We start from the raw sequence: 132635 nt of genomic DNA on the forward strand, positions 1-132635 counted from the left end.
TTTCTGTATTTTCATGACTATGAAAATTGTACATTCACACTGAAGGCATCAAAACTATGGATTAACACATGTGGAATTATATACTTAACAAAAAGTGTGAAACAACTGAAATTATGTCTTATACTCTAGGTTCTTCAAAGTAGCCACCTTTTGCTTTGATGACTGCTTTGCACACTCTTGGCATTCTCTTGATGAGCTTCAAGAGGTAGTCTCCGGAAATTGTTTTCACTTCACAGGTGTGCCCTGTCAGGTTTAATAAGTGGGATTTTTTGCCTTATAAATGGGGTTGGGACCATCAGTTGTGTTGTGCAGAAGTCAGGTGGATGCACAGCTGATAGTCCTACTGAATAGACTGTTAGAATTTGTATTATGGCAAGAAAGAAGCAGCTAAGTAAAGAAAAACGAGTGGCCATCATTACTTTAAGAAATGAAGGTCAGTCAGTCCGGAAAATTGGGAAAACTTTGAAAGTGTCCCCAAGTGCAGTTGCAAAAAACATCAAGCACTACAAAGAAACTGGCTCACATGGGGATCGCCCCAGGAAAGGAAGACCAAGAGTCACCTCTGCTTCTGAGGATAAGTTTATCCGAGTCACCAGCCTCAGAAATCGCAGGTTAACAGCAGCTCAGATTAGAGACCAGGTCAATGTCACACAGAGTTCTAGCAGCAGACACATCTCTACAATAATTGTTAAGAGGAGACTTTGTGCAGCAGGCCTTCATGGTAAAATAGCTGCTAGGAAACCATTGCTAAGGACAGGCAACAAACAGAAGAGACTTGTTTGGGCTAAAGAACACAAGGAATGGACATTAGACCAGTGGAAATCTGTGCTTTGGTCTGATGAGTCCACATTTGAGATCTTTGGTTCCAACCACCTGGTCTTTGTGCGACGCAGAAAAGGTGAACGGATGGACTCTACATGCCTGTTTCGCACCGTGAAGCATGGAGGAGGAGGTGTGATGGTGTGGGGGTGCTTTGCTGGTGACACTGTTTGGGATTTATTCAAAATTGAAGGCATACTGGACCAGCATGGCTACCACAGCATCTTGCAACGGCATGCTATTCCATCCGGTTTGCGTTTAGTTGGATCATCATTTATTTTTCAACAGGACAATGACCTCAAATACACCTCCAGGCTGTGTAAGGGCTATTTGACCAAGAAGGAGAGTGATGGGGTGCTACGCCAGATGACCTGGCCTCCACAGTCACCAGACCTGAACCCAATCGAGATGGTTTGGGGTGAGCTGGACCACAGAGTGAAGGCAAAAGGGCCAACAAGTGCTAAGCATCTCTGGGAACTCCTTCAAGATTGTTGGGAGACCATTTCCGGTGAATACCTCTTGAAGCTCATCAAGAGAATGCCAAGAGTGTGCAAAGCAGTCATCAGAGCAAAAGGTGGCTATTTTGAAGAATCTAGAATATAAGACATATTTTCAGTTGTTTCACACTTTTTTGTTAAGTATATAATTCCACATGTGTTAATTCATAGTTTTGATGCCTTCAGTGTGAATGTACAATTTTCATAGTAATGAAAATACAGAAAAAAATTTAAATGAGAAGGTGTGTCCAAACTTTTGGTCTGTACTGTATATATATATACATACATACATACATGTTTTACATTTTAAAAATTACAAAAAGGAAAATGGGCCGATGCAGAAGTTTGGGCACCCCTGGGGATTTGTGTGCTCACCTTAATTAGACTGTTAGGGTTATGGTTTGTTTACTACCTCCTTTAACCTTGTGCCAAAAAATAGCAGCCATGGGTTCTTCTAAGCAGTCGCCTAGCACTCTGAAAATGGTGGAGGCCCATAAAGCAGGAGAAGAATATAAGAAGATAAAGCGTTTTCAAGTTGCCCTTTCCTCAGTTCAAAATGTAATTAAGAAATGGCAGTTAACAGGGACAGTGGGGGTCAAGATTAGGTCTGGAAGACCAAGCAAAATTTCAGGAGAGCTGCTCGGAGGATTGCTAGAGAGGCAAATCGTAACCCCCACTTGACTGCAAAAGACCTTCAGAAACATTTAGCAGACTCTGGAGTTGTGGTACATTGTTCTACTGGTCAGAGACACCTGCACAAATATGGCCTTCATGGAAGAGTCATCAGAAGAAAACCTCTCCTGCATCCTCACCATAAAATTCAGAATCAAAAGTATGCAAAAGAACATCTAAACAAGCCTGATACATTTTGTAAACAAGTTCTGTGGACCGATGAGGTCAAAATAGAACTCTTTGACCGCAATGATCAAAGGTATGTGTGGAGAAAAAAAATTCACAGAATTTCAGGAAAAGAATATCTCACCAACCATTAAGCATGGGGGTGAATCAATCATGCTTTAGGGTTGTGTTGCAGCCATTAGCACATTTCATTGGTAGAGGGAAGAATGGATTCAATGAAATTTCAACAAATTCTTTATGCAAACATAACACAATCTGTAAAAAAGCTGAAGATGAAGAGAGGGTGGCTTCTACAAATGGATAATGATCCTAAATACACGTCAAAATTCACAATAGACTACCTCAAAAGATGTATGCTGAAGATTTTACAATGGCACTCACAGTCCCCTGATCTGAACATCATTGAAAATCTGTAGCTGGACCTCAAAATAGCAGTGCATGCAAGACAACCCAGGAATCTCACAGAACTGGAAGAATTTTCCAAGGAAGAATGGATGAAAATCCCTCAAACAAGAATTGAAAGAATCTTGTCTGGCTACAAAAAGCGTTTCCAAGCTGTGATTCTTTCAAAAGGGGGTGCTACTAGGTACTAACCATACAGGGTGCCCAAACTTTTGCATCTGCCCATTTTCCTTTTTTGTAATTTTTAAAATGTAAAATATGACATTTATTTTTTGTGCCTAAAATACAAAGGAAATGTGTGATCTTTAACTTTAGGCCTTTTAGAGATCCTTTCATCTTCAACTTGCTTAACTGTTCACAATAACAGTAATTTAGACTAGAGGTGCCCAAACTTTTACATGCCACTGTATCCACAATGATAATATATCACCAGGCCATGGCAGACCATCATGACCCACAATTCTTACATCTTCATGCATCCTTCCAAAAGAAAGTAAAGTTGCAGAAGAACTTCAGTAAAGAAAAGGCAGCATGGTGGCTTAGCAATTCTGTGTTCAAATCCAATTATAGAGGTGCATGGTAGGTTATATTTTCTCTGTGTTTGCATGGCATTATTTTAGTAAACTCGTGTCCTTGCGTACTCATTTATAGAATAATTAGCCATTGTGTGTACGAGATTACTGTGATTTTAGTCAAAATAAAATGTTAATGCTTTGTGTCATTTATAAAAGCTTAGATAAACTGCCATTATCATTTTCTTCACCACTTTGCATTTTTCCATTGCTTGTATTTCCAAGGACGCAAAATTACAATAGAGGTGGATAAAAAATACATGTTTACTCATTTTTAAAATCTAACACTTTATAATCCATTCAGAGGACTTGCACAATTTTATGAAGCAAGTAAAAAATTTGCTTTGTTCTGCTCTTTCCTTTTTATGAATTATTTTCCTGGAGACTAATGTACTCTTCTGTTTCTGATGTTGAAAGAGTGGAAGTCATTACATCCGTTTTCTGCAAAAAGAAAAGAAAAGTAGAAGCCAAAAAGTACTTTATTGCCATTTGGTATAGTCTTAGTTTTTATAACAAAATGTATTACATTTTCCCTATGTAAAGAATATAAATGCATCTTACCCAGCTAACCACAACTGTACTGAATACTGATGAGGAGCAAAACTGAAGCTACAGTAGTGTTCAAAATAATAGCAGTGTGTTCAAAAACATGAGTTAAGCACAAAATCTTTATACTATTTTTTATTTCCATGCATTGGGAACATTGCACACTGTTTTCCAATTCAAAACATGAAATGTATATAATTTTTAACTACTTTACAGAAAATAAAAAAAATAAACATTGGGCTGTTATAAAAAATACCAGTGTCTGCATTTGTCTTTACAAACTCAAAATATGTACTCTTTTTTTTGTTGTTGAGGATTTAGCATTCCTGTAAATCAGTATTTTATTGGCAATTGTTGGCTTTGCCTCAGCAAAGGAATTTTTTATGTCACCCCACAAGTGTTCTATCGGATTAAGGTCCCTGGATTGGGCTGGCCACTCCATAACCTCAATTTTGTTGGACTGGAACCAAGATTTTGCTTGTTTACTGGTGTGTTTAGGGTTCGCTGTCTTGTTGAAACACCCATTTAAGGGCATATCCTCTTCAGCATAAGGCAACATGAACTCTTCAAGTATTTTAATATATGCAAACTGGTCCATGATCCCTGGTATGCGGTAAATAGGTCCGGCACCATAGTAAGAGAAACATACCCATATCATGACACTTGCACCACCATGCTTCATTCTCTTCAGAGTGTACTGTGGCTTGAATGCAGAGTTTGGGGGTCGTCTGACGACACAAAAAGAACAATTTTACTTTCATCAGTCCACAAAATGTTTCTCCATTTCTCTTTAGGCCAGCTGATATGTTCTTTTGCAAATTGCATCCACTTCGGTACATGTCTGTTTTTTAACAGAGGGACTTTGCGGGGACTTCTTGCTAAGAGATTAGCTTCACATAGGCGTCATCTAACCGTCACAGTACTCACAGGTAACTTGAGATTGTCTTTGATCATCCTGGAGCTGATCATTGGCTGAGCCTTTGCAATTCTGGCTATTCTTCAATTCATTTGAATGGTATTCTTCCATTTTCTTCCTTTTCTCTCTGGTTTTGCTTTCCATTTTAAAGCATTGGAGATCATTTTAGCTAATAGCTTATCATTGTCTGCATTTCTTTATAAGTTTTACCCTCTTCAATCAACTTTTTAATCAAAGTATGCTTTTCTTCTGAACAATGTCTCGAGCGACCCATATTTCTCAGGCTTTCAAGGAGAAATGCATGTACAACATGTGCTGGCTTCATCCTTAAATAAGGGCCACCTGATTCACACCTGTTTCTTCAGAGAACGATTGACCTCACTAATTGAACTCCACACTACTATTATTTTGAACACACCCCTTTTCAATTAATTACTCAAATACACCGACTCCAAAACATGCAGATCACGAATGCTGAGTCTGTTGGTTTTCTTAGAATCTGCTGTACCAACTGGTAAATTGTTTGACATGTAGTAATATAATTTATTCCAAAAACAGTGATTAATCTGGATAGTCATATTGGACTGCTATTATTTTGAACACTTCTGTATATACTAATGAGTGTCTCTTCTTTAGGTATTCCTAGTTGTGTTTAAAAGGAACCTGTAATGTGCAAAAGTGCTAAGTACTTGCAGATATAGGGTTAATTTTCTAAGTAAATAGCAGTAAAATACTACGTAGCTGCATTATTGAAAGCACGACTACTAGGAGGATTATGACCCTGGCTTTGAGTCATAGGGGCGCTTACAGGGCGATTACAGTAACCGCTTACAATGAGCAGCGACTGTAATCATTCCTCAGCACTTAGATTGACAGCCTGCTCTTCATATACACGCTACAGAGCGACATGTCAATCAATGTGCACAGTGTAGTAAGCGGTGACTATAATCGCTCTGTGCACGCCCCTATGACTGAAAGCCAGCGTATCCCAGGAGAATGTAAGATAATTTTCCCAGTTAACAGTGCTTTCAATAAGGCAGCACACCAGCATTTTTTTATATTTAATTTTTACCTACAGATTAACCATTTATATACAGGTTCATAACATTTTTACTCATGATAGGTTCCCTTTAAAGGCTACCTACAGAGAGACAGTTTTCTTCTTTCTGGATAGCTAATTTGCATAAATTAGAAAGATAAAAGACAGCCAAGTGTTTGCTTTTAGGGCTATTGCAACAATCTTCATAATAGTACACAGAACTGATCTATAGAGAAAATATCCCAATTTTTCCTCCCTTAAAGAGGACCTTTCACTACATTTTTCATGTTAAACTGGATACACAATGTAATAGTGGTTGAGGAGCTGAATAAAATGTTTTTCTAATTTTTTAGTTTCACATATCCTTTATGAAGATATTAGCAATCAAAGTATTGGCACATAACGAGTTAACTTTTGTTAAGTAAAATTTGATGAAAGGTCCTCTTTAGTCTCCTCTCTCTTTTGATCTTGTTTTGTCTCATATTACAAACAACACTGAAAGAAATTAAAGAGGTTCACTTCTTGAACAACCACTTCTGAATCCCTATGTTTCCCCCCAGTAAAATGACACTTATACTCTCCGTTGCCAGTGCTGTTCCAGCGATGTTGGCACTAGCTCACCCGGGGATCACATGATATTGTTAAGTTACGAGACCACTGCGGCCTATCAGCACTGGTTTCACTCTCCCCTCTTTTGGACAAATCAAAACTTTCCTCCGGATGTCAGTTACATCCGTAGGAGAGAAGAGTGAAGCCAGCAATGATTGGCAATGTCACACTGTACCCAGGAAGAGCCAGTACTGACACCGCTGGAACAGCGCCAGCACCGGAGATGAGTTTAAGTGTTATTATTTTACTGGGGTGAGACATAGGGATTGAGAAGGGGTTGTTCAAATAGTGGACCAATCCTTAAATCAAATATACCGCAGGAGATCAGCAGTTTCCCTCCTGTGTTTGGATCTAAGATAACATTCTGCAGCGGGAGCATCTCCCTGTAGCATCGGCGTCTCTGCCCCGTACTAGGCAGAGACGCCGTCCCTCTCACCTCCCCGCTCCAGGCGCGGCGTCCTCCAGCGCTTCTCTCCCCGCGGCTTCCGGCACGCGCTCCTTCCCCGGCAGTGTGCTTAGGGCGCGCGCTCCCCCTCTTTTGAAGGGACCGCGCGCGCCGTCCTAAGGAGTCCCCGGCCAATTGCCAGAGGACCTCCCATATATAAGGCACCTCCTCCAAAATGGAGGTGCCCGAGCAATGTTGTTGCAAAGCCTTCACTCTGCTTCAGCCCTCAGGTCCCGTTACCAGTTACCTGCCAGTCACCTGCCAGATTCCTGCTTGTTACCTGCCAGTCACCTGCCAGATTCCTGCTTGTTACCTGCCAGTCACCTGCCAGATTCCTGCTTGATACCTGCCTGATATCCGCTTACCTGCTTGCAAGCCTGCGGTCCGACGGTCTGCCTTCCGACACCTGTCAGTCTGTCTATGGACCAGCCTGCCCGCTCACCTGGGAGCGCTCACCTACTACCTGTCTGCTAGCCTACCTGGAGGCTCCGCCGTCACGTGCTGTGACCACCTGCCTGTCCAGAGACTCTTGCCCGCTCACCTGGGAGCGCTCACCTGCTACCTGCCTGCTATCCTACCTGGAGGCTCCGCCGTCACGTGCTGTGACCACCTGCCTGTCCAGAGACTCTTGCCCGCTCACCTGGGAGTGCTCACCTGCTACCTGCCTGCTATCCTACCTGGAGGCTCCGCCGTCACGTGCTGTGACCACCTGCCTGTCCAGAGACTCTTGCCCGCTCACCTGGGAGCGCTCACCTGCTACCTGCCTGCTATCCTACCTGGAGGCTCCGCCGTCACGTGCTGTGACCACCTGCCTGTCCAGAGACTCTTGCCCGCTTACCTGAGAGCGTCCACCTGCTACCTGCCTGCTAGCCTACCTGGAGGCTCTGCCGTCACTTGCCGTGACCACCCGTCTGTCTAGAGACTGTCCCCGTCACTTGCCGTGACCTCCTTCCCTTCTACCCAGAGACTGTCCCCGTCACTAGCCGTGACTACCTGCCCGCCTTCCCTGGGAGCCACCCGCTTCCTTACAAGGACTGCCCCCTTGTATAGTTGCTCAGAGGTTCCACCTCCCAGACCCGTTACAGTTTGCTCGGGCCATGGAACCCGGTGGTCCCCAGATCTCCGGTCTGCACCAGGAAGTCTTACGTCAGAAAACTCAGCAGGAGGTGGTACTGTCCTATCTACGGTCCGTTAACTCTCGTCTAGGCGCATTGTGTGACTCGTCTTTGTCTACCTCTGGTCCAGCTGTGCCCATTCCTGCGGTACCGCAATCCAGTCCCTTCATGGTACCCGACTATGGACCTCGGCTTCTGGCACCTCCATGCTTTGCCGGCGAACCTACTTTAGCTCGGGGTTTCATAAACCAGTGCACCCTGCACTTTGAGCTATTGGCATACCAGTTCATCTCCGACCGGGCCAAGGTGGCCTTCATCATGTCCCATCTCACTGGGGAGGCACTGGCATGGCTAAATCCCCTGTGGGAGAGAGGGGATCCCCTGGTGTCCGACCTGCCATCTTTCCTCGCTGCTTTCCGGAAAGTCTTCGATGAACCTGGACGGAAAACCTCTTCTGCCTCCTCTCTGCTACGTCTCCGCCAAGGGAATCTCACCGTGGGCCAATATGCCATACGGTTCCGCACCCTCGCTTCTGAGCTTACCTGGGAAAATGAGGCTCTGGTGTCAGTCTTCTGGGAGGGTCTTTCCGGTCGAATTAAGGACGAGTTAGCTGGTCGGGACATTCCTACCACTCTGGATGACCTGGTGTCACTAGCTACCCGGATTGGCATCCGGTTCCAAGAACGTTCCAAAGAGACTGCCTGGGAGAAAGACTTTTCTTGCTCTGCTCCTACTTCCCTGAGACCTGCCTCTCAACCAGTCACTCCGCGGGCGCCCTCGCCTGAACCTATGCAGATCGACGAGACCAAGATGGTCAGATCTCGCCAAGAATCTCGCCGAGCCGAGGGAAGCTGTTTCTATTGTGGCAGTATGGAGCACTTCATCCATTCCTGCCTGGAAAAACCGGGAAACGCCAGTGTCTAGGACCACTCGGAGAGGTCGTCCTAGACAAAGATAAGCCCTCTCCGTCTCTGACTTTACCGGTCTCTATTGCTTGGGGAGAAAACCGTCACTTTGAACTCGCCCACCTGGGTTCTGGAGCTGCTGGAAACCTCATCTCCCAGTCTCTGGTAGAGAGATACCGTATTCCCACCAAGCCTCTGGCTGAACCATTGTCAGTCCCTCCGTGGATGGAAGACTTCTCTCGGAGACCATCCTGCTCGTCACTGAACCCATAACCCTGCAGGTGGGAATGCTGCACTCTGAGGAAATCTCATTCCATGTGCTGTCCGGACTTTCTCACTCCCTGTTGCTAGGTCTACCTTGGCTCCAGACACACGAACCCGTATTGAACTGGCGATCCGGTGAAGTACTCCGATGGGGTCCAGACTGCCATAGGACCTGCCTGGTTCCGGTCCGCCCAGCTCGCCCTCTGTCTACTCCAGCTAATTTACCATGTCTTCCGGCTCCTTACTGGCCCTATGCGGACGTCTTCGGTAAGATGGAAGCAGAGACGTTGCCACCCCATAGGCCATATGACTGCCCGATCGACCTGGTACCTGGCACCACTCCTCCCCGTGGGCGTATCTACCCGTTGTCTGCAGCCGAGACCCGGTCCATGTCTGAGTACATTGAAGAGAATCTGGCTAGGGGATTTATCCGAAAATCTACCTCCCCGGCTGGAGCCGGATTCTTCTTTGTCAAAAAGAAAGACGGCTCGCTACGTCCCTGTATTGACTACAGAGGACTCAATCTCATCACAGTAAAAAACAAATACCCCCTGCCGCTCATCTCCGAATTGTTTGACCGTCTCAAGGGCGCCAGGATCTTCTCCAAGCTGGATCTATGAGGAGCATATAACCTGGTCCGTATTCGTCAAGGAGACGAGTGGAAGACGGCATTCAATACCCGGGACGGTCACTATGAGTACCTTGTGATGCCCTTCGGTCTCTGTAATGCTCCCGCTGTCTTTCAAGAACTAGTCAACGACATCTTCCGTGACCTCCTGTACTCCTGCGTAGTGGTATACCTGGACGATATCTTGGTCTTCTCTCCGGATCTCCCCACACACCGAAGGGATGTTCGTCAGGTCCTGCTTAGGCTTCGGCATAACCACCTCTATGCCAAATACGAGAAGTGCCTCTTCGACCAGACCTCCCTACCGTTCTTGGGCTATGTCATCTCCGAGACAGGTCTGCAAATGGATCCCGAGAAGCTCTCTTCCGTTCTAAAATGGCCTCGTCCTGAAGGTTTGAAGGCAATACAGCGATTCCTGGGCTTCGCTAATTACTATCGTCTTTTCATCCCACACTTCTCGTCTCGGACTGCTCCCATATCTGCACTCACCCGTAAGGGGGCTAATCCCAGGACATGGTCGCCTGAAGCCGAGGAGGCCTTCCTTTCCTTAAAGAAAGCCTTCGCCTCTGCTCCCATCCTGCACTGTCCGGACTGTAATAAACAATTCTACCTGGAGGTTGATGCCTCCTCCTCCGGAGCCGGAGCGGTACTCACCCAAAAATCTTCTACCGGGAGAATGGTACCTGTGGCTTCTTCTCCAAAATCTTCTCCTCGTCTGAGCGCAACTACTCCATAGGAGACCGTGAATTGCTAGCCATCAAATTGGCACTGGGGGAGTGGCGCTATCTGCTTGAAGGGGCTCTCTACCCGGTAATTATCTACACGGATCACAAAAACCTGGCATATCTCCAAAATGCCCAGAGACTCAATCCTCGGCAGGCCCGGTGGTCGTTGTTTTTTGCCCGCTTCGACTTCATTCTTCATTTCCGTCCGGCGGACAAGAACGTCAAAGCTGATGCCTTGTCCCGGTCCTTCCTGTCCACCGATCAAGAGGAGGAGCCTACGCACATCATCGACTCCTCCATGGTGATGAATGTGGCCCCCTTGGATCTGACTCGTCTCCCACCCGGTAAGACGTTTGTAGCTGTACCAGATCGGGAGAGGGTTCTTCGCTGGGGACATTCTTCTAAACTAGCTGGCCATGCTGGCCAAAAGAAGACCTTCCAACTCATTACCCGGCATTACTGGTGGCCTACCCTGCGTAAGGACGTGGTAGACTTCGTCGCGGCCTGCTCATCCTGTGCCCGTAACAAAGTTCCCAGACATCTTCCAGCCCGCCATCTCCTGACCCTTCCCGTACCTGCTGCTCCTTGGCAGCACATTGCTATGGACTTTATCACCGATCTTCCTATTTCTGCCGGTTGTACAGTCATTTGGGTTGTCGCTGACCGCTTTTCTAAGATGGCCCACTTCATTCCCCTGCCTGGTCTCCCATCTGCACCCGAGCTGGCTAAAGACTTTATCCGCCACATCTTCCGTCTCCATGGCCTGCCCCTCCACACCGTGTCGGATCGTGGGGTTCAGTTCACCTCACGCTTCTGGAGAGCCACATGTAAGCTGCTTGACATCACCCTGGACTTCTCCTCCGCTTACCACCCACAGTCCAATGGTCAAGTGGAGCGGATCAATCAGATCCTGACCAGTTACCTCCGGCACTTCGTTAATGCACACCATTCGGACTGGGTGGATCTCCTACCATGGGCCGAGTTCTCTTACGATAACCATGAGAGCGAATCCTCTTCCAAATGCCCGTTCTTTATAGTCGGTGGCCAACATCCCCGGATTCCACTTCCTGTCTCCGTTTCTGTGGACAACCCTGCTGCGGAGTCTCTTGTCAGAGAATTTTCTACTATTTGGGAGAGTACCAGGTCCGCTCTTCTTCTGTCCTCTGAGCGGATGAAGAGATATGCTGATAAGAGACGTCTGGATCCGCCTCAATTCCGTCCGGGAGACAAGGTTTGGCTCTCGTCCAAACATGTGCGGCTCAAAGTACCCTCCTTCAAGTTGGGCCCTCGATTCATCGGTCCCTTCGAAGTCCTCAGGCAAATTAACCCTGTGGCCTACAAATTAAATGTCCCGGCCACCCTACGGATTCCCAACTCCTTCCACGTATCTCTCCTCAAACCCGTTGTCTTTAACTCTTTTTCCAATAATCCAGGTGCCCCTCCTGCTCCGGTTTCCGCTGATGACGTCTTTGAGGTAGAGAGTATTCTGGCCTCCAAGAGGGTAAGAGGAAAAACCTTTTTTCTGGTGGATTGGAGGGGGTTTGGTCCTGAGGAGAGAACTTGGGAACCCAGGGAGAACATCAACGCCCCGCTTTTCCTTGAAAAATTTCTTTCTGGCCAAAAAAAGAGGGGGCCTAAAGGGGGGGGGTACTGTAGCATCGGCGTCTCTGCCCCGTACTAGGCAGAGACGCCGTCCCTCTCACCTCCCCGCTTCAGGCGCGGCGTCCTCCAGCGCTTCTCTCCCCGCTGCTTCCGGCACGCGCTCCTTCCCCGGCAGTGTGCTTAGGGCATGCGCGCGCTCCCCCTCTCTTAAAGGGACCGCGCGCGCCGTCCTAAGGAGTCCCCGGCCAATTGCCGGAGGACCTCCCATATATAAGGCACCTCCTCCAAAATGGAGGTGCCCGAGCAATGTTGTTGCAAAGCCTTCACTCTGCTTCAGCCCTCAGGTCCCGTTACCAGTTACCTGCCAGTCACCTGCCAGATTCCTGCTTGTTACCTGCCAGTCACCTGCCAGATTCCTGCTTGTTACCTGCCAGTCACCTGCCAGATTCCTGCTTGATACCTGCCTGATATCCGCTTACCTGCTTGCAAGCCTGCGGTCCGACGGTCTGCCTTCCGACACCTGTCAGTCTGTCTATGGACCAGCCTGCCCGCTCACCTGGGAGCGCTCAGCTACTACCTGTCTGCTAGCCTACCTGGAGGCTCCGCCGTCACGTGCTGTGACCACCTGCCTGTCCAGAGACTCTTGCCCGCTCACCTGGGAGCGCTCACCTGCTACCTGCCTGCTATCCTACCTGGAGGCTCCGCCGTCACATGCTGTGACCACCTGCCTGTCCAGAGACTCTTGCCCGCTCACCTGGGAGCGCTCACCTGCTACCTGCCTGCTATCCTACCTGGAGGCTCCGCCGTCACGTGCTGTGACCACCTGCCTGTCCAGAGACTCTTGCCCGCTCACCTGAGAGCGTCCACCTGCTACCTGCCTGCTAGCCTACCTGGAGGCTCTGCCGTCACTTGCCGTGATCACCCGTCTGTCTAGAGATTGTCCCCGTCACTTGCCGTGACCTCCTGCCCTTCTACCCAGAGACTGTCCCCGTCACTAGTCGTGACTACCTGCCCGCCTTCCCTGGGAGCCACCCGCTTCCTTACAAGGACTGCCCCCTTGTATTGTTGCTCAGAGGTTCCACCTCCCAGACCCGTTACACTCCCCACTGCTCTGTCCACTATAGGTGGCAAATAAAAAGTCATAATAATGTTAAGCATAATTATGTATCCATTCTCGGAATTTGTGAGGGTTCTAGTGGTCATCCCCTAAGCAATGAGCAAGTTATTACCTAGAGTTGAAACCAGAAGTTTACATACACTACTGTATATAAAAAGACACATATGCATGTTTTTCTCAATATCTGAATGAAATCAGAATTAACCTTTCCTGTTTTAGGTCAGTTAGGATTACCATAATTTTTAATACTTGCCAAATGCCAGAATAATGAAAGAAAGAGAATGTTTTAAGGCATGTTTATTACTTACTGCAAAGTCAAAAGTATATATACACTAAGATTACTATGCCTTTAAACAATTCTGGACTGCCCATATGATGATGTCATATGTTTGGAAGCTTCTGATTTCGTTTTTTTTGGCAACATCTGAGTTAGAGACACACCTGTGGATGTATTTTAATGCACAGATGAAACACACTGCTTCTTTGTGTAGCATCATGGGAAAGTCTAAAGAAATCAGCCAAGATATCAGGAAGAGAATTGTGGACTTGCACAAGTCTGGCTCATGCTTGGCCACAATTTCTAGATAACTGAAGGTGCCTCGTTCATCTGTACAAACAATTATACGCAAGTACAAAAAGGATGGGAATGTCCAGACATCATACCATTCAGGAAGGAGATGGGTTCTGTGTGAAGATGATGGCGGAAGCTGGTAAGATTGTGTCAATATCTACAAGTACTGTATCAACATGGGCTGAAAGGCACCTCTGCCAGGAAGAAGCCATTACTCCAAAAGAAACATAAAAAAGCCAGATTAATGTTTGCAAATGAACACAGGAGCAAAGACCTTAATTTTTGGAGACATGTCCTGTGGTCTGATGAAACTAAAATTTAACTTTTTGGGCATAATGACCATCATTACGTTTGGAAGAAAGAGGGAGAAGCTTGGAAGCCTAAAAACACCATCCCAACTGTGAAACACGGGGGTGGCAGCATCATGTTGTTTTGCTGCAGGAGGGACTGCTGCAATTTACAAAATAGATTTCAACATGGGAAAAGAAGATTATGTGGCAATACTGAAGCAACATCTCAAGATATCAGCCAGGAAGTTAAAGCTTTGGCGGAAATGGGTCTTCCAAATGGACAATGATCCCGAAGTATACTGCCAAAATGGTAAGTTGCTTAAGGATAACAAAGTCAATGTTTTGGAGTGGCCATCACAAAGCCCTGATCTCAATCCTATTGAAAATTTATGGGCAAAGCTGAAAAGGCACGTGCGAGCAAGGCAACCTACAAACCTGGATCAGTTATACCAGTTTGGTCAGGAGGAATGATCCCAAATTCCGACCAACTATTGTGAGAAGCTTGTGGAAGGATATCCCAAACGTTTGACCCAAGTCATTCAGTTTAAGGGCAATGGTACCAAATACTAATGAAATGTATGTAGACTTTTGACTTTGCAGTAAGTAATAAAAATGCCTTAAAACTAATGATGAGCGAGCACTAAAATGCTCAGGCACTCGTTGTTCGAGTCGAGCAAATTGGAATGCTCGAGTGCTGGGTCCGAGCCCAATGTAAGTCTATTGGAAATCGAGCATTGTTCCGGCGCTCTCCCCACTCCCCTGGAGGTCTGCAGAGGGCCTAAAAATTGCCCAAATTGATGGGAACAGTGCTCAAATGGCATGGGAACAGCATGGAGAAGCCCCTGGAAGCATTTCTGACTCCCAGGTCACTGCTGTCAACAATGTTGTCAGAGGTATTATGCCAATTTTACGGACTCACAATAAAACATACAAAAACTATACCAAAATGTATTTTCCTGGGAAATATGTTAAGGAGCATCCTTTCCAGGGTAATGACTTGAATATAAGGCAAAATAAATTTCCAAAAATAAAAATGCTCCTCCACACCTTGGGCTATGTTCACACATAGCGTTTTTGATGCGGTTTTGCACTTTTGCATTGCTGTCAACTATGACAAATGCATTCAACGGGAAATGTCATTTTAACATTTTACAACCTTATCTGGCCATGTGGTATGTGACACATCATCAGACACATCCTGTTTCATTTGTTATGGAGGGAATCTGACAGTCACAAAGCCTATTTTTATAGGGCCATCAGGCGGCCCTTACTATTCTTAAAGGGCCAGCAGTTGGCCCTAGCTATTGTTAGAGAGCCATCAGCCGGCTATGCTTTGCTGTTCCAATTATTAACGAGTGGGTCTCCTATACTGTTATTGCGTATGCAGTGACTGCAGCGGCTGCCAAAAATTTGAACGCAACCCAATTCCCCTTTGAAGAGACATAAAAAAAATGTTCCCATTATAAAGGAGCAGGTCTCCTATAGTGGTAATGCCCATGCTGTGACTGCAAGGGCTGCCAAAATTTGGGAAAAACCCCACTAAGAATTTAAAGACACATAGAGCGGGGCCACAGTAATGATATGTTCCCATTAGAAAGGAGAAGGTCTGCTATACAGTTATAAGGTATGTGTAACATACCTGGCGGCGTCCTTGCATAGTGGTCCATCTCCCACTGTGCAAGAGAGCGCACTTGATCTCCAATTCAGAATGTCTCTCTGGCTTCCCTCCATGCTGTTTGTTTGTCTCTGTTTCTGCTGCTTAAGGGCGGCGCCCGATCACTTCCTGCTTTTTGTACCTGCTGCAGGCACACCCCTTGTGCGTCCTCAGCCTATTGCTGTCTGTCACCTGGTATTTAAACCAGCTGCTCCAATTAACCCAGGCCTGAGCATCTTGCCCTGTCAGTTGGCTTTTTGTCTCTGACATGCCAGGTCCTGTGTATGTTACCTGTCTTGCAGTATTTGTTCCCGTGTCTGTACTGTGTCCTACCTGTGTACTCTAACCTGCAGTCTGTACACGCTCTCTAGCCTGTTGTCTTCTGCCTATCCTGGAGGCTATATTTCCAGGCCAATGTGAACACGCTCCTAGCCTGTTCTTTCCCCCTTCTAGGGGCCGCATACCTAGACCCGTTCCTGTATCTTGCCTGCTCTAGTTTGTATACTCTTCTAGCCTGTTATCTGTTTTTCTCTATGTCCGAACCTTCCCTTTTCTTGCAGAATCTGATCCCGTACCTATCTCCTACTCGTTGTCTTTGTACTCCCGTTTGTGAGTTTGGAGTCCACTCTCTACTTCATTGCAAGTATCCTGTGTGTATCTGGTTCTGCCTTCCCCTTCCAGTCTGTTCCGTGTGAACAGAGCCCTGTCCCCTCCGCGTCTGCGGTTTCGCTTTGCTCAGCCCTGTCCACCGCGTCTGCGGTTTTGCTTTGCTCAGCCCTGTCCACCACGTCTGCGGTTTCGCTTTGCTCAGCTCTGTCCACCGCGTCTGCGGTTTCGCTTTGCTCAGCTCTGTCCACCGCGTCTGCGGTTTCGCTTTGCTCAGCCCTGTCCACCTCGTCTGCGGTTTCGCCTTGCTCAGCCCTGTCCACCGCTTCTGCGGTTTCGCTTTGCTCAGCCCTGTCCACCGCGTCTGCGGTTTCGCTTTGCTCAGCCCTGTCCACCGCGTCTGCGGTTTCGCTTTGCTCAGCCCTGTCCACCGCGTCTGCGGTTTCGCTTTGCTCAGCCCTGTCCACCGCGTCTGCGGTTTCGCTTTGCTCAGCCCTGTCCACCGCGTCTGCGGTTTCGCTTTGCTCAGCCCTGTCCACCGCGTCTGCGGTTTCGCTTTGCTCAGTCCTGTCCACCGCGTCTGTGGTTTCGCTTTGCTCAGCCCTGTCCACCGCGTCTGCGGTTTCGCTTTGCTCAGCCCTGTCCACCGCGTCTGCGGTTTCGCTTTGCTCAGCCCTGTCCACCGCGTCTGCGGTTTCGCTTTGCTCAGCTCTGTCCACCACGTCTGCAGTTTCGCTTTGCTCAGCTCTGTCCACCGCGTCTGCGGTTTCGCTTTGCTCAGCCCTGTCCACCGCGTCTGCGGTTTCGCTTTGCTCAGCCCTGTCCACCGGGTCTGCGGTTTCGCTTTGCTCAACCCTGTCCACCGCGTCTGCGTTTTCGCTTTGCTCAGCCCTGTCCACCGCGTCTGCGGTTTCGCTTTGCTCAGCCTTGTCCACCGCGTCTGCGGTTTCGCTTTGCTCTGCCCTGTCCACCGCGTCTGCGGTTTTGCTTTGCTCAGCTCTGTCCACCGCATCTGCGGTTTCACTTTGCTCAGCCCTGTCCACCCCGTCTGCAGTTTCGCTTTGCTCAGCCCTGTCCACCGCGTCTGCGGTTTCGCTTTGCTTTGCCCTGTCCACCGCGTCTGCGGTTTCGCTTTGCTCAGCTCTGTCCACCGCGTCTGCGGTTTCGCTTTGCTCAGCTCTGTCCACCGCGTCTGCGGTTTCTCTTTGCTTTGCCCTGTCCACCGCGTCTGCGGTTTCGCTTTGCCCAGCCTTGTCCACCGCGTCTGCGGTTTCGCTTTGCTCAGCCTTGTCCACCGTGTCTGCGGTTTCGAATTTGTCTCCCAGTCTGTACTGGACCCTACCCAGCCTGCGCTCTAGTCTGCCTGTTCCTGTATTCCCTGGTGTGGGTCAACAGCCGTGTCCGGAGTCTGACCTGGAGTAGACCCTGGTCCCTCTGCTCGGTTCCTCCCTGGTGCACTGGCGTCGTATGCAGTCGTGCGACCTTGGTCGGATCGGGCAGATACTTAGTTACGCCCCTCCAGGCACTCTCCGGTTCATGGCACAGTGGAATCGCTACATACACATGCACACGCCACTCAGCCCGGGCGTGTGCATTACAGCATGCTCAGGCCATGGTTCCCGTTGAGCCCCACGGCCTTCGCTCTCTGAGACGTTTTCCAGCCAATACGTGCATTAAAAATAAATAAAAAAATATATATATTTATTATTATTATTATTTTTTTGTTTAGGTGAGTTCCAGGCGAATTACGCACCCGTCCAGATGGATCGTTCTGCACTCGTTCCTGCGGATCCGCCACGGTACTATGGGGATCCAAGACAGAGTCGTGCATTTGTGGAACAATGCATGCTACACTTTAAGGCCTACCCTCTCTATTTTCCTTCCGATTGGGCTAAAGTGGCCTTTATGATTGACTACCTAGCGGGTGATGCCTTGAAATGGGTCACCCCCCTATGGGAAGCATGGGATCCTGTCGTCCTTGACCTGCAGGCCTTCCTGGTGGCCTTTCGTATGGTCTTTGAGGACCCTAACCCTGAAGCCCCTGCTGAAGCTTCACTTCCCAATATCCCGGAGCAGCCCCGACCGGTAATGTGTGTGGGTAGCGCACTAGTCCTCCTGCCCGAAGAGACTACTGCCCACCCAGAATCCACACAGGATGACTACGCTCTCCGGAATACTTCTCACGACCTCAAGAGGCAGTCCAGACGTGCTAGGCGTAGAGGCAAGCCGTCACGCCAAGGTCTGTTCTCCCAAAGACCTCCTGATTCCAACCTTGAGGTTCCTGCTGAAGCTTCATTTCCCGGTATCCCGGAGCAGCCTCGATGGGTAATGTGCGTGGGTAGCACCAGTTCTCCTTCCCCAAGAGACTACTGCCTACCCAGATACCACACTGGAGGACTTCCTGCACCCGGTATCTGATGCTTCACCCACTTTAACCGGTGAGCATGTCCAAGGGTACTCTGAAGCTGTGATTACCTCCGAGTCTGTGCATCTCTACTACCTGGCGGAGGACCCCCTGTTGCGTCCTGAATCCTCCGGGATACCACCTGATGACAAATGGAGAGAGACTTCCCTACACCCGGTATCCGATACTTCGTCTACTCCGTCCTGTGAGCCTGACAATGGGTACCTCAAAGCGGTAGTTAACCCCGAGTCTCTACTCCCCTCCGACCAGGTGGAGGACCTCCAGTTGTCTACAGAACCATTCGGGGTGCTACCTGGTAGCGAATGGACAGAGCCTTCCCTATACTCTGCACCTGATACCTCGCCCGCTTCGTCCAGTGAGTCCGACCTAGTGTACTCCGAAGCAGAGGTTACCCATGAGTCTCTTCACCCCTCCGACCAGGTGGAGGACCTCCAGTTGTCTCCTGAGCCCTTCGGGGTGCTACCTGGTAGCGAAAGGACAGAGACTCTCCTATACTCTGTACCTGATACCTCGCTCACTTCGTCCAGTGAGTCCAACCTAGTGTACTCCGAAGCAGAGGTTACTCCCGAGTCTCTACACCCCTCCGACCAGGCGGAGTACCTCCAGTTGTCTCCAGAACCCTTCGGGGTGCCACCTGGTGGTGAATGGACTGAGACTTTCCTATATCTTGGATCTGATACCTCGCTCGCTTCGCCTAGTGAGTCTAACCTAGTGTACTCCGAAGCAGAGGTTATTTCCGAGTCTCTACACCCCTCCGACCAGGCGGAGGACCTCCAATTGTCTCCAGAACCCTTCGGGGTGCCACCTGGTGGTGAATGGACAGAGACTTTCCTATACTCGGCACCCGATACCTCGCCTGCTTCGTCCAGTGAGTCCGACCTAGTGTTCTCTGAAGCAGAGGTTACCCCCGAGCCTCTGCACTCCTCTGACCCGGCAGAGGACCTCCAGGTGTCTCCTGAACCCTTCGGGGTGCTACTTGATAGCGAATGGACTGAGACTCTCCTATACTCGGTACCTGATACCTCGCCTGCTTCATCCAGTGAGTCTGAACAAGTGTACTCCAAAGCGGAGGTTACCCCCGAGTCTCTGCCCCCTTCCAACCCGGCGGAGGACTTCCAGTTGTCTTCTGTACCCTCTGGGGTGCCACCTGAAAATATGTGGAGAGAGACTTCCTTGTGTGCTGTTCCTGGTACTCCACCCGTTTCGTCTGTTGCTGAGGATGGCTGGATAGGAGGTAGCATCCTAGCTACCCAGATGAGACCAATTTTTCCTGTGGACAGTGGAAGTGATCTTCTTGAAGTGAAGGATTGGCCCTCGAATTCCCTGCGGAAGATTCTGGCAGGCCTGAAGAAGAGGGGGCGTAAGGGGGGGGTACTGTAACATACCTGGCAGTGTCCTTGCATAGTGGTCCATCTCCCAATGTGCAAGAGAGCGCACTTGATCTCCAATTCAGAATGTCTCTCTGGCTTCCCTCCATGCTGTTTGTTTGTCTCTGTTTCTGCTGCTTAAGGGCAGCGCCCGATCACTTCCTGCTTTTTGTACCTGCTGCAGGCACACCCCTTGTGCGTCCTCAGCCTATTGCTGTCTGTCACCTGGTATTTAAACCAGTTGCTCCAATTAACCCAGGCCTGAACATCTTGCCCTGTCAGTTGGCTTTTTGTCTCTGACATGCCAGGTCCTGTGTATGTTACCTGTCTTGCATTATTTGTTCCCGTGTCTGTACTGTGTCCTACCTGTGTACTCTAACCTGCAGTCTGTACACGCTCTTCAGCCTGTTGTCTTCTGCCTATCCTGGAGGCTGTATTTCCAGGCCAGTGTGAACACGCTCCTAGCCTGTTCTTTCCGCCTTCTAGGGGCCGCATACCTAGACCCGTTCCTGTATCTTGCCTGCTCTAGTTTGTATACTCTTCTAGCCTGTTATCTGTTTTTCTCTATGTCTGTACCTTCCCTTTTCTTGCAGAATCTGATCCCGTACCTATCTCCTACTCGTTGTCTTTGTACTCCCGTTTGTGAGTTTGGAGTCCACTCTCTACTTCATTGCAAGTATCCTGTGTGCATCTGGTTCTGCCTTTCCCTTCCAGTCTGTTCCGTATGAACAGAGCCCTGTCCCCTCCGCGTCTGCGGTTTCGCTTTGCTCAGCCCTGTCCACCGTGTCTTCGGTTTTGCTTTGCTCAGCCCTGTCCACCGCGTCTGCGGTTTCGCTTTGCTCAGCTCTGTCCACTGCGTCTGCGGTTTCGCTTTGCTCAGCTCTGTCCACCGCGTCTGCGGTTTTGCTTTGCTCAGCCCTGTCCACCGCGTCTGCGGTTTCGCTTTGCTCAGCCCTGTCCACCTCGTCTGCGGTTTCGCTTTGCTCAGCCCTGTCCACCGCGTCTGCGGTTTCGCTTTGCTCAGCCCTGTCCACCGCGTCTGCGGTTTCGCTTTGCTCAGCCCTGTCCACCGTGTCTGGGGTTTCGCTTTGCTCAGCCCTGTCCACCACGTCTGCGATTTCGCTTTGCTCAGCCCTGTCCACCGCGTCTGCGATTTCGCTTTGCTCAGCCCTGTCCACCGCGTCTGCGATTTCGCTTTGCTCAGCCCTGTCCACCGCGTCTGCGGTTTCGCTTTGCTCAGCCCTGTCCACCGCGTCTGTGGTTTCGCTTTGCTCAGCCCTGTCCACCGCGTCTGCAGTTTCACTTTGCTCAGCCCTGTCCACCGCGTCTGTGGTTTCGCTTTGCTCAGCTCTGTCCACCGCGTCTGCGGTTTCTCTTTGCTCAGCTCTGTCCACCGCGTCTGCGGTTTCGCTTTGCTCAGCCCTGTCCACCGCGTCTGCGGTTTCGCTTTGCTCAGCCCTGTCCTCCGCATCTGCGGTTTCGCTTTGCTCTGCCCTGTCCACCGCATCTGCGGTTTCGCTTTGCTCAGCCTTGTCCACCGCGTCTGCGGTTTCGCTTTGCTCTGCCCTATCCACCGCGTCTGCGGTTTCGCTTTGCTCAGCCCTGTCCACCGCGTCTGCGGTTTCGCTTTGCTCAGCCCTGTCACCGCGTCTGCGGTTTCGCTTTGCTCAGCCCTGTCCACCGCATCTGCGGTTTCGCTTTGCTCAGCCCTGTCCACCGCGTCTGCGGTTTCGCTTTGCTCAGCCCTGTCCACCGCGTCTGCGGTTTCGCTTTGCTCAGCCCTGTCCACCGCGTCTGCAGTTTCGCTTTGCTCAGCTCTGTCCACCGCGTCTGCGGTTTCTCTTTGCTCAGCTCTGTCCACCGCGTCTGCGGTTTCGCTTTGCTCAGCCCTGTCCACCGCGTCTGTGGTTTCGCTTTGCTCAGCCCTGTCCACCACGTCTGCGGTTTCGCTTTGCTCAGCCCTGTCCACCGCATCTGCGGTTTCGCTTTGCTCTGCCCTGTCCACCGCGTCTGTGGTTTCGCTTTGCTCAGCCTTGTCCACCGCGTCTGCGGTTTCGCTTTGCTCTGCCCTGTCCACCGCGTTTGCGGTTTCGCTTTGCTCAGCCCTGTCCAACGCATCTGTGGTTTCGCTTTGCTCAGCCCTGTCCACCGCATCTGTGGTTTCGCTTTGCTCAGCTCTGTCCACCGCGTCTGCGGTTTCGCTTTGCTCAGCTCTGTCCACTGCGTCTGCGGTTTCGCTTTGCTTCGCCCTGTCCACCGCGTCTGCGGTTTCGCTTTGCTCTGCCTTGTCCACCGCGTCTGCGGTTTCGCTTTGCTCAGCCTTGTCCACCGCGTCTGTGGTTTCAAATTTGTCTCCCAGTCTGTACTGGACCCTACCCAGCCTGCGCTCTAGTCTGCCTGTTCCTGTATTCCCCGGTGTGGGTCAACAGCCGTGTCCGGAGTCTGACCTGGAGTAGACCCTGGTCCCTCTGCTCGGTTCCTCCCTGGTGCACTGGCGTCGTATGCCGTCGTGCGACCTTGGTCGGATCGGGTAGATACTTAGTTACGCCCCTCCAGGCACTCTCCGGTTCATGGCAGTGGAATCACTACATACACATGCACACGCCACTCAGCCCGGGCGTGTGCATTACAGTATGCAGTGAGTGCAACGGCTGCCAAAATTTAGGAAAAACCCCACTAACAATGACACATAGAGCTGGGCCACAGTAACGACATGTTCCTATAAGAAAGGAGAGGGTCTGCTATACAGTTAAAGGGTATGCTGTGAGTGCAACGGCTGCCAAAATTTTGTAAAAACCCCAATAACAATTTAAAGACACATAGAGGTGGGCCTCAGTAATGACATATTCCCATTACAATGGAGCGGGTCTCCCATACTGTTTGCCTATGCAGTGACTGCAATGGCTGTCAAAAATTTGGAGGCACTCCAATGCCCCTTGCAAGAGACATAGAGGTCGGAGGGCTCCTGAAAACAATGTTCTCATTATTAGGAAGTGGGTCTCCCATACTGTTTGCCTATGCAGTGAAGCAATGGCTGCCAAAAATTTGGAGGAACTCCAATGCCCCCTTGCAAGAGATGTAGAGGTTGGAGGGTCTCCTGAAAAAACTTTCCCATTATTAGGAAGTGGGTCTTCCATACTGTTTGCCTATGCAGTGAAGCAACGGATGCCAAAAATTTGGAGGAACTCCAATGCCCCTTGCAAGAGATATAGAGGTCGGAGGGCTCCTGAAAACAATTTTCCCATTATTAGGAAGTGGGTCTCCCATACTGTTTGCCTATGCAGTGAAGCAACGGCTGGCAAAAATTTGAAGAAACTCCAATGCCCCTTGCAAGAGATGTAGAGGTTGGAGGGTCTCCTGAAAAACTTTCCCATTATTAGGAAGTGGGTCTTCCATACTGTTTGCCTATGCAGTGAAGCAACGGCTGCCAAAAATTTGGAGAGACTCCAATGCCCCTTGCAAGAGATGTAGAGGTCAGAGGGCCTCCTGAAAAAAATGTTCCCATTATAAGGAAGTGGGTCTCCCATACTATTTGCCTATGCAGTGATTGCAACGGCTGCCAAAAATTTGGAGGAACTCCAATGTCCCTTGCAAAAGACGTAGATATGTTGATATGGTACATATGGTGGTGATATGGTGGTGGAGGATGCGGAGAAGGAGTAAGACAAGCAATTAGACAAAATCAGGAAGAATATACCCATGTCTGGGTGTGAAGACAGAGGTGCATGGGAATAGAGTTAGACCTGCCCAAAAAAAAGACATTGTATTTGAGTTTATGTTACGCTGCTGTCATTCAGTGGTGTTGAGAAGTCTGGCCCAATCCAGCCCTTGTTCATTTTTATATGAGTCAGCCTTTCAACATATTCAGTTGACAGGCGGATGCGCCTATCGGTTATAACTCCACCGGTGGCACTAAAAACCCGCTCTGACAAAACGCTAGCGGCAGGGCAGGCCAGGACCTCCAAGGCGTAGAGAGCCAGTTTATGCCACGTGTCCAGCTTGGATACCCAATAATTATAAGGCACAGAGGAATGACAGAGGACATTGGTATGTGTAGCGCCGGCGTCCCTGCCCTCTGCTAGGCAGGGACGCTGTTCCCCTCACCTCTCTGCTCCGTGCCCGGCGTGCTCCTCCCGCTCTGCTGGCAGCGCGTGCTCCTTCCCGGCTACTGTGCTTAGGGCGCGCGCGCTCTCCCTCCCTCTTAAAGGGGCCACGCGCGCCGTCCTAAGGAGTCCCCGGCCAATGGCCGGAGGACTTCACCATATATAAGGCACCTCCTCCAAAATGGAGGTGCCCGAGCAATGTTGTTGCACTGTTCACTACTCTGCTTCAGCCCTCAGGTCCCGTTGCCAGTTACCTGCCAGATACCTGCCAGATTCCTGCCAGCTTGCTGTCTTATTCCTGCCTGATATTCTGCTACCTGCCTGCTAGCCTGAGGTCCGATGGTCTGCCTTACAACTCCTGTCAGTCTGTCTAAGGACCAGCTTGCCCGCTCACCTGGGAGCGCACATCAGCTACCTGCCTGCTTGCCTGAGGTCCGACGGTCTGCCTTCCAACTCCTGTCAGTCTGTCTATGGACCAGCTTGCCCGCTCACCTGGGAGCGCACATCTACTACCTGCCTGCTAGCCTACCTGGAGGCTCCGCCGTCACGTGCTGTGACCACCTGCCTGTCCAGTGACTCCTGCCCGCTCACCTGGGAGCGCTCATCTGCTGCCTGTCTGCTAGCCTACCTGGAGGCTCTGCCGTCACGTGCTGTGACCACCCGCCTGTCCAGAGACTTCTGCCCGCTCACCTGGGAGCGCTCATCTGCCGCCTGTCTGTTGGTCTTCCTGGAGGCTCCGCCGTCACATGCTGTGACCACCCGTTTATCCAGAGACTCTCGCCTGCTCACCTGGGAGCTCACGTCTACCATCAGCCGCCACAGGTCGTACCAACCCTTTACCCAGAGACTGCCCCGGTCACTTGCCGTGACCATCTGCCCGTTCATCCAGAGACTGCCCCGGTCACTTGCCGTGACCATCTGCCCGTTCATCCAGAGACTGCCCCGGTCACTTGCCGTGACCTCCTGCCCGTTCTTCCAGAGACTGTCCCGGTCACCTGCTGTGACTGCCTGCCTGGTCGCCACCCGCTCCCTTACAAGGACCGCCCCCTTGTATAGTAGCTCAGAGGTTCCGCCTCCCAGACCCGTTACAGTATGATCGGCAAGGTACTCCCTCAGCAGCTTCCGAAACTTTTCCCTCCTTGTAAGAGTACCAGGGCTTGTGCGATGGGAGGGTCTGAGAAAACTGTTCCAGAACTTTGACAGTGTTCCCCTGCCTCTGCTGGATTGCATTTGCGTCTCTCTCGCCTGTACTCCTTGGTTGTCTAACGAACTGTGACCTCTGCCACCAGCGTTTTCAGATGGGAATTTTTTAAATAATTCCGCAACAAGGGCCTTCTTGTATTACCCCATTTTATTAGGCCTGTACTGCGCAGGAATAAGAGACAAAGTTCTCCTTGTAGCATGGGTCTAGAAGTGTCACCAACCAATAATGACTGTCATCCAAAATTTGGGCAACGCGAGGGACACGGGAAAGGCAGCGTAACATAAACTCAGCCATGTGTGCCAGACTGCAAAGAGGCAAGACTTCCGTGTCCTCACCAAGAGGATGACTGCTCATGCTCTCCTCCTCATCCTCCTCCTCTTCCTCCTCCTCTCTGTCCTCAGGCCATCCACGCTAACAGACGGTATGACAGTTGTGCAGGTAGTACCATCTATAGCGCAGGAAACTAGCTCCTGTTCCTCCTCCTCCTCCTCTTCCTCATTGTCACCCAATCCACGTTGGGATGAGATGAGGCTGGGCTGTGTGGAATCACCCTGTATGGTTCCTTGCTCCATCTCATCGAGCTCCGCCTGCAATGCATCCTCTTTGTCTTGTGAAATGCTCTCTGCTCACAGAGAGAAGCGGAATGGTGATGCTAATTATGGCGTCATCACCGCTTACAATCTTGGTGGAGTCCTCAAAGTTTTGGAGGATGGTACATATGTCTGACATCCATGTCCACTCCTGAGGTCTTATGTGTGGAGTCTGACTTAAATACCGACGGCCTTGTTGATGCTAGTAGTCAACAACTATCCTCTTCTGCTCACAAATCCTTCCCAACATCTGCAATGTAGAGTTCCAACGCGTGGGCACATCGCAGATCAGTCAGTGAGCTGGAAGCTGCAAACGCTGCTGAAGCATGGCAAGGGCGGTGGAAGCTGTAGCTGACTTTCTAAAATGGGCACACAGGTGGTGTACTTTGACCACCAGTTCGGACAGATCCGGGTAGGTTTTGAGAAACCGCTGAACCATGAGGTTTAGCACATGGGCCAGGTATGGTACGTATGTGAGCTCGCCTCACCTTAGAGCCTCCACCAGGTTCCGGCCATTGTAGTGTAAGGGGGAAGACCGGGGTGTAAGTACTTTCAGAACAAGGGATCCGGAACTGCCGAGGCCGTGCCTCTGGTTGCAGGGGGAAGACAGACTGCGAGAACAGGAGTCAGGTGACCGGGAAGCTGGGGGCATGTCCAGAGTGAAAGCTCAGGAGTCAGGAGACCGTGGAGCTGGGGGCGTGTCTAGGAAGAGGGATAAAAATGAAGTTTGCATGGGAAAGCAGGCAGTTGACAGCTGGAGTCAAGCCCGACTAGAGGGAGAAGAGACGCAGGGTCCGTGGAGCCGAGCAAGTGAGGAGCAGTGTTATGGACTAGGGGCTCAGCGGGTCAAACCGGAGACCGCCCGCTGCCGCCAGAAGATGGAGCATTATTTAGGCGTGGAAGCCAGAAGAAAACAACACCGACATCAGCCGGCAACTGCCTTGTAGGGAACAAGAGTCAGCTAAGTGTAAAACTGCCGATTACAACTGTTTCGACTCTGCTACATCTAGCCAAACTGGATTGTCGGTTATAGCCTGTTACCTGCTACTTCCCTTGTTGTCCCCATATTTCCCCTGTTACTCCCTGCATGGAGATTGACCCTGTTACAATAAATCCCTCCTGTTTATTAACCCTGTACTGGCTGCTTTGTGTTTCTGTGTCACTGCATCTAAAGTACCAGTGTCACATTTGGCGTAGTCGGCAGGATGCAGTCTTTAGACACAGACACTGCAGATCAGTCCATCCTGGGAGACACTAGATCTAGCTTGCCACTGGGGGCCATGCTCAGCAATCTCCCAAAGTTCACCGGGGACAATATGATGCTGTGGGACTGCGTTGAGAGAGTTAGGAGTATGTTACATATGTATCCAATGACCCCAGCTATGCAAGCTGAAATAGCCTTACTGGCCCTGGTCGGCGAGGCCAGGCACTCCGTCATGTACCGCCCTCCCCATGACAGGGATACTGTAGAAAAAGTGGTGCGGATATTGGAGGAGATGCATGGGGATCCCACCAATGTAGGAGAGCTGAGGATACGGCTGTTTCACCAAGTGCAGCATGAGGGGGAGACTGTGACGCAGTATGTTAATGCATTACAGAGGGTGCATGCCGGTATCACTAGAAAAGACAACATGGGGAATTTGGGAATGGGCCCCCCTGACGTGATCTTAAGGGACCAATTTGTGGCAGGCACAAGGATGTGCAGCTGAAGCAGGCCTTGCGGGAGTGCCTGTGTGCTAACCCACTTATGACTTTTCTAGAAGTAGGGGCGGAGGCACGTGTGAGAGAGCCGGAGATGGGGGTGACGGCCCTGGCAGGGATGGTCCGGAGTAACGAGGTACCCACTCCGCCTGCAGCTGAACCGGAATGGGCTCGAGAGATGCGAAAGGAGATACAGGAGATTCGGGGTGAATGGTCCAGTCTCAAGAAGACCCCTGCACCGACACCAGAGATACCCGCATCGATTGCCCCAGTTAGGGAAAGAATTGAATTCAGGCCCCGCCCTGCAAGAGAGTTCCGTAGAGGAGTGAGGCACCCCAGACAGAGACACGACCTGCTGGAAGTGCGGAGGCGCAGGACATTACACAAGGGCTGTGCTAGCCGAGGGCGGCCCCTGTCGCGGCAGCCGTTAAACTAACTGGCTCCATGTCTGGGGGACACAGCCCGGAGCCTAAGGAAGGGGAAAGAAAAAGAGGAAGTCCCAAGGACCTAGTTTCCACCAGCCCGACTGCCTGGGCCAAAATAAGTGGTTGGGCTGTTCACTACCTGATTGACACTTGATCCCAGGTAACTACGATGACAGAAGCCTACTTTCAACATCGATTTCCAGAGATAGCGCGGCATGAATGGGGACCAGTAATTAGACTCACGGCAGCTAATCAATTACCCATCCCGGTCGCAGGGGTGGTATGGATGAAGATCCGAGTGTGTGGAAGAGATGTGGGAAAAAAAGGGGTCATCTTGGTCGCAGGGGGAACCGGAAGTGGACCTCCGGTGACCCTCGGAATGAATGTGCTGAAAGAGATCGGGCAAATCCTGATTAGTGAGCCGAAGGAGATTCCTCTAGACCGGTGGAAACCACGAGCCGCCCAAAGGAGAGTTGTTCAACAATTAATCTGAGCCGCCCAGGCTCAGGAGATGTCAAGTGAAGGGAAGGTCCTGGGGAAAATAATAGTACCAGCAGCTGCGGCGCTCACCTTACCGCCAGGACAAACTGTACTTAAGTTACCCGCACGGGCCTGCACACCTCTTGAGGGGGTCGAAGTTCAGATAGAACCAACATCAATGGACAAAGTACCCCCCAGACTCCTGGTGGCCCTGACACTGGCCACCGTCCAAGGTGGCAATGTTATAGTGCGGTGCGTTAATCTGGGCGAAGGTGATCTCACATTCCCTCCCAGGGCGGAAATAGCCCAGATTCTGGGAATGCCAGAGAAGTTGGTGCAACCTGATGTGGTACAGCTCCGCTGTACGAGGAGACCCCTGGACTCTGGCGGTCATCGTGCCGCCGGAATCCCACTGTGCTAGTGCGAAGGGGGGACGAAGAATCCTAGAACAAATGCAGGCTGAATTGACGGGACTTTCACCTCGACAGGTGCAGCAGGTTGAGGAGGTACTGGAGCAGTACCAGGAAGTCTTTGCTCGCCATGAGGATGATTTTGGTTGCACCGAAGCCATTACCCATGAGATTTCCATGGGGAGCGCTGCCCCAGTGCAGGAGAGATACCGGCAGATACCTCCCCAGATATATAAAGAGGTTAAGGAGATGCTAGTCCATATGTTACAGAATGGTGTGATACAGGAAAGTCAGAGTCCGTGGGCAGCCCCGATTGTCCTGGTCCAGAAGAAAGATAGGATCCTGTGGTTCTGTGTGGACTATAGACGACTGAATGCCTGTACAGTACGAGACTCTTACCCACTACCCTGAATCGAAGAGTCCCTGTCGGCCTTAGAGAAGGCAAGATACTTCTCCTCTTTGGATCTGGCCAGCGGGTATTGGCAAGTGCCCGTGGCCGAACATGACCGTGCGAAGAAGGCATTCATATTACCCATGGGACTGTTCGAGTTCAATTGGATGCCCTTCGGCCTGACTAATGCCCCCGGGACGTTCCAGCGTCTGATGGAGAGGTGCCTGGGCAATTTGAACTTCGAGGCGACACTGATTTATCTTGACGACATAATTGTCTATGTCGCCGCCTTCGAGGAGCACCTCCAGCGACTGGAGCAAGTACTGAGTCGCCGACAGAGTCATGGCCTAAAGGTGAAGTCCCAGAAGTGCCACCTGTTTCGCAAACAGATTGAATATCTCGGTCATACTGTGTCCGGTGAAGGAGTCAGGCCCATCCGGGAAAAGGTGGCCGCCGTACAGGAGTGGCCTACCCCGAAGACAGTGAAGGACGTTCGGCCCTTCCTGGGACTTGTCGGGTACTACCAAAGATTCGTGAAGAACTTCACCCGCATAGCCAACCCACTGCTGGAGCTACTTATGGGAGTGTCGGCGGGCTCCAAGAATCGGGCGATTCGGTGGGGAAGCAGCCAGGAAGAGGCCTTCCATGCCCTAAAAATGGCTCTGACCGAGGCCCCAATACTTGCCTATGCGGATTTCTCCCAACCATTCATACTCCACACTGATGGGAGCCTGCATGGTCTGGGAGCCGTGTTATCCCAAGTACAGGAGGAGAAAGAGTGCGTGATTGCTTACACCAGCCGCTCCCTTCACGACTCTGAGAGGAACCCAGATAATTATAACTCTTTAAATTAGAGTTGCTGGCTCTGGTTTGGGCAATGACCGAAAAGTTCACAGAGTATTTGTCCGGGTCTGAAGTACTGGTGAGAACAGATAACAACCCACTGGCTCACCTGGAGAATGCGAAATTGGGGGTCCTGGAGCAGCGGTGGGTGGCCCGCATGGCCAGGTATTGGTATAAGATCGCATACCGGTCTAAGGCAGAGAATAGTCACGCCGACGCCCTCTCCAGAGTGACATATGAACGGCCTGATCATGACCGCGATGAATATTTGGAGGCGGATGAGGTCCCTAGCTTCCGAAGTTTCGTGGGACCGCTGGTCGCGGCACAGGGACAGATCGTAGAGACGTCGGAAGAACAAGTGCTAGGGCAGCCAAGAGATGACTGGGTCCGACTTCAACAGACTGACAGAGAAGTTGCCCAATTATGTCAATGGGTGGTTTTGAGACACGTCCCCAGTCGAGAGGAGAGGAGTACCCTGTCCCCGGGGGCGATAAAAATGCTGGGACAATGGCAGAGACGGGCTGCTGTACCAACGGGTACAGCTACTGCGAGAGTTCGGGATCACCTGGCAAGTAGTGATCCCAGAGAAGTTGGTCGGAGTAGTGGCTAAGAAGGCTCATGAACGAGGGGCTCACTTCGGACCAGAGAAGACATTTCAGTGGTTGCAGACGCTGGTGTATCACCCCCAACTGCGAGCAACAATAGTAGACTCTTGTCGAAGATGTCGGAGCTGTGAGCTGGTAAAGCCCCTGGAGCAGCTGGTCCCCATACAAACCATTGTGACTTCTGCCCCCTTGGAGGTGCTGATGATCGACTATTTGACTGTTGGACCAGTGCATCTCGGGTATGAACATTGCCTGGTAATGACAGACCACTTCACAATGTTTGTGGTGGTAACCAGAGAACAGACCGCCGAATCAGCTGCGCAGGCCATCTGCCGAGAATTCATTCAGGTGTACGGCTGCCCAAAGAGGATCCATTCCGATCAAGGCGCCTGCTTCCAGGGCCAGGTGATGGAAGAGCTGCTCTGGTTGTACAGGATTGAGAAGTCACGGACTACTCCTTACCACCCTCAAGGAAATGGGGCCTGTGAACGCTTTAATCGGACACTGATCCAAATTCTCCGCACGTTGGAGGAAGATCGGAAGGTACGATGGCCTGAGTTTGTGGCCGAGCTGGTGTGGGTCTACAACAACCGAGTGAATAATATGACAGAGTTCACTCCTTATACCTTACTGTTCGGGCAAAAGGGGCGAGAGATTACCGAGTTAGAGCTGGATCCCGAGGAGGACTACCCACGGACGGGGATGTCTTCCTGGGTCCGGGAACACCGACATCGACTGCAGACCCTCCGACGGTTGGTACAACAAAAGTTTCGGGAGCTCAAACATCATGAGACATTGCCTCTTTGAGGGACAGCATTGAGGCCCGGGAAGCGGGTGTTGGTTCGAGACAGGTGGCCCCGGGGCAAATTGAGTAGGTGGTGGGAACGGACCCTGCACCGAGTGAAGCGCAGGGTTGGCACAGAAGGACCTGTGTATAAAGTTCAACCCGAGGGGGCTGAAGGAGACCCTACCAGAGTGGTTCATCATAGAATGCTGCGGCCCTGTCTGTCTAAAGATGACGAGGATGAAGAAGGATCACCTGCTTCTAGAGAGGGTCCTGTCACAGTTGCCCCAAGCCACGGTGTGGATGAAGAATTGTTGATTCTACCTCCAAGCCCCAGCACTCGATTACCTGCAGCCCCCAGTGCAGGCGGCGAGGGAACACCATTGGTTGAAGCCACTAGGCAGGTGGAGATTGGGAATCCGAGTGACCCTGCACCCCCATCGGTCAAACTGAGTTACGCCGGTCAGAACGGACAACTGCAGGAGTGCCTCCTCACCGTTACAAACAAGATCAATTTATATGGCAACATATTGTCCAGGAAGTCCAAGAATGTGAACGTTTGGTGAAGGAACTCTCGCCCGTGGAATGGCGAGTTAAAGGAGTGCGGGAGTGTAAGGGGGAAGACCGGGGTGTAAGTACTTTCAGAACAAGGGATTCGGAACTGCCGGTGCCGTGCCTCTGGTTGCAGGGGGAAGACAGACTGAGAGCACAGGAGTCAGGTGACCGGGAAGCTGGGGGAGTGTCCAGAGCGAAAGCGGGGGGCGTGTCTAGGAAGAGGGAGAAAAAGGAGGTTTGCGCGGGAAAGCAGGCAGTTGACAGTTGGAGTCAAGCCCGACTAGAGGGAGAAGAGACGCAGGGTCCGTGGAGCCGAGTAAGTGAGGTGCAGTGTTATGGACTAGGGGCTCAGCAGGTCAAACCGGAGATCGCCCGCTGCCGCCAGAAAATGGAGCATTGTTTAGGCGGGGAAGCCAGAAGAAAGCAACACTGGCATCAGCCGGCAACTGCCTTGTGGGGAACAAGAGTCAGCTAAGTGTAAAACTGCCGATTACAACCATTTCGACTTTGCTACATCTTGCCCAACTGGATTGTCGGTTATAGCCTGTTACCTGCTACTTCCCTTGTTGTCCCCATATTTCCCCTGTTACTCCCTGCGTGGAGATTGACCCTGTTACAATAAATCCCTCCTGTTTATTAACCCTGTACTGGCTGCTCTGTGTTTCTGTGTCACTGCATCTAAAGTACCTGTGTCACAGTCACTCACGACCATGCCTGGCTGTAGGCTCAGCGCTGTCAGCCACAGATTTGCCTGCTCTTTCAGAGTGGTCCACAACTCTTCAGCATTGTGCGGTTTGTCACCTAAGTATATTCGCTTCAGCACAGCATGTTGCTGCTTGGCCGAGGCAGTGCTGCAGTGCTTCCAGCTTGCGACTGATGTGGTAATTTCAGAGACTGAGGCTGAAGAGTAGGAGGAGGAGGTTCAGGTGCTGTAGAATGTGGGGGCAACCCTGATTGACCCAGGGCCCACAATCCTCGGCGACGGGGAGACATGTTCCGTCCCAAGGTCCACCTGGGTCCCGGCTTCCACTATATTAACCCAGTGTGCCGTCAGCGAGAAGTACCGTCCCTGCCCACAAGCACTTGTCCACGTGCCCGTGGTTAGGTGGACTTTTCCAGTAACTGCGTTGTTGAGGGCATGTTTAATGTTGTGGGACACGTGCTCGTGTAATGCAGGGATGGCACACCGGGAGAAATAGTGGCGGCTGGGGACCGAGTACAGCCACTATTGCCGCCATCAGGTTGCGGAAAGCTTCTGTCTCTACGAGCCAAAAGGCAACATTTCGAGTGCAAGCATTTGCAAAATATGTCAATTTAGTAGTGTGGCCTGTGGGGCGTTGGCTGCATATTTGCACTTGCGTTCCAAGGACTGGGGTTGGGACAACTGAACGCTGTGATAGGACAAGGACGTGGACTTGCTTGCTGATGGTGATACTTGAGAGTGTTCAATGACTGGTGCAGGGCGGGAGGCATCTTGGCATGCGCCATGGGCAGGGGATTAGCGTGCATGCACAACAGTGGAAGAAGCAGTGGTGTCACCCGCAGACACTGTTGCTGGACCCTGGGGTTCAGCCCACTTAGTCAGGTGCTTTGCTGCCATGTGCCTGATCATACTGGTGGTGGTCAGGCTGCTAGTTTTGCTACCCCTGCTGATGCTGGCCTGGCAGGTGGTGCAAATGGCCTTTTTGTGGTTATCTGCTGAGTCTTTTAAAAACAACCAGCCTCGGGAATACCTAACAGTTGTACTAGCAACTTCCGCCATGTTGGCGTTACGAGGAATGTTTTCCTGCCTTGTGTCTGCGGCCACCACACTGCTTCTTCCTGCCTGTTGTGGTGCTACGCCTTCCTCCCCCTGTGTGCTGCTGTCTTCTCTCTGTATGTACCCTTGCCAGGTTGGGTCAGTTACTATATCATCCACCACCTCGTCTTCCACTCCTGCACCCTGGTCCTCCTCCTGACTTTCTGGCAATTGTGTCTCACCATCATCATCCACCTCTAGCGACAGTAATTGCACTTTCCTACCGTCGCCTTCATGTAACCTTTGCTGCTCCAATATTTGGGCATCGCTACACGCGTTCTCCTCTTGACTCGCTTGAAGCTGGCCGGGCAAGCGCCCCGAATCTACAAATGGAAAAGTGAACAGCTGTTCTGAGTGTCCAAGTGGGATCAGTTGTCTCCGGGTACTCGGCATGGTGGAAGTAAGGAGGATCAGGGTGAGGAATATGCGTTCCAGAGTCACGGCTACTGAGACTTGACCGTGTGGAAGACAGGGTGGTGGTGGTGGTGGCAAAGTGACTGGAAGCATTATCTGCTATCCAACCAACAACCTTTTGACACTGCTCTGGGTTCAATAGTGGTGTACTGCGCTCCCCTAGTAATTGGGACAGGAAGGTTGAGCGAAAAGATGTGGGTGTTTGTTGTGGCACAATTTCAGCTTGCCCATGGCCACGTCCTTGGCCTCTGCATGCACCATCTCCAACACGTCCAGTTCCCCGTGCAACGCACCTTGCCCATTTTACATGGAGGACAATATTTTCCATGTTCACGAGAAATGTCTGGTTTTGGAATGCAGTTATATGTGATATGTCTGACAGAGAACCACGGTTTTAAATAGCAGGCCTGTAATTTACTAATATTATTCTACACAGACACCTCATGTAAATAGCTTGACCGACACACTGCAACAGAATGGAAATGGAAGAAATGTCTGATTTTGGAACAGTCTTATATATTATATGTCTGACAGAGAACCACGGTTTTAAATAGCAGGCCTGTAATTTACTAATATTATTGTAAAACAGAGACCTAGTGCGAATAGCTTGACCGACACAGTGCAACAGAATGGAAATGGAAGAAATGTCTGATTTTGGAACAGTCTTATAGGTGATATGTCTGACAGAAAACCACAGTTTTAAATAGCAGGTCTGTAATTTACTAATACTATTCTTCACAGACACCTAGTGTGAATAGCTTGACGGACACACTGCAACAGAATGGAAAAGGAGGCCAATATTTTCCACGTTCAGTTCAAATTTCTGGATTTTTATCGCTGAAATATGGAACAGATCTGGCTTTATTCTACAGTGCTAACAAACAAATGTAGCAGAAAAATGGTGTACTCTGGATTGCTTTTTAAGCAAATAACCAGGATTAAGATTAAAAAAAAATTGCCCTGGCCCCTGATATCTGGGGCTATGTCTACAAATATCTGTAATTATTACAGCAGCAGCAGACAGGACGTTCAATGGACCCTCTTGTGCTGTATCATACACTGCAGTCTGCCACATACACTGCCTGCCTGCCTAGCACTGATTATAAGCAGCTGGATTAGTCCTCAGAAGGACTGTTAGTTCAGATGGATATACAATGCTCAAAAAAATAAAGGGAACACTCAAACAACGCATCCTAGATATGAATGAATGAAATAAAGTATTCTCATTGAATACTTTGTTCTGTACAAAGTTGAATGTGCTGACAACAAAATCACACAAAAATCATCAATGGAAATCAAATTTAGTAACCAATGGAGGCCTGGATTTGGAACCACCTCCAAAACTAAAGTGGAAAAACACACTACAGACTGATCCAACTTTGATGTAATGTCCTTAAAACAAGTCAAAATGAGGCTCAGTATTGTGTGTGGCCTCCACGTGCCTGTATGACCTCCCTATAATGCCTGGGCATGCTTCTGATGAGATTGCGGATGGTCTCCTGTGGGATCTCCTCCAGGATGGCACATCAATGCGAGCTGTGGCAAGAAGGTTTGCTGTGTCTGTCAGCGTAGTGTCCAGAGGCTGGAGGCGTTACCAGGAGACAGGCCAATACACCAGGAGACGTGGAGGGGGCCGTAGGAGGGCAACAACCCAGCAGCCGGACCGCTACCTCCGCCTTTGTTCAAGGAGGAACAGGAGGAGCACTGCCAGAGCCCTGCAAAATGACATCCAGCAGGCCACAAATGTGCATGTGTCTGCACAAATGGTAAGAAACCAACTGGAGACGCTGTGTGGCGAGCGATCTGATGCCTGCAACATCCTTCAGCATGACCGGTTTGGCAGTGGGTCAGTAATGGTGTGGGGTGGCATTTCTTTGAAGGGCTGCACAGCCCTCCATGTGCTCGCCAGAGGTAGCCTGACTGCCATTAGGTACTGAGATGAGATCCTCAGACCGCTTGTGAGACCATATGCTGGTGCGGTTGGCCCTGGGTTCCTCCTAATGCAGGACAACGCCAGACCTCATGTGGCTGGAGTGTGTCAGCAATATCCTGCAAGATGAAGTCATTGAAGCTATGGACTGGCCCGCCCGTTCCCCAGACCTGAATCCGATTGAGCACATCTGGGAGATCATGTCTCGCTCCATCCACCAACGTCGCGTTGCACCACAGACTGTCCAGGAGTTGGTGGATGCTTTAGTCCAGGTCTGGGAGGAAATCCCACAGGAGACCATCCGCAACCTCATCAGGAGCATGCCCAGGTGTTGTAGGGAGGTCATACAGGCACGTGGAGGCCACACATAATACTGAGCCTCATTTTGACTTATTTTCAGGACATTACATCAAAGTTGGATCAGCCTGTAGTGTGTTTTTCCACTTTAATTTTGGGGGTGACTCCAAATCCAGGCCTCCATTGGTTAATAAATTTGATTTCCATTGATGATTTTTGTGTGATTTTGTTATCAGCACATTCAACTTTGTACAGAACAAAGTATTCAATGAGAATATTTCATTCATTCAGATCTAGGATGTGTTATTTGAGTGTTCCCTTAATTTTTTTGAGCAATGTGTATATATATATATATATATATATATATATATATATATATACATACATACAGTATATGTTGTGGAATACCTATACTAACAGCATGTTCAATGGGCCCACATACCCTGCCTGCCTGCCTAACTCTTGCTATCATCACTGGATATACTGTATGCAGCTGGATTAATCCTCAGAAGGACTGTTAGTTCAGATAGATTGATATATATATATATGTTGTGGAATACCTGTACTAACTATACACAAGCAAATCTCTCCCTTACTCAGCAGCACCTTTCCCTACTCTGCCTGTTTCTGAGGTAGACTCTGACGAGCATAGCGGCGCCAGGTCTTATATAGACCTGATGATGCTTTGCAGCCTGCCAATCACTATAATGCCCACAACAAACATGGCTACAGCATTACAGTGCGTGGCAGGCAATCCCTGCATGTTCATTGGCTCTCTAAAGAGCGCCAAACATGCAGGGAGGGGACCCAAGTTCTCGCCCGAGCAACCCGGAAATACTCGCCGAGCTTGTTGAGCACAGTGATGCTCGAGCGAGTACCGAGCAGTGGCGAGCACATTCGCTCATCACTACTTAAAACATTCTCTCTCATTATTCTGGAATTTGGCAAATAATAAAAATTATGGTAATCCTAATTTACCTAAAGGGGGAAAGGTTTATTCTGTTTCATGCCAGATATTGAGAAAAACATGCATATGTGTCTTTTTATATAGTGTATGTAAACTTCTGGTTTCAACAGTATTTTCAGGATAGGAGATAGCTTTAAAACTTGACACAACTCTTTTAAGTAGGTTCCACCTCCCAGCAACTGCCAAATGGAGGAGATCTGCAAAAAATTAACCCCAGTATTCTTCGAGGGAATTTCGAAAAAACTTTGCTTCAGGAACAGGCAAAATGATAACAGACCATGCAAACACTGTTAGCTATCCGTGCAACATATTAATTAGTTAATAGTGATGAGCGAGCACTAAAATGCTCGGGTGCTCGTTGCTTGGGTCAAGCAAATCGTAATGATTATAATGAATTTGTACTCACAAAAGAATGTGAGTGGATCTTTAGGATAAACTGTGTGTTCTCGAAGGGATTGAATGAACAGCTGTCATTTGCACCGCTTTTATAAATATAGGGATTTTGCTCTTTTTCGCATGGGAAGTCAACATGGAGTCTAGTCATTGTTGTACCTTGCCGTACATTTAGGTCATCCATTTGAGAGAGACCTTTATCATTTAATTATCATTTATCTATTTTTCGTCTCCTCCCCTTCCTACCCCCAAATTAACCCCTTCTCTTTTGTTTCACTATGCCTTATTGATATTTCTAATATTAGCAACTCATCATTAATTCATCAATCATTTAAAATGTATCATTCATTCATTACAAACAACTATACCGTCTATTCGTTGTTGAATGGGAGTTGTCTTGAGGGCGTGATTGCCTCAAGACTAGTGATGAGCGAGCACTAAAATGCTCAGTTGCTCATTGCTCGGGTCGAGCAAATCGTAATGCTCGGGTTCTCGACCCGAGCAATGAGCCCAATGTAAGTCAGTGGGAAACTCGAGCATTTTTCCGGCGGCTTCCCCATCCTGGAGGTCTGCAGGGGGCCTAAAAATTGGCCAAATCAATGGGAACAGTGCTGAAATGACATGGGAACAGCATGGGGAAGACCCCTGGAAGCATCTCTGACTCCCAGGTCACTGCTGGGAACAATGTTGTCAGAGTATTACGCCACTTTTATGGACTGACAGTAAAACATACAAAAACAAAACCAAAATGGATTTTCCTGGATAAAACGTTAAGCCTCATTCTTTCCAGGGAAGTGACTTGTATATAAGGCAAAAAAAAAACACAGCAAAAATGCTCCTCCACACCTTGTACTATGTTCACACGTAGCGTTTTTGATGCATTTTTGCACTTTTACATTGCTTTCAACAGTGAAAAAAGCATTCACCAGTAAATGTAATTTTAACATTTTACTACCTTATCTGCCCATGTGGTGTGTGAGACATGATCAGACACATCCTGTTTCATTTATGAAGGAGGCAATCTGAAAGTCACAAAGCCTATTTTTACAGGGCCATCAGGCTGCCCTTTCTATTGTTAAAGGGACAGCAGTCGGCCCCCACTATTGTTAGAGGGCCATCAGCCTGCTATGCTTTGTTTTTCCCATTATTAACGAGTGGGTCTCCTTTACTGTTATGGCATATGCAGTGACTGCAAGGGATGTCAAAAATTTGGATGCACCCCAATACCCCTTTGAAGAGATATAGAGGAGGGCCTCAGTAAAAAAAATGTTCTCATTATAAAGGAGTGGGTCTCCTATAATGGTAATGCCCATGCAGTGACTGCCAAAAAATTGGACGCACTCCAATACCCCTTTGAAGAAACGTAGAGGAGGTCCTCATTAAAAAAAAATTGTTACCATTGTTAAGGAGTGGGTCTCCTATACTGGTAGGAAAAAATAACCCCTGGGGGGTACACATAAACATACTGTATAACATAAAAAATTTCCTATGGGCATCATAAACACCCTTAAAAAAATGATGTAGTTGTTGCATCACGGTCTCCCTGGTGATATGGTGGAGGAGGATGAGGAGAAGGAGGAGGACAACAAAAAATAGACAAAATCAGGAAGTGTATACCCATCTCTGGGTGTGAAGAGGTGCATGGGAATAGACCCACTCAAGAAAAACACTGGATTTGACTTTATGTTCCACTGCTATCATGCGGTTGTGTTGAGAAGTCTGGCCCAATCCAGCCCTTGTTCATTTTTATAAGAGTCAGCCTGTCAGCATTTCCATTTGACAGGTGGATGCGCTTATCAGTTATAATATCCCTGACGGCACTAAAAACCCGCTCTGACAAAACGCTAGCGGCAGGGCAGGCCAAGACCTCCAAGGTTTAGAGAGCCAGTTCATGCCACATGTCCAGCTTGGATACCGAACAGTTATAAGGCACAGAGGAATCACAGAGGACATTGGTATGATCGGCAAGGTACTCCTTTAGCATCTTCCCAAACTTTTCTCACCTTGTCAGAGTACCCTGCGCATCAGGGCCTGGACTCTGGGAGGGGCTGAGAAAACTGTCCCACACCTTTGACAATGTCCCTCTTCCTCTGCTGCATTGTATTTGTGTCTCCCTCGCCTGTACTTCTTGGTTGTCCAATGAACTGTGACCTATGACATCAGCGTTTTCAGATGGGAATTTTTTTAATAATTCCACAACAAGGGCCTTATGGTGCTGAAAAATTTTATTAGGCCTCTCCGCCATGGGAAGGAGAGATAGAAAGTTCTCCTTGTAGCGTGGGTCTAGAAGTGTCACCAACCAGTATTTACTGTCACCCAAAATGTGTACAACATGAGGGTCACGGGAAAGGCAATGAAACATAAAATCAGCCATGTGTGTCAGACTGCCAACAGGCAAGACTTCGCTGTCCTGACCAAGAGGACGACTGTCCATGCTCTCCTCCTCCTTCTCCCTCTCCTCAGGCCATCTACGCTGAACAGAAGGTATGACAGTTGTGTGGGTAGTACCGTCTGTGGCGCAGGAAACCAGCTCCTGTTCCTCCTCTTCCTCCTCATTATCACCGAATCCGCATTGGGATGAGATGAGGCTGGGCTGTGTGGAATCGCCCTGTATGGTTCCTTGCTCCATCTCATCGTGTTCCGCTTGCAATGCCTCCTCTTTAATTGTGAGCAGCGAGCATTTCAGTATACAGAGAAGCGGTATGGTGACGCTAATTATGGCATCATCACTGCTCACCATCTTGGTGGAGTCATCAAAGTTTTGGAGGACAACACAGGTGTCTGACATCCATGCCTACTCATCAGATCTTATGTGCAGAGGCTGACCCGAATAACGACGTATGTATTAAAGCTGGTACTCAACAACTGCCCTCTGCTGCTCACAAATCCTTCCCAACAGCTGCAACATTGAGTTCCAATGCATGGTGACATTGCACACCAGTTGGTAAGCTGAAGCACGGCGAGGGCGGCGGAAGCTGTAGGTGTGCCCAAAAATGGGCACACATGCATTGTACTTTGACAAGTAGCTCAGGCAGATCTGGGTAGGTTTTGAGAAAACACTGAACCACTAGGTTGAACATATGGGCCAGGCATGGTACGTATGTGAACTTACCTAGCTTCAGAGCCGCCACCAGGTTCCGGTCATTGTCACACACGACCATGCCTGGCTGTAGGTTCAGCGGTCACAGCCATAGATCTGCCTGCTCTTATATAGCTGTCAACAACTCTGCAGCGCTGTGCCGTTTGTCACCTAAGCATATTAGCTTCAGCACAGCCTGTTGCTGCTTGGCCGAGGCAGTGCTGCGGTCCTTTCAGCTTGTGACTGATGTGGTCATTTCGGAGATGGAGGCTGAGAAGGTGCAGGAGGTGTAGATGTAGGGGCAACCCTGATTGACCCAGGGCCAGCAATCCTCGGCGTCGGGAGGACGTGTTCTGTCCAAGAGTCCGACCGGGTCCCGGCTTCCACTATATTAACCCAGTGTGCCTTCAGTGAGATGTACCATCCCTGGCCACAAGCACTTGTCCATGTGTCCGTGGTTAGGCAGACCTTCCAAGTAACTGTGTTGTTGAGGGAATGGGTAATGTTCTAGGACACGTGCCTGTGTAAGGCAGGGGCGTAACACCCAGGAGAAATAGTGACGGTTGGGAACTGAGTACTGAGGGACGACCACCGCCATCAGGTTGCAAAAAGATTCTGTTTCCATGAGCCGAAAAGGCAATATTTCAAGTGCAAGCATTTGTGAAATGTGGGAGTTTAGTAGTGTGAGCTTTGAGTCATTGGCTGTGTATTGCGCCTGCGTTCAAAGGACTGGGGTAGGGACTACTGAATGCTACCCGCCTTGTGTCTGTGGCCAACCCACTGCTTGTTCCTGCCTGTTGTGGTGCTATGTCTCCATCCCCCTCTTCGCTGCTGTCCTTGCTATGCATGTCACCATGCCTCACTGGGTCAGTGACTTCATCGTCTACCACCTCGTCTTCCACGTACGCACCCTGGGCCTCCTCCTGACTTGGTGGCAATTGTGTCTCATCATCATCATCATCCACCTCTTGCGACAGTTTCCCATCATTGCCTTTGTGTGACCGTGGCTGCTCAAATATTTAGGCATCGCTAAATGCGATCTCCTCTTGCCTCGCTTGAAACGGGCCAGGCGAGAGGCCCGAATCTATAAATGGAAAAGTGAACAGCTCTTCGGAGTGTTCAAGTGTGGCATCACTCGGCATGGTGGGGGGAAGGAGGATCAGGGTGAAGAATATGTGGTCCAGACTCACGGCTACTGACACTGGTCCATGTGGAAGACAGGGTAGTGATAGTGGCAAACTGACTGGAATCATTATCTGCTATCCAACTAGCAACCATTTCACACTGCTTTGGCTTCAAGAGTGGTATTCCGCGGTCCCCTACAAATTGGGACAGGAAGGTAGTTTGACATGATGTGGGTGTATGTTGTGCTCCCTCAGCAGGCACAGTTTCATCTTGCCCATGGCCTCGTCCTCTGCGTGCACCATCACCATCACATCCACTTCCCCGTCCCGTGCTACGCGCCTTGCCTATTTTAATTGGAGAATAATATTTGCCACGCTCCACAAAATGTCTGTATTATAACCGCAGTAATATGGGATCATGCGTTATGACCATGGTTTTAGGCAGTGGCCTTGTATTGTGGTATCGGTCAGCGACCAAGTGTGAATAGGTTCAACAACACACAGCTGGCAGACTTGAAATGGAGGGTAATATTTGGCACACTCCAAAAAATGTCACGATTATTACGGAAGTAATATCGGATCACATCTGATGATGGACAAGTTTCTCTGCTTCCACAATACAGCAATGTGAATAAAATTAAACAAATCTGGCTGTATTCTGCTAACAAGCGAATCAAGCAGTAAAAGTGGTGTACTATACTGCTTTTTACGCAAATAATTAGGATTGTAAGCAAAAAAAAAATTACCCCTGATATCTAGGGCTATGGATATCTGTAACAGCAGCAGAGCAGACGGAACGTCAATGGACCCTATTCTGCTGTATACACTGTCCACAAATTCTGCCTGCCTAAGGGTATGTGCAGACTATCCGGAGCTAGCTGCGGCCCCGAGGCTGCGGAGGAGCCGCCTCTGGCTTCAGCTCATTATGCAAATGAGCGTCAGCCTCTTTTTTTTTTTTCTCACATGCAGACTTTCCCCATAGAGTTTAGGTCTATGGGGAAAGCCCGCATGCGGACCAGCAGGAGAAACTGACATGCTCCGGTCTGGAAAGACTAGTCAGTTTCCACGGGTGTGCCACAAACGCATAGTGGGCATGGGATTTGTATAAATCCCATCCACCATGCTGTAACATCTGGCCGCTGCGGATTGCACTCAGCACACTTGCACTGCGTCCAATCCGCAGTGAACACTGATCGTCTGCACATACCCTAACTCCTGCTATCACCAGTAATAATATATGCAGCTGGATTAGTCCTTAGACTGTTAGATGAGATATATATACAGTGCTGGCCAAAAGTATTGGCACCCCTGCAATTCTGTCAGATAATACTCAGTTTCTTCCTGAAAATGATTGCAATCACAAATTCTTTGGTATTATTCTCTTCATTTAATTTGCTTGCAAGGAAAAAAAACAAAAGAGAATGAAGCAAAAATCAAATCATTGATCATCTCACACAAAACTCCAAAAATGGGCTGGACAAAAGTATTGGCACCCTCAGCCTATTACTTGGTTGCACAACCTTTAGCCAAAATAACTGCGAACAACCGCTTCCGGTAACCATCAATGAGTTTCTTACAATGCTCTGCTGGAATTGTAGACCATTCTTCTTTGGCAAACTGCTCCAGGTCCCTGATATTTGAAGGGTGCCTTCTCCAAACTGCCATTTTGAGATCTCTCCACAAGTGTTCTATGGGATTCAGGTCTGGACTCATTGCTGGCCACCTTAGAAGTCTCCAGTGCTTTCTGTCAAACCATTTTATAGTGCTTTTGGAAGTGTGTTTTGGGTCATTGTCCTGCTGGAAGACCCATGACCTCTGAGGGAGACCCAGCTTTCTCACACTGGGCCCTACATTATGCTGCAAAATTTGTTGGTAGTCTTCAGACTTCATAATGCCATGCACACGGTCAAGCAGTCCAGTGCCAGAGGCAGCAAAGCAACCCCAAAACATCAGGGAACCTCCGCCATGTTTGACTGTAGGGACCGTGTTCTTTTCTTTGAATACCTCTTTTTTTCCTGTACACTCTATGTTGATGCTTTTTCCCAAAAAGCTCTACTTTTGTCTCATCTGACCAGAGAACATTCTTCCAAAATGTTTTAGGCTTTCTCAGGTAAGTTTTGGCAAACTCCAGCCTGGCTTTTTTATGTCTCGGGGTAAGAAGTGGGGTCTTCCTGGGTATCCTACCATACAGTCCCTTTTCATTCAGACGCCGACGGATAGTACGGGTTGACACTGTTGTACCCTCGGACTGCAGGGCAGCTTGAACTTGTTTGGATGTTAGTCGAGGTTCTTTATCCACCATCCGCACAATCTTGCATTGAAATCTCTCGTCAATTTTTCTTTTCCATCCACATCTAGGGAGGTTAGCCACAATGCCATGGGCTTTAAACTTCTTGATGACACTGTGCACGGAAGACACAGGAACATTCAGGTCTTTGGAGATGGACTTGTAGCCTTGAGATTGCTCATGCTTCCTCACAATTTGGTTTCTCAAGTCCTCAGACAGTTCTTTGGTCTTCTTTCTTTTCTCCATGCTCAATGTGGTACACACAAGGACACAGGACAGAGGTTGAGTCAACTTTAATCCATGTTAACTGGCTGCAAGTGTGATTTAGTTATTGCCAACACCTGATAGGTGCCACAGGTAAGTTACAGGTGCTGTTAATTACACGAATTAGAGAAGCATCACATGATTTTTCAAAGGGTGCCAATACTTTTGTCCACCCCCTTTTTTAGGTTTGGTGTGGAATTATATCCAATTTGGCTTTAGAACAATTCTTTTTGTGTTTTTTTCATTGAAGACAAATTAAATGAAGAGAATAATACCAAAGAATTTGTGATTGCAATCATTTTCAGGAAGAAAGTGAGTATTATCTGACAGAATTGCAGGGGTGCCAATACTTTTGGCCACCACTGTATATCTTGCTGTGGAATACCTATACCTAACTAATAAACTGCCAATTCTCTCCCTCACTCAGCTGCATCTCTCCCTACTCTGTCTGTATGAAGCATAGACTGTGATGAGCATAAGGTCTGATGTAGACCCGATGATGCTATGCGGCCAGCCAATCACTGTAATGCCACAACCAACATGGTTGTGGCATTACAGTGAGTGGCATGCAATCCCTGCATGTTTATATCTGCCTGCTTCACTAATAGAAATTGCGCAGTAAGCATCCAGTGATGTACACGCTTCCATGCTATTTTTGAAAGCATGGGTTAAAAATATATGATTGTGGGTGTATATACCACGGTAGTAGTGGTCATGTGACTGCACTGTGATTTTAAGGACTGTGGGCGGGTACATAGCTGCAGTAGCGGTCATTTGACCACATTCTGTGCAATGTGTAGGGTTTGTATCCCGGTTGCTATGGTTGCAGGGGTCAAGTGGGCAGTGATGTCAGTTCCTGGGCATGGTAATTACAGAGTGCGGTCATGTGACCGCATACACTGTGTGATAGCTTGTGCACTTATAACATACAAGGGATAGGAGGTTGTGATAGTTTCTTTGGTGTCCATGGAGATGACGCTCTGTAGTATCGGCGTCTCTGCCCCCTGACAGGTAGAGATGCCGTCCCTCTTACCGCCGTGCTCCCCGCTCGGCGTCCTCCAGCTCTCCTGCTTCTGCTGCTGCCGGCGTGCGCAGCTTCCCAGGCACCGTGCTTACGGCGCGCGCGCGCTCCCTCCCTCTTAAAGGGGCTGCACGTGCCGTCCTAAGGAGTCCCCGGCCAATGGCCGGAGGACCTCTTATATCAAAGGCACCTCCTTCAAAATGGAGGTGCCCGTGCAAGGTTGTAGCTTTGTGTGTTAAACTCTGCTTCAGCCCTCAGGTCCCGCTGCTGGCCTGACTACCAGTCCAGTCCGCCAGCCTGACTATCAGTCCAGTCCGCCAGCCTGACTACCAGTCCAGTCCGCCAGCCTGACTACAAGTCCAGTCAGCCAGCCTGACTACCAGTTCAGTCCGCCAGCCTGAGTACCAGTCCTGTCCGTCAGCCTGACTACCAGTCCTGTCCGCCAGCCTGACTACCAGTCCTGTCCGCCAGCTTTTCTACTCTCCAGCCCGACCGTCTGTCTACAGTCCAGTCCGCCAGTCTGTCTATGGGCCCTGCCCCCCTGCTTACCTGGAAGCACCTGCCTGTTACCTGCCGTGCCTACCAGCCAGCCTACCTGGAGGCTCCTGCTTGTTACCTGCCGTGTCTGCCAGTCCATCTACCCGGATCACCCGTCAGCCTGCCTGCCATGCTCATCTGCTGTACCGGTCAGTCCCTGCCTTCTGACCCGTGGGAGTCACCTGCTCTCATACAAGGTCTGGCCCAGAGTAGCACCTGGTCCCTCTGCTTGGTCCTTCCCTGGTCACGGAGTCGATTGAACCGCCGTATGACCTTGGTCAGTCCGAGTTGATACCTAGTTACGCCCCTCTGGTCCCTCCTTGCACCGCAGCACAGAATTTCCACCATCCGGATCCATAACACGCTCTATGAGGGGATTGGTTCATTTTATCCATGCCACCAGGTGATATATATTTTTAGTATGAAGGTTGTTCATCTATGACCCTACATAAGGTGATTGGTGATCGGTGTCCGGGACGATGATGCATCTCACTGATTGGTTAGTGGGCGGTTTACACCTAAGATAAATATGTTTACATACTTGTTAAGCATTATATGTTCCATCTATCTATGTAACGATATATTGCTATAATGTTTGTGTATATTTTGAAATACTCTGATGTATGATATTTTATATGTATATGATGATGTTTTAGTCGGTGGGCCTTGTGTAGTGATTGGTCTATGTTTGTTCACCACACTATATATGGCCACCATGTTGGACTATGTGTATGCACTTGATAAAGACTCCTTGGAGTCGAAACGTTGTGTGGTCTTTTTGACATGGCAGAATAAATAAGGTTTCTATCCGTATGACACCCTGAAGTGGACGCTGTCTGTTTTTCCTGCTCTTCTGTGACGAGCATAGGGTCACCGGGTCTGACATAGACCTGATGACGCTGTGCGGCCAGCCAATCACTGTAATGCCACAACCAACATGGCTGCGAAATTAAAGTGAGTGGCAGGCAATCCCTGTTAGAACAGAGGCAAACATTCAGGGCGGGGACTTGAGCTCCCACCCGAACATCCCGGAAGTACTTGCCGAGCATCTCGAGCAGTGAGATGTTCGGACGAGTGCAGAGCAGGAGCGAGCACGCTCGCTCATCACTATTAGTTAACTAAAATCATAAATTAAAAATAGGTACAACAAATAAGGTATTCACAACATACATATAAGTAGTTAATATAAGTGAAAGGTTACTGGGACTTTTTTTTAATTAGAAACCTATTTGCTGTGTTAAATATTTGGAATGGAGATGTTGGTACCTAGAGCATCTACCACTAAAATGCAATTTTTTTCTATATTTTAGAAGCAATCATGATATAGCCATATGATAAATATATTGTGCACTAGGTAAGTGTCATTTTCTTCCAGTACCTTGCATTGCAGATGTCCTCATATAATACAGCATTTAGCAGCAGATTTTCTCACACTGAGCTAAACTGAATCTGATCAGACAAAATCTAACGTTGCAGCTACAACTTTTAGTCTCATTTGAATACAAGATCAGCATTTGTGAAAAAAACCCTGTTCGAGACAACACTTGTGAAATGGTTCCATTCATGCGCTAGATAAAACTAGAATATAGGACATTTTAGGAGATTTAGGAGGCTTTGGACAACCCTCAGCACTAAATACTTAAATGCATATGCAAAGTTATCAAGACTTTTCTGCCAGTATGTTGGCATAACAATTGCAAATTTAGTAGCATATTGTTTTTGCTTAAAAAATTTAGATTTTTTTTATTTATTTTACACCCATCTTGACAATTTCCAAAAGGGGATGGGAACTGTGACTTTTTAAAAGTCAGAGTTCTCGCCTTATTAGATGTGTTATGTAATTGTGTTGAGGAAATAGCTTAAGACCGAAGTGTTATATCCAAAGATGCACCAAATTTATCAAATATTGTGATACTTTTTGAGAAATTTGATTCAGATAATGGCAACGCTCCAAAAGTGACTTAAAATTTTTACGGATTGTAAAATCTCCCCAAAATATACTAAGGCAATGTCCTCTATCTCACATGGTAGATTACATTCTGTTATCTCAAAAACACTTACCTGAATAACTTCAATTGTTTTGCAAGCTTGGGTTTCTTCCAAGTAATTTTTCGGCTGTGGAATCCAAGGAAAAAAACTCTTGCATATCCTAGAAGAACGCAGATCTCTGCTATTGATATTGAATTTCAAAAGTTTGAAAAATTTGGCATGGGCTAAATACAAAATTTTTGCTGCATGACATTTCCATGACTCTTTCTTCTGTTTTTCCTTTTTTTTAAGTGGCTGCATGAATGGCATTATACTCAGAATTTATTTTCCTTCCTACTAAATTGCTTGCAACTGCAGCTGCCTGCAGCTAAGGAATTGCTTACGGATTTCTACAGCTTCCATTGAACTAGCTAAATACATTTTAGACAGAAATAATCTTACAAACTTTATGTCCATTAATTTGAACATTATTTTTTAGTCATCTCGTTATATTTATGCCAACATTTACTTATACTCTTATTAAAAATGAAATGTTACCTCTTGTAGAGAATGCCGATAATAATTGTAAGCAAGATTATAAAGCCAGAGAGCCCCAATAAGATAATCAATATTCTTTCAGGTTTTCCTGGCTGTTTTTTGGGAGCATCTAGAATGAAAAGAAAATAAGGTAAAACACCAATAAACATGCTGAAGCATCAGTTACAAGACACCATGTAAAGGGTAGCTAAGTTTTCAATAGTTTTCTTCCTATCACCTATGACTGCACCACCTGAGAGAAGAATTCCACTCTTCAAGGACAGGAAACCTACAGAATAAAAGGGCGGCGCCTCTCCACTGCATCAGTTGGTTTCCTGTCCTTGGTGTTGGAACCTACATCCTGGAGTTGTCCAGAGGCATGATCGCCATGAGACATGAAGACTTGCCCTGGCCCGGTCGCCTGGGTAGCGGTATGGCACTGCTGCGGCTGAAACAGGTGGCTCCTAGAGGCACCACAACAGTTCCAAAGGGGAAATCAGCTGATGTGTCTGCCAGCCGCCACCTTGTCCCGTGCCTGTGCATGTGCAAGGCACGCAGATTTGTGAAAGCATGTCCTAATGATGAGTGCGCCGGTAACTTCAGGACCAATCAGCTGGTGAGTGGACGCTGGACGGTGGCGGCATAGTAAACTGATATGTCTGCCAGCCGCCGCATTGTCCTGGGCCTGCACATGCTCAAGGCATGCCGATCTGTGAAAGTGCACCCTGATCACAAGCACACTGTAGACATCAGGAACACTGAAATTATGGATCCACTTCCAGGGTATGGCAGGGGAGTCACCGATTTTGAATGGCAGTGCTCTGTTTGGTGGTGTATTGACGGCCGGATGAAAGCTGCGATAAGCCCATAGGAGGACCGACTACGTGACAGCTTGTGAAGACCCTCCCCAGCAGCAGTGCCAGGAAAGTTGGATTGCACCAGCAGGATGGATGAGTCCACAGCCTCCAAAGGGGATCAATCGGAAGAAATGATTCCTCCTCATAATCCCATACCAAAATGGCTTTTGAGTGGTAAGTGACCTCCGTGAATGTTCACCTTGAAATTGGGGATTCTTGTCATTTTCCTTGTTAGGGAAAACGTAGGAAGTGTGTGACAAAAAAACAAGTTCAGGGAATGTTCACTGTACAAGGCAAGGTTACCAAACTAAGGATGTCAATGTCCATTCAAAACTGAATGGGCCTTCCTTGGCCAGATTGCAGCCGCTACACAGTTGAGGCGGGACCAATACCAGCCTGGGAATCTGGCTGAGAATCCCTGGTTCTGTTGATGCAAAGAGAGGTTATGTCAGTCTTCTCTCCACAAGACTATCTGGAGGAGCTGAGAACCCTTCCTGTAAATGACTCATCAAAAGGAGTTAAAAAAAAACCTGAAAGGAAGGGATTTTTACCCTCATCCACAGAGTGCAAATATCCCCTGAGGAGGATTCCTTGGCTATATGTAAATTGAATGTAAATTTGATGTGGACATTTCAGAAGCATCAAGATAGGCGATGTTACTCTTTGAAAATATGGGAGCTCTAAAAGGCCCCTTGATAGGGAGGTGGAAGTCTCCAGAAGAGAGCTTGGGAATCCTCTGTAGGTTATTTTAAACGATCTATTTCAGAAACATGTACAGCCAGGTCTCTGATGGCATGGCTGTACTGGTTGAAAGGCCAACTAAATATTAAAACAGCAGGGGAAAATATCTTAGCTACTATTACTATGATCAAAAACCTTACCATGTATCAAAGTTGACCTCTGTGTGAATAAGGGCAGACTGAGGCTCCGGTCCCAAACTGGGGTCACCAGCCAAGGGAAGCTTTAAAATGTGTTATCCAGCTCTAGGAAGGGAGGCCACACCCAGGTGTGCACAGAATGCAAAATATACAAAGAAAAAAACACAAAATTTGAGCTTGGTTTACATGCAGCACATACAGTTATATGAAAAAGTTTGGGCACCCCTATTAATCTTAAGCTTAATGTTTTAAGCTTAAAGTTGAAGGACGCATGGATTCCACTCAGTATCAGCAGATTCTTGACAATAATGTTCAAGAATCAGTAATAAAGTTGAAGTTACGCAGGGGATGGATCTTTCAGCAAGACAATGATCCAAAACACCGCTCCAAATCTACTCAGGCATTCATGCAGAGGAACAATTGCAATGTTCTGGAATGGCCATCCCAGTCCCCAGACCTGAATATCATTGAACATCTGTGGGATCATTTGAAGAGGGCTGTCCATGCGACCATCAAACTTAACTGAACTGGAATTGTTTTGTAAAGAGGAATGGTCAAAAATACCTTCATCCAGGATCCAGGAACTCATTAAAAGCTACAGGAAGTGACTAGAGGCTGTTATTTTTGCAAAAGGAGGATCTACTAAATATTAATGTCACTTTTCTGGTGAGGTGCCCATACTTATGCACCTGTCAAATTTTGTTTGAATGCAGATTGCACATTTTCTGTTAGTACAATAAACCTAATTTCAAGGCAGAAACATTACTGTGTCCAACAGTTATTACATATATCAAACTGAAATAGCTGTTGCAAAAACACCAATTTTAAGAAAACATTAAGCTTAAGATTAATAGGGGTGCCCAAACTTTTTCATATGACTGTAAATGCGGGTTCACCTTGTCGCTGGTGGGATAGCTTTCATACTATTTTTGATCAAAAACAGTGTTACTAAGAACCCTATTTTATTTAAATGTACTTGCTTTTTATTTATTAACAGCAAGGTTTTTTGTTTTTTTTATTACTATGATGTAGAGGGTGGCAGCATTTCTGGCTTATGCTCAGATGCGGTTAGCAGCTAAATTAGTGGCTCTGTCTAATGCGGCTCTTCAAGCTCTATGGTGGGAACACTGGCCTGTGGGCATTTAGTCAAACTCCAGACTTTGCTTCATTCCCTGTTATGGAGAATATCTGTTGGACCAGTATTGGATGATAGCTTGGGAAAAGCAGGTGATATTAACATTTCCATCATGTAAGAGGAAAAAGTCCTCACATAGGTCCAGGATAGGAAAGAGAGGGGCTCCACTTTTCCCTATGTTTTAGTACCGGATGCAACCTTCTGGTCAATAATAAACCTTGTAGGGATTCTCTCTCAAAGATAGGCAGGCATTAAGTAGCATACATACAGCCAATGCGGGTTTGGTCCAAATAAGTGCAGTTTTATTGCTTTCTGCAGTTTACACAGCACCATGGAGGTGGGAGGAAGATCATAAACATAAATCCTTGTCCAGGTGCTAACTAAACAACCAGCTATTGGTCATAGCAACCACTGATACTTGTGGTTCTCTGCACACGGCCCTGTGCAGACTCATCTCAGGGAGAGTCTCTAGCCTGTCTCTCTATTCGGATCTGAGATACATCCAGCCTGCTCTGCTTTCCAGCAGTCTGACTAAGGTGAACGCCTAGCCTGATCATGTGCAGAGCTCCCCAGGTGCCCCTAATGAAAACCTGCCAGTATCTTACCCAGTCCTACCTGGCTTTGCTACAACCTGAAGACGCTGAACAGATTCCTGAGAGTTAGATAATTTAAAATGGAATCTATTAGATCGGCTATAAAACTCCTGGTTTCAGATTGCTATATGGTAGTCTAGAATTTAAAGGACATGTACTATCATATTTCATCAGAAATGAAACATCAAAAATTCCAGGGAGTAACTCTCAGCATAAAATGAGAAATCAGACTTTCAGTTTCGGGCCCTTCCCTTCGGTTGTCAATGGGCCCTCGAGGCTTTATGGAGCTTATAGCAGAAATGACAACTCGCTATGAAAGAAAGGAGCATTGGTGATACTTTACCTCAGGGTTCCCCAACTCCGGTTCTCAAGAGCCACCAACAGGTCATGTTTTCAGGATTTCCTTAGTATAGGACAGATGATGGAATTCTTGCCTGTCCAGATGATACAATTATCACCTGGGTAATACTAAGGAAATCCTGAAAACATGACCTGTTGGTGGCTATTGAGGACCAGAGTTGGGAAACACTGCCTTACCTCTACGATTTCCTGATTGTGGACATATCCTTCGAGTGCTGCAGAACTCAATTAAGGGCAACCTTGATAAGGTTTGGTTTGGGTACTCAATTAAAAAAAAAAAAAATCAAGATTAGAACCTAAAAAAGCGCATGTCTTACCCGGTCTTCTACTAGACTCAGTAAATCAAGGGAGAAGGAGGAGAGGAAAGTGTCCTGGTAAGTTTCAAAATTAATAAGCAATCTGGTCACAAGGAAGGTAATATCACTGTAAGGAACTGTAACCTCCTGCATTCCAGTAGTAGCATCATCACAGATACACACCCGTGTGTTGCAATGGGTGGCAAATTTGCTTTGAAGCTGGCTGGAAAAATTTTCTTTTTTTTTCAACGGCGGCTCAATCTCTCCTCTGGTTGGAGATAAAAAATGTATACAGATGAGTTCCTTAGATGAATCAGATATCGTGGGTCATTGCTACAGTTGCAAGCTCTCTGGGATGGGGGATACATCTGGTAAATCTCCTGGGCCAGGGCTGATGGATGAGGGAAGAAAGATCTGATTCCTGCAACTGAAAGAAGCTCTTGGCAGTAAGTGCAGTCTCTAAGAACGCTCCTTTCATTTACACAAGGTCACCACATAAAGGTCTTGTCAGACAACAGGGTAACTGTAGCTTACATAAGCCATCAGTTTGAAACTAGGTCTAGATCCCTAATGACACTGTCTGATCAGATCTTTGGATGGTAGAGTCTCACCTCTTATCTTTAAAAGCACCTCACATTAAGGGGGAAGTGAATTGCAAATAGATTTTTTGAGCCCTATCCAACTGAAACATGGGCAGTGGACTCTAAGTCGGAGTGTGTTTAATTAGATTATGGATCTATGGGGGCTTCCAGACATAGATTTTATTGCAGACACACAGAACAGGAAGGTGAAAAAATTCTGTTCACTGGATCCCAGGGAATAGCGGCGGGCAATGGATGCTTTCCTGCTCAAATGGGATTTCGGTCTGGCATATGCCTCTCCTTCTATGATGCTAGTCCCAGTAATTCTAAAAAGGATTAGGGAATGTTGGGCAAGGGTTATCCTGGTAGCTCTGTTTTTGCCCAAGAGACCTTAGTTTTCCTGGATGAGAATAATGTCAGTCACCAAGCCATGGATCTTGCCAGAAATTCCAGAGCTACTGTTCTAAGGTCCAATTCTACATTCTCTAAGTGTCCAACCTGCATTTAATAGCATGGAATTTGAAAGCCAGCTTCTAAAAGATAGAAAGGAGGAAAGCAATAATGACAAAAATATATGGCAGGACATGCAAGGAATTTCTGAACAGCTCAGGGGCAGGTGTAGAGGACAGAGTACAGCTCAAAACCATTTTTGAATTCCTCTAGAAGGGGCTAGAATAAGGACTATCCACTAGTGCTCTTAGGTCCAGGTATCAGTTCTTGGTGCTTTATATAACTATGATCTGGCCAATAACCAGTGGATTTCTCAGTTCATTAAGGCGAGCTTTGGATCTAAGCCCATTTCCAATACAAAGATGGCACCCTGGGATCTGAATCTGGTGCTCACGGCTCTAACAAAGCCTTCATTTGAACCTATGGATTTTACATCTTTTAAAGTCTTTACACTAAAGACTGTAATCGTGGTGGCCCTGACTTCAGCATGGAAAGTTAAGGTACCGTCACACTTAGCGACGCTACAGCGAACCCGACAACGATACGACCTGGCAGGGATCGTTGCTGCATCGCTATGTGGTCGCTGGTGAGATGTCAAACAGTCAGATCTTCCCAACGATGCAGCAACGATACGGCGACCCGTATAACGATGTCGGCAGTCGTTGGGACCCTGTCACATAGCAGCTACTCTGACGATTCAGACCTCGATGAGGGACGACTTCTCAGTTCTGAGTCGCCAACGAGGTCGTTGGTAAGGTGTCAAACACACCGATGCATGCTACCCAGCGGGACCTCAATGATCAAAAAATGGTCCAGGCCATTTCGACATGACCAGCGATCTCACAGCAGGGGCCTGGTCGCTGCTACGTGTCAAACGTAGCGAGATCGCTGCTGAGGTCGCTGTTGCGTCACAAAACTTGTGACTCAGCAGCGATCTCGCTAGCTATCTCGCTTAGTGTGACGGGGGCTTTAGTGACATTCAAGCTTTGCCTTTTAGTTCTCTGTTTACAGAAGATAGGGTAGTTCTGAAACCGGCCTATCTTCCCAACGTAGCTTCCAAGTTCCATAATTCTGGAGATTTTGCTCCCTTCTTTCTTTGCTAATTCTGGGAATCCAAAGGAAGAACAATATCACACTTTAGATGTTAGGAGAAGTCAAAGTATAACTTAGCTGCAACAACTTGGTAAAGATGTCAGTCGCTTTTTATTTCCTTTCAGGGTTCTTTAAAAAAAAAAAAGGTCTTAAAGCCTCTAAAAGCATGTTAGCTTGATGGATTAAAGGTTAGCTTATTCTGCAAATAATAGGGCAGTTCCAGGAGACCTAAAAGCTCAGTCTACTAGGGCTATTTCAACCTGCTGGGTGGAGAGAGCAGATGTCTCCACTGAGCAAATATGTAAAGCTGTGACACGTTCTTCACCTTGCACCTTCTATAGACACTATAGCCTTGATTTGGGATCTTCTGCTGATCTTTCCTTTAGGCCACGGCCCCACTATCAGTATTTGGTCAGTATTCAGTCAGTATTTTTTTCTCAGGAGTGGGAGACAAAACCAGGAGTGGGTGATAAATGCAGAATTGGTGACTTGTTTCTATTACACCTTTTTCTCTGATTGTTCCTCGCCTGGTTTTGGCTCCCACTCCTGAGAAAAAATGCTGACCGAATACTGACCAAATAGTGGGTCTGTAGCCTTAGGAGAAGGGTTCTACAGGCTGTGGCCCTGCCCAAAGTTTAAAGTTTCTCTGTAAATCTCTCAGCTGTTGCTGTAATAGGTGATAGGAAAAGGCTAAATTTATTACTGGTAATGGGATTTCCAGAGCCTATGACAGCACCCTTATACAACCCCTGGCAAAAATGATGGAATCATCGGGCTCGGAGGATGTTCATTCAGTTGTTTAATGTTGTTGAAAAAAAGCAGATCACAGACATGGCACAAAACTAAAGTCATTTCAAATGGCAACTTTATGGCTTTAAGAAACACTAAAAGAAATCAAGATAAAAAATGTGGTACTCAGTAAGGGTAATTTTTTTCAGACCAAGCAGAGGAAAAAAATTATGTAATCAGTCAATTCTGAGGAAAAAAATATGGAATCGCCCTGTAAATTTTCATTTCTAAAACTAACACCTGCATCAAATTAGATCTGCTCATTAGTTTGCATCTAAAAAGGAGTGATCACACTTTAGAGAGCAGTTGCACCAAGTGGACTGACATGAATCATGGCTCCAACACAAGAGATGTCAATTGAAACAAAGGAGAGGATTATCAAACTCTTAAAAGAAGGTAAATCATCATGCAATGTTGCAAAAGATGTTGGTTGTTCACAGTCAGCTGTGTCTAATATCTCTACCAAATGCTAACAACATGGGAAGGTTGTTAAAGGCAAACATACTGGTAGACCAAGGAAGACATCAAAGCATCAAGACCGGAAACTTAAAGCAATATGTCTCCAAAACAGGAAATGCACAACAAAACAAATGAGGAACGAATGGGAGGAAACTGGAGTCAATGTCTGTGACCGATCTGTAAGAAACCACCTAAAGGAAATGGGATTTACATACAGAAAAGCTAAACAAAAGCCATCATTAACACGTAAACAGAAAAAAACAAGGTTACAATGGGCTAAGGAAAATAAATCGTGGACTGTGGATGACTGGATGAAAGTCATATTCAGTGATGAATCGCGAATCAGCATTGGGCAAGGTGATGATGCTGGAACTTTTTTTGGTGCCGTTCCAATGAGATTTATAAAGATGACTGCATGAAGAGAACATGAAAATTTCCACAGTCATTGATGATATGGGACTGCATGACAGGTAAAGGCACTGGGGAGATGGCTGTCATTACATCTTCAATAAATGCCCAAGTTTACATTGATATTTTGGACAGTTTTCTTATCCCATCAATTGAAAGGATGTTTGGGGATGATGACATCATTTTTCAAGATGATAATGCATCCTGCCATAGAGCAAAAACTGTGAAAACATTCCTTGAAAGAAGACACATAAGGTCAATGTCATGGCCTGCAAATAGTCCGGATCTCAATCCAATTGAAAATCTTTGGTGGAAGTTGAAGAAAATGGTCCATGACAAGGCTCCAACCTGCAAAGCTGATCTGGCAACAGCAATCAGAGAAAGTTGGAGCCAGATTGATGAAGAGTACTGTTTGTCACTCATTAAGTCCATGCCTCAGAGACTGCAAGCTGTTATTAAAGCCAGAGGTGGTGTAACAAAATACTAGTGATGTATTGGAGTGATTGAAGTGTTCTTTTGTGTATTTGTTTTTAATGATTCCATAATTTTTTCCTCAGAATTGAGTGATTCCATAATTTTTTCACTTTGCTTGATCTGAAAAAAATTACCCTTACTGAGTACCACATATTTTATCTTGATTTCTTTTAGTGTTTCTTAAAGCCATAAAGTTGCCATTTGAAATGACTTTAGTTTTGTGCCATGTCTATGATCTGCTTTTTTTCCAACAACATTAAACAACTGAATGAACATCATCCGAGCCTGGTGATTCCATAATTTTTGCCAGGGGTTGTATAATTCCTTACATCACTGGTAACGGTGGTAACTTTGTTTCCTTCATGCTGTGGGATTCATGCAGTGTTTAGAAGAAAAAAAATTATGTTGTTCTTTAACGGTGTATATAAACTATTGAATGGTGGTCTCTGTAAAAAGCCACTTCACTCTCTCCTCCTTTGGATGTAAAGCTATGTTTACACATGTTGGGTTTTTCAGCATTTTTTGCTGCAGATTTTTTAATGCAAATTTTCAGCTGCGTTTTGCAGCACCAGAAAAGTCTATGAGAAACCAGAATTCTCTGTTCACACATCATGTTTTATTTTTGTTGTTGCATATTTTGTGCCTTGGTTAGGTTTTTGGAAAATAGAGCATGTCACTTAATTCAGCGTTTTTTCAGAGTTTTTTCACCCATAGGAAGTAATGGGTAGTAAAAAAACATGATGTGTGAACAGGTTTTGTGCGTTTTTAGTGAAAATAAGCAAGCACAACAATATGTGAAACATTTATTTTTGTGTTTTTACCATCTTGTCTTGGTCTCTGAGATGGTAGTTTGCATAAGGAGAGTTTAATTAAATTAGTTAGTGGTAAATATTAAACATTAGTTAACATTTTTAACTAACACATTAAGGCTATGATGCAGAAATGCTCCGGATTTTTTCGCTTGCAGATTGTACATGCGTTTTTCCTGCGTTGACAAGCGTTTTCCAAGCGATTTTAGTATCACTTGGAAAGTGCTTGACAACTTGATCACACTATATAAATCCATGCAACCGGCATGGATTTATATAGTGTGACCGAAAGAATGGTAAAAAATAAAAAATAAATATTATACTTACCTTCTGATGGCCCCCAGTGTCTTTATCCGATGCGTCCTGGCTTGCCGACAGCTCGCAGTAGACTAAAGGACCTGCCAATGTCAGTGGTCGGGTGACCCATCACATGACTAAATGATGTCACCGCTGGTCCTTGAGTCCACCGCGAGCTGCAGGCAAGCCGAGACAAGGACATCGGGGGGTCATCAGAAGGTAAGTATAATATTTATTTTTTATTTTATTCTTTTTTTTTACAAGTACTATGGTACCCGGGTCTGGAGGAGAGTCTCTTCTTCTCCAAACCCGGGTACCATCCGCACATTGAAACGCATGGAATGCGCATCTGCAGATGCAGTGATGCGGATTCCATGCGGTCCAATGCAAGTCAATGGCGGTGAAAACGCAGCGCTTCCGCAAAATAATTGGTAGTGCTGCGAATTTTTCCGCAATGATAATCCGCAGCGGAAATTTCCGCAGCATGTGCACAGCACATGCGGATTATCATTGGGGACCATGGCAGACCTTCGACCAAGCGTTTTTTATGCGTTTCTGCAGCGGAATTGCTGCTGTGGAAACACTTAAAAAACGCATAGTGGGCACACAACCTAAGAGTCAATTGCTAAAAAAAAGTGATGACCGGATCGTTTGAAATTTGAATTCAACAGTTCGCGCAGATTGCTATGGAAAGTTTGACTCGCAGCAAAGCTTTTTTGCCACAAGTTAAATATTCTTTATTCTGCTCTTTGGTCTTTCCAGACCCAAGAGCATAGGTAGCATAAGATGAAAAAAACAATGTATAATTCAATCAGACAAGCTGTAAATGGTTTATAAGTAAAATGGACCAAATTTAGAAATTTACATCTTATCATAGAACTATTCTGTAGAGTAAATGAGGGTAAATGTGACTGTCATTATGGTGAAAAACGAAATATACCCTAGTCCTCCACTGGGTCATGGAGGCAGCTATTACAGGAACGTGAGTCCAATTTTTCAGGCTCCATTTTGCTGTAATAGCCTTTGAGTTTGAGGAATATAAGCCGAAGCTTTCTCATTGATAAATTCAGGCTACAGAGACCTATGCAGGAATTGTCAGAGATCAGTTTGCCATTACTACAAATATGCTGTAATGTTTATTTCAGCCACAATTTTCAGCTTTTCCTAGACAGTGAAGCCTTTACTTCTAATCTTTACTGTGCAGAATAGTGGAATTCCATATATATAGTATGGCTTTTTGTGACTTGTACAATGAAAACTTACCACATGATATCTCTTCACCCCATTGCCCCCAGTTTGTGTTTAATCCGCAATTATGGTCTCCTTTTGCTCTTATCCTGATTAAACATTTCTTTTCAAAATTTGACAAGGATTGTGGATTGCGCACATTGGAAATTAGCTCCTAAAATGCACAGATATTATACACATTATTGTGGTAAGCATTCATGTCTGGTTTCCAGAGTACAAGCTAAGTAGGTATAAAAGGCAATAATCATGACAAAAAGTGATGGCAGATAACTGGGATATGCCAAGACTTTCTGAATAGTGGGGGTCTGACTTCCAAGACACCACAAATCCTAAATTCAACTTACTTAAAGTGGCTTGCAAAAGTATTCATCCTTTGGCTTTTTACCTACTTTGTTATATTACTGCCTGTGTTTAAATATTTTTGCAATCCAATTTGTATGTGATTCATCAGCACTAAATAGTCTAAGTTGGTGAAGTGAGAAATATATAGGCATAAATTTAATTTATGTGATCAAATAACTAAAAATTGACATGTACATATGTATTCACCCCTTTTGCGATGAAGCCCCTAAAAATTTCTGGTGCAAGCAATTACCTTCATAAGTCATATGCTAAGTGAAAGGAAGTCTACATGTGTGCAATCCAAGTGTTGCATGGTCTTTTCAGTATATACACACCTTTTCTGAAAGCCACAGAGGCTGCAACACCATTAAGCAAGAGGCACCACTAACCAAACAACATGAAGACCAAAGAGATCTCCAAACAAGTCAAGGACAAAGGTGATGAGAAGTACAAGTCAGCTTTGGGTTATAAAAAAAAAAAAAAATATCCCAATCTCTGATGATTCCCCCGAGTACATTCAGATCCATTATCATCAAATGGAAAGAAAAAGTTACCACAAAAAACCTGCCAAGAGAGGGCCACCCACCAAAACTCTCAGCCCGGGCAAGGAGAGCATTAATCAGAGAGGCAGCACAGAGACCAAAGGTAACCCTGAAGGAGCTGCAGAGTTCCCAAGCAGAGACTGGAGTATCTGTCCATATGACCACAGTAAGATGTACACTCCATAGAGGTGGCCTTCATGGAAGAGTGGGCAGAAAAAAGCCTTTACTTACACACAAAAATTGTAAGGCTCGTTTTGAGTTTGCCAAAAGACACGTGGGAGACTCTCCAATTGTATGAAGCAAGGTGCTGTGGTCAAAATGTTACTTTTTGGTCATAAATGTAAACGCTATGTCTGGCACCAAACCAACATAATTTATCACCCCAAGAACACCAACCCCACAGAGAAACATGGTGGTGGAAGTATCATGCTGTGGGGATTTTTTAGGCAATAAGGACAGGGAAAATGGTCCAAGTCGATTGGAAGATGGATGGTGCAAAATACAGGGATATTCTTTTTTTTAAAACAATATCTTTTTATTTGGTTTTTGAAAGTAACAAAATCAAAATGTTTACACAACACAAATAAACTGATTTGAACGTACATTATAAAAGAATAACATAACATACAGGACTAAATAATATATTGAAATATATCCAGACAACTAGGAAAGTATACCAAAGTCAAAGCTTAGTTATATTTTCAGGATGAAAAGCTCTCCAATGTAGGACAAAATAGGCATAGACAAAATCTCCAATGTAGGCATCTTAATAATTTTATATAATACCATTTTTTCAAATACACACCTTCAATTTATTGAATGAATTATTTCTTTCATTGTCGGTATCCCAGAGGATTTCCAATATCTAGTGATCGCAATTTTCACTGATAACAGAAAATGAGCAATACGTATTCTATATTTAGAATCAATAGAATGAATTCCCAATAAGAGCAACGCTAAAGATGGTGAAGGTTGTACTGTGCAGTGAATTAAGGATGAAATCAATTTGAAAACCGCTTGCCAGATGGGGGCTATTAGCGGGCAGGTCCAAAGGATATGGATGAGAGAATCTTTAGAGCCACAGTTACTCCAGCATAACTGCAAGGATGCGGGAAACAGTGTATGTAATCTCACTGGTGTGTAATACCATCTCAACACAGTTTTCATATATGATTCGAAGTAGGAAGCACATGTAAATGTGTGAGCGGCTAATACTAGTGAGCTGGACAGTCGTTATTTCAAAATGTTTTGTTTAAATCCTTTTCCCATGTTAAATAGGGGGTTGACTTAATAAAGAATTTTTTTGTGTCCAATAAATTATATATAGGTGTCACACCCCTTGAAGTAGATGTTGTTTTAGATAAAAAATTAGACCTGAATTTACATTTATCAGATGAAATGAGAACTTCTGTAGTGCGTGTCTTATGCGTAGATATTTATAGAACTCACTATTAAGGATCTTGAAACAAGAGTGTAAGGACTCAAACGTATGGAGAGTATAACCATCAAAGATGTCTTTAATCAGTACTATGCCCCTTTTTTTCCATTCTTGGATGTTTAGGTTTGCCATTAGGATTTCTAGAGTTTCCAATGGGGTTATGGACAAAATAGGAGTGGAAGCGTCCAAACTTTTTTTATGAAAGAGTTTCCAACTTTGTAAGCATGAGATCGTTAGAAGTAATGTGACTAGCTTTCTTGACGGCTCCACCAAGGATGCATAACACAAAGCTTGTAAATTGTTAGAAACTGCATTGTGTGATTCAATGTGAACCCAGTTGCTTTCCTTTCAATACAGAGATATTCTTGAGCAAAACCTGTTTGTCAGTGATTTGAGACTGGGACAGAGGTTCACCTTCCAACATGACAATGACCCAAAGCACACTGCTAAAGCAACACTCGAGTGATTTAAGGGGAAATGTTTAAATATTTTGGAGTGGCCTAGTCAAAGCCCAGATTGCTGTTCACCAGAGGAAACCATCTAACTTGAAGGAGGAAGAGCAGTTTTGCCTTGAAGAATGGGCAAAAATCCCAGTGGCAAGATGTGGAAAGCTTATAGAGACTTATCTAAAGCGACTTACAGCTGTAATTGCCGCAAAAGGAATCTCTGCAAAGTACTGACTTTAGGGGGGGTGAATAGTTATGCACACTGAAGTTTTCAGTTCTTTTGTCCTATTTGTTGTCTGCTGCACAATAAAAAAAAAACACAAATGTTCACCATTGTAGGCATATTCTTTACATGAATTGATGCAAATCCTCAAAAAAAAAACCTGTGAAATTCCAGGTTGTGAGATAGCAAAAACACAAAAAATGCCAAAGGGATGAATACTTTCGCAAGCCTCTGTATATGGAGCGGTATTGCAGCTTCCTGCACAACGGTACTCCTCCTTACCATCTGTAAAGGTGTCATGTACCTGTCCTAATTGGAATGGGTGCTGAATAACCCCTTTAAAGAAGGTCTTTCATTGTGTCATTGTTACAGATTAGTAATTTCTCATATAAAATAAGTATATTTTACATAGTTACAGAATCACTGAATAACATCGAAAATACTTACTTTAGTGCAAATATTACATTTTGCACACAGATATTTACTGCAATACAATAAATGTAATTATTTATATATACACACACGCACACATTATGTATATATATATATATATATATATATATATATATATATATTTATTTATTTATAAGTGTATATCACAAACGTAACCACACCCCTCATATTTTTGAAAATATTTTATATCTTTTCATGGGACAACACTGAAGATATGACACTTTGATACAATGTAAAGTAGTCCAAAAAAAGAAAATCACATTGTATAAATTAGATAAATTTATTTGCACTTCGCAGAGAGAAATAAGTATCCCCTACAAACCATTATGAGTTCTGGCTCCTACAGACCAGTTAGACGCTCTTTATCAACTCGTTATCTGCATTAAAGACAGCTGCCTTACATAGTCACCTGTATAAAAGACTCCTGTTCACACACACTCAATTAATCAGTCAGACTCTAACCTCTACAACATGGGCAAGATCAAAGAGCTTTCTAAGGATGTCAGAGACAAGATCATAGACCTTCACAAAGCTGGAATGGGCTACAAAACCATAAGTAAGACGCTGGGTGAGAAGGAGACAACTGTTGGTGCAAGAGTAAGAAAATGGAAGAAATACAAAATGACTGTCAATCGACATCGATCTGGGGCACCATGAAAAATCTCACCTCATGGGGTATCCTTGATCATGAGGAAGGTGAGAGATCAGCCTAAAACTACAAGGGGGAAACTTGTTAATGATCTCAAGGCAGCTGGGAGCACAGTCACCAAGAAAATCATTGGTAACATATTATGCCTTAAAGGTTTAAAATCCTGCAGTGCCCGCAAGGTCCCCCTGCTCAAGAAGGCACATGTGCAGGCCCGTCTGAAGTTTGCCAATGAACACCTGGATGATTCTGTGAGTTATTGGGAGAAGGTGCTGTGGTCATATGAGATAAAAATTGAGCTATTTGGAATTAACTTGAGGTGTTTGGAGGAAGAGAAATGCTGCTTATGACCCAAAGAACACCATCCCCACTGTCAAGTATGGAGGGGGAAACATTATGTTTTGGGGATGTTTCTCTGCTAAGGGCACAGGACTACTTCACCGCATCAATGGGAGAATGGATGGAGCCATGTACCATAAAATCCTGAGTGACAACCTCCTTCCCTCCACCAGGACATTAAAAATGGGTGGTGGCTAAGTCTTCCAACAAGACAATGACCCAAAACATACAGCCAAGGCAACAAAGGAGTGGCTCGAAAAGAAGCACATTAAGGTCATGGAGTGGCCTAGCCAGTCTCCAGACCTTAATCCCATGGAAAACTTATGGAGGGAGTTGAAGCTCCGAGTTGCCAAGCCACAGCCTCATAACCTGAATAATTTAGAGATGATCTGCAAAGAGGAATGGACCAAAATTCCTCCTGACATGTGTGCAACCATCAACATCATCATCAACTACAAAAAATGTCTGACTGCTGTGTTTGCCAACAAGGGTTTTGCCACCAAGTATTAAGTGTTGTTTGCCAGAGGAATAAAATACTTATTTTTCACTACAAAATGCAAATAAATTTATCTAATTTATACAATGTGATTTTCTTGATTTTTTGGGATATTCTATCTCTCAATGTTAAAATTAACCTACCCTTAAAATTATAGACTATTATAATAAATAATTATTTCATTCACTGTACATATAAGATTACAAAGTACAGACAAAGTCAATAGTTGGACACTGTCCACAGACAGATTTAGTGGGTGAGAAGATAAATGGAAAACCATAAGATACATGTGTCATAAGATACAAGTGCCAGTGCTCATATAATTAACTAGCTATTGAACCCATTCTACGCCCGGGTGGCGAGCATTTTTATTGGTACATTCTCCCCAATCCTGGTCCCCCTTCCTGGTCCATGCTCCCCCATCCTGGTATATGCTCCCCCATCCTGGTATATGCTTCCTCCATCCTCGAATATGCTCCCCAATCCTGGTCCCCCATCCTGGTATATGTTCTCTCATCCTTGTCCCCCATCCTGGTCCATGCTCCCCCATTCTGCTCCTTGCTCTTCCATCCTGGAATATGCTCCCCAATCCTGGTATATGCTCCCCCTTCCTGGTATATGCTCCCCCATCCTAGTATATGCTCGCTAATCCTGATCCCCCATCCTGGTATATGCTGCCAAATCCTGGTCCCCCATCCTAGTATATGCTCCTGTGGCGCCCCTGCAGGTTCAGTCGCCACAGAGATACTGCATCTCACCCAGAGGTGTGGTATCTCACTCTCAGGTAAGGAAGGAGTACTGCCCGGGACCCAAACACCAGCATTCAACACTACACTACTTCAGACCGGCAGGAGGGGCAAGATGCACTGCTGCGCTGCTGAGCCCTGACCCTGGCAGGAGTGGGGGGAACCAAGAGAGGGGGAACCATGTAGTGGATGTGGGCGGAGGAAGCAGTTCAGGGGAGCACTAGAAAAGAAGGATATAAAAAAGGGAAGCCATCTGGAGTGTGTGTTCAGTCAGTGAAGGAGCAGGAGCTCTGCAGGAGCTCTGCTATGGAGGAGCGGGCCTGAGTGAGAGAGGCCCAGGAAGAGAGACTGAAGAGAGGAGAGGAGAAGGGAGGAAGGCTCCAAGAAAGGAAGAGGGGATCCTAGGGGTAAGGGAAGTGCTGGAGGCCACCCGTACGCCAGAACCTACCGGGAGTGGAAGGATCAAGCCGCAGAGGGGACCGGCCCCTAACTAGTGAGAATTGCATATTCGACTAGAAACTGGAGGCTTCTGCACTTTCAGGGTGTAGTTGCCACAGCCACAATTAATCGCCAAAAAAGGTAGCCACACAGGATCCAGGGAACTCCAGGTTGCCCGCCAAGATCTGAGGTTACCTGCTTGGGACACTGGTTGCGAGGGCAGGAGGGTGAGAGCCAGTGCAGGAAGACAACTGAGAAAGGCACACAAACGGGGTCCCGTTAAGTACTTCTGACATATCTCAGGGATTGCTGAACCCCTGCCTCGGTGAACGCAGAACAACATGGGTGGTGATAATTGGCCATTGTAACCAGGAGCAATGTGATAACCGTGAGTAAAACCTGAAGACTGCACCCCACTGTCTCTGTGAATTATTGCTGCGCCATCATCCCCTGCACCACACTGCATAACAACATCTGCCTCATCTAAAATCACCACAGCAACGCCCTGGAGCTTAGCTCTACCTGTGGAAAGCTAAACCAACTCTGCTGCATTAACAACAGCTCCAGAGGACCTGCTCCGCAGCGGCGGCTCCATATAGCCACATACCACAGGTGGCGTCACAAACATTTAAACATAAAAACTTTAATTCCCCTTTTCACTATAATCCCCTTTTAATAACCCCATTTTATTAACCGCCCTGGGTCACGGACCGGGTCACCGCCACTGTGACATCTCCCCTAGCAACGACCAGCCCGGCTACCGAGTACCCCACGGCCCAGGGGGCGCGTCATATTTTGGCATCACGAACAGAATTTGAAGCCCGGTATAAACGGGTCCTGTGTGCCACAAAGACTATGTATAACTGTATAAACTGCAGCCATTACTGTAGCACATGCGGAGTTAATGATATGCGGGGTGTCCCATTGTGGGCGGAGCCTTGGAAAATGCATCAAAATAGGCCCCTCCCACTTGCATAGACTGTACGAGAGTTGTCTGTCACTCAGTCTGAAAGGTGCCAGCCTTCCACTTTGCATCAGACTGAGGGGGGAGATTGTCGCCTCCCCCTGCAGAGGGCTGTGTGATCTCATCCATCTAGCTGCTGCAGCTCTGTGCTGTGTGATCCCATCCATCCCATCCATCCAGCAGCTGGAGCCCTGTGATGCGTGATCCCAGCTGCTGCAACTCTGTAAATACAATACAAGTGTGAGAAGCTGAGCAGCAACAGTGCTGCTGTACAGTGATCAGCAGAGCAGTCTCAGTGACCGGCTGTGCAAGGAGCAATGACATAAGCATCCAGAGTGGTGAGTCCTACCCCGGCAAGGATGAACTAGGGGGGAAGAAAGATGCCCACCTTAGGAGAAGCACCAACAACGGGTGCTGCCACAGCCCTCATAATGCCATTGTCTATGCCATACATCCCAGGAGCGGCCTGGTTACCACAATACTCAGGAGAGAGGGGGTGGTATGCGCTTGATGTGCAGATGGCGAGCGCGGAGGACATGCTCCTGACTTCTGGTGTCGCTGACCCTGGCAGTCTACAAGCAGCTTCTGCTCCGGCTGCAGCTAAGTACCCTGGAGACAGGGTCACCTACACCCGTGACCATGGAGAACGGGGGTGGTACACCCTGAATGTGTGCAGAATGGAGGAGGAGGAAAATGCACCCCTGCCATCTAGAGCTGACGACCCGGCTGGGCCAGCCTATAGTGGATACTATTGAATCCCATTGTAAAAGCTGTACTGTATATATTTACCCGGAAGGGTACATCATTGTTGAGTGAACGGGAAAAGTTTGTGTGTGTCTACTTAGTTACCTGGTAAGTGTATAAAAACTGACCGGCTGAGGACTGTGAGCATCCAAAAACTTTAAATTGTGAATAGTTTGCACTTCTTAAGGTGCTTCTTATTGGTTTTATACAGACCGCAGAACAAAAACCCGTTTGGCGTGGCCGAAGACGTGGTCCAACAGCTGGATCACCTATGCCCTGCAGCCACGCCCAGGGCCTACATTGAGGGTTTTCGGACGGGTCCCTCAAATTGCACCTTCACCTATGAGATGGACACCCAGTTAGGGATCTTACTGTAGCCTGCTGAAAATGATTGATATGGAAAAATGAATTTAATTGAAGAAATTTTCATAATGTTTTATAAGCTGATATAGTAACATGTAACGTTCAAGAAAATGTGCCTCCCATAAAGGGAAGAAAAGTTGTGCATTATTCTTCTATGTGATGCATCTAAAAATTTGCATGTCTTTAAAATACTTTGTGTTTTTACTTTGTTCCAGACCGCGGATGTGCTGTGTTTTACCAGGGGGGTATGTGGCACCCCTGCGGGTTCAGTCACCACAGAGGTACTGCATCTCATCCAGAGGTGTAGTACCCCACTCTCAGGCAAGGATGGAGTACTGCCCGAGACCCAAACACCTGCATTCAACACTACACTACTCCAGACCGGCAGGAGGGGCAAGATGCACTGCTGCACTGCTGAGCCCTGACCCTGGCTGGAGTGGGGGGAACCAAGAGAGGGGGAACCATGTAGTGGGTGTTGGTGGAGGAAGTAGTTCAGGGGAGCACTGGAGAAGAAGGATATAAAAAAAGGGAAGCCATCTAGAGTGTGTGTTCAGTCAGTGAAGGAGCAGGAGCTCTGCAGGAGCTCTGCTCAAGAGGAGCGGGCCTGAGTGAGAGAGGCCCAGGAAGAGAGACTGAAGAGAGGACAGGAGAAGGGAGGAAGGCTCCAAGAAAGGAAGAGGGGATCCTAGGGGTACGGGAAGTGCTGGAGGCCACCCATACGCCCGAATCTACCAGGAGTGGAAGGATCAAGCTGCAGAGTGGACCGGCCCCTAACTAGTGAGAATGGCATATTCGACTAGAAACCGGAGGCTTCTGCACTTTCAGGGTGTAGTTGCCACAGCCACAATTAATTGCCAAAAAGGTAGCCGCACAGGATCCAGGGAACTCCAGGCAGGAGGGTGAGAGCCAGTGCAGGAAGATGATTGAGAAAGACACACAGAAAGGGGTCCCGTTAAGTACTTCTGACATACCTGAGGGATTGCTGAACCCGTGCCTCGGTGAACGCCGGCTACCAAGTACCCCACATCCCAGGGGGCGTGTCACTCCCCCATCCTGGTCCCCCATCCTGATATTTCTGCTCCCATCCTGGTATCTGCTGCCCCACCTGGTCCCCATTCCTGGCATCTGCTCCCCTATCCTAGTATATGCTCCCACATCCAGGTATATGCTCCCCCATTCTGGTATTCATGCCCCATTCTGGTATATGATCCTCCATCTTGGTATATGCTCCGCCATCCTGGTATATCCCCCCCATCCTGGTATATGTCCCTCCCATCCTGGTATTTGTGCCCCCTTCCTAGTGTGTGCTCCCCCATCCTGGTATATGCTCACCCCATCCTGGAATATGCTCTCCAATCCTGGTCCCCCATCCTGGTATATGCTCCCCCATCCTGGTATATGCTCCCCCATCCTGGTCCCCCATCCTGGTATATGTTCTCCCATCCTGGTCCCCCATCCTGGTCCATGCTCCCCCATCCTGGTCCTTGCTCCCCCATCCTGGTGTGTGCTCCCCCATCCTGGTATATGCTCCCCCCATCCTGGAATATGCTCCCAAATCCTGGTCCCCAATCCTGGTGTATGCTTCCCCATCCTGGTATATGCTCCCCCATCCTGGTCCCCCATCCTGGTATATGCTCCCAAATCCTGGTCCCCCTCCTGGTATATGCTCCCCCATCCTGGTCCCCCATACGGATATTTCTGCTCCCATCCTGGTATCTGCTGCCCCACCTGGTCCCCGATCCTGGTATTTGTTCCTCCATCCTAGTATATACTCCCCCATCCTGGTATATGCTCCCCCATTCTGGTATTCGTGCCCCCATCCTGGTATATGCTCCCCCATCTTGGTATATGCTCCCCCATCCTGGTATATGCTCACCCCATCCTGGAATATGCTCTCCAATCCTGGTCCCCCATCCTGGTATATGCTCCCCCATCCTGGTATATGCTCCCCCATCCTGGTCCCCCATCCTGGTATATGTTCTCCCATCCTGGTCCCCCATCCTGGTCCATGCTCCCCCATCCTGGTCCTTGCTCCCCCATCCTGGTGTGTGCTCCCCCATCCTGGTATATGCTCCCCCCATCCTGGAATATGCTCCCAAATCCTGGTCCCCAATCCTGGTGTATGCTTCCCCATCCTGGTATATGCTCCCCCATCCTGGTCCCCCATCCTGGTATATGCTCCCAAATCCTGGTCCCCCTCCTGGTATATGCTCCCCCATCCTGGTCCCCCATACGGATATTTCTGCTCCCATCCTGGTATCTGCTGCCCCACCTGGTCCCCGATCCTGGTATTTGTTCCTCCATCCTAGTATATACTCCCCCATCCTGGTATATGCTCCCCCATTCTGGTATTCGTGCCCCCATCCTGGTATATGCTCCCCCATCTTGGTATATGCTCCCCCATCCTGGTATATGCCCCCCCATCTTGGTCCCCCATCCTGGTATATGTCCCTCCCATCCTGGTATTTGTGCCCCCATCCTAGTATATGCTCCTCCATCCTGGTATATGCTCCCCATCCTGGTCCCCCATCCTTGTATATGTCCCTCCCATCCTGGTATTCGTGTCCTCTTCCTAGTGGATGCTCCTCCATCCTAGTACATGCTCCCCCATCCCGGTATATGTCCATCCCATCCCGGTATTTGCATCCCCATATTGGTAAATTCTCCCCCATCCTGGTATTTGTGCCCCCATCCTGGTATATGCTCCCTCATCCTGTTATTTGTGCCCCCATCCTGGTATTTGTGCCCCCATCCTGGTGTATGTCCCTCCCATCCTGGTATATGCTCCCCCATCCATTCATAAATTAAATAAAAAAACACTCCTACTCAACTTTCCATCACTCCCCTGCAGCACATCATCTGGGTTATTTTACTAAAGTGGTACCGGAATCAGCGCTATGCACATGCGCCGATTTCAATGACACGCTCCTCCTCCAGCCTCCGGCCTGAACAGAGGCACTGCAGTCGCCCTCTTCCCGGGCAGGTATGTGCTTATGGTGATCGTGGTATGTATTCAGTGCCTACGCATACCGTGATGTCAGGCGCCATACTCCTCATCCCTACCTGGGATGTGGATGTGTTCCTTCTGTCTGGTGCTAGACTGCTCAGGCGCATTGCGCAGGCGCAGTCTGTAGAGGCTTCGGACAGACGGACACATCCCTGGTTATATTATAGATAATTCCTCACTATATGCATCCTATTTGACAGACCCCCAAATGCCTATATAATAATATGTTTAAAGCAATTATGAAACAGGAAAGTAACAAAATGTCAGCACTAAGGTCTATTGAAACTAAGGGTGTGTATACCCCTTTAAAGATAAATTAGATGGTGTGAAGGTAACTCCATTAAATCTTACCCATGTTCACCACATGGAACAGAATGTCACCAGCCACAACGCGCGTTTTGCGTGGGCTTCCATTTAGCTTCCCACCCACTAAATCTGTCTGTGGACAGCATGTCCTTAATAGAGATGAGCGTTGTTCTACTCGAACTGTTCGCCAATCTCAAATTCGAGCTGTTTTGGGCGGTGTTCGAGCCGTTCGGCGAACACGAACAATTTGAGAAAAATTCGGCTGTTCGAGGTTATGTTCGATAACTGTTCGTGCACCAAAATCATAACTGGATTTTTTCTCAGTAATGATGAAAATTAATGTTAATACGCAGTTTGAGTGTACAGCGGGGTGGGGGGAGGGGCAGGGGATGGATCTCTGCAGGAACAATGAAGATCTCCATTTTTTTTTCTCTTTCCCGCATTTGCAGTGGGGAGGTGCAATCTGTCAGCCTATCAGCAGCGCACACACGGAGCGAAGTGCTTTTTTTCACACAAGCAAGGGCATGTGTCATTGGCAGTGTATGTCACATGTCCTTGCCCTATAAGACCAAGCCATTTTCCCCGTCGCCACCATTTTCTCACTGCTGCAGCTGCGTGTTAGACGGCACCGCTGTTGCTGTGTGCGCTATACCTTGTTAATTTCAAGCCAATTTTCGCACAAATATACAGATAGCTTGGGAGTAGGGAATAGTTGTGATTGCAGTCCTTTTAAGGACTAGGTTACAGCATTTCCTACGACTTTTATCAGGCAGGTCTGTGCTCTTAAATAGATAGATTGTGGGAGTAAAGACTAATTGTAATTGGAGTCCTTTTCAGGACTAGGTTACATCAGTTCCTATCAGTTTTTGCCAGGCAGGTCTGTGCCAGTGCTGTGCAAGTTTTTTTCACAGCATTTGGCTGAATCTAGCAAAGCTAATCCTTTTTGGCCTATTGCAGAGTGTCTTAGTCAGTGGAGTAGCCTATCTGTGTTGCAAGATATACCACCTGTGTATAGAATACCAATTTTTTTACTGCACCTAGTGAAGTAAAATCTTTTGGACATAGCATCATTCTATTAGTCCATCTATACTGACCTCCATCAGGTTGCAAACTGAATATAATTTTTTTCTGCATCTAGCTCTGAAAAAATATTTGGCCTTCTAGCAGTGTGTCGGACTTTCTCTATTAGTCCATCTATACTGACCTCCATCAGGTTGCAAATTAAAAATAATTTTTATCTGCATCTACAGTACCTCTGAAAAAATATTTGGGCTTCTAGCTGGGTGTGGGACTTGTTGTATTAGTCCATCTATACTGACCTCCATCAGGTTGCAAACTGAATATATTTTTTTCTGCATCTACCTCTGAAAAAATATTGGGCTTCTAGCTGTGTGTGGGACTTGTTGTATTAGTCCATCTATACTGACCTCCATCAGGTTGCAAACTGAATATATTTTTTTCTGCATCTACCTCTGAAAAAATATTGGGCTTCTAGCTGTGTGTGGGACTTGTTGTATTAGTCCATCTATACTGACCTCCATCAGGTTGCAAACTGAATATATTTTTTTCTGCATCTACCTCTGAAAAAATATTGGGCTTCTAGCTGTGTGTGGGTCTTGTTCTATTAATCCATCTATACAGACCTCCATCAGGTTGCAAACTGAATATAATTTTTTTCTGCATCTAGCTCTGAAAAAATATTTGGCCTTCTAGCAGTGTGTGGGACTTGTTCTATTAGCCACCTATACTGACCTCCATCAGGTTGCAAATTCAAAATAATTTTTTGTATGCATCTAGCTCTGAAAAAATATTTGGCCTTCTAGCAGTGTGTGGGACTTTCTCTGTTAGTCCATCTATACTGACCTCCATCAGGTTGCAAACTGAATATAATTTTTTTCTGCATCTAGCTCTGAAAAAATATTTGGCCTTCTAGCAGTGTGTCGGACTTTCTCTATTAGTCCATCTATACTGACCTCCATCAGGTTGCAAATTAAAAATAATTTTTATCTGCATCTACAGTACCTCTGAAAAAATATTTGGGCTTCTAGCTGTGTGTGGGACTTGTTGTATTAGTCCATCTATACTGACCTCCATCAGGTTGCAAACTGAATATATTTTTTTCTGCATCTACCTCTGAAAAAATATTGGGCTTCTAGCTGTGTGTGGGACTTGTTGTATTAGTCCATCTATACTGACCTCCATCAGGTTGCAAACTGAATATATTTTTTTCTGCATCTACCTCTGAAAAAATATTGGGCTTCTAGCTGTGTGTGGGACTTGTTGTATTAGTCCATCTATACTGACCTCCATCAGGTTGCAAACTGAATATATTTTTTTCTGCAGCTACCTCTGAAAAAATATTGGGCTTCTAGCTGTGTGTGGGACTTGTTGTATTAGTCCATCTATACTGACCTCCATCAGGTTGCAAACTGAATATATTTTTTTCTGCATCTACCTCTGAAAAAATATTGGGCTTCTAGCTGTGTGTGGGTCTTGTTCTATTAATCCATCTATACAGACCTCCATCAGGTTGCAAACTGAATATAATTTTTTTCTTCATCTAGCTCTGAAAAAATATTTGGCCTTCTAGCAGTGTGTGGGACTTTCTCTGTTAGTCCATCTATACTGACCTCCATCAGGTTGCAAACTGAATATAATTTTTTTCTGCATCTAGCTCTGAAAAAATATTTGGCCTTCTAGCAGTGTGTCGGACTTTCTCTATTAGTCCATCTATACTGACCTCCATCAGGTTGCAAATTAAAAATAATTTTTATCTGCATCTACAGTACCTCTGAAAAAATATTTGGGCTTCTAGCTGTGTGTGGGACTTGTTGTATTAGTCCATCTATACTGACCTCCATCAGGTTGCAAACTGAATATATTTTTTTCTGCATCTACCTCTGAAAAAATATTGGGCTTCTAGCTGTGTGTGGGACTTGTTGTATTAGTCCATCTATACTGACCTCCATCAGGTTGCAAACTGAATATATTTTTTTCTGCATCTACCTCTGAAAAATTATTGGGCTTCTAGCTGTGTGTGGGTCTTGTTCTATTAATCCATCTATACAGACCTCCATCAGGTTGCAAACTGAATATAATTTTTTTCTGCATCTACCTCTGAAAAAATATTGGGCTTCTAGCTGTGTGTGGGACTTGTTGTATTAGTCCATCTATACTGACCTCCATCAGGTTGAAAATTGAATATAATTTTTTTCTGCATCTAACCCAGCCAATAGTTTTGGCCTAATACCACAGTTTGGCCACTCAGCTCTGCTCGGTTACCATCCATTGTTTTTTTGTGCAAACAACTCCAGAGTTGTGAATTAGTTAACCACCAAAATGAGTGGAAAAAGGCCTGCTGCTGGTGGAAAGGGGAATAGGTGTGTTGGGAAGGGGAAAAAAGGTTGTGTCCGTGGGGTAGGTGTTAAAGCAACAGTAACATCTGCATAAGAAAGACCATCTTCCAGCCAAACTAAAATGTCTACTTCTTTTAGCGGACAATGTGATAAGATCCCTTTCTTACGGCCACGCCAATCGCTACAAATTCCAGATGAGGCACAAAAACAGCAGGTGCTTCAACGGATATCAAGTGCTCCTTTAAGTGGGCTCTCCTCCACATCAACTTCAACATCACAAATACTCCAGTCCTCAAAGGTGTCACCCCAATCGCACTTGCTTCCTCACAGCTCCCAAATCTCCAGCTGCCCGTCTGAGTATGAGGTAGAACAGATGGTTGAGTCTGCAGAGCTGTTTACTCATACTATAGCCTGGGAATCAGAGGTCGACTCCAGTGCTTCTGTGAATCCAGACGAGGAAATGATCTGCACTGATGCCCAGAATCTTTATGAGTCGGATCCAGGACCAGACGCAGAAGGTTCTGACCATAATGTAGACCCTCATTCCCAAACTGTAACTCCTGTTGGTGGAGACAATGAGGAAGACGATGATAAGACTCAAATACCTGATTGGAGCGACAACTTTAGTATTTGTCAGGGCAGGAACAGGTTGGCTCTGAGGACGACGGGTGTGATAACGCACAGGGTGATGATGATGAGGTTGGAGATCCCACTTACTGTCAACCCACAGTCAGCCAAGAGATGAGGTCAGCAGAGGAGGTGGAGGAAGATGCTAGTGACGACGAGGTCAGGTTGCGCCTTCCTGGACAGAGACGTAGTACTGGAAGCACGTCAACAACTGCATCCTTAAACACAACTCTGCCTCTCACCACAAGTCGTGGTGGCTCTTCAGGTCGCATGGGTGCTAAGCCTTGCATAGCCTGGGCATTTTTTCAGATCGATAAAGATGACCCAACTCGTGTTATCTGTAACATTTGTCAGCAAAAGCTAAGTAGAGGCCAAAAAATACATAGTTTGAGTACTTCATGCATGAACCGGCACATGGACATGAAGCATAAGTTGCAGTGGGAAGCTCAGTGTGCTACAATGCGGCCTAGCCGGCCGGGCCAACCACCGTCTGCCATATCTTGTGCATCCGCGGCCTCTTCATCCTCTGTGACTGGGGGGACAGCAGTCACACCTGTTTTGGGGCGCAGACCTGCCACCTCTTTACCCGCAACAGCCAGCGTGATTGGCAGGTCATCATTTTCTTTGGAGGTGGGAACACCAGCTGGTGTTGAGCGCTGTCCGACATCGATAGCACCACCTTTGGATCAAGGCAACCTAACATGTCCGCCTGCATCTTCCTCACAGACCGGCAGTTTGCCGGGGACACCCTTATCAACCCCGTCTAAGCACAATAGCCAGCCCTCGGTCCCTCAGATGTGGACAAGTAAAAGACCATTTCCTCCTAGCCATGAGAAAGCTAAGAGGTTGAATTTCACCATCTGCAAGCTCTTGGCTACAGAAATGCTGCTTTTCCGCCTGGTGGACACAGAGGATTTTCGAGACCTTATGTCCGTCGCAGTGCCCCAGTACCAGATGCCCAGTCGGCACTACTTCTCAAAGAAAGGTGTGCCTGAGCTCCACCAGCATGTCGCACACAACATCACCGCTTCTTTGAGAAACTCTGTGTGTGACAGGGTGCATTTCACCACAGACACTTGGACGAGTAGGCATGGACAGGGGCGTTACATGTCGCTGACTGGGCACTGGGTAACTATGGTGACAGCAGGACAAGGGGCTGCTGTCCAATTCTTGCCGTCCCCACGAGTTGTGCGTCAATCCTCTTTATGTCAAAGTTCCTCCACTGCTTCTGCCTCCTCAACCTCCTCTCGGTCTTCCACCTGCACCCAAAGCCTGTCTGGTCATGCCACAAGCTTTCTAACTGCGCAGAAGGGATCCTGCACACCTCCTTATTATGCTGGCAGTAGGGCTCAACGTCATCAGGCGGTTTTTACATTGAAATGTCTGGGAAATGTGAGTCACACAGCTGAGGAGTTGTGGTCAGCTCTGGAGAACCAATTTCATGAATGGTTGTCTCCACTGGACCTGAAACCAGGGAAGGCCGTGTGCGACAATGCTGCAAACCTGGGTGCGGCCCTTCGCCGGGGCAATGTCACACACGTGCCTTGTATGGCTCACGTGTTGAACCTGGTTGTCCAGCAATTTTTAGCCCACTATCCCAGACTAGATGGCCTTCTGCAGAGGGCACGGTCGCTGTGTGCTCACTTCCGCCGTTCGCATCCCGCAGCTCAGCGACTTACATCTCTACAGAAGTCGTTGGGCCTGCCACTTCACCGGCTAATTTGCGATGTGCCTACCCGGTGGAATTCAACTCTGCACATGTTGCAGCGACTGTGGCAGCACCGACAAGCCCTGGTGCAATACGTTCTGACGTATAGCCTGGGCCAACGAGATTCAGAGGTGGGGCAAATCACGCTGGAGGAGTGGTCTCAGATCAGGGACCTATGCACCCTTCTGCACAGTTTTGAAATGGCGACGAAGATGTTTAGTGCTGACGATGCCATTATCAGCATGACTATTCCGGTGATTTACATGCTGGAGCACATGTTAAACAGAATTCGGAGTCAGGTGGTGGCACAAGAGGAGGTGGAGGAAGTAGAGGAGGAGGAGTTGTATGCGGAAGGGCTAACATCTGCAAGGTCCAGACGGTCGGCAGCACCAAGGCGGCAGGCATGTGAGGGTGGGGGAGATGGTTTTACCAGGGCGCATGGTAGCAGCCAAACTAGTGAGGAAGGTGCAGGAGCCCAGGAAGAAGTGGAGGATGAACTGATGGAAGACTCATCAGATGAGGGAGACCTTGATCACATTTCTGTTGTGCGAGGTTGGGGGGAGAGGACAGAGGAAGGAAGCATGATTGTTACCTCGCCACCAACACAACAGGGACTTGGTGCTCCTGGATGCGCAACACACATGAGTGCCTTCTTGCTGCACTACCTGCAACATGACCCTCGAATTGTGAGAATTAGAAATAATCCTGACTACTGGGTTGCCACACTGTTAGATCCCCGGTACAAAAGTAAATTTGCAGAAATTATTCCTGCCATAGAAAGGGATGCACGCATGCAGGAGTATCAGCAGAGACTGTTGCAGAATCTTACATGTGCTTTTCCACAAAATACCAGTGGTGCACGTAGTGAATCTCACAGTTCCAACTTGCCAACCGTGGGACCGTCAAGTGTTCAGCACTCAAACCGTAACAGAACCACAGTATCTGCTGGTAACATCAATTTTGCGGAATCATTTCACCACTTTTTTAGCCCATCCTTTGCAAGGCCACAGGAGACAAGAAGTCTGACACATAGTCAACGCCTAGAGACGATGGTACAGGAGTATCTCCAAGTAAACATTGAAGCCACGACTGTGTCACTGGACCCTTGCTCTTTTTGGGCTTCCAATCTGGATAAATGGCCGGAGCTAGCCACTTACGCCTTGGAGATCTTGTCATGCCCCGCAGCCAGCGTTCTGTCTGAACGTGTGTTCAGCGCTGCTGGTGGTGTGCTGACAGATAAGCGCACGCGGCTCTCCACTGATAATGTAGACAGACTCACGTTCATAAAGATGAACAAATCATGGATCCGAAACGACTTTTCTACCCCTGTGTCATCCTGGGGAGAGTAAAAGCTTGATGATTGGTTAAAATCACCCTACCAACCGTTTTAAGCTTTCAAATTACTAATCATGTTTATCTGTATCTTGGCTGGAAAATAATTTGGGCTTTGTAGCAGTGTGCAGCACTGATCCTATTAGGCCATCTATACTAAAGCTTCACCAGATTTAAAATTAAAAATAATTTTTAGCTGCATCTAGCCCGGAAAATAATTTTGGGGCTCCGAGATGCGCAAGACACATAAGTGCCTTCTTGCTGCACTACCTGCAGCATGACCCTCATATTGTCAGAATTCGAAGTAATCATGACTACTGGGTTGCCACACTCTTAGATCCCCCAAACTTTTCGATCAACCTTTTCATTTTAATAAAGACCAAAAAAATGGTCATTTTTGAAATTATAAGCATTAGCAGGTTGTTAGAAACTGAAATCAAACAGTTTTCAACTCAAAACTTTATTCTAGGTGATGTTACATTTTCACATAGGACCCCTTGTTCGAAAGGAGCTTCTGAACTCTCTCGTCCATTGAATTTGTCAGGTTTTGGATGGTTTCTGCTTCAATTGTTTTGCATGAGGACAGAATACCCTCCCAGAGCTGTTGCTTAGATGTGAACTGCCTCCCGCCATCATAGACACTCCTTTTAATGATGCTCCAAAGGTTCTGAATGGGGTAGAGGTCAGGGGAGCATGGGGGTCACACCATAAGTTTGTCCCCTTTTATGCCCATATCAGCCAGAGATGCAGATGTTTTATGTGCAGCATGAGATGGTGCATTATCATGCAGAAAAATGATCTTGCTGTGAAATACACGGTTCTTCTTCTTGAACCATGGCAGGAAGTGCTGTTTGAGAAAATCCACATACATTATGGAGTTCATCTTTAGCGCCTTCAGGGATCCTAAAGGGGCCGACAATCTCTCTCCCCATGATTCCAGCCCAAAACATTACTCCACCTCCTCCTTGTTGGCGCTGTAGCCGTGTTTGCGTGGGGTGTCCATCAACCAGCCATCCTCCACTCCATCCATCTGGACCATCGAGCGCTGCACGGCACTCATCCGTGAACAAAACTGTTTTGAAATCAGTCTTCATGTAATGTTTGGCCCACTGGAGCCGTTTCTGCTTGTGTGAAGTGGATAGAGGAGGTCGACAGGATGGCGTATGCACAGCTGCAAACCTCTGAAGGACCCTGCATCTTGTTGTTCGGGGGACGTTGGAGGCACAAGCAGCTTCAAAAACTTGTCTGCTGCTATGACAAGGCTTTTTTGCCGCTGCTCTTTCAACCTGACGTAATTGCCTGTAGGAAAGAGTCCTCAATTTGCCCTTATCAGCACGCACACGTGTGTACTGTGAATCAGCTACATACTTCTTGATTGCCAAGACACTTCATCCTGATCATCGCACAATGTTGATTGTAGTCATGCCTTGACCTAAACACTCCACAATTTGTTGCTTCTCAGCAGCCGACACATCCTTTTTCTTTCCCATTTTGGCAGAAAATGTAGGCTGCTTAATAGTGTGAGAGAGCCTTCTTAAGTAGTCTTGCCTTTCATTGGACACACCTGCCAAACTAATTAGCACAGGTGTCTGCAATTGCTTACAGTGATATAAAGAGCCCTGACACACATCACCATCAATGAGTTTAACTGACAAACAAACAAATTCTTCCCTTATCACTCCTAAACACTTTTTGCATAATAATTTGGAACGCAGTGTACATGTGCTTTTCCACAAAACACCAGCGGTTCACGTAGTGAATCTTACAGTTCTAACTTGCCAACCGTGGTCTGTATGGAGTTGTTCAATAAAGGGCCCAAAATTAAGATAACATAGATGGGAGAGGTCTCTATGAATAGGAATTCCTAAGTATTTGATACCCTGTGAGGGCCAGGCAAAGGGAAAGTTGGACTGGATGGAATCCTATATGGATTTGGGAAGGGAGACATCGAGGGCCTCAGACTTCGCTGCATTGATTTTAAAATTTGACCATGTAACAAAGTGATCTATTTCAGCCATAACAGCATGGATGGATATATGTGATTGAGTGATATATACTAGGACATCATCAGCAAATAGAGAGCACTTGTACTCGGTGCCTCCCACCTCAATCCACCTAATATTGGGGTTATGGCGAATTGATGAGAGCAGGTGCTCCGTCACTAGGATGTATAAGAGAGGGGACAGAGGACATCCCTGCCTTGTCCCATTGGTGATTGTGAAAGGTGATGAAAATGTTCTGACGCACCCCCTGGGCCTTGGGACACCCGGAGCCGGACCCTTTTTGGTTGATGCTGGTGGTTGTAGTCTTCGTGGCGGCGACCCGGTTCCGTGGCTCAGGGCGGTCAAACCAGTGGCGGAACTATTTATGTGGTTTTGATGTTTAAATGTCCGACTACGCCACCCGTGGATTGCGGTCAGAGTGAACCGCCGCTACAGGGCAGACCGCTGAGGCTGGTGTTGTGGGTGCAGCAGAGCGTAGCATAACTCCCCACGGGAGGAGTATAGCCTCAGGGCAGTGTATGCGGAGGATGGGGGTGATGGTGCAGGGCAGCAGCAGTAACGACACGGAGTCAGTGATGCAGTTCAGGGCCTTTACTCACAGTTCTTATTATCCAGACCACGTCTGCAGGTAACGGCTGCCCACGTCGTACTGTGCTCACCAGGTGGAGCACTTCACAGGACCCCCTTTGTGTGTCCTTTGTCTGGCCTTTCTTACCAACACTTCTGTCCGGCTGCCTCGGGCCTACTCTTGGTAAACTTGGCGCCAGTTTCCCTGACCCTATGTGGTGCCTTCCTAGCGGGTGTAGCGAGGGGCTGCGCCACATAAAATATCAGAGCCTCCAGTTTCTAGCTGAGGGTCGTTTCCTGCCTCCACTAGTTCGGGGACCGGTCTCCCCCTTTGGCCTGACCCCTCCACGCAGGTGGATTCGGGCGTGCGGTGGCGATTCGCCCGTCCGCACCCCTGGGATCCCTTCATTCCTCGTTCCTGGAGCCTTCTCCGCTCCTCTTCCTTCCTTCTCCCTCTTCCAGGCCTGGGCCTCTGTTACTAGGCCCGCCTCCGGAGCAGAGCTCATGCAGAGCCCCTGCTCCCTGCCACTTCTGCTCAGACTTCTCTGCACTGAACTAAGATGGTGCCCACCTTTTATACTCCCTTCTCAATGCACCCAGGAACTGCTTCCTCCCTGCTCCTGCACTACAGGGTTCCCCTTCCTCAGTGTTCCCTCCCCCCACTCCAGCCTGGGACAGGGACTGTCGTGCCCATCTCAGGGGCATATTGGTCGCCCTGCCCCACGGCAATGTGGTGTAATGCATGCAGGTGTCGGGTCCTGATCCACACTCCATCCTTACCTGAGAGTGAGATATCACACCTCTGGGTGAGGTGCAATACGTCTGTAGCAACCGAGCCCTCAGGGTGCTACAGTTCCATTTATCTTCAGCCTAGGTGACGTATTGTGATACAGGGCCGTGATTTTGGCTATAAAAGGGTCCCCTAGACCCCTACCCCAAGCTTTTTAAGAGAATCATATATGGCGTGCCAGGAGACTCTATGGAATGCTTTCTCAGCATCCAACGAGAGTATCTAATTACAAATTTTTAACTGCATCTAGCCCAGGAAATACTTTGTGCCTAGTAGCAGTGTCTGCTAGTCAGCGGATTATCCCGGCTGTTAAGCATGTAGTTTAGACACTTAATTTTTTCAAAGGAAATTCTTCGGGACCATGGGATACTTAGTGAAGAGCATCAGGAGGCACCCCAAGGCATAGGGGCTGGGACTGGCAGTAGGATGCCTTGCGGTGGACAGCCGAGCTCGATCCTTATAAAAGCTTTTTAACTGCAGCAGCTTTAGTGGACGCTACTGGAGCTGGAATTACGCGGCTGCTGGCATGAGACTTGCCCTCCAATAGATCCTTGTAAATGGATTTAAAGTGTATTCATTCAAATTAGAGAGACAATTTAAATTAAAAAGCTTAGAGCTGCCTCCACCACAGGGGGGCTCGCTCGACCCACCAGCGGACAGGCACCAGTATTGGGAGAGGGGGGCTGGCCATCAGGGTTCACCGCGGCTCTGGCACAAACCCGGCGACACGGAGGTGGCACGGGCAGGAGTGGACTGGCCGTGTCGGCTTCTCACTTTTTGGATTTTAGAAGGGCATGACATGCCTATATCTGTGTCTCCCCCTCCTTTTACTCCTCCACCTCTTTTATTTTCGCATGACTATATGTACTTGTCACTTTTCCATGTGTTAGTTATGTCTTCTGAGCAGTTTGTCAGCTTTTGGACACCTTTGAAGGTGTTTTCTATGTGTTTCTATGTGTTTTTGTTTGCCTGCCATTGGTTTTAACTGTGTTCGAAGGTGTTCGACGAGCAGTTCGACGAACAGTTCGGCGAACACACGGGTGTTCGACGAACCGAACCGAACTCGAACACTACGGGGGTGGCTCAACACTAGTCCTTAATACCTGTAGCCAACTATTGACTGTGCCTGTACTCTTTATATTCATATGTATGTCTCTTTTCCTTATATATTTAATACATTTAGCTATACGGATTTTTGGACTATTCTGCTCGATGTCTTTTGTATATGAATTTCAGATTGAGAGTGTCCTTGAAAAAGAATATTTTGGGCCCTTATTCCAGGTAATCTAAGCCTACACTTGTTGCCTTTTTATGAACTCTGTTCTTTTGATTCTGTTTCTATATATATATTGGACTCCATAGACGGTGAATAAAGTAATAATTGGTTTTGTGAAAGGCCCAAACAGTTAATTGGGGTTAGGTTGTGTATTCCTATATTGTGCATTTTTTTAAAGGGAACTGAAATGCGATCAACCTGCAGATATGTCCCAAAATGCTATCAACCGGCAGATATGGGGTTAATCAGTAGGGTATTAGTGTTTGAAAGCCGTGTGGCCACCTTACTGGTAACATGACTATTGGGAGGAAATTAACTTTACTCCTCCCTGCAGGCTCCAGCTTTAAGTTGTAGAGCCGTGGCGAGCGTGTCCTCGGTCACCGCTCAGTCCATAAAGAGCGGCGGCTGTAAGAGCGCATCGGCACTGATACTGATATGCTGCAAGTCAATGTGCTAAGTTGTGCTTACAGCTGTTGCTCACAATCTTCTGAGCAGTGACTGAGGCTGCGCTGGCTGTACTTTTATGACCGAAAGCCAGAGGCTGCTGGGAGGAATAAGGTTAATTTTATCCCAGTACCTGTGTTTCAGTAAGGTGGCCACACAGCTTTGGAACGCTATTAACTAGTATATTAACCCCATATCTGTGGGTTAATATTGTTTCGCGACATGACAGAATCTCTTAAATAATTTATAATTTATAAATACACGGTCTTCTTCCTGATGAGGAAGACTCTCAGTGTCTGGTGCGATCTGCATAATTTGTTGATTGTGCCACTAATAGTCTTTTTCACTAGGAAGACCAGCACAGGAGCTAGTGAACAGTCTCTTCTTCACTCCTGCTGCTCGCTCCTGCGCCAGTCATCCTAGTGAAGAAGACAGTCAGTGTCTGGCATGATATGTAAACTATGCTGACCGCACCTTACAGACTTCCTCATTAGGAGCTTTCTGTGCATCCATCGTTACAGGGGTTGATGGCATTAGATTTACTTCCACTAGATTGTGAAAAGGACAGTCAGGTCACTGAAAGAAAAGTGACCTGTCAATCACTGTCAAGAGAGTGGCGGCAGGGGCGGGGAGGATAGGGAAACAAGGCAAGCCTGCGCACTGCACTTGCAGCTCATTTACTTAACTACTCAACAGTACAATCCTCTCATAAAGAAGGATTCTTAAAGAAAAGCTATGGATAATCAGCATTTCAGAACCAATACACAGATGATATTAATTTGGGATAGAAAAACCTGATGACAGGGTCCTTTTAAATCGCTCAATGTATGCCATGAAATAAACCACAGAAGTGCAGAATAGTTTTATTTTCTTCCATCACTTCCCTTCCAAATATATCAAAGTTAATCAATAAATTTGTTTTAATAATATTCAAAAATATGACTCACAATGCAAAAAGAAATTATGAATATCTTGTATCACTGTCATCATACAGAACCCCAGATTAAAAAAAAAAAAACACTTTCAAAAAGTAGCACATTATTTATGATACAGTGTGAACAGTGCAATATTTATTGTGCAAAAAACAATGGTGAATATGCTCTTTTTTTCCTTTCCTACCCCAGAAAGAATTTCTAAGAAAAAATGTGATCTACGTTGTACATTCAGTGTGATCTGGACAGGCATGGCATAGAAGAGGAGAAACAGAAGCTGAGCAGAATGATATATAAGTTTGTGGACAGCCACAGTCATACAGGAAAGACTGTCAATCACAGAATAGGACCACCCACTGGATTCCTATACATACAAACACAACCGGGGTTTCAATGGATAAAATGTAAATTTTACGGAAACGTTTCTGACATTTCCTCCTCCTGCTCTGTGATATCCTACCTGCAGATCAGATATAATTTTTAACATTACAGGTTCACTTTAAGGCTAAAATTAGCTTTGTAGTAGATGGATTAATAATGCTTTTATTTTGTTTGATGCAAAAGTGATATCTTCAAATTATGTTGATCTCAGCATGTTGGTTATGTTTTTTTTAAAAATGAGGAAGGGAGAAAGATAATGAGGAAGATGAGATCACACATATTGGTTAATCCTTAAACTTCCCTTATTGTTTATTACATGGAAATCACATTTGTTTTCGTTTCTGCTTTGTATTTCCCTCCAGCATACAAGACCTCTAGATAACTAAGGATCAAGTATAAGAGAAGAATTGAACGGTTTAGTTCTGTTCTGATAATGCTGTGAAGAAATCAATACTGAAGCACCATATGATTGGAACTGGAAGGGCTACAGCCATGTCTTTGCTAAATTAAAGCTCGTGCTATCTAGCAGGAAATGGTCAAGACCTCCGCTCAGGATCCTGAGGAGAAGCTAGAAGCTGTTTGCAACCACTTCTGTCTTCACTTGTGAAGTCCATTGCCACTGCCTCTAAGCGTGAATGTCCCCCCCACGGTCATTTAAGAACACTAGCCGGACACGTTATGTACCAAAAATATACACATATATATATATAAAAAAAAAAAGAATAATGAAAAAAAAAAACACAAATTAACTGGTAGCAATAACCTCTTTGTTCCCTAAAGACCACATCTATTCCATAAAAACTACCAAAATAAAACACAAAACCACTTTTATACTTCATGTTGGTGTTAATTTGCAAATGTTAAAACAAAAAAAAGGTTTTGTAACTTTTTGTTTAGTTTATCCACAATTAATCTAGAAAAAAGAGAGGAGAAAAATTGTCTTATAAAGGTAATAAAAAAAACCCCCATATGGAACAGGAAAAAGGACCGTAACCGAACGAATAAAAAAGGTTGGAGACATTAAATTATCACAGGCGCAAAATCACTAAAAAATGTCAAATCATTAATTGTAAATTATGCTAAACATAATTTAATAAAGCAGAGGATATTAGGCAACATCAAATATGATATTGATTCTTGGTAGCCCTTACTATCAGCGCACAAAAATAAAAAGACCAAAATCACTAAGTATGAAAGTTCTCTAAATGGTATGTTGGTATTCCTATAGGAGTTGCAGAGGGAGCACATGTGCCCTGGTGTCTGAGATGACCCAAAAACTCCTCTGCCATATAGAAGACAAGTACAATAGATGGTAGGTGAAGGCGCCTGCTACAAGTTGTATTCCGTAGAGTGCAGGATTACTGTTAGTGGAATTGTGTTATCGGATGTAGTTGAATGGCCAGGAAGGATAACAATCACTTTTCTGAGCAGGAAATGCTGAGGGCAGTGATTAGTTCTCTTCTCTTCCTTAATTCTTCTTGGAAAAACATTGTTTAATTATTCAGACACAATGAAGACAGGAGAAACATAACTTAGTACAGTTACTTTTTCATTGATGTTTAATCTTTACTGGAATCATTCCTCATGGGGACCCCATCTGTAGAACAGACAGACCATCAGATTGTCCTTTAGGTCATACTTAAGTGCTTAGATGTCGTGCATAGGGATAAGTGAATCTCTTGAAATTTGGTAGATTCATTTGTATTCTGCTTAGAAATTATTACAATTATGCTCTGAGATCTCTCCAGACTCCTGAGCATAATAAATATTGGAAAAACAAAATGAAGAAAATTGTTTTGAAGAGACAATACCGATTACCAGACAGAAGAAGACACCCGTACCGGAGTTGGGATGTGTGGTGGAACATATAAGGGTTGGGCAAGTATAATATTTTCTGATTTTTTTTTAACCCCTTTCTGGCCCGTTATATTACTAAAAAAATGGTGGCCAGCCATCAGCCTGAAGCAAATCAGAAGAAAATTGGATTTGGGCAAATCCAAATTCTTTGTAAAATTCGTGATGAATGCATTTTGCCTTAAACTAATGTCCTTCTATTTAATGACACCACTCAGCTGCATCTATTTAATGTTCCCCAAAATTGACTATGTTCTGAGTTTAGCCAAGACAAAGTGGATGAGGCAACAATCTGGAGTGAACCTAACTTACCCAATTTAAAAGTAACTGCTATTCCACCAATGTATAGACCAGAAAAAACAGCACTTCTATCCATTGACGTGTATTCCATTATTTCTCTTATGATCATGATGAACCTCATAAATTTAAAAAAAGACAGGTCTATGAAGTTCAACATGAGCTCTACTAGAATCACAATAACTTAATTTTGCTTTCTAGAGAAAAATCCTCTGAACCTGTAGAATTTCAACAGAACTGGCTATCTTACGTGAATGGGGATCTCAACTGTCCCTTGAAAGGTGATGTAAATGCGAAGAGGGATCAGACATATTGAATTTTAACCCCTGATCTTTTTGCTATCTCTGGAACAAGGCAAAACCCAAATGTCTCTCTCAGCCACCAGTGGGAACACAGGCAACATTCTATCACGAATACAAGTTTGGGGCATAAGGTCAGTATTAGATGGCTGCCAGTTGATTCACCATTCACCCAACAGCCACCTCAAGTGTATTGCCACCTTCATGATCATTAAGCTACAAGATTCACAATGGACTACACTTTAAACAATTGAGCCACTAAGGATTGCATTCTTTAACATTGGGCTACCACTTACTAGACACTATACAACCAAATCATTGAGTGTAACAATCGGCACCAGTACCAAATTGCAAACTAAGATAAGATGTCTAATGGATAACTAATACCAATAATTCACCAGCATGTACTTGTGGCTCATGACAGAAAAGGCTCAGTATATGTGATCATTAACCACTTTATGTATCTTGACATTTCTGTACATCACAGTCAGTATGGGCATGTATGAAGAGGTGTCAGAAAATGAGCCTGATCCATCCCGGGCAGATGCCAGCTATGCTATACAGCAGCAACCAGAACTAACGGTGTCATTCAAAACTACAACCGCAAACAAACCCTCACATAGCAAAGTAAACTGCAGGAAAAAATATGGATGTGTGCCCATGATGACTTTTAGATGAGTTTCTGATGCTGCCTATTTTCGCTGTGTCAGAAATGTAGTGTCTGACAATTCCAGCAAAGTGAATGGGATTTATAGAAATCTCATTCCCACTGTGCTTGTTTATTACTCGGCATATCCTGACCTGCACTGCATGTTTGAGATTCCCAGCATGTCAATTACCCTTGTGAGTACACTTAGTTTCATGTGCAGATTTTTCCCATAGATTGTCATTAGGTGCGGAAAATTTGCAGGTAAAAAATGCACATACATTTTTAGTGCGCTACCACGGAGGAAACGCATAAAAAACGCATGCATTCTGCAGATGACTATATTAATAAAGTTTTGTCAAAGACAAATACCATTCAGCATCAAATAGAAATCAGTCAGACATACTACCAGAGACAAAAATTTCAGGATCAAAAACTTGATAAAAATGCATGTAAAAAACGTACAGAAAAATGAATAAAAAAACCACCAGTAACCTAATTTACCTAATAGATGCAGAAGTGGTACAAAAAATCTACAACATTAAAAACTCATCGTAGGAACGTAGCCTAATGGTTATTGATTGTGGAAAAAGAGGAGAAGAGGAAAAAACACAAAAAAAATCAACTGCTTGCGATGAAATAAAATTACCTTTTATCTATTATTTAGGTTTGATCGCTTCTATGAAATATATAATAATGGATGTTATAAGATCTAATCTAATATATAGTGTGGCAAGACTACTCGCTCGGCCGCTTCCGGAAGTAGACTCATGAACCCGGTTTCCTCTGCAGGCTTTATTATATGGCATAAAGCCCTGTAACTCCAGCAAAAGCCTTACTGGCAAAACAACATAACAAAATATAAACGATAACACAGTCCATATGTATGGGGAATACACCCACACGGGGTGCAATCCCAGTCTTCAGCTCCGTCTTGAGCTGAGGCTTTCCCAGTCTGAAGACCTTGCCTCTCCAGACCACAACACAGAAAAAAAACAGGACTGAACATCTAAACCATGCTCAGACACACCCTGAGGGGAGGTATGGTGAATGACATCCCTCCCATCTCTATGTCATTCACATAAAACCACACCCTTTAAAAGAGTTAACCCCCAGCATATAACATGCTGGCAGAAATTCAGTAGGTCTCAGTTCACACAGGAGAGCAACCTGAGTGACACATACCTCCCCTCATATATAACACCAGTGACTCTGTCACAATAGACTTCTATCAGTGTGACACTTCTTAGGTTGTTATATATGGACAGTCTTTTGTTTTGAGTGACACTGGGACTCGGATGCTGATGAGGACCTTTCCTCACTATCTTGTATTTGATAATGACTTCTACCAATATTTATAACTACTCTATCTTCCATTTCATGCTAAACTATAGCAGAATGACATCCTGCCCAGCATACGCATATAGAAAACTATAGAGCTACAGAAAGAAAATCAGTTATGCAACTGTGAGAAAGGTGTGAAAATTACCTGTGATGGTGATCTGCCAACTGGCAGATTTCTTATTACAGAATCCGATTTTACCTATATAAGACAGGTGAGAGTACAACTCATCTTCCTCCACCATAAGGGTTCTGTTAATCTCTAATGTTAACATGGGAACATGCCTGGAGTGTGGGCAGTAGTGTTGTGAATCTCCCCTGGAGGGTTACCACCAGCTCATTTTATGTGCTGGCAATATATTTTTCCATAGTGATTATAACCATGATGATAAGAGCAAATAAAATCGTTCATTGTACCAACAGAATACACAATATTAGTATTGAATTTAGGCATTCCTGGGCTAAATATACATTTAAAAGAAATAGGCAATCATTTAAAGCAAACCTGACAGCTGATCCATGGGCAGCATGTATCAGACACCGGCTGTATGATTCCAGATGGATATGTTTGACTCTAAAATGCTGCGGTGTTTCACTTTAAAAGCCGCAAGGGACCGAGCCACATGGGCCACATGACAGGTCTCTCCCTATACATGCAAGTAGGGAGAGACCTGTCACTCAAGGGAAGTGGGCAGACAGAAGTCGCCAGGGACCAACCTTTTTTAACTAATAACCTGTGCGACTCGGTCCCCAGCAGCTCCCACTCCTGAGAAAGAATACTGACCGAATACTGATAGTGGGGCTATGGCCTTATTCATGACATTCTGTGGCATATCTTACACTAGAAATCTTACTACAGTCCTGACTGGAGAAAGATTTGTGGTGTCGCACACGAAGCCTCATAAGGTTCATTAAGAGACGTGCATTTCTTTATGAATCAGGTGCCTCTTACTCCATCATACCTCCTCATCCAGAACGGTGTGAAAATCGCAGTTCTTGATAAATCAGGGCCTATATTTTTCTATTTGTAGACAAAGATAAAATTTGCACTGACATAGATAACTATCCCACTAATATACCAATAATGTTTGAAGCCCTCTGACACAGAAATATACATTTTACATGTTACAGGCAGTGGGATACCTTGTTCTTTTCAATTTGGTATTGAAAGCACGATCGAGAAACAGGATAGTTTGTTCGGGGAGACTTCCAGCTCAATATGACATTTTCTTCAGAATGTCTCACTGTGACATTTGTTGGCGGGTTCAAAATTTCTTAAAATAAAGAAACATATATCAGTTATACAGAATCAAGCAGGCAAGACTTTACTAGTTATATAATGAAAAGTCCTGAAACTTTCTAATGTTATTCAATTTTGTATCAGTTTCAAGTTCTTTTTGCTGTCAGTGAATGGGAAAAAAAGGTTGTTATTTTCCCCTATATTACTGTTCTCATGTAAATGCTTAACCTCTTCCTGACCGGGCAATTTTTTTTTTCATTTTTGTTTTTTTCTCCTCTTCTTCCAAGAGTCATACTTTTTTTATTCTTTTAGATACATCAAATTATGCGTTTTTATGTAGTACGAGTTGAAGTTTTGAATGACATAATTAATTTCACCTTTCAATGTACTGGAAAACGGGAAAAAAAATCCAAATGCAGTGACATGGTGCAAAAAAATGTACTGTAATTCTGCATTTTTTTGTTTTGTTTATTTATATGGCATTTATTTTTGTGCCCTGAACTGATGTTTTTATTGATACTATTTTGAGATAGAAAAAACAGTTTGATTGCTTCTTATTACATTTTTGGTGGTGTTTTGGAGACAGAAAAACTTCAATTTTGGCGTTTCGATTTTTTTTCCCATTATTCCATTTACTAATTGGGAAAGTAACTTTACATTTTGATAAATCAGACTTTTATGGATGCAGCAATACTAAATGTTTTTTTTAATTTTTTAATGGGGGACAAGTCCAACATTTAAAATTGTATTTTTTTTATGTGTATATAGATATATATTAAAGATTTTCTTTTTTACCAAAATTTTTAGTCCCCTTAGGGGACTGTATTGTAGTTCCCTTGTTTACACTATATACCACAATACAGTATTGCAGTATACAGTGAAGATTGTGACTGGTTTTCATAGTACATCAATCATGACAGGCATGGGGGTCATCAGCAGATTTCCAGCTGTAATGACAATCAATTGGCACTGATCATATTGTAAGGGTGCCGATAGGGTGTTTAGAATGGAGCGTACCCCCATGACATGTGATGTAAATGCCGCTGTCAGAGATTGACTGTTGCTTGTAACACCTTTTAGTTTAAAAATGAATAGTTATTGCCCTTGATAGATGATTTGGAAAAAATGAAAGCGAAAAAACTGAATATAGCCAAGTCTCTGAGTGACTAAAAGTAGCTGGTTACGGATCTGTAATTACTAGTGTTGAGCGAGCACTAAAATGCTCGGGTGCTCGAAGCTCGGGCCGAGCTCACTGTGATACTCGGGTGCTCGACCCAAGCAACGAGCTCAATGTTAGTCTATGGGAGACCCGAACATTTTTGCGGCGGCTCCCCCGGCAGTCTGTAGAAAGCCTAAAAAGTGCCCAAAACGATAGTGACAGTGCTCAAATGACATGGGGACAGCATGGGGATCACCCCTGGAAGCATTTCTGACCCCCAGGTCACTGCTGTCAACAACGTGGTCAGAGGTATTAAGCCACTTTTACAGGCTCACAATAAAACGTTCAAAAACGAAAGTGAAAGTGCTTTCCTGTGAAATATATTAACCCCTTAACGACCATGGGTCTTTCTGTTTTTGTGTTTTCCTTTTTTGCTCCCCTTTTTCCCAGAGCCAGAACTTTTTTAATTTTCGTTCAATATGGCCATGTGAGGGCTTATTTTTTGCGGGACGAGTTGTACTTTTAAACACCATCACTGGTATTACCATATCGTGTGCTGGAAAATGGGAAAAAAATTCCAAGTGCAGTGAAACTGCAAAAAAATGCAATTCCACAGTTGTTTTTTGGGTCCTTTTTTTACCACGTTCACAGATTGCTAAAACTGACCTGCCATCATTATTTTCCAGGTCGTTACGAGTTCATAGACACCAAACATGTATAGGTTCTTTTTTATTTAAGTGGTGAAAAAAAAATCCAAAGCTTGCTAAAAAAACAAAAAAAAATGACGCCATTTTCCGAGACCCTTAGCTTCTCCATTTTTCGGGATCTGGGGCCAGGTGAGGGCTTATTTTTTGCGTGCCGGGCTGACGTTTTTATTGATACCATTTTGGGGTCGATCCGATGTTTTGATCGCCCGTTATTGCATTTTATTGCAAAGTTGTAGCGACCAAAAAAACTTAATTCTGGCGTTTAAATTATTTTTCTCGTTACGCCGTTTACTGATTGTATTAATTCTTCTTTTATATTGATAGATCGGGCGATTCTGAACGCGGCGATACCAAATATGTGTATGTGTTTTTTTTTTTATATATATATATACATTTTATTTTGAATGGGGCAAAAGGGGGGTGACTTAAACCTTTATATATTTTTTATTTTTTTTATTTTTTTAAAAACTTTTTTTTACACTTTCTGCTTGCTTCTATAGTCTCCAGAGGAGACTAGAAGCAGCAGTTGTCTGATTGCTTCTACTGCATACAAGCGATGAGCAGATCGCTTGTATGCAGGAGAAATGCTCACTTGCTATGAGCGCTGACCACTAGGTGGCGCTCATAGCAATTGAGACATGACAACCACAGGCGTCTGCTGCAGACCCTGAGTTGTCATGCCCACCCATTGGTGACCCGCGATCACGTGCTGTGTGACACATGCATACAGTGCTAAAAAGACATGGGAACAGCATGGGGAAGACCCCTGGAAGCATCTCTGACACCCAGGTCACTGCCTAAAAGTGTGCCCATCAGAAGTGATCCTTGCCGCATCAGAAGATGCAGACTTGCAACTATCCCCGTGCAAGTCCTTGTCCCAGGGCAGTGTTCAATTGTACCTCCCCCATAACTTGCAATACAAGCGCAAGTATGCAGCCTGCCACCCACCCACCCCCAGGCTGCAATACCATACTGCTAGCTTGCACTTGAAATTGGGCCTTTTAGGCATGTGGAGGTGGAATCTGGCCACCACGTCATGGCTGCGTCGGTAGCCTGGTATTCATACTCAGTCCCCAGCCGCCCGGCGGCCGGGTGTCCACGCTTGGTCCCCAGCCGCCAGGGGGCGGCCGGGTGTCCATACTCAGTCCCCAGCCGCCCCGCGGCCGGGTGCCCACACACAGTCCCCAGCCGCGTGGGGGTGGCCGGGTGTCCATAAACGGTCCCCAGCCGCCCCTATTTGTCCCGGTGCGCCTTATACACAAGCGCGCATACCAAAACATTACCTGTGCCCTCCCCAGTGCATTTAGTGGGAAGGACAGCCTAACCACAAACACGTGGACAAGTGAATGTGGCCAGGAATGGTCCATCTCACTGACGCCTTCACACTGGGTTAATATTGTGGAAGCCGGGACACAGTTGGACACTGGGATGCAACACGTCCTCCAGACATAGAGGATTGCGGGTCCTGGGTCAATCAGGCTTCAACACAAAGTTCAGAAGGTAGACAGCAGCAGTGGTCGGCCTCCTACACAACGAGTAAATTATTCATGATCATGAGGCCATCCACCTCCTTAGCTTTCTGTTCCTTGGAATGCAAGCGCATGTATGTAGTAGCAGCTAGGCCTGAGGTGGTCAGCGTTTTGGCGCATATCCTACCTCCTTCGAGGATTGCTGGATGTTTTCCTGCTACTATCCCAGTTCTATGACTCCTGTTAAAACAAAGCTTCAGGTGATGAATGATGGATGAGGTGGTAGCAAAGGAGAAAGAGCAGGAGGAACAGGGACCATTCACATCAATATCAGGCCAGCCAACCACACATGTCTTGTAGGATATGTTTCTGTACGAAAAGGAGCGGTTCAGCTACACAGTTATAAGTCATACAGTGAATGCAATGCCTACCAAAAATTTCGAGGCACTCCAATGCCCCTTGGAAGTGACATGGAGGTCAGAGGGCCTTAAATAAACCGTTTTTTCCATTTATAGCAACTGGGTCTCCTGTACACTGTTGGCCTAAGCAGGGAATGGAAGGCTTTCCAAAAATTATTAGGCACTGCAATGCCCCTTGAAACAGACGTGGATTACAGCGCATTAAAAACCTTCTACCCATTATTGGGGAGTGGGTCTCCCTTAGTGTTCGCCTATGCATTGAAAAGCAAAAGCTGACAAAAATTAGGAGGAAATGCAATGCCCGTTGCAAGAGTCGTGGAGGTTAGAGGTAATTAAAAACAACATGTCAATGCCCCTTGGAAGAGCTGTGGAGTTCAGAGTGGTTTAACAAGACGGTTTTAATGCCCCTTAGAAGAGACGTGGAGTTCAGAGTGGTTTAACAAGACAGTTTTAATGCCCCTTGGAAGAGATGTGGAGGTCACAGTAGCTTAACAAGATGGTTTTAATGACCCTTGGAAGAGACGTAGAGTTCAGAGTGGTTTATCAAGACAATTTTAATGCCCCTTGGAAGAGTGGTGGAGGTTACAGTGGAATAAAAAGACAATATCAATGCCCCGTGGAAGAGACGTGGAGGTCACAGTAGCTTAACAAGACGGTTTTAATGCCCCTTGGAAGAGTGGTGGAGGTCGCAGTGGAATAAAAAGACAATATCAATGCTCCTTGGAAGAGTGGTGGAGGTTACAGTGGAATAAAAAGACAATATCAACGCCCTGTGGAAGAGACGTGGAGGTCACAGTAGCTTAACAAGACGCTTTTAATGCCCCTTGGAAGAGTGGTGGAGGTCGCAGTGGAATAAAAAGACAATATCAACGACCCTTGGAAGAGACGTGGAGGTCACAGTAGCTTAACAAGACGATTTTAATGCCCCTTACAAGAGCCATGCAGTACAGCATATTAAAAACATTATTCCCATTATTGGGGAGTGGGTCTCCCATAGTCTTTGCCTATGCCTTCCAAGCAAAAGCTGCAAAAAATTAGGAAGGGGGAACTTGCAATGTCCCTTACAAGAGCCATGCAGTACAGCATATTAAAAACATTATTCCCACTATTGGGGAGTGGGTCTCCCATAGTTTTTGCCTATGCCTTCCAAGCAAAAGCTGCCAAAAATTAGGACAGAGGAACTTGCAATGCTGGCAACATGGACCACGGTCACCCTGGTGGTATAGTGGTCGTGGAGGCTGAGGATAAGGAGAAGATCAAAAAACAGCCGAAATGAGGAAGCATATACCCATGTGTGGGTGTGAAGCGATGCATGTGAATACACCTCCCGAAATAACACTGGATTTGACTTTATGTTACTCTGCTGTCATTTGGTGGTGATGAGAAGTCTGGCCCAATCCAGCCCTTGTTCATTTTGATAAGGGTCAGCTTGTCAGCATTGTCAGTTGACAGGCGAGTGCGCTTATCAGTTATAATTCCCCCAGCGGCACTAAAAACACGCTCCGATAACACGCTAGCGGCAGGGCAGGCCAGGACCTCCAAGGCATACAGAGTGAGTTCATTCCAAGTGTCCAGCTTGGATACCCAAAAATTAAAAGGCACAGAGGAATCACGGAGGATGCTGGTACGATCGGCAAGGTACTCCCTCACCATCTTTTGAAACTTTCCACTCCTTGTGAGAGTACCCTGCGCCTCAGGGCCTGTAAGCTGGGCGGGTGTCAGAAAACTGTCCCAGAATGTTAACAGTGTTCCCCTGCCTCTTCTGGATTGGAGTTGCATCTCTCTCGCCTGTACGCCTTGGTTGGGCAACGAACTGTGACCTCTGCCGCTAGCGTGTTCAGATGGGAATTTTTTTAAGAGTTCTGCAGCAAGAGCCTTCTGGTGTTGCCCCATTTTTGTAGACCTCTCCACCTCAGGAATAAGAGAGTGAAAGTTCTCCTTGTAGCGGGGGTCTACAAGTGTCACCAACCATTAATGACTGTCACCCAACATTTTGACAACGCGAGGGTCACGGTTAAGGCAGCGTAACATAAAGTCAGCCATGCGTGCCAGACTGGTAACGGGCAAGATTTCCGTGTCCTCACCAAGATGACGACTGACCATGCTCTCCTCCTCCTCTTCCTCCTCCCCCCTGTCCTCAGGCCACCCACGCTGAACCGACGGTATGACACTTGTACAGGTACTACCGTCTACAACGCATGATAGCAGCTCCTGTTCTTCCTCCTCCTCCTCCTTCTCTCCCTCATTGTCCCCCAATGCACGTTGGGATGAGATGAGGCTGGGCTGTGTGTAATCGCCCTCTACGGCTTCTTGATTCATCTCATCATACTCTGGCTGCAATGCCTCCTCTTTAATTCTCTGCAGAGAGCGTTGCAAAAGACAGACAAGTGGTGGGATGCTGACACTAATGATGGCGTCATCGCCACTCACCATCTTGGTGGCCTCCTCAAAGTTTGTCAGGATGGTACATATGTCAGACATCCAGGTCCACTCCTGAGGTCTTATGTGTGGAGTCTGACCTGAATATCGACGGCCTTGTTGCAGCTGGTACTCCACAACTGCTCTCTTCTGCTCACAAATCCTTTGCAACATGTGGAGGGTAGAGTTCCAACGTGTGGGGACATCACACACCAGTCGGTGTGCCGGAAGCTGCAAACGCTGCTGCAACACAGCAAGGGCGGCAGAAGCTGTAGCCGACTTGCGAAAATGAGCGTACTTTCACGAGCAGATCTGGCAACTCGGGGTACGATTTAAGAAACCGCTGAACCACGAGGTTAAGCACATGAGCCAGGCATGGTACGTGTGTGATCTCACCTCGCCTCAGAGCCGCCACCAGGTTACGGCCATTGTCACACACGACCATGCCGAGATGTAGGTTCAGCGGTCTCAGCCACAGATCTGCCTGCTCTTTCACAGCTGTCCACAACTCACAAGCAGTGTGAGGTTTATCACCTAAGCTTATGAGTTTTAGCACAGCCTGTTGCCGCTTGGCGGAGGCAGTACTGCAATGCTTCCAGCTTGTAACTGATGTGGTGATATCTGAGATGGAGGCTGAACATGAGGAGGAGGAGGAGGAGGAGGATGCGCAGGAGCTGTACACTGTGGGGGCAACTCTGACTGACATTGGGCCCACAATCCTCGGTGTGGGGAGGATGTGTTCCGTCCCAAGGTCCGACTGGTTCCCGACTTCCACTATGTTTACCCAGTGTGCCGTCAGAGAGATGTACCGTCCCTGGCCACAAGCACTTGTCCACGTGTCCGTTGTCAGGTGGACTCTCCCAGTAACTGCGTTGTTGAGGGCACGGCAGATGCTTTGGGACACGTGCTTGTGTAGTGCGGGGATGGCACACCGGGCAAAATAGTGTCCGCTGGGGACCGAGTACCGAGGGACGGCCACCGCCATAAAATTGCGGAAGGATTCCGTCTCCACCAGCCTCAAAGGCAGCATTTCCAATGCAAGCAGTCGTGAAATGTGCGAATTTAGGACTGTGGCCTGTGGGGCGTTAGCTGCGAATTTCCGCTTTCATTCAAAGGTCTGGGATATGGACAATTGAACGCTGCGGTGGGACGTGGACGTTGATGCTGTTTCTTGAGAAACTGCCATAACAAGTGAAAACTGAGAGGAGGGGGCATCTTTACATGCAGTATGGACAGGGGATTGCCTTGCACACACAACAGGGGGTTCTATTGCACGCACAACAGTGGAAGAAGCAGTGGTGACACCCGCTGACACTGGTCGTTGACCCTGGGTTTCGCCCCACAAAGTCGGGTGCTTTGCTGCCATGTGCCTGATCATGCTGGTGGTGGTCAGGCTGGTAGTTTTGTCACCCCTGCTGATGCTGGCATGGCAGGTGGAACATATGGCCTTTTTGGGGTTATCAGCAGAGTCTTTAAAAAAATTCCAGACTCTGGAAGACCTACCGCTTGTACTGGCAACGTCCCTCGTGTTGGTGTTACGGGGAACGGTTGCCTGCCTTCTGTCTGCGGCCACCACACTGCTTCTTCCTGCCTGTTGCGATACTCTGCCTCCCTCCCCCTGTGTGCTGCTGGCCTCACTCTGCATGTCCTCCTTCCACGTTGGGTCAGTTACTAGATCATCCACCACCTCCTCCTCTTCCACTTGCGCACCACGATCCTCCTCCTCACTTCCTGGTAATTGTGTCTCGTCATCGTCCACCTCTTGTGACAGATTGCCAACGTCGACTTCCTGTGGCCGTGGCTGTTCAAATATTTGGGCATCGCAACATGGGATCTCCTCTTCCACAACTTCAAGCGTATCAGGCGAAGGGCTCAAATATGGAAATGGACCAGTGAACAGCTCTTCAGAGTGTCCAAGTGTGGGATCACTTGCTGTCTGACGACACTCGGCATGATGGGAGGAAGGAGCATCAGGGTGAGGAGGAGTATGCGGTCGAGTCTCACGGCTACTAAGAGTTGACCGTGTGGAAGACAGACCGGAGGTGGTGGTGCCCAGGTAACTGGAAGTATTGTCTGCTATCCAATTAATAACCTGTTCACACTGATCAGTTCTCAATACTGGTGTTGTTCTGTGCTTCCCTAGTAATTCGGTCAAGAAGTGGGAGCGAGAAGATGTGGCTGTTGGTTGTGGCACATTTTCACCTTGGCCACGGCCCCGTCCTCTGCACGAACCATCACCAGAACGTCCACTTCCACGTCCCTTGCCACGCGCCTTGCCCATTGTAAATGAAGTAAAATATCTTACACTTGCACTATCATTGGAAAAAGGGTAATAAAGAGTAGATTAGAACTGTGGAAGAGGAAAACCACAGTTATTGTTTACTGGGGTATACCACACTTTTTTAAATAGAGATATTTGCGGCTGAACAGTGAGCGACACACTCAAACTGCTTTTTTTTTAGATACCAAAGGCCCAAAACTGGATAGTACAGCGATTTGACCCGTGGAACTGCGAAACCACACTGGGATGTCGGGCCTACACAAGACTATTTTCAACAGATATATTTTTGTGTCACAACAGTCAGGAGACACTACTGTTTTTCTTTACGGAAAAAACTACCAAAACCTGAATAATAGAGATTTTTTACCGTGGAACAGCAAAACCACAGTTATAATTTACTGGTGTATACCAGGCTTTTTAAAATATATATATATTTGCGGCTGAACAGTGAGCGACACACTCAAACTGTTTTTTTTTATACAAATGGCCCAAAAGTGGATAATACAGAGGTTTGTACCGTGGAACTACAAAACCACACTTGTATTTCTTGGGCCTACACCAGACTATTTTCAACAGATATATTTGTGTCTGAAAAATCAGGGAGACACTATTTTTTTTTTTTTACAGCAAAAAATGCAAAAAGCAGGATAATAGAGATTTTTTACCGTGGAACAGCAAAAGCACACTTCTGTCTCTCTGGCCTACACCAGACTATTTTCAACAGATATATTTGTGTCTGAAAAATCAGGGAGACACTATTATTATTTTTATACAGCAAAAAATGCCAAAAACAGGATAATAAAGATGTTTTACCGTGGAACATCAAAACCACAGTAATAATTTACTGGTGTATACCAGGCTTTTTAAAATATATATATATTTGCGGCTGAACAGTGAGCGACACACTCAAACTGTTTTTTTTAGATACAAATGGCCCAAAAGTGGATAATACAGAGGTTTGTACTGTGGAACTGCAAAACCACACTTGTATTTCTCGGGCCTACACCAGACTATTTTCAACAGATATATTTGTGTCTGAAAAATCAGGGAGACACTATTTTTTTTTTTTTTTTACAGCAAAAAATGCAAAAAGCAGGATAATAGAGATTTTTTACCGTGGAACAGCAAAAGCACACTTCTGTCTCTCTGGCCTACACCATCAAAACCACAGTAATAATTTACTGGTGTATACCAGGCTTTTTAAAATATATATATATATTTGCGGCTGAACAGTGAGCGACACACTCAAACTGTTTTTTTTAGATACAAATGGCCCATAGAACTGCAAAACCACACTTCTATTTCTCTGGCCTACACCAGACTATTTTTAACAGATATATTTGTGTCTGAAAAATCAGAGGCACACTTTTTTTTGGGGGGGGGGGGGGGCACCAAAAGGTTAATAAGATGGTTATTTGTACATTGTGAAGGAGGAAAAAAAAAAGAGGATTTAGATAAAAAAAAGGATTTTTCCTGGCCCCCGGGACCTGGAGCTAAGTCCAGCAATTTCAGCAACAGGAGCAGCACACAGGACTGTAATGCAGCGTTTGCTGGTATAACCACTGCGTCTCCTATACAGCCTGCCTGCCTGCCTGCCTGCCTGATATACCTGGGATGGATATTAGTCCTCAGAAGGACTGTTTGTTTGATCTGGCAGCCTTTTCAGACCCTACACTAACTATTTTGCAGGATATATCTCTCCCTAAATCAGCAGCGCTGTCCCTACGCTGTCTGATCTGGAGCGACTGTGTCCAAGATGGCGGCGCCCGGTTTTAAATACTCGAGGTGACGCTGTGCGGCCAGCCAATCACTGTAATGCCCACAAACAACATGGCTGCGGCATTACAGTGACTGGCTGGCAATCCCTGCATGTTCATTGGCTCTGTAAAGAGCGCCAAACATGCAGGGCGGAGACCCGAGCTCCCGCCCGAGTAACCCGGAAATGCTCGGTGCTCGCCGAACATCCCGAGTAGCGTGATGCTCGGGCGAGTACCGAGCAGTGTCGAGCATGTTCGCTCAACACTAGTAATTACTATTTTTGTACTCATTTCTTGTCTCTGTTAGTAGGGAAGTCATTATAGCACAAGTAAAGCAAAGTACACATGAGAAAATCATCACGGACCTTGAACTCTCTTTTAAATATGTAAACTTTCATCTTGTACACTGCTTACATTTAGTAGGCACCTATATGATCTTTTCATAAACATCAAGCCCTTATAACAAATTCAGTGGGTTCATGGTGGTGGGGAAACAGAATGATAGTTTTACACATCTTGCGTATGTAAAATGAAGCGCACCATGTTGGGAAATGGCTCTGTACATTATTACATACTTTAAAATAAAACTTTCTACCTCCCATGTTACAGCTGATGGGTAGCAACTCACAGGTGAGTTTGTACCCCTTTGGCCACAGACAACTGTAGGGCAATGCTGCCATGTAGAGATAAGCCAATAGATTTTCAAGACTCTGGTCCAGTGACCACATCAGTAGTTTGTGGCCACTATAAAGGAGCCCCGTGAACCGTCTCTCATCTGCTAGAGTATTCGGTACCTCTTCTGGTTTGTAAGCCTGATGCAATGCCATTGTTGTATTATGGCACACATATGATGTTACAACAGCCTACTAATCAGGAGGAATGCTGGCAGGTAAGAGGCAGTTCTCAGGGTTACCATATAGTGGCCTCCGACTAGTTGTGTTATTGGGGGACCAGATTTCTGTGACTCGATTTGCTCGTTTCTAAGTGCCATGTCTAATTTATCAGCGTAATAGAGTGTTAGGATATCATTACCGTATAATTAAAGTTCTACTTTACCTTTTTCTACAGGTTTGAAACAATCTTTTATTACATATCCCTCAGAACCTTTTCTATTCAAAAAGATAGTCACATCCTTAAAATAATCTATGTTTAAATCATGAAATGTGCATTTCCCTCTCCTCATTTTCACGTCATTTACGTATTGCTCGCAGTTGATGTTGGTTGTGTCCTGCCTGCAGTAAAAAGAGAATATTCTATCATTTAAATTGAGGAAACATATTTTACAAATATCGATACAAATAATCTTACACTTACCATAAAGAAAGCGTGTTCTCAGTGCTATATGTTGCGTTTTCACTATAGGTCCATGTACATGTCATAGAGAATATGTTGTAAACAACACATTGAATATTAATGTCCATTGTTTCTGTGAAATATGACACACTGTTGGTTATTATCTTTTTATGAATCTACAGATTTGTAAATTGTTTATCTTAACAGCTTATTTGAAAGGAAAGGGGGCGTTACCAGTGTGAGACATGTAATGACTGACAGCTGACTCATAGTAACATAGTAACATAGGTTTTAAGGTTGATGGAAGACTAAGTCCATTTAGTTCAACCCATAGCCTAACTTGTTGATCCAGAGGAAGGCAAAAAAAACCCATGTGGCAAACACTAAGCTCCACATTGGGGAAAAAATTCCTTCCCGACTCCATACGACAATCAGACTAGTTCCCTGGATCAACGCCCTATCAAGGAATCTAGTATTTATAACCTGTAATATTGTACTTTTCAAGAAAGGCATCCATGCCCTTCTTAAATTTTAACAGTGAATCACTCATTACAACATCATGCGGCAGAGAGTTCCATAGTCTCACTGCTCTTACAGTAAAGAATCCCCGTCTGTGATTATGTTTAAACCTTCTTTCCTCCAGGCGTAGAAGATGCCCCCTTGTCCCCGTCTCAGGCCTCAGAGTAAAAAGATCAGTAGAAAGGTCTTTGTACTGTCCCCTCATATACTTGTACATAGTAATAAGATCACCCCTAAGCCTTCTTTTTTCCACAGTAAATAACCCCAAGTGTAATAACCTGTCTTGGTATTACAGACCCCCCAGTCCTCTAATAACCTTGGTCGCTCTTCTCTGCACCCGCTCTAGTTCAGCTATGTCTTTCTTATACACCGGAGACCAGAACTGTACACAGTATTCTAAGTGTGGTCGCACTAATGACTTGTATAGAGGTAAAATTATGTTCTCCTCATGAGCATCTATGCCTCTTTTAATGCATCCCATTATTTTATTTGCCTTTGCAGCAGCAGCCTGACACTGGCCACTAAACGTGAGCTTGTCGTCCACCAATACACCCAGGTCTTTTTCAGTTACAGTTTTGCCCAGTGTTTTACAATTAAGCATATAATTATACATTTTATTTCCTCTGCCCAAGTGCATTACCTTACATTTATCCCTATTAAAGCTCATTTGCCTTTTATCAGCCCAAGCTTCCAGTTTACATAGATCCTCCTGTAATATAAAATTGTCCTCCTCTGTATTGATTACCCTGCAGAGTTTAGTGTCATCTGCAAATATTGAAATATTACTCTGTATGCCCCCTACAAGGTCATTAATAAATATGTTAAAAAGAAGGGGGCCCAATACTGACCCCTGTGGTACCCCACTGTTAACTGAGACCCACCCTTTGTTTCCTATCACTGAGCCAATTCTTAACCCACATACATATATTTTCCCCTATCCCCATTGTTCTCATTTTATGTATCAACCTTTTGTGTGGAACCGTATCAAAAGCTTTTGAAAAGTCCATATACACAACATCCACTGCATTTCCTCGGTCCAGTCCAGAACTTGCCTCCTCATAAAAACTGATCAGATTAGTTTGACAGGAACGGTCCCTCGTAAACCCATGTTGATATTGGGTCATGAGGTTATTCTTCTTCAGATACTCTAGTATAGCATCTCTTAGGAAACCCTCCAGGATTTTACCCACAGTAGAGGTTAAGCTTACCGGCCTATAATTTCCAAGTTCAGTTTTTGTCCCCTTTTTGAATATTGGCACCACATTTGCTATACGCCAGTCCTGTGGTACAGACCCTGTTATTATGGAATCTTTAAAGATTAAAAATAATGGTCTATTTATGACGTTACTTAATTCCTGCAGTAATCGCGGGTGTATCCCATCCGGGCCCGGGGATTTGTCAACTTTAGCGATTTTTAGACGCCGCCGTACTTCCTGCTGGGTTAAGCAAGTGACATTTACTGGAGAATTTTTGTTATCACTAATCATGTTTTCTGTCATGCGATTTTCTTGTGTAAATACGGTTGAAAAAAAATCATTTAGCATATTGGCTTTTTCCTCATCCTCATCCACCATTTCACCCAGACTATTTTTAAGGGGGCCAACACTATCATTTTTTAGTTTTTTACTATTTATGTAGTTAAAGAATATTTTGGGGTTATTTTTACTTTCTCTGGCAATGATTCTCTCTGCCTCAATCTTTGCTGCCTTGATTTGGTTTTTACATAATTTATTTAATTTTCTATATTTATTTAATGCCTCATCACTACCTACTTGCTTTAGTTCTCTAAATGCTTTCTTTTTGTCACTTATTGCGCCCCTTATAGCTCTATTTAGCCATAGTGGTTTCCTCCTATTTCTAGCATGTTTATTCCCATAAGGTATATATTGTACACAGGTCCTATTTAGGATGTTAATAAATGTCTCCCATTTGCTTTGTGTAGTTTTATGTCTCTTGATTTACATGTCTCACTCTGGTATCTCCCCGTTTCACTTACAATAACCTCCCAGATTCTCAGGGAGATCAATGAAATACATAGATTTCTCTGGAATAAAAGATCAGACCACAGATATTAAGGTATAATTTTATTCAACTTTCTATGATCTGCGTTCCCATATACAGGTAGATGGCTCAGGAACGTTGATTCTATTGGCAGATTCCCTTTAAGAACCTGCAGAGGAGAGGGAGGAGAATTTCATATATTCCCTCTCTTTCTCCTGGGTTGTGAAATGTTCTCCCCCTTGAAAAGATGTCGATTCTGATGGCAAGTTCTCTGTGGGGCAAGGAGGAGGCTGTAAAAAAAATCTTTACCTGTAATTTTCATTGTGAGCAGCTTGCACCACACTTGCCATCATCAAGCTGCTGCCTCCCAGTGCCTAGTAGCAAACCGAGCTCTGCTTACCAGTGACCGTGACTTGGATGAAAAAGTTACACATTTCGTGGGAAATACCGGGACTGCTGTGATTTTTTCACTATACATAATCAGTGCCAGTTAAGCTGGATTCTAACATCCTCTACTGGGAGTCGTTCTCTTATGAGTGAGTCCCACACTAATAGTTATCTGATTATGAAGCATTAGTGTATGTTCACATGTGGCTTTTTAAGTTTGTGGATGATGAAAGAAACATAAATTCAGTTGCATCAAAGTGGAGGAGATTTAAAGGGAACCTGTCATGCTGGGAAACTCTATTTATCTGCAGGTATATAGTGTTAAAATTATGCCAGGCTGCCTTACTGGAAATGCTGCTAAAGGGTGAAAATGAACTCTTATCCTTCATTTAACCAAACACTTTAAGTCATCAAGACATACATGGAGTGGTTACACTCATAGGCAGATTATAATGAGGGCAATCCGGGCTACTGCCCGGGGCCCCGAGCCTACAGGGGGCCCGCGGCTCCGGGCGGGGTGTCTAATGCCAGATTGCACTCATTATATGTGCGGGCCGCCGCGGCACATACCAGTAGCAGTGGCGGGAGGGGGGGCCCCGGACCGCTCCCCCAGCAGCGGCCGCCGCTACTTCTTCATCGGCCGGGCCAGCACTGCAGCAGTTAACTTCCCTGTGAGCGGCCGTGTCTCCTAGCTGTGACGTCACGCCGTGCGCGCCCGGCCTGCACTGCTGCAACGGAGAAGTCAAAGCAGGCAGGAGGAATGGAGCCGGGGGATGGTGAGTCTGTGTGTGTATGTGTATGTGTATGTGTGTATGTGTGTGTGTGTGTGTGCAGGCAGATATCATTGTGTGATGTCTGTTTATATGTATTTTTGCATTTCAAATGTGTTTATGCGTGTATGTATATGTCTGTATATGTTTGTGTGTGTGTGCGACTGCATGCGTGACTGTGTGCGGCCTCCTGCTGAGTATAGTTGGCGCCATGCGGCCTCCTGTTGTCTCTGGGGGGGCGCCGTGCGGCCTCCCACTATGCATAGATGGCGCCATGCGGCCTCCCGCTGTGTATAGATGGCGCCGTGCGGCCCCCTGCTGTGTATAGATGGCGCCGTGTGGCCCCCTGCTGTGTATAGATGGCGCCATGCGGCCCCCTGCTGTGTATAGATGGCGCCGTGTGGCCCCCTGCTGTGTATAGATGGCGCCATGCGGCCCCCTGCTGTGTATAGATGGCGCCGTGTGGCCTCCTGCTGTGTATAGATGGTGCCGTGCGGCCCTCTGCTGTGTATAGATGGCGCCATGCGGCCCCCTGCTGTGTATAGATGGCACCGTGCGGCCTCCTGCTGTGTATAGATGGTGCCGTGTGGCCCCCTGCTGTGTATAGATGGCGCCGTGCGGCCCTCTGCTGTGTATAGATGGCGCTGTGCGGCCTCCTGGTGTGTATAGATGGCGCCGTGCGGCCTCCTGCTGTGTATAGATGGCGCCGTGCGGCCTCCTGCTGTGTATAGATGGCTACGTGCGGCCTCCTGCTGAGTATAGATGGTGCCATGCGGCCTCCTGCTGTGTATAGATGGCGCTGTGCGGCCTCCTGCTGTGTATAGATGGCACCGTGCGGCCTCCTGCTGTGTATAGATGGCTGCGTGCAGCCTCCTGCTGAGTATAGATGGCACCGTGCGGCCTACTGCTGTCTCTGGGGGGGCGCCGTGTGGCCTCCCGCTGTGCATAGATGGTGCCGTGCGGCCTCCTGCTGTGCATAGATGGCGCTGTGCGGCCTCCTGCTGTGTATAGATGGCACCCTGCGGCCTCCTGCTGTGTATAGATGGCTACGTGCGGCCTCCTGCTGAGTATAGATGGCGCCGTGCGGCCTCCTGCTGTCTCTGGGGGGGGCGCCGTGCGGCCTCCCGCTGTGTATAGATGGCGCCGTGCGGCCTCCTGCTGTGTATAGATGGCGCCGTGCGGCCTCCCACTGAGTATAGATGGTGCCATGCGGTCTCCTGCTGTGTCTGGGGGGGGCGCCGTGTGGCCTCCCGCTGTGTATAGATGGCGCCGTGCGGCCTCCCGCTGTGTATAGATGGCTACGTGCGGCCTCCTGCTGAGTATAGATGGCGCCGTGCGGCCTCCTGCTGTCTCTTGGGGGGGCGCCGTGCGGCCTCCCGCTGTGTATAGATGGCTCCGTGCGGCCTCCCGCTGTGTATAGATGGCTACGTGCGGCCTCCCGTTGTGTATAGATAGCTACGTGCGGCCTCCCGCTGTGTATAGATGGCTACGTGCGGCCTCCCGCTGTGTATAGATGGCACCGTCCAGCCTCCCGCTGTGTATAGATGGCTACGTGTGCTCAATATTGAGTCATACAATTAATGTAAGGCTATGTGCCCACGATACAGAAATGTTCCGGATTTTTTTTGAGCGTTTCAGCATCTCCCTGGCATATAAAACGCATGCGGATTGTACATGCGGATTGTACATGCGGATTGCACATGCGGATTGTACATGCGGATTGTACATGCGTTTTTCCTGCCAGGGACATGCGGATGTGAAGCGTTCTTCACTTGCATTTCTGCATGCGGGTTATCAAGCGATTTTAGCATCACTTGGAAAGTGCTTGACAACTTGGTTACACTATATAAATCCATGCAACCAGCATGGATTTATATAATGTGACCGTAAAAGAATGGTAAAAAAAAAATAATATATACTTACCTTCTGATGGCCTGCCGACGTCAGCGGTCGCGTGACCCGTCACATGACTAAATGACGTCACGGCAGGTCCTTTTCAGACCATCGTGAGCTGCCGGCAAGCCAGGACGCATCGGATAAAGACACCGGGGGCCATCAGAAGATAAGTATATATTCTTTTTTTACAGGTTCTATGGTACCCGGGTCCGGAGGAGAGTCCCCTGTCCTCCACACCCGGGTACCATTCGCACATTGAAACGCATGGATTCCGCATGTACAGATGCAGGGATGCGGATTCCATGTGTTCTAATGCAAGTCAATGGCGGCGAAAACGCCGCGCTTCCGCAAAATAATTGGTAATGCTGCGGATTTTTCCGCAATGATAATGCGCAGCGGAAATTTCCGCAGCATGTACACAGCACATGCGGATTATCATTGGGGAACATGGCAGGCCTTCTACCAAGCGTTTTTTAAGCGTTTCTGCAGCGGAATTGCCGCTGCGGAAACGCTTAAAAAACGCATAGTGGGCACACAGCCTTAAAAAAAATGTTGTAATTAATATTGTGCCAAATTAATTTCACGTGAACTATCACATGATCTATCACAGGGGATCATGTGACATGTCACGTGATAAATCAGGTGTGTGTGTTTGTGGGGGGGGCCCGCGCCTTCTAAACTGCCCGGGGCCCTTGCTACTCTTAATCCACCCCTGGTTACACTCACCGCTCACTATACTGTGAGTCACTGGTGGACGCATACAGAAGAGGGCCATTGTGCAAGAACAATATATGATATTGCCTATATATGATATAATGTCCGCTACAGCTACTCATAAAGTGTTCCTCATGTAATTTCCACCCACAGCCCCTCATATAGGTCCACCAGCAGCCTCTTATATCATGTCCCCCCGCAGCTCCTCATATCAATTTCCCCCCAGGTTCTCATATTATGCTCCTCAAAGCTCTCATATCAGGTTCCCCCACAACCCCTTTTGTAATGTTCCCCAATTAATGGCCAAATAATATAAGAATAAAAAAAAAACTTATACTCACCTAATCCCTGTACACCTCGGCAACCGTTCTACTCTTCTATGAAGCACAGAAGTGGGTGCTGGACGGCGCAATGATGGCATTTCATCGTGCCATCCAACATCTTCTGCATGCACCGTCTCCAACAGGGCCCAGGCCGGAAGTGGTCTGCGTTCTGCTGCAGTTTCCGGCAGAGCAGGGGGCTGATTACAGCTCCTCTGTTCCTGTGCCGGCTGCGCTTATAGCAACTGTACTCAAATCTGACAGACGCAAATACAATTGAGTGAGGGGAGGCAGCAACGAGCAGGGCGCAGGCAGAGAAAAGGGTGAGTGGCGTCAGTGACTGACACTGCTCCACTGTGTGCCCTCGCTCCGAACGACACTGTGCTAAATGCCTGCATCCGAATGAAAGTGCCAGTCGACTGCAGGCATTCAGCAACATAATTCTGTTTTTTTAAACTGCGCCCCCCTCGGGCAGGCAGGTCGTAGCGCCCTAGATGGGTACCTACCCTGTCTACGCAGAAAACTAGATGAGCTCATCATTGTAGGCATCCACCATCGCATAGGTTTCGGAGATCCAGCAAGTTCCTCGGCCTGGGCAAATTAATCCAATATAACAGAAAAAAAGCTGGCGTCTCCGGGAAAATCTTGGTACATTTATTATATTTAACATTAAAATCAGGTCACAAACAGTGTTCTTGTGTTGACGCGTTTCGGCTTTAGCAGTCTTAATCGTAACATGTCCCTTGAATGTTGCTTCCTCATTTAAAACCATTAACCAACTCCTCCCTCAGTGACATCACAAGAATGAATTAATTATATGCAAACACATGTGTAGTGGATCAACAAATTCAAATATCAAAACATAAGCAATGTTCAAAATGTAAAACATTGTTTCACATAGCAAACATAAGAGTGAAATAAAGGCAAAGAAGAAAAGAACAAAAAATCAAAAACATTTTTACATTATTTCTCTCGTAACAGTTGTCATTTTTGTAATTTTCTGTTCAACGTTCTTTATAGTTTTTCTGTTTGTTATAATCTCTTTATCCTAATCTGTCCTGAAGTTGTTCAGAAAAAATGCAGAGTGTGAACAGATTCAGATCATTTCACTATAGAGGATAACATTCAAAATGTGTCTGGGATGACAACTATCCACTTTTAATGTTATTTTACACACTCAAGGTTTTCCATAAATAGTGATATGAAAAAAAAAAAACCCAAAAAACCCCACTCCTCTTTTATCCTTTATTTTTTTCTTTTACCATAATAAATATACATAAGATCATTCCGATAGTTAAGTCCCAAAGGTGACCTAGTATTTAATTTCATTATCCATGATGCCTCATTTTTTAATAAAAATGTTTTCCAGTCCCCTCCTCGTTTGGGTTTATTAACTCTGGCACATCCAAAAAAAGTAAAAGCCTCCAAACGTCCTTCATGCAATTCAGAAAAATGTTTGGCAGCGCCTGAAGTGCTAACAGTTTTTTTCTTACCCAGTCTACCCCTCGTCCTGGCCCTGATGCTCCGTTTCAACAAGGTTAGTCATCTTACCTGGAATAACACATTTTATTTCTGAAGTATTTTTGCATTCTTCACCATTAACAGCTGTAACCACCTTCACACAAACTTCACTGCTTGTATAGTCGGGCAGACGTAGGACTGCATTTCCCTCATATACGTTTACCTGCAAAAGAAACAGCAGTTGGATCTAAAATCTTTTGTCACAAAAGGGTCAGAAAATTGAGTGACTATTGTTCTGTAATGTAGACCTACATAAATATTGAGAACCCCATCAAACTTATTAAATGCATAAAAATCTTTATTCCAACACGTTAAAAGCAATCATATGCAAAACATACAGTACATCAAGAAAGCTGACGCATTTCAGACAGATATCGCCAAGTTCTTGCTTTTAACTTGCCTGATGCCCAGGAATATATTACATGGTCACTAACTCAGATGTGAGTAATTATGAATTTAAATAGGGTTTTTCCAGGGTATTTATTTTGTTTTAAAGGTATAATCTGCATAAAATTTAAGAAAATTAGCTACACTTCCCCCCTGGACTCCAGGGCTGACTCTCCACCACTGCCCATGGCCTATGTGTACAGAGCTGCAGTGGTGACATCACAACTGCAGAATGTGGCCACTTCAGCCAATCACTGACCTCCGCAGCACTGTCCATAAAGACCAGGAGCATTGGCTATGGAGGAGAAACAGGGAAAAGTACAGCTCATTTTCTTATTTTCATGCAGAAGATGTCTATAAAATGCTAATAAAAAAATCCTGGAAAACCCCCTTAACTTTTGGCCAAAATGCTGTATAGAGTATAAACTACACAATAACAAATTAAATGGAATTGTGCAATAAGCTTAGATGGGTTTTCTAGGATTAACATGCATTTCTGTAGTCATTCTAAGGCACCAAATCACTACATAATATATAAATCAATATATACTATAGTGGTGTTAAAAACTGTTTGACCCCTTCCTGATTTCTTATTCTTTTGCATGTTTGTCACACTTAAATGTTTGAAATCACAAAATAAATGTAAATATTAGACAAAGATAAAACAAGTAAACACAAAATGTAGTTTTTAAATGAAGGTCCTTATTACTAAGGGAAAAAGAAATCCAAAGTACAGGGCACTGTGTGAAAAAATGATTGCCCCCTTTAACGCATAAATTAAATGTGGTTTATCACATCTTTGGGAAGCTGAGTTCAGTTTCCTTAGCCACACACAGGCCTGATTACTGCCACATCTGTTCTCAATCAAGAAATCAGTTAAATACAACCTGCCTGACAAAGTGAAGTAGATAAAAAGATTCTCAAAAGCTACACATCATACTAGGATCCAAAGAAATTCAGGAACAAATGAGAAACAAAGTAATTGGGATCTATCAGTCTTGAAAAGGATATAAAGCCATTTCTAAAGCTTTGAAACTCTAGCGAACCACAGTGAGATCCATTATCCACAGATGGCAAAAACATTGAACAGTGGTGAACCTTCCCAGGAGTGGCCGACCGACCAAAATTACCCCAAGAGCGCAGCAACGACTCATCTAAGAAGTCACAAAAGACCCCACAATAACATCCAAAGAAGTGCAGGCCTCACTTGCCTCAGTTAAGGTCAGTATTCATGAATACAAAAATGACATGCATGGCTGAGTTCCAAGACAAAAACCACTGCTGAGCAAAAAGAACATAAACACTTATCTCAGTTTTGCGAAAAAACATGATCACCAAGACTTTTGGGAGAATACTCTGTGGACTGACGAGACAAAAGTTGAACTTTTTGGGAGGTGTATGTCCCATTACATCTGGCGTAGGAGTAACACAGCATTTCAGAAAAGAAACATCATACCAACAGTAAAATATGGTGGTGGTAATGTGAGGGTCTGGGGCTGCTTTTCTGCTTCAGGACCCAGAAGACTTGCTGTGGTAAATGGAACCATGAATAATGCTCTCTACCAAAACATCCTGAAGGAGAATGTACGGCCATCTGTTCGTGACTTCAAGCTGAAGTGCACTTGGGTTATGCAGCAGGACAATGATCCAAAACACAACAGCAAGTCCACCTCTGAATGGCTTAAAAAAACCTAAATTAAGACTTTGGAGTGGCCTAGTCAAAGTCCTGACCTTAATCCGATTGAAATGCTGTGGCATGACCTTAAAAAGGCGGTTCTTGTGTGGAAACCCTCCAATGTGACTGAATTACAACAATTATGCAAAGATGAGTGGGGTAAAATTCCTCCAGAGCGTTGTAAAAGACTAATTGCCAGTTATCGCAAATGCTTGATTGCAGTTGTTGCTGCTAAGGGTGGCCCAACCAGTTATTAGGTTTAGTGGGCAATCACTTTTTCACACAGGGCCCTGTAGATTTGGATTTCTTTTTCCCTTAATAATAAAGACCTTCATTTAAAAACTGCATTTTGTGGTTACTTGTGTTACTTTTGTATAATATTTAAATTTGCTCTGTGATCTGAAAAATTAAATGTGACAAACATGCAAAAGAATAAGAAATCAGGAAGGAGGCAAACACTTTTTCACACCATTGTATATACTGTGTTCAAGCATAGATACTGACAATAAAGGGCCCCTGTGCATGACTTGTGTCTGGACACCCCATCCATCAAGTCCAAAGTTTACATGTATATTCACATGCTAATACATCATAAACGTCTTTACACATTACACACATATTTACATAGTACAAACATGCACAGAAGCATTAATAAAATATGCACAGAACACATGCAGATACACAATTGTGTTTTTATGATGCACTTGTTCAGACAGCTATCACTATTTTATTTTAACATAAGCTTCACTATCTGATGTTTTTTACAATTTTTTAAATTGTCATTTTGCTAGGCACGCATGTAATCTTTACATTTGTGTTAACTTTTTATGTCTTTAATGGGGAAAAAAACAATCACCGCTTTTTTTTAAGCCATTTACCTATCACCATAAACTGTTCACTATATTGTATGGGTTGTTATGATTACAAGGATACCAAATATATCTTATTTTTAAAAGGTGTATTAAAAATGTGATTATTAACATTGTTTTCATTATTTTAAAGTAAGCCCGGCTACTGGGAGGAAATGAACTTTCTCTTCCTGGCAGCCTCGGACTTTTAGTCATAAAAGCATGGCTTGAGTCACAGCTCAGTACATAGTGAGTAACCACAGCCCGGCACTGACTGACAGACGGCAGTGCTGTGTACTGAGCCAGCTGTCAGTCAGTGCTGGGGTTACACGCACCGCGCACTTTGTACTAATCGGTGACTCAAGCCGCAGATTAAAAGCTTGAGGCTGCTGGGAGGAAAAATGTTAATTTCAACCCGACAGCTGGGCTCTCATTGTGGTGGTCAGTCACATGGCTTCTGAATGCTATTAACCCCATATCTGCAGGCTACTAGCATTTTGTCACATGATAGGATCCCTTTAAGCTCCCGGCGGCCCAGGAATGCCATGGGCATCTGGGCGCTGATGGCTGACAGATGAAGCTCTGTCTTTCTCTCAAATTCTTCATATGCTGCGATCATCATTAACCAGAGCAAGTATTTCAATGGTCAGGATCAGAGATTTCTCTGATCCCAGATGTTACAGTAGAAGCACATCTATCAGTTACAAATTCTGTCTATTGTGAGTAGGTTAATGCAATAAGATGTAATAGCATGTTTATTTGCAAAAAGGACTTAAAGAAGTTGGCTTATCCTCTCTCTTCAGGAACGTGTCGCACCGCAGCCTCCCAAACTTCCTAGTTGGTTTGGGGACACTGGTGTTACAGTTTGATTGACAGTTGAAGCCAGCAGCATCGTTGCTCCAGATGCAGTTATGTGAAGTATTGTCTTGTTCTGCTACATCTGAAGCTTTGTGGGAAATGCAGTGATAGTATATCGATCTGATGTCCATAAATGTGCTGGCAGGGACAGCTTCTTAATCTTGGGTGTGATGGGGGTGAATGTAAATATCAAGCAGTAAATGTGATGAATGGGAGATGAGCTACTCTATATAAATGAATGGGGCAGGAGATAGGTGGCCAGGGCCAGGAGGTAATGTGCATGCTCTGGATCATGGTCAGTAGCAGTGTGAACTGTGCATTATCGGCCACTGCTGGGAGACTACTGGGGGCTACAACACTCAAAGCCAGATAACAGGAGAAAGGAGGCAGCTAGGAAGTGAAGTACAAGCTTTCCTTGTTTAGCAATGTTTCCCTGCCTATTCTGAGTTTACAACATGAGAATAACCCTTTTCAAAGCAGAAAAAGGAAACACAAGTGTGTATTAAAGGGCTTGTCAGCACTTGGTACAAAAGTCTGCATAGAGTTGCAGAATCAAGACAGTGTGCCCGTGATTTACAGACTTGAGGTCACATGCTGACTAAACTCATCTGCCTCGTCTCGAATTTCTTCTATTAAGAAGTTTGCAGATTCCCTCTTCACACTGGGAATACCAGGGAATTGTGACAGCATGCGCACTGCACGCTGTCACCTTTTGGTAGACTGTAGTCACATAGAGTGACTGCAGACTTTTGTCTCAAGCCCGGACAGCCCCTTAAATTCTCAGCTATCCAAGTGTTTGATCCTTATATTGAGAGAACAGTTTTTGTCTAGTTGGGGCTTGAGTAGAAGATGCATCATAAGGGGATTAAAATTTTCAAGAGTGCACTGCTCCCCAGCCTCTTGGCTTCCCGCTAGCCAGGGAGCCGATTGACAATTCGGAAAAGCAGCAGTATTGTCACACCGCTGGCCAGAAGTGTGCACACTTTGGTGCTACAAGTAGAGGCAGCTTTGCCTTTGCAGCATTGAAGGAGAACAGTTGCACTGAAACTGGCCAGATCAGGAGCTAAAGGGCTCCAGTGATGGAACCGGAGTTAGCGTATTACAAAAAACATTACTGGAAAGAGCTTGTAAGCACAGCACATGTTTGGCCACCACTGCTAGGTTGCAGCAGTGACCGGTAACCTAGGCAACAACCATTTTATGAATCACTTGTCTTGGTCTGTGATGGTTGTCACATTGTATGACAATGTCATAAATTGAATTGACAAATCGCTTTTTGATTTTGCCTCAACGTGTCACCTGATCTGGGATTTTTTTTTTTGTGGGCCAGAATTCAGATCTGCAGTTTGGAATAAATGAACAACTGCATCTTTTGGTCAATGTCTGTCACAAAAAGGCTCAACCAGAGGGTAGAAAATGCTGTAAATAGGTCTTTTTGGACACCTGACAGAAAAATTAGTGCATAAGCTTCCTTAAAGAGCAAACAATAGTGAAAAGAATAAAAACAGAAAGGAGGGGCCTTAAAGGTAGCTCACGTTAGATACTAGAAACAGTTAAACTACAAAAAATAAATCCAACTTACATTAGTTAAAAATATTGATTCTTGACTTTCCAAGTAGAACTTATAAAACAGGTCATGAGAGTTTTCCCTAGAAATATTACTGCTCCACGTCAAAAATGCTTCGTTGTTTGTGACTGTCAGTGATAGATTTTCGGGTTCCAAGTCATATTCAAGCTCTGAAAGAAATTTAGAAAGCATTTTTATTTTTTCTACTATGTTTGTCTTGCAATTTTATTTTAGAGGACTGTACTTTATTCGGGAAGGCAATCCGTTTAGTTGCACACTGACATTTTTGGCTTCAAAAACGTCAAACCTACTTTAAAGGGAAGGGTTTAATGTGCAGTTTAATAGCGTTCTGTAGCTGACTTATAGCCCCGCTGCCAGGAGAAATTGAGCTTGATTCCTCCGGGCAGCGTTCAGTCATGAGGGTGGTGCCGGCGTTCAGTCACCACTCTGTGTATAGAGAGCATCGGCTGCAACCATGCTCTTCGCACAGACTGACAGCAGCTCAGTATTAGAGCCTTATGTCAGTCATTGGTGGGTGCACGGTTACTGATCCTTTGCTGGCCACACCCCTATGACTGAACCCTGAACGCTGCCAGGAGAAATAAAGTTAATGTCCTCCCAGCAGTGGAGGTGTAAGTGCAGGCGCCGGGCAAGCTTTTTTTCTCCCAGCTATATTTTTTCCAGTAGTGATCTTGTGTGCAGGAGCCGGGAAGTCACAGTGATGACTATAATGAATCAGGGTCTAAAAGTAAAGCAGATTCTGGATTCTCCTTCCACCAGCTTGTGCACATAGTTTACAATATTACAGGGTGGTGATATATATTTAAAGGGAATCTGTCACCACCGCAACTTGATTTAAGCTACTTATACAGATTTCTCATCTTTACTTGTTCAGAAAAACAGCTGTATTTCATATGCAATTGATGCAACCTTGGTGCACCCTTCTGCCCACCTCAATCAGCATGCCATGCACCTCCTCTTGGCTTGATTAACAGTGTTTACTTACCAAGAGTAAATGCTGCCGAAATTGAATTCTTGGCGTTGATTATCCACACTGACACTGCAGGAACCGAGTGCACACATACACAGTGTCAGTGTGGGCTTGCTTTCATCCCTCTCTCCTGTCTGAAGGAGCTGCTCCCTACTGTGTAACATTGTGTGCAACATGTGAGTGCTGCAGACAGGAGAGAGGGATGTGTTGACATGAGTTATATATGGAGGGGACCAATTCCCATTAGGTGTAGATGTTTCTATTAATATTTGGTGGGCCCCACCAATAAACAAATAACTTTTTGAGTTTGCTGAAATTTATCCATTCAAGAATTCAAATGACAAGCATTTCCAGACATTGTGCCAACCTTCTGCCAATACTTATAGGGGCTTTCTACCTTTGGGACAACATTTTTTTTCACTTAAATGCAAGTATTTTGGGCTAAAAAAATATTTGCAGTAGTTTTCCATTGAAAAGTTTGCACCAGCATTAACTTAAAATCAGTCAGTCTATGACTGTCTGGATGGACAACCCCTTTAAAAACTCTACAGGTGAAATAGAATACTCCTCCTGCAAGGAATTATTTTCAGGCTTAGGTCCATACTAGTAATAGGACTATTTTTAAAACATGTTAAGTAAATGAATTTTGGGCCCTTCATACTTATAATGTTAGTATTCAATACATTTGTATCATATTATGGTCGCTAACTTAGGATAAAAATTAAAAAAACATCACAGAAAAAGATGCTGGTGCGTTTGTAACCTGATTTGTGGTGGTAACGCTGTATCATTTTCTATCATATTATGGCCCTAAATTTCTAAAAATGTCTTTCTTAACTGTTATTCTTCTCAGTAGAGATCCAGTGGGTTAACATAGCAGGAATTAAGGAGGTTATCCATGAATATATGTTGACGGCTATCCTTACAGTGTCATACTGATTGACAGTCTGCTCCCAGCTGCCTAAGTGCAAGGAGCTGGCTGTCAATCAGTATGATGTCAGCAGTCACGCACTGTCGACAGAGCATCCAGGAAGAGGAAGAGCTGCTCTGTTGATGTGGAGCAGCTGAGTCGCTGGCAGGAGTGATTGGTGACCATTCTGAGCTGGTGCAGGATAGAACATGCATGTAGTTGCCTCTCTTAGCAGCTACCTGGATGTTAGTTTTTAGGCACATAATAAAAAAAAAATAGTCGTGGACAACCCCTTTAACAGCGATTCCACCAATAAGACTTACCAGCAAGGTTGCAGCACAGGTGTAAATGAGCACACTGACATAGTATGCAAATAAATTGAATGGTAATTCTGAAATCCATTTTTGTTTATCCTATTCAGATCTGAAAAATGATAAAAAGGTGTAAATATCACAATTTTGTTTATTTCAGATTAATTTAATGACAAAAACTAAACAAAGTACTATTGTTATGTTTTTACGTACTTTTTCTAATCCTGTCTAGGGTTTGGAGTAGTGTTAGGGTTAGGCTGAAAACTAGGTTTAAAGTTAGTTTAAAGGTTACGGTTAGGACAAGGTTAGGGTTAACAATAAATTTAGGGCAAGGACTAAGGTTAGGGATAATGCTAGGGTCAAAGATAGGGTTAGGTTTAGGGCTAGGATAATAAAATAGATAAAAACAACATAATGCAATAAAAAATGTATAAAACATAACAGTGTATAACTTTATATTTTTTCAATTTTATGTTGGATTTCATTTAAAAAAAAAGGTTCAAAGGGCAGATTCATCATTATTTTTTTTAAATATATGTGCTTGAGGGATAAGATGTTCAGTACTGAACTAGTGGAAGGGACTTAGGAAGTGTTAATTGTTCACAGGTTAGGATACGGAAAATGCTTGCTTTGCCCTTGGCGCAAGCAACCCATGTTGCGCCAATGCTAGTAGCATTTACTGGTTTAAGGTTGAAATTAGAATTCCTCATAAATTGAGTTGCATGGAACAATTAGAAGGGGTAATGCCTGATTATGATCTAGGATATAAGGTCCAAAACCACATGGGATGTGGTGCTTGCCGTCTGCAATCTTGATGTCAATGTCAATTGGCTAATAACAACAATAATTCCTTAGGAAAGTTTACTTGGAAACCTACAACTAAGAATTGGCAACACACCAGAGATACAACTCATGGATCTTGGTATCCACAACCATTATTCCCCCTGACAGCTTATATCTTCATCCAGCAATATAGACCTGACCCCTATAGACCTGACCGCTCTCATTGCTCTGTCTAGCCCTTTATGTTCTCCCTTATCCTTTTCACTCATAACTAATTTGAAAACTCTGCGACCTGTGAGACTTATCTCCCCAAAGCACAACAAATCCTTTCTATTCAAGTGCAAGATGTCTTCAGAATGCAGTTTTTACCCAAATGAAAGCCAGTAATTTATCGACCAGTTTCACCATATGATGAACCTTTGCATCTGGGAGACCATTCAGCAGCAAACCAAAATATTTTGTCCATCTCCCTAAATATAGAACCCATTATGAAGACTTACTAGCTTACCTTTCTTGCATTATACCTTCCCCATGACAACTTGCTGGGTTATGCATCTGGCTCCTAGGCAAAGCAGTATCCAAAAGAGTTGTCTATTCTGAGACTGACACCATTGTAAAATCACCCAACTTTTGCTTAGAACCACAAATGCAGAAGTAGCGTTCCTTTTTTTTAGAATCCTTTCCACTCCCCCTTACTACATTGCAGGGAATGTGTCATAGCTTTTATTTTTGTATTCATTATTGTTTAAATATTATAATGAATTATTTTTTACGCAAAATAAAATGTACTGTTTTTAACATTTATTTTTTTATAATTTTTTTTTCAGTAACCACAGGGGAAGGGAGCTACCATTTCTATTCTATGATGTGTAAGTGTCAGAGAGCTTCATCCAGCTGTGAGAACTGTAGTATCGGCGTCTCTGCCCCCTGACAGGAAGAAACGCATCCCCCTTAACGGCGCGCTCCTGGCCCGGTGTCTTCCGGCTCTCCTGCTGCTGCTGCCGGCGCCGCAGCTTCCCGGGCACTGTGCTTCGACCTCTGTAATGCTCCAGCCGTCTTCCAAAAACTAGTTAACGACATCTTCCGTGACCTCTTATATTCATGCGTGGTGGTGTACCTGGACGACATCTTGGTCTTCTCTCCGGATCTACCCACACACCGGAGGGATGTTCGTCAGGTCTTGCTTAGGCTCAGGTGGAATCACCTATGCACAAAATTTGAGAAATGCCTCTTCGAGCAGACCTCTCTTCCATTCCTGTGCTATATTATCTCTAAGACTGGTCTACGGACGGACCCCGAGAAGGTCTCTGCCATCTTAAAGAGGCCCCGACTGGAGGGGTTGAAGGCGATTCAGCGATTCCTGGGCTTCACTAACTATTACCGCCTCTTCATCCCACATTTCTCTTCCCGGACTGCACCCATCTCTGCGCTCACCCTTAAGGGAGCAAATCCTAAGGAATGGACGTCCAAAGCGGAGGAGGCCTTCCTCTCCTTAAAACAAGCCTTCTCTTCTGCCCCAGTGCTGCACTGTCCGGATTGCAACAAACAGTTCTTTCTGGAGGTTGATGCTTCCTCTTCCGGAGTGGGAGCGGTGCTCACCCAGAAATCTCCGTCCGGGAGAATAGTAACCTGCGGCTTCTTCTCCAAGCTCTTCTCCTCGTCCGAGCGCAACTACTCCATAGGTGACCGAGAACTGCTAGCCATCAAATTGGCACTGGAGGAGTGGTGTTACCTGCTAGAGGAGGCTCTGCACCCGGTGGTCATCTACACTGACCACAAAAACCTAGCATATCTACAAAATGCCCAAAGACTCAATCCGCGTCAGGCCCGATGTTCTTTGTTCTTCGCCCGCTTCAACTTTACCCTACATTACCGCCCTGCGGACAAGAACGTTAAAGCCGACGCTTTGTCCCAATCCTTCCAGTCTTCCGATCAAGAGGAGGAGCCTATACATATCATCGATCCCTCCAAAGTGATGAATGTGGCTCCCTTGGACCTGCCTCGTCTCCCACCCAGTAAGACGTTTGTAGCGGTTCCGGATCATAAGAAGGTTCTTCACTGGGGTCATTCATCTAAACTAGCCAGCCATGCTGGCCAGAGGAAGACCTTCCTGCTCATTACCCGGCATTACTGGTGGCCTTCCCTGCGCAAGGATATTGTGAACTTCGTCACGGCCTGTTCATCCTGTGCCCGCAACAAGGTTCCCAGACATCTTCCAGCCGGCCGTCTCCTGCCTCTTCCCGTACCTGCTGACCCGTGGCAACACATTGCTATGGACTTTATAACTGATCTCCCTGTTTCTGCCGGTTGAACTGTCATTAGGGTGGTCGCTGACCGCTTTTCTAAAATGGCCCACTTTATCCCTCTGCCTGGTCTCCCGTCTGCATCTGTGCTGGCTAAGGACTTCATCCATGACATCTTTCATCTCCACGGCCTACCCCTCCACATTGTGTCTGATTGAGGGGTCCAGTTCACTTCGCGCTTCTGGAGAGCTACGTGTAAACTGCTGGATGTCACCCTGGATTTCTCCTCTGCTTATCATCCTCAGTCCAATGACCAAGTGGAACGTATCAACCAGATCCTTACCAGCTTCCTCCAGCACTTCGTCAACGCTCACCATACCGATTGGGTAGAGCTCCTACCATGGGCCGAGTTCTCCTATAACAACTATGAGAGCGAATCTTCTTCCCAGTCCCCGTTCTTTGTGGTCTACGGTCAACACTCCCGGATTCCGTTTCCCGTATCCGCTTCAGTGGACAATCCTGCTGCGGAGTCTCTGGTCAGCAAATTTTCCACCATTTGGGAGGACACTAGATCAGCACTTCTTCAATCCTCCGAGCGGATGAAGAGACATGCCGACAAGAGACGTCTGGACCCACCTCAATTCCGTCCAGGAGACAATGTTTGGCTCTCCTCCAAACATGTTCGTTTCAAAATACCCTCCTATAAGTTGGGTCCACGGTTCATTGGTCCATTTGAAGTCCTCTAGCAAATCAATCCAGTGGCCTACCAGTTAAAACTCCCAGCCACCTTACGGATTCCCAACTCCTTCCACGTATCTCTCCTCAAACCGGTTGTTCTTAATTCTTTTTCCGACGATCCAGGTACCTCCCCAGCTCCAGTCTCCGCTGAGTACATCTATGAGGTAGAGAATATTTTGCCCACCAAGAGGGTAAGAGGAAAAACCTTTTTTCTGGTGGATTGGAAGGGGTTTGGCCCAGAGGAGAGAACTTGGGAACCCAGGGAGAACATCCACGCCCCGCTTCTTCTTAAAATTTTTTTTTCAGGCCTAAAAAAGAGGGGGCGTAAAGGGGAGGGGGTACTGTAATATCGGCATCTCTGCCCCCTGACAGGCAGAGACGCCGTCCCCTTTACCACCGTGCTCCTGGCCCGGCGTCTTCCAGCTCTCCTGCTGCTGCCGGCGCGCGCAGCTTCCCGAGCACTGTGCTTAGGGTGCGCGCACGCTCCCTCCCTCTTAAAGGGGCCGCGCGCGCCGTCCTAAGGAGTCCCCGGCCAATGCCCGGAGGATTTCTCATATAAAAGGCACCTCCTCCATAATGGAGGTGCCCGTGCAAGGTTGTAGCTCTGTGTACTAACTCTGTTTCAGCCCTCAGGTCCCGCTGCCAGTCTGACATCCAGTCCGCCAGCCTGACTACCAGTCTAGTCCGCCAGCCTGACTACCAGTCCAGTCCGCCAGCCTGACTACCAGTCCAGCCCGACAGTCTGCTTACAGCCCAGCCCGTCAGTGTGTCTATGGGCTTGGCCAGTCCCCTTAACCGGAGCCTTTACCTGCTACCTGTCTCTGCCAGCCAAGTACACTCTCCAGCCCGACGGTCTGCCTACGGTCCAAACCCGCCAGTCTGTCTATTGGCCAGGCTAGCCTGCCTACCCAGAGAATGTACCAGTTACCTGTGTTGTCTGCCAGACCGTCTACCCAGATCATCGGTCAGCCTGCCTGTCATGCTCATCTGCTGTACCGGTCAGTCCCTGCCTTCTTACCTGTGGGAGTCACCTGCGCTCATACAAGGACTGGTCCAGAGTAGCACCTGGTCCCTCTGCTCGGTCCTTCCCTGGTTCACGGAGTCGATTAAGCCGCCGTGCGACCTTGGTCAGTCCGAGTTGATACCTAGTTACGCCCCTCTGGTCCCTCCTTGCACCGCAGCACAGAGGTTCCACCACCCGGATCCATAACAAGAACAGGCTGTCAGATTGGTATTAGTAGTACAATGTCAGGCTGCCCGACCACTGTCACCAGTAGTGTTCAGAGCACAGTAGTGTATCATCACGCTGCTTTGCTCTGTACACTGACTCAGCTCTGCTATATCAGTGTAAAGCCTCATTCAGATATCCATGATGCAGAGACATCTGAATGAGGCTTTACTGCTTCTTCTGCAGAGCCACACCAGGTTCTGGCAGCAGTACTGCGGCGATGACTTTAGCCAGCGGTGAGTACATGTCACTGGATGAAATCACCGCCATAGTGCTGGTGCCTGGACCAGGTGAGCACTCATTACTGTGATCTGAGTGCAGCAGCTGCAATTATATGACAGCTCTGCTCAGATCACAGCAATTGTCCTCTGAACTGGGTGTCTTCTCCTACCATTTGTGATACAGTGCGCTGAGCTATGTATCTAATCCTGTGTGATACAGTCCGCTTACTGTCCGCTGATTTGTATATCTTGTCATGGGTGAATCAATTCACTGATTTGTGTATATAATCCTGTCATGTGTGATACATTATGCTAAGCTGTGTATCTAATCCTATCATGTGTGATACAATCTGCTGATTGGCGTTTCGAATCCTATCGTGTGTGATAGTCCTCTGAGCCATGTTTCTAATTCTATTCTGTGTGTTCTACAGTCCACTGACCCCTGCATCTAATCTTATTGTGATACATTCTGCAGAGCTGTGTATCTAATCCTATCATGTGTAATACAGTCTGATGAGCTATGTATCTAATCATATCATCTGAGATACAGTCTGCATAGTGTGTATCTAAAAGTTACATTCTTTTAATTGTTAAAAAAGTTTTTTTTATGGCACATTTCCTTTCACCCAGCTGCTTGCTCCTCCTAACTCACTTCTCCAAGCTCCTTACCTATCCCACTAACTGCTTTCTCAGCGAGCAGCATGCTTCTGTCAAAATGATCAGTCATCCTCTTAATTGCATTTTGCTCCTCCAGATCTTTAACATGAACTTCCAGCTTCCAGGGCAGCAGTATTCATCCTGGAACTCCGGCTCCAGCCGGACATAAATAATACACAGTTTGGAGTAAAGAAAATCTTATACACTATCCAAGTTACAAATTATAAAAAGAATGTAAAGAATGACAAAAAAGGAGAGTCAGTTTTCAAGCCAACATAGGTTAACACTCCTATTGGCAGTCAGCATCTGACGGCAGTATTCAGAGGTTGGTGTATATATCAGCGGTGGTGCTCGGTCTCGATAAGCAAGATCCAATAATGCCATTTAAATAGAAGTAAATAAAGGGCCTTCACCAAGGGTTGCTTCATCCAAGTTTTGAGGAAACGTCTGATGTAAAATGATTGCCTCCAGTAAACACATCCTGTATACACTTTATATCTAAATAAAGGGTATTTGTGGATGAAGCAACTCTAGTTTGGTGATGTGAATATACTTCTATGTGAATGACAAAAAAGGAGAGTACTTACAGGAACTTTAATTCTTACTTTTACGTCTGATTTTTCATCTCCACTTATTCACAAGCCACTTGGTTTAACTCAGAATGAATCCTGAAGTCTAAATTAGGCATCTGAGAACAATTAGCTCCCCCAGTTAATTAAGTAGACAGCACAAGGGAAAAACATGGATTTATAGATTATCAGTACTATTAACACAAACTGCACAATAAAACAAAACCTTGCTAAATTCCACCACAGAATCACATTCAGTCACAACTGATTTTTTATTCTTCATTAACCTACTGGCAAATAGTTACATTATTCTAAAGTTTTACTATTACCCATGGAGACACTTACATCTTCCACTGTGCTGTAAAGTTGTATGAATGGAGAAATGACTGATCACTAAAATTGCATATGTTCAGCAAAGTCAATGTTGTAATACTAACAACTAGTGATGAGCGAGCATGCTCGATACTGCTTGGTGCTCGCCGAGTAGTTCCGGGTTGCTCGGGCGGGAACTCGGGTCCCCTCCCTGCATGTTTGGAGCTCTTAAGAGAGCCAATGAACATGCAGGGATTATCTGCCACACACTGTAATGCCATAGCCATGTTGGTTGTGGGCATTACAGTGATTGGCTGGCCGCACAGCGTCATCAGGTCTATATCAGACCTGGCGCCGCCATGCTTGTCACAGTCACTCCGGATCAGACAGTGTAGGGAGGACTGCTGCTGCGTCAGGGACAGATTTGATTGTGTATTAGGTAGTGTAGGGAGAAAAACCGTACATTACACATATCCATCTTAGCAAACAGTCCTTCTGAGGACTAATCCATCTGCAGAGATATCAGGCAGGCAGGGTGTATAGGCAGACTGCAGTGCATATAGCACAAGAGACTCCATTCCAATTCTGATTTGTGCTGCCGTTAGATATTTCTATACAAAGGCCCAGGTCTCAGGGGCCAGGAATACTTATCTTTGGATCTTAATGCTCATTATTTGCTTAAAAACCAATCCAGAGAACACCATTTTTTCTGCGCCATTTGCTTTTTGGCACTGCAGACTACAGCCAGGTCCTTTCCATATTAGAGCCCTAGAAATCCAGCTATTTAACACTGTGTTTTCTCCGTCAAACGGATCACATATAAGTTGTCAGAAAATACTGCCATTTCTGGCCTACATTAAAAATTTCCTTTAGTGTGCCATTGAAGCAATTCACCGCAGTTTGCTGTTCAAACTATTTACCTACAGGCCAGGTATTTAAAACTGTATTTTCTCAGTCAAACGGATCACATATGCGTTGTCAGAAAATACTGCCATTTCTGGCCTCAATTAAAAATTTCGTTTAGCGTGTCATTGAAGCAATTCACCGAAGTTTGCTGTTCAAACTACTTACCTACAGGCCAGGTATTTAAAACTCTGTTTTTTCCGTCAAACGGATCACATATACATTGTCAGAAAATACTGCCATTTCTAGCCTCCATTAAAAATTTCTTTCAGTGTGTCAGTGAAGCAATTCACAGCAGTTTGCTGGTCAAACTACTTACCTACAGGCTAGGTGTTTTCTCGATCACACGGATCACACATAAATTCGCTCCAAACTCAGTCATTTGTAGTGAGCGTGGAAGATACTGTCCTCCATTTAAAATGGGCAAGACACGTGGCAAGGAACGGGGAACAGGATGTGATGGTAATGGTACATGCAGAGGCCGAGGACAAGGCCGTGGGCAAGCCGAAATTGTGCCACAACAAACACCCACATCTTCTCGCCTGACCTTCCTCTCCCAATTTCTAGGGGACCGCAGCACACCACTATTGAACCCAGAACAGTGTCAAAAGGTTGTTGGTTGAATAGCGGATAATGCTTCCAGTCACTTAGCCACCACCACCCTGTCTTCCACATGGTCAAGTCTCAGTAGCCATGGGTCTGGACCGCATATTCCTCACATTGATCCTCCTTACTCCCACCATGCCGAGTACCCAGAGACAACTGATCCCACACTTGGACACTGTAAAGAGCTGTTCACTTTTCCATTTATAGATTCGGGCCTCTCGCCCGGTCCACTTGAATCGGGGCAAGAGGAGATCACGTGTAGTGATGCCCATTTATTTGAGCAGCCACGGTCACACGAAGGCGACGGTGGGAAAGTGTCACAAGATGTGGACGATGATGAGACACAATTTCCAGAAAGTCAGGAGGAGGACCAGGGTGCGGAAGTGGAAGACGAGGTGGTGGATGATATAGTAACTGATCCAACCTGGCAGGAGGACATGCAGAGCGAGGACAGCAGGACACAGGGGGAGGGAGGCAGGGCACCCCAACAGGCAGGAAGAAGCAGTGTGGTGGCCGCAGGCAGAAGGCAGGCAACCATTCCCCGTAACACCAACACGAAGGAAGTTGCCAGTACAACTGTTAGGTCTTCCCGAGTCTGGTTGTTTTTTAAAGACTCTGCCGATAACCCCAAAAAGGCCATTTGCACCACCTGCCAGGCAGGCATCAGCAAGGGTGGCAAAACGACCAGCCTGATCACCACCAGCATGATCAGGCACATGGCAGCAAAGCACCTGACTTTTGTGGGCCGAACCCCAGGGTCCAGGAACAGTGTCTGCGGGTGGCACCATTGCTTCTTCCGCTGTTGTGCATGCAAGCCAATCCCCTGTCCATGATGCATGCGAAGACTAGAGATGAGCGTTGTTCTACTCGAACTGTTCGCCAATCTCAAATTCGAGCTGTTTTGGGCGGTGTTCGAGCCGTTCGGCGAACACGAACAATTTGAGAAAAATTCGGCTGTTCGAGGTTATGTTCGATAACTGTTCGTGCACCAAAATCATAACTGGATTTTTTCTCAGTAATGATGAAAATTAATGTTAATACGCAGTTTGAGTGTACAGCGGGGTGGGGGGAGGGGCAGGGGATGGATCTCTGCAGGAACAATGAAGATCTCCATTTTTTTTTCTCTTTCCCGCATTTGCAGTGGGGAGGTGCAATCTGTCAGCCTATCAGCAGCGCACACACGGAGCGAAGTGCTTTTTTTCACACAAGCAAGGGCATGTGTCATTGGCAGTGTATGTCACATGTCCTTGCCCTATAAGACCAAGCCATTTTCCCCGTCGCCACCATTTTCTCACTGCTGCAGCTGCGTGTTAGACGGCACCGCTGTTGCTGTGTGCGCTATACCTTGTTAATTTCAAGCCAATTTTCGCACAAATATACAGATAGCTTGGGAGTAGGGAATAGTTGTGATTGCAGTCCTTTTAAGGACTAGGTTACAGCATTTCCTACGACTTTTATCAGGGAGGTCTGTGCTCTTAAATAGATAGGTTGTGGGAGTAAAGACTAATTGTAATTGGAGTCCTTTTCAGGACTAGGTTACATGAGTTCCTATCAGTTTTTGCCAGGCAGGTCTGTGCCAGTGCTGTGCAAGTTTTTTTCACAGCATTTGGCTGAATCTAGCAAAGCTAATCCTTTTTGGCCTATTGCAGAGTGTGTTAGTCAGTGGAGTAGCCTATCTGTGTTGCAAGATATAACACCTGTGTATAGAATACCAATTTTTTTACTGCACCTAGTGAAGTAAAATCTTTTGGGCATAGCATCATTCTATTAGTCCATCTATACTGACCTCCATCAGGTTGCAAACTGAATATAATTTTTTTCTGCATCTAGCTCTGAAAAAATATTTGGGCTTCTAGCGGTGTGTGGGACTTGGTCTATTAGTCCATCTATACTGACCTCCATCAGGTTGCAAATTAAAAATAATTTTTTTCTGCATCTAGCTCTGAAAAAATATTTGGGCTTCTAGCAGTGTGTGGGACTTGGTCTATTAGTCCATCTATACTGACCTCCATCAGGTTGCAAATTAAAAATAATTTTTTTCTGCATCTAGCTCTGAAAAAATATTTGGGCTTCTAGCGGTGTGTGGGACTTGGTCTATTAGTCCATCTATACTGACCTCCATCAGGTTGCAAATTAAAAATAATTTTTTTCTGCATCTAGCTCTGAAAAAATATTTGGGCTTCTAGCAGTGTGTGGGACTTGGTCTATTAGTCCATCTATACTGACCTCCATCAGGTTGCAAATTAAAAATAATTTTTTTCTGCATCTAGCTCTGAAAAAATATTTGGGCTTCTAGCAGTGTGTGGGACTTGGTCTATTAGTCCATCTATACTGACCTCCATCAGGTTGCAAATTAAAAATAATTTTTTTCTGCATCTAGCTCTGAAAAAATATTTGGGCTTCTAGCAGTGTGTGGGACTTGGTCTATTAGTCCATCTATACTGACCTCCATCAGGTTGCAAATTAAAAATAATTTTTTTCTTCATTTAGCTCTGAAAAAATATTTGGGCTTCTAGCAGTGTGTGGGACTTGTTCTATTAGTCCTTCTATACTGACCTCCAGCAGGTTGCAAATTGAATATAATTTTTTTCTGCATCTAGCTCTGAAAAAATAGTTGGGCTTCTAGCGGTGTGTGGGACTTGGTCTATTAGTCCATCTATACTGACCTCCATCAGGTTGCAAATTAAAAATAATTTTTTTCTGCATCTAGCTCTGAAAAAATATTTGGGCTTCTAGCAGTGTGTGGGACTTGGTCTATTAGTCCATCTATACTGACCTCCATCAGGTTGCAAATTAAAAATAATTTTTTTCTGCATCTAGCTCTGAAAAAATATTTGGGCTTCTAGCGGTGTGTGGGACTTGGTCTATTAGTCCATCTATACTGACCTCCATCAGGTTGCAAATTAAAAATAATTTTTTTCTGCATCTAGCTCTGAAAAAATATTTGGGCTTCTAGCAGTGTGTGGGACTTGGTCTATTAGTCCATCTATACTGACCTCCATCAGGTTGCAAATTAAAAATAATTTTTTTCTGCATCTAGCTCTGAAAAAATATTTGGGCTTCTAGCGGTGTGTGGGACTTGGTCTATTAGTCCATCTATACTGACCTCCATCAGGTTGCAAATTAAAAATAATTTTTTTCTGCATCTAGCTCTGAAAAAATATTTGGGCTTCTAGCAGTGTGTGGGACTTGGTCTATTAGTCCATCTATACTGACCTCCATCAGGTTGCAAATTAAAAATAATTTTTTTCTTCATTTAGCTCTGAAAAAATATTTGGGCTTCTAACAGTGTGTGGGACTTGTTCTATTAGTCCTTCTATACTGACCTCCAGCAGGTTGCAAATTGAATATAATTTTTTTCTGCATCTAGCTCTGAAAAAATAGTTGGGCTTCTAGCGGTGTGTGGGACTTGGTCTATTAGTCCATCTATACTGACCTCCATCAGGTTGCAAATTAAAAATAATTTTTTTCTGCATCTAGCTCTGAAAAAATATTTGGGCTTCTAGCAGTGTGTGGGACTTGATCTATTAGTCCATCTATACTGACCTCCATCAGGTTGCAAATTAAAAATAATTTTTATCTGCATCTACAGTACCTCTGAAAAAATATTTGGGCTTCTAGCAGTGTGTGGGACTATTTGTATTAGTCCATCTATATTGACCTCCATCAGGTTGCAAATTCAAAATAATTTTTTTCTGCATCTAACCTAGCCAATAGTTTTGGCCTAATACCACAGTTTGGCCACTCAGCTCTGCTCGGTTACCATCCATTGTTTTTTTGTGCAAACAACTCCAGAGTTGTGAATTAGTTAACCACCAAAATGAGTGGAAAAAGGCCTGTTGCTGGTGGAAAGGGGAATAGGCGTGTTGGGAAGGGGAAAAAAGGTTGTGTCCGTGGGGTAGGTGTTAAAGCAACAGTAACATCTGCAGAAGAAAGACCATCTTCCAGCCAAACTAAAATGTCTACTTCTTTTAGCGGACAATGTGATAAGATCCCTTTCTTACGGCCACGCCAATCGCTACAAATTCCAGATGAGGCACAAAAACAGCAGGTGCTTCAACGGATATCAAGTGCTCCTTTAAGTGGGCTCTCCTCCACATCAACTTCAACATCACAAATACTCCAGTCCTCAAAGGTGTCACCCAAATCGCACTTGCTTCCTCACAGCTCCCAAATCTCCAGCTGCCCGTCTGAGTATGAGGTAGAACAGATGGTTGAGTCTGCAGAGCTGTTTACTCATACTATAGCCTGGGAATCAGAGATCGACTCCAGCGCTTCTGTGAATCCAGACGAGGAAATGATCTGCACTGATGCCCAGAATCTTTATGAGTCGGATCCAGGACCAGACGCAGAAGGTTCTGACCATAATGTAGACCCTCATTCCCAAACTGTAACTCCTGTTGGTGGAGACAATGAGGAAGACGATGATAAGACTCAAATACCTGATTGGAGCGACAACTTTAGTTTTTTGTCAGGGCAGGAACAGGTTGGCTCTGAGGACGACGGGTGTGATAACGCACAGGGTGATGATGATGAGGTCGGAGATCCCACTTACTGTCAACCCACAGTCAGCCAAGAGATGAGGTCAGCAGAGGAGGTGGAGGAAGATGCTAGTGACGACGAGGTCAGGTTGCGCCTTCCTGGACAGAGACGTAGTACTGGAAGCACGTCAACAACTGCATCCTCAAACACAACTCTGCCTCTCACCACAAGTCGTGGTGGCTCTTCAGGTCGCATGGGTGCTAAGCCTTGCATAGCCTGGGCATTTTTTCAGATCGATAAAGATGACCCAACTCGTGTTATCTGTAACATTTGTCAGCAAAAGCTAAGTAGAGGCCAAAAAATACATAGTTTGAGTACTTCATGCATGAACCGGCACATGGACATGAAGCATAAGTTGCAGTGGGAAGCTCAGTGTGCTACAATGCGGCCTAGCCGGCCGGGCCAATCACCGTCTGCCATATCTTGTGCATCCGCGGCCTCTTCATCCTCTGTGACTGGGGGGACAGCAGTCACACCTGTTTTGGGGCGCAGACCTGCCACCTCTTTACCCGCAACAGCCAGCGTGATTGGCAGGTCATCATTTTCTTTGGAGGTGGTAACACCAGCTGGTGTTGAGCGCTGTCCGACATCGATAGCACCACCTTTGGATCAAGGCAACCTAACATGTCCGCCTGCATCTTCCTCACAGACCGGCAGTTTGCCGGGGACACCCTTATCAACCCCATCTAAGCACAATAGCCAGCCCTCGGTCCCTCAGATGTGGACAAGTAAAAGACCATTTCCTCCTAGCCATGAGAAAGCTAAGAGGTTGAATTTCACCATCTGCAAGCTCTTGGCTACAGAAATGCTGCCTTTCCGCCTGGTGGACACAGAGGATTTTCGAGACCTTATGTCCGTCGCAGTGCCCCAGTACCAGATGCCCAGTCGGCACTACTTCTCAAAGAAAGGTGTGCCTGCGCTCCACCAGCATGTCGCACACAACATCACCGCTTCTTTGAGAAACTCTGTGTGTGACAGGGTGCATTTCACCACAGACACTTGGACGAGTAGGCATGGACAGGGGCGTTACATGTCGCTGACTGGGCACTGGGTAACTATGGTGACAGCAGGACAAGGGGCTGCTGTCCAAGTCTTGCCGTCCCCACGAGTTGTGCGTCAATCCTCTTTATGTCAAAGTTCCTCCACTGCTTCTGCCTCCTCAACCTCCTCTCGGTCTTCCACCTGCACCCAAAGCCTGTCTGGTCATGCCACAAGCTTTCTAACTGCGCAGAAGGGATCCTGCACACCTCCTTACTATGCTGGCAGTAGGGCTCAACGTCATCAGGCGGTTTTTACATTGAAATGGTCTGGGAAATGTGAGTCACACAGCTGAGGAGTTGTGGTCAGCTCTGGAGAACCAATTTCATGAATGGTTGTCTCCACTGGACCTGAAACCAGGGAAGGCCGTGTGCGACAATGCTGCAAACCTGGGTGCGGCCCTTCGCCGGGGCAATGTCACACACGTGCCTTGTATGGCTCACGTGTTGAACCTGGTTGTCCAGCAATTTTTAGCCCACTATCCCAGACTAGATGGCCTTCTGCAGAGGGCACGGTCGCTGTGTGCTCACTTCCGCCGTTCGCATCCCGCAGCTCAGCGACTTACATCTCTACAGAAGTCGTTGGGCCTGCCACTTCACCGGCTAAAATGCGATGTGCCTACCCGGTGGAATTCAACTCTGCACATGTTGCAGCGACTGTGGCAGCACCGACAAGCCCTGGTGCAATACGTTCTGACGTATAGCCTGGGCCAACGAGATTCAGAGGTGGGGCAAATCACGCTGGAGGAGTGGTCTCAGATCAGGGACCTATGCACCCTTCTGCACAGTTTTGAAATGGCGACGAAGATGTTTAGTGCTGACGATGCCATTATCAGCATGACTATTCCGGTGATTTACATGCTGGAGCACATGTTAAACAGAATTCGGAGTCAGGTGGTGGCACAAGAGGAGGTGGAGGAAGTAGAGGAGGAGTTGTATGCGGAAGGGCTAACATCTGCAAGGTCCAGACGGTCGGCAGCACCAAGGCGGCAGGCATGTGAGGGTGGGGGAGATGGTTTTACCAGGGCGCATGGTAGCAGCCAAACTAGTGAGGAAGGTGCAGGAGCCCAGGAAGAAGTGGAGGACGAACTGATGGAAGACTCATCAGATGAGGGAGACCTTGATCACATTTCTGTTGTGCGAGGTTGGGGGGAGAGGACAGAGGAAGGAAGCATGATTGTTACCTCGCCACCAACACAACAGGGACTTGGTGCTCCTGGATGCGCAACACACATGAGTGCCTTCTTGCTGCACTACCTGCAACATGACCCTCGAATTGTGAGAATTAGAAATAATCCTGACTACTGGGTTGCCACACTGTTAGATCCCCGGTACAAAAGTAAATTTGCAGAAATTATTCCTGCCATAGAAAGGGATGCACGCATGCAGGAGTATCAGCAGAGACTGTTGCAGAATCTTACATGTGCTTTTCCACAAAATACCAGTGGTGCACGTAGTGAATCTCACAGTTCCAACTTGCCAACCGTGGGACCGTCAAGTGTTCAGCACTCAAACCGTAACAGAACCACAGTATCTGCTGGTAACATCAATTTTGCGGAATCATTTCACCACTTTTTTAGCCCATCCTTTGCAAGGCCACAGGAGACAAGAAGTCTGACACATAGTC

At 46.0% G+C, this 132635-nt stretch overlaps 1 protein-coding gene across 2 annotated transcripts; it reads right to left on the minus strand.

Annotated features, from left to right (window-relative positions):
* Nucleotides 1-3392: 3392 nt before the first annotated feature.
* LOC141228928 (interleukin-5 receptor subunit alpha-like) lies at nucleotides 3393-118612 on the minus strand. 2 transcript variants are annotated; one of them, XM_073667364.1, is made up of 11 exons: nucleotides 118461-118612; nucleotides 117182-117281; nucleotides 114973-115127; nucleotides 109653-109785; nucleotides 101516-101627; nucleotides 101258-101433; nucleotides 89895-90025; nucleotides 59421-59559; nucleotides 48701-48809; nucleotides 48236-48323; nucleotides 3393-3589 (listed from the first exon to the last, which is right to left on the minus strand). In XM_073667364.1, the coding sequence occupies exons 2-11, from the start codon at nucleotides 117258-117260 to the stop codon at nucleotides 3512-3514; spliced, it is 1200 nt and encodes a 399-aa protein (XP_073523465.1). In that variant the 5' UTR covers nucleotides 117261-117281; nucleotides 118461-118612; the 3' UTR covers nucleotides 3393-3511. The 2 variants fall into 2 exon arrangements, with proteins under 2 accessions (XP_073523465.1, XP_073523466.1); XM_073667365.1 differs by lacking the exon at nucleotides 48236-48323.
* Nucleotides 118613-132635: the final 14023 nt, after the last annotated feature.

This window comes from Phyllobates terribilis, unplaced genomic scaffold (genome assembly GCF_046119375.1).
Source record: "Phyllobates terribilis strain yellow unplaced genomic scaffold, ASM4611937v1 Scaffold_2__4_contigs__length_985480577, whole genome shotgun sequence".
Classification (NCBI taxonomy): domain Eukaryota; kingdom Metazoa; phylum Chordata; class Amphibia; order Anura; family Dendrobatidae; genus Phyllobates; species Phyllobates terribilis.

Excerpts from the sequence above, each read along its gene's own strand:
- LOC141228928 (XM_073667364.1), bottom strand. The coding sequence starts at position 117,260 with ATGGATTTCAGAATTACCATTCAATTTATTTGCATACTATGTCAGTGT. Across the intron at positions 101,628-109,652 it reads AATAAAATGTGTTATTCCAG|AAACAATGGACATTAATATT; the intron begins GTAAGATGACTA and ends CATATTTCACAG. Across the intron at positions 3,590-48,235 it reads AAACAATTGAAGTTATTCAG|AAAACGGATGTAATGACTTC; the intron begins GTAAGTGTTTTT and ends TTCTTTTTGCAG.